A 139,917-nucleotide genomic window follows, 5' to 3' on the forward strand; every position below is an offset into this window, starting at 1 on the left:
TATTAATAATAATCATGTGCAGAGTTGAGAGATTAAAGCCATGTTTACCTGGCCAAAGGTGTATCCAGCACCACGAGGAGAAATTCCCCAACCACATCTGTCATCTGGGTCAGACCATAGTAGATCACACATGGGCCCTTCATGAGGAACCTCTTGTACACGGTCAAAGTTCCTTATGTTATCAAGGGTCTCAATCGAAGGTGACAGTCCACCATGCAAACAAAATATTTCTGATTCAACCTGGAAAGGGGCATATTACATTAGAAACCAGTGATCAAAAGTTTGCATCAAAACTAAAAAATTTCTAATTAATTTATGCCAATTTGATTAAAGTTGTTTAATCAATTTAACATCACAAAGCTTGATCAAGACAGTTACTTTCAATTGAGCTAGTCACAACAGACACTCTTTCAGACAGGGACAAAGACCTTAATGATAGATTTGTCAGAGAATCTGCATATCTATAAGTATAATAGAATCCATGTTTAAGCAAACTACATGTGTTTGTTAAAACTAACCACTTCATATCTTCAGTCTGTCATCGGTTCATTCCAATCTAGAAAGTTGAAATACTTTTTCTTTATATGGAACAAAAAGAAATTGAGGCTAGTTTTATCATTTATAAAATAGACACAGCTCAGACAAGTCATGAGACATGGTATATGGAGCAATATTGGCATTCTGCCGGTATTAACTTATATGTACAAAATAATGTGTCGATGGAAAAGCAGAACTTGCACTTAAGAGTAGAGTACACATGAATTTTTTTAACAGCTTAGACAAAAAGATAAATGTTGACAATTAATATTGTGAACAGAAAATACAATTCATTCAAAAAAATCACTCCATCTTCCAAATTTTCAATTTACATCATAACCTATATGTACAAGCAACCACTTCAAATCACTGACAAAAATACATCCATAGAGGGAGCAAAAAGTACTAACCAATGCAGTCAACGGGAAAAAATCGAAGAGGTCTGTAAAGATCTTCCAGACATTAGCACTCCCATACCTGCAAAAAAAACAACTAGGTTCATGAATATGAAAAAGAAGAGCAAGAAATTAGATGATTTAAATGCAAGAAACCACCCCCAATAAGGTAATATTTATATGATAAACTAAACAACGAACTCATTAAGCTACATAACATAGCACACCAAATCAGCAGTGTAATTCAGATGCTTATTTGGAAAACTATGACATTATATGCCTACAAATATTACTCTAGCCATAAGCATTTCATGTTTTGATCCATAGGACCTCCATAGGAAGGTGTTCAAAACTTACTTTCTTAGGCACTCATCGTAAAACCCATATACTTGAGTAATCTGCATAAAATAAAAGCAATAAAGAAACAATGAGTTCAGCAAATTAAAAAAAACAAAAAAAAACATACAAGTCTTCAAATCAAAGCCAGTGATGTTTAGCTATGTACAAAACAACTAAAAAGCATCCAAGAATAGCTAAATTTGAAGTCACTCAAGATTAAAGAGTTACTACGTAAGTTTATAAATAAATTCCATAAAAGACTCCAGGAGACAAGCAACTTATAAATTATAGTGAAGAGGGAAAATATGAACCTGACGGCTTTCATGGTTTCCTCTAAGAATGGTAATCCGCTGAGGATACCGCACTTTGAGTGCCACGAGAAGCTGAATAAAACAACTAATTAGCAAGTCTGATAATATAACACATTTAATCAAGGGAAAATCAAGAAATAGATAAATTAACAAACATAAATAGCAATGTAGCTTCATCATCAATCCACATCCAGCCTCGAAAGGCACCAGAAGTGATCTAAATCAATCATCATATAACTACTAAGTCAATGCCCAGAGAAATAGGCCAACCCTTTGGATGAATCTTTCTGAAAAATGGAAAAGAATTTACTACACTGGTGATTGATATTTAGTAAATAATTTTTCCAAACCTCAAAACACCGGTTTTGAAACGGCTCTCAGATATTTGACTAATATATATCCATTGCAGGTTTGAGATTTTAACATAATATGAGTTGTTTAAAACCATTTCTCATGGTCCACCATAATGCCCAGAAGTCAAAAAGTTAATGCAGACAAACATGAAAATATGATTGTAAGATAATGTACATATCTAAACGATTTCAATGCATGTGTTATCCAAATTTCATTTTTGAAATCTTAACACGTTGAAAATCCTATTGGACATTCTAAACCTATTATGGTATTCCCTCACTTAAAGGTGCCAGTGTTAAAATAATTTCAAGGCAGTTATCTGCCCTTTGGTTACAGTTCCTTTAAATACACCTCCAGAGAGGTTTGACGCAGAGAGAGTAAAGAACAAATTTGCTAAAAATAACTGTCGGAAAGCGTAAGTAAAAGAAAAAAATCAGACAAGTTAATCCTGGTTGAACTTACAGTAACAGTCTCAACTGAATAATAACCTCGGTCCACATAATCGCCCATAAACAAGTAGTTGGTATCTGGACACTGTAAACAAAACGCACACTTGGATTTAATATCTAAATGATCGATAAATATATCATTGAAAAAATTGCAAAAAATAATCTTATCATGTTATAATTTGCAAAATTGCAAACCGAATATTGGGGTCATAGTGAGGTCAATTAGATAGTTCCTGTATTACTCCTTTATACCTCGGAGGCACTTTAAGCCACAAGCTTTTACTTTGACGGGTCTCAATTAGTTAGCTACGATAATACATTCCCCAACTGTAACAGAAGATTGAATACAAAAAGAAATTCACAGTCAGAAATTATACCTTTCCTCCAATTCGAAATAGTTCAGCAAGATCATGAAACTGCCCATGAATATCGCCGCAAATTGTCACGGGGCTTTTCACAGGCTGTAGTACAGGAGATACCAAAAGAAAAAACAATTAATGTTTTCTTTCTCTAAGCTGAGAAAATAAGCAATTAAAAGGTCCATTGAAATGCTGTAATGTAATTGGTATTGGCAAGCGGATATATTGAACAAGGTCCCAAGCCATTTAACCATTTAAGATTGAAGGAAATATGTCCTTTCAAAAATTAGTCCTTAAAAGCAGCGACAGTATGTCCAATAAACCCAATATAGAGAAAAATAAAAACAATAAAGATAAAGTTTAAATCAACTAATTTCAGGTTAAATGAAGGAATACTTTTCATGCAAAGCGAGCTGTTACATAGTAGTGATGCAAGTGAGATCAATATCTCCAGAAACAGAAAAAGGTCTTGTTGAAAAATAAGGCAGGAAAAAAGGGCTCTACCTGGACATTACTTTCATCCATTAAAATTTCCTTGGCCTTCTCACATAATTCTTTAACCTAAAGTTAGAGCAGAAAAAATATCATTAGTAATTTTTTACGTATTTGTTTTCCCAGGGTGATAATAATGTTGCAAGAAATAAATGAAGTTGGACATAATTCCCTAATTAGAGACATAACTTTTCAAAACAAACAATACAAAGAATCAATTTAAAATGATACTTGTAAAAACAAAATTAATACAAAACGATACTCTTTTTAAGGTTAATAAATACTGAAAGGGAAAAATATTCCCTGAGATACATTATTTAGGTAGCAATTACACCCCAGATATTGTTCCCATCTCATATCTCAAAAGTAAACAAAATTCACTACAAGATCTTTTGCACGGAAAGATAAACCAAGCAAAACTTGATAGAACCAAGAATGTATTAAGAACCAACACATTTCCATTTTAATCTGATCAACCTTCCATACGTCCAACTAATCCACGTTAAGCTTCAACTTAAAAGTAAGAACAACTATATCTTCAGGTGTCAAACCTCCGAATACGTTAAATACTATCATTATCATATCAACGAGATAATCTCCTTCTAACAAAACCCAATAATAACATAAAGATACCAAAATGCAAAAATTTCAAAGCAGAAAACCAATTTCCAGCAAAATTGAAGGTCTATAACAAAAACACAATCGAATCTCATTCTCCGCATAACGAAATCAACCACAGTTGCACAGAAATTTCACATAACAAACTCCCACCGAATGCAATAAAGGACCAAAAACTGAAACCTATAACAAATCCAGCCTAAATTGAACACACGGTAGCGTAATTGTTGAAAAATGAGCAGATCGCAAGAATCTATACAAATTGAACAAAACCTGTTGTTCGGAAAGTGGCTTGCACTGCATGAGCTGAGAGATCTGCTCGTTGAGATCGTGCGTGGATTCGGCTAGATTCGAATTGGCACCCATTGTAATGGTGAATCGGAAGAAAAGATTTAAATTAGGGAAGTTTTAACAAACCCTAGGAGGAGGAGTTTTTTCAGCGTCCTCGCTCTCGCTCGCAGTGAGGAGTGTGGACGGAAGAGGAAGAACTATCAAATGAAGATGGCGCGTGAAATAGGAACCGAAGCACGGTCCCCAATAATCGCTCTTTCTTTTCTTTTCTCACTTTCTTTATTCATTTTTAGTACTACTAATAAATTTTGAATGGATTTTTTTTTTCTTAACTAAGGAAAAAAATAAGCATATTTGAAAATCCAAAATTTTATCATAAATAAGTAAAGCCTAGTTATGAATTTTCTTAGAGATTCATTCAATTCTAAGGATATTTTATTGATTTGGTTTTACTAAAAGAAGTTTATTAACCATTTCTATCTTGTGAAAATTTCCAAATTTTAGTGTGATGGTTCATTTTAGTCTTGAGAACTTTTTTGTTTGTTTTGTTTTAAGAAAAATAAAGTATTATTTAATCATTGAAAAAATAAAATGAAACAATTTAGTTTTTTATACACTTTGTTTAATTAATAAAAATCGAGAAAACAAATTAGTTAGACAAATGAGCCCTCCATTTCTTGTTAATTAACCACAAAAATGCAAATTAATTAAAGTATTCAAAAACAACATCTTCCTCCTAGGCAATATATTATAGTGTCAATATATTATAGCGTATTTATATGAGATAATTATAAATTTTATAATTGAAATTTTTTATTTTCAATTTTTTTTGTTTGGAAAGAGTTAAAAATATTCTTGTTAAATTTTTGGAGTCATTTTACAAAATTTAAAATTTTTGGACCAGTTTCAAAATTTTAAAAATAAAAATTAATTCATAATTTTTGAAAATTTAAAATATTGAAAAGTTAATAGGGATCAATTTGCAAATTTGTGAAATTTTTTAGGGTAAACTAAAATTTTGGAAAATATAAGAACAAAAATAATAAGTTCTTATTTTTTAACTCTTTGGATGAATCTATGTCGTTATGATCCCACGCAACATAAGCTCTTCTTCTTTTTGAGTCATTTTATTATATTTTGCTACACTTTTTACATTTTTTTTTATTTAATGGACAATCAGATTTTGTGTGCCTCGAGCATTAGTGATAAAAAAAGACCAATAACAACATCATCTTAGATATTACAATCAAATAGAGATGTCAACTTGCCTCCGTTAGCAGGGATTTTTGTGGGGATTCCCCGTATAGGACCCCAAAGACAGGAAAATTTTCACCCGCGGGGACGGGGATGGGGAACAAAGTCTGCCCGAGGACACTTCGGGGACAGAGGTGGCGTAAATATCCCCGCCCCGTGGAGTCCCCGCCCCGCTTTAAATAACATAATGTCCTTAATTTATATATAGTTTTAAATTATTATGTAGGTTATTTGTCATTTCATATAATTAATTTTATACACAATTTTAAAATATATATGTATCGTTAGTAAAAGAGAGAGATCTAAATGATTATTTCAATTTTATTTTAGTTTGAAATTTTGGTGGTCATGAAACTTAATATTATAGATTAAATATTGTTAAAACAATATTTATCATAAAAGAATAATTTGTAAATTTTTTGTGGTTAGTTTTTGAAGCTTTTACTATTAATTTGGTTTAAAATAATAAATAAAAAAGTCATGTTTATGGATCTCCACATGAACCTTAGGGATCCGTGGGGACCCGTGGGGATCTGTGGGGACAGGGATGGGGGACAAAATTCCCCCGTAGCGGGGACTCGAAGCGGGGATGGGGAATAGATTCGAGGGCGGGGATTGTGATGGGAATGTATCCCTCGTCCCCGCCCCGCCCCATTGACATCCCTACAATCAAACTTTTCAATAAACATTTTTATTTTCTCTTTGTGACCTCCATATATTAAGAATGAGTCTTTAGTCATTCTCCAACACTTAAGAATATTCTTGACATTAACCTAATGAGCATCATTGGGATCATACTAGTACCTACTTGTTGCACTTATAATATAAGAGACATCTAGTCGATTACATAACATGGCGCACACGATATATCTTATTGTAGATGCATATGGGATTTTATTCATGCGATCACTTTGTTCCATAGTTGGAGGAATTATGTTTTTGATAGACAAAAGTCATGTTGCATTGGTATGAAATATTTCTTCGAATCATGCATATTAAAGTGTTTCAACACGTTATTTATATATGTGCATCGTAACAGAGATGGAAGAGCCCACCCTTGTCGGTGCCCCATTTCTAAAGTTCTAAATACGAACCTTGATTGTTGGAATCTCAGATCGGGAACGAACATTGAAAGGCTCACACCCACTGAGGACTTGAAAAAGGTCCAAATAGGCCTCATGGCTAACCAAGTGACAAAGATAGGTATTTCACTTACCGAGAAAGAAGAACAAAAGCAAGTCGACCAACTCATTAAAAATGTCAACTTGTTCGTTTGGGCCTCATCTAATATGTCTAGGATAAACATTAAGGTTGTGAGTCATCACCTCGTCATCCACCCCTTTGCCAAACCAGTAACGCGGAGGAAAGAGAAAGTTAGAGAGGATAAGAGGGATGTTATTGACGAGGAAGTAGTCAAGCTATTCGATGATGGATTCATTATAGAAACAAAATACCCCACCTAGCTAGCCAACATAGTATTGGTAAGTAAAACAAACAACATATGACGCATGTGTGTGAAATTCACTAACCTGAACGCCGCCAGTCCTAAGGACATGTATCCACTTTTGAACATTGATCGTTGTATCGATAGATCTTCAGGTCATCACACGTTCAACATTATATATGTGTGTTCGAGGTATAACTAGATCCAGATTGATCCCCCTAGACACCCCCAAAACAACTTTTATTTCAAATCATGACAACTACTATTATTATAATGTCATGCCCTTCGGCCTTAAGAACGTTTAAGCCACATGCCACCGACTTATGGACGGTGTGTTCTCCCATCAAATATGGCGTCAATGTTGACGGCATGATAAGAAAACTGTCAAATGGAGTTGCCATGTTAAAGACTTTGAGGATGTCCTGCAGTCTGTCAAAAAATATGATATGTGCCTATATCCCGCCAAGTGCTTTTTCAGAGTTAAGGGTAAAAAGTCATTGGGTTCTTGCTTGCGAAAGAGGCATAAAGGTCAATCTAGATAAATGTCTGCCAGTCAACTCCATGAGAAGCCCCACCAACGTTAAGGAAATGCAGCAGCTTTCAGGTCGCCTCGTCGCCCTATCCCACTTCCTGTTATTTCCAGGCGACGAGGCATTCCTTTTATTTGTCGCCCTGATGAAGAAATACATATTCAAATGCAATTCCAAGTTCAAAGAGGCTTTCTCGATATTGAAAGCTTTTCACGCATCGCCTATCATCTTCACTCGTTCGAGGGAGGAGTCATCACTACTCCTCTATCTCTTAGTTGCAGATCAGGTGATGAGCTCAATCCTTGTCAGGATACATACAAGGTAGAAAGGCCCATGTATTTTATAAGCAAAGTGTTCAAAGGCGCCAAAACACATTATCAAAAGATTTAAAATCTAGCATTAGTTATCGTTACTATTTGATTCGACAGGTCTAACTGAATCCAGATTTGGAAAGAATGATGGTATCTTAGGTGGTGGAACTCTCCAAATATGAAATCCACTATGTCCCGAGGGGAAGCATCAACTCCCAAGCTCTGGCATATTTCGTAGTATGATTCAACTCTCATGTAAATGAGGAGACACCACTAGAGTGGGCACTATCATCAGATGGTGCCTCAAACATGAAAGGAAGCGATGCTAGGATAGTTCTAGAAGAACCTAGTGATATACTAATCGAGCAAGCATTGAAGTTTGAGTTCATCGTCAATGATAATCAAGCAGAGTATAAGACCCTTACTATTGGCATGGTTCTCACCTTAGAGATGGGAGCCTCCAGAATGAAAGCCAAAATAGACTCCCAATTAGTCGCTAACCAAATCTATGGATAGGGCTAAACAAAAGAACCCTAGTTGATAAATATCTACAAAAGGTACGAAGTTTATCCTCTTGTTTTACTTCCTTTGAAATAAAACATGTTCCCCGCAAATAGAACTTCATAGCAAACCTTTTGTCCAAGCTTTCCACCTCGAAGAAATCAAAGATTAATAGAACACTAATCCAAGAGACTCTTGTCTCCCCCAATAATGCATTACCTGTAGGCTGACAAACTTCCAATATACTGGGGGGAAACAAGGAGAATTCGAAAGTAGGCTGCTAAGTACATTATTTTCTCCGGAAAGCTTTATAAAATAGGGAGAGATTCTCTCATGCTACGAAGCCTAAGAGATCATGAAACCACCCTATAGAAGTACAAAAATGAGCATACAGTACTCACATTAGTGAAAAATTCCTCGCCCACAAGTTGTTAAGGGCGGGATATTATTGGCCTACTTTGATAAAAGATAGCATCGCCTTAATTAAAAAGTATGATTAGTGTTAGAGACATGCTAACCTTCACCACACCCCAACTAAACTTCTTCAGTTAATGACAATACCCTGACCTTTCTACCAGTGGGGTGACATTTTAGGTCCATCTCTCCTAGCGTCAGGTCAACTTAAATTCCTGATAATGGGAGTGGATTACTTCACAAAATGGATAAAGGCTGAAGTTGTTGGCAAAATTACAGCAACAATATTTCGTTGTTTCACTGGCAGAAAAATATGTACAGGTTTGGGCTTCTCTGAGCAATTGTATCTAACAACAGACGCAGTTCGCAAGCGCTATGGTTACAGATTTTTGCCGAGATCTAAGGGTGCAAACAAAGTTCATATCCGTAGTACGCCCTCGGGAAAATCGGCAAGCTAAATAGAGAAAAGGTAATCTCTAATGGACTTAATAAGAAGCTTAATAATGCCAAAGGCTTATGGGCAGAACTACTCTATAAGAGATTGTGATCATACCACACCATCCTACACCTCACCACCAATGAAACTCCATTTGCCATGATATGTGTGGCGAATGCCATGCTACCTATTGAGATTGACATGCCCTTGTGGTGACGATCCCAATTTGATCAAGAGGTAAAAAGAAGGTCAGATTAGAATGTGCGACACACTTGATCGATGAATTGAGAGAATTCGACATGTCCGAGAATTTGCTACCAAGCGTAAATCTGCTAGAAAATATAACTCCAAAGTCAGACCAATGGAGATGCAAGAAGACAGTTTGGTCTTAAAGCAGGTTGTCCTGTCCACACAGTAGGGAGAACCATGACCCAACTGGGAGGGGCCATATCACATATTCTAGAAGCTCCCACACGGAGCGTAGAAGTTGCTTAAGTTGGAGGGACAACTCCTACCTAAAACATGAAACACTCCAAATCTTAAGTATTATTAGAATTAGACTATTATAATTTCTTAGCAGACATAATAATTTACAATTTTAAGAATATTTATGATCAATAATGATATCTTTCAATATTTAATATGCAGGACTTCATGTCAAAGATCCTTGTTGTCTCCTAAGATAATATTTTGTATGATGGATATCATGTCGAAGATCCTTGCCGCCTCCTAAGGCAATATTTTGTATGCCAAACTTCATGTCGAAGAGCCTTGGCACCTCTTAAGCAAATACTTTGTATGTTGGACTTCATGTTAAAGATACTTGCCGTCTCTTAAGGCAATATTTTGTATGTTGGACTTCATGTCGAAGATTCTTGCCACCTCTTAAGGCAATATTTTGTATGCCGAACTTCACAGCGAAGATCCTTGCTGCCTCTTAAGGCAATATTTTGTATGTTGGACTTCATAATGGAGATTCACGCGCGCCCCTTAGGGCAATATGAATAAGTTATCCAACTTCTCGCCTAGGGGGCTTAGAGTTACCTCGGGCAGGACCAAGACATATAAGTCTCGCCCAAGAGGCGTGACTGATGTCTCCTCCTAGAGACTTAGTCTTAAGTCTCGTCTTAGGGCTTGATAAAAGTCCCGCCTAAGAGGGTCAATGTCGCGCTTGGGAGACTTACTATCTCATCAGTAAAGTTTCATACAACTTCGTCTGAGGGACTAAGATTCCTATACTATCCAACTCCTTGCCTGAGGAACTTAGAGTTTCCTCGAGCGGGACCAAGACATATAAATCTCGTCCAAGAGGTGCAATTGAAGTCTTGCCTAAGAGAATTAGTCTTAAGTCTTGTCCGAGGACTTGATAGAAGTCTCGCCTAAAAGGGTCAATGTCTCGTCTGAGGGACTTACTGTCTCATTAATCAAGCTTCACATAACTTTGCATGAGGGACTAAGATCCCCAGGCTATCCAACTTCTATCCTGACAGACATAGTTTAAGACATATGAATCTCCTTTTAATAATTATGTCATTCGCCTTTAATAATAAAAGTTTGTTAAATAAATTCTTTGAAATCATGATAACTCTCTCTAAACTAATTTTTACACTAGAATTAGACTCTAGCTTAAAAATATTCTTTTAATTTTTTTTTATTTCTTTATTTTGGGCTTTGCCCTCTTTTTATAAAAAAAATATTTCAGTCACATTTAATTTATTTTCTAAGACCTTTAGAATACCTTTAATTAAAAAAAACAATTTCTATTTCTCTAAAATCCAACTAACCATTATAATTTTAGGCATCATAAAATGACAAGTGAAATGGAGCGGAATGAGATAAAGTGTAAAGGAGTGGACGAAATCAAAATACATTTTATTATTTGGAAATTTTAAGAGAAAAAAAATATAATGGTAAATAATAGAATGAAATTGAGTACATACCAATTCATTCCTCCATGCTCCATCAATTTTTAAATTATTCATGAAATATCATTTTATTTCATTCTGACTCCATCTATCCGAACAAAGTTTCATTTCCATTTGTCCAAACAAAATCTTAGTGCTATATTTTCTGCTACATTTTGCTGATGGATTTTCTTGCAGTTATAATCTCGTCGTCATCACCACAATCAAAGAAGTAATAATTTCGGCCGTGGAAGTGGAAGGTTCTGCCCAATTCTCCAGCGGTTAGTTTTCATATAAACTGCAAATTTCGATACCAAATTATTTCTAGACCCTTCATATTTATAACTTCCCAATCCAAAAAGTGTCATTTTTTACTAACCCTTATTCACTATATTTATTCTCTGGACGACTATGCACTTGTTGAACTGTTTTTTACTTCATAATATTGCATGTATTGAAGTTAATCGATAACCCAAACGCCAAAAGTTTCCACCTTTTGGTTCTGTTAAAATGAAACTAACCTTAACCAATCACACCTTCTCAACAATCTTGAACTCTTCTTTTATCAATCTGAGAAGACCCTTTTGTTCTGCATCAGTATTTTCATCATCTGCACCCATTTCTGTTAAACCCCAAGTTCCAATCTTTCTGAGGCCACCCATTTACTCAACGAAATTGAGTGACCTCAAAAAATGGCATAACTGGGCAAAAACTGTTGCTTCTTCAATTGGGTCAGCTTTTGTGCAATCAGATAATGGACCAGACTCAGAGATTTTGTGCAGGGAACTCAAGTGGTTCATTGAGGACGTTGTCGAGGATAAACACTCGCTTTTTTCCGAAATGGGCGATGGTAATGAGAGAGTGAAAATGAGGGCTGATATAGAGGAGTTATATTGTTTGTGGAAGCAAAGGATTGAAGAGAGGAGGCCTTTTCAGTATGTAGTGGGTTGTGAGCATTGGAAGGACTTGGTTTTGAGTGTTCAAGAAGGGGTTTTGATTCCTAGACCCGAGACCGAACTTATTGTTGATTTGGTTTCTGATGTTGTGTCGAAGAACGAGGATTTGAAAAGAGGGGTTTGGGCTGATTTCGGGACGGGAAGTGGCGCGCTTGCTATTGGCATTGGTAGGGTTTTGGGAAATGGCGGAAAGGTTATTGCATCCGATTTAAGTCCGGTCGCTGTTGCTGTTGCTGCTTACAATGTTCAGAGGTACTGCTTGGAGGTTAGAAATCCAAGCCTTTTCGACCTCCATGTTTTGATTGATGATTCACATTTTCAGGACAAAATTTCTAATTCGTAAAATCAGTGTTGATTTTCATATAATTGCCTTTCATCGTTTCTCACCATGTTACTGCTTTCGGTTCCACTTATGTTAGTCATGATTTACAGGACAAAATTGAAGTAAGGGAAGGATCTTGGTTGGAACCATTGAAGGATATGGAAGGAAAGCTTGCAGGTCTTGTAAGCAACCCACCTTATATACCTAGTAAAGATATCTCTGGTCTACAAGCTGAAGTCGGTAAACATGAACCTAGAGTTGCATTAGATGGAGGCATTGACGGCATGGACGCTCTTCTCCATCTTTGTGACGGGGCCGATTTAATGTTGAAACCCGGCGGATTCTTTGGCTTTGAGGTACAACCCTTGTTTTTTCAGAAAGTTCTATCGAATTTCTGAGTTTCTGTTTGGCGCTTACTCACTAATAGGCGCTTACAGCACAATTTTGCCTTTAGAATACAAACATTGTCATTAATTTATGGTCTCATTGAAGTATGGGACCACAATATGTGAACTGTTTGATGGTTCTGAAGCTACATAACCATGCAAGTTATTTCATGTTTCTTAAATTAAGCTATAATGTTTATTATATGTTGCTTCTGATTGTTTCTTTCCTAACTTGTCACTACAGACAAATGGTGAGAAGCAGTGCAGGGAACTAGTTGATTACATGAAAAGTAACAGAAGTGCAAGCTTATGCAATTTGGAAATAATTGCTGATTTTGCTGGTATTCAAAGATTTGTAATTGGATTCCATCGATAAGCAATTTGAATTACAAAATACATTTTTCTAAACCGATGTATTTTCCGCCGACAATTGCAGAGATTAATTCTTTAAAGTAGTTGAGATCAATCACTTGTATCATATCATGTTGTCTATGACCTTGAGACCTATTTTAAATTTTTAATGAGTTATTTGTGAAATAAATATAAATAAAAAGTTATATGAAAAGTTGATGTATCTAATCTTGATTTTTAATAGGATATATTAATTTTTAACATTTTTTGTTCACACTTTAATTCAAAATGAAATTTGTTGGACCTTTCAAATCTTGTTTGGAATTGTATGGTTCACTAAAATTAAGTAAAGAACTAAACAACTCATTTGTGGAGTCATTACATGAAAATTGTTATTTTTATAAGAATAAGGTTGTAACTTGTAAGCATTGAGTAAGTAAAATCAACTACCTTTAATGTATGATAATGTGCTAATTGAGCTAGATGAATATATGTTAATGGTTATAGTTGAATTTTTGTCAGTAACATTTTTTTTTTAATAATTTCTCGTAATATATATTTTAAAATAAATTATTGATATTTATAAATGTATTTTTCACCTCGGCGAGAGGCGTGTCCTCGGAGAATCTAAACTGAAGTGGCGGTTTCGCAACATTGAAGTAAACAAAAGCAAGGTGAGGATATGTTTGTGTCATCTCTGATTTGTGGTGTGTGATATTGAAGAAATGGTTTGAAGACCCTATTAATAGAAGATTTGGAACAATTTAGTCCTAAATTTTTTTATCATGTGTCAGGGTATTTTTCGAATATACACTTCTGAATTCTCCTTTTATTTTTTTACCGAAAACAGAGGATTTTTGATATGCATACGGGAAAGATTGCTACTAGCCACAACTTAAGAACAAGTGGAACTCTTCCAAGTAATATTGAAACTTTACTCTTCACTTCAGGTACAAAGAACAAGGAGACTAGTGAAGTCATTTCATTCAGAAGGGGAAATAAGTATGAAAGGTCAAACAAAGGAGATATAATGACTATAACAATGAGTGATGATCCGAATGATGTGTTATAGGAAGTCACCTTGTTCAAGAACCAAAACACCACATTGATGCTAAAGAAAGTACAAAAACTATAACTTTAAAAATTCACAAAGAGACATCACTTGTCAGATCACCAAAGGAAACATACGTGTCATCAAACATCTTTGGAGGCAGTATATAAAACAAGTCATTTCTACAAGAAATACCACCACCCTATTACCTTAGAAGTTAATATAGTTCAAGGTACATCACCAATTTCGTAAATATATAGATATTCGTAAGAAGTTGCACATCAACATTATGTTATCTTGGCGTGTAAGGGCGTTATGTTATCTTGGCGTGTGTATTAAATTTATGCCTTTGTTAATATTTAACAAACTTGACATAGGAGGTGCAAGACAAACAACCATTACTTTGCATGATTGATAGAAATATATGTTAGTTACCCTCAAGGTAGGATAGACAAGTTTGTCTTCCCTTCTCACTTTATAATCCTGGATTTCATGGCTGATGAAGAAAATCTCATTTTTTTAGGGAGAACATTCTTTTAGCTTTGACTGATGTAGAAAAGTGGGAAACCACTATGAGGGACAATGGTCAGCAAGTTACTTTTAATATTTTGATTGTATTAAAATATCTAAACAAAGAAATTGACAACTTCTCATTAATAAAAGTTGAGACTCTTTGGTGCATAAGAAATTATGCAAGATTACAGTCACTTGAAAGAAAGGAGTTAGCCATATTTAATTATAAGGAACTAGAAGAAGATGAATTGTTGGACTTGAGAGTGTGAATTATGTTGTTTGATAAAACTCGGTTTTGAATAATGTTGGCAAGTTAAATAAGAGTTTAAAAACATTTAAAAAGTTTAAGCAACAGAAAATAAATAACAGAAAGTAAATAATTAAAGGAAGAAGAAGAACACATTGAATTATAGAGGTTCAGTCAAATCAAAAGGACCTACTCCTCTCCCTAAGACTTGGTCTTGAGAGTTTCCAATAATACTTGAGAGCTTTTAGTAGTAAAGACTCACGGACCCCCTTATACAAGGAAATTGTGGTTAACCTTCAACCAAATAGTACAAGACGATAGATGTGGGCTTCTTGTTCTTTTCTTCAATATAATGCTAAGAGTGAAGTGACCAATCTTCCTTTCAAATGTTGGACTAAAGCGGTTAGTCCCCTTTCCACAAACAAGGACCTTGGAGCGTTTATTCTTCAACTTCCAAAATATTCGAGTTCAATTCCTCTGCTTTAACAGGATAACCAAACAATTTATGTGATTTAAACTACATTGATCTCTGAACCTAGGAAGATTTTAAAAACAAAATAATCTTCAACCTATCTTAGGTTTAACCAGACTAACCAAGAACCAAAGAAGATTTTATTGACGAATAATCTTCAACCTGAGACTAATCACACAATACCTAACTAAAACATTTACGGGTTTAGCTTCTAAGCACAAATAATTCTTATTTGGACAGTATTCAACCAATGTACGTATAAACGATATCCTTAGTGAACTTTTACAATTCTACCCTTTCCAAAATTACACAAATAACCTCACTCACAAAGAGACTTTCCTCATAAAAGCATTTGACTATAACTTCTAGTGAGAGAAAACTAAAATAAAAATTTAGAGAGAGAGAAGGTAGTGTCAAAACACGATTCTGGTTGATTTGAAATGATAAATGAGACATCTATTTATAGGCAAATGTGTGCCAAAAATAGATTTTGCATTCAATGATATTTAACGTTAGCTAATCGATTAGACAAATGTTCTAATCGATTAGATTTCAAAAAACAATCGATTATAAATTCCTAAAATGGAAGTTTAAGATATATAGTTGTTGCACATCATTTAGGCACTATCTAAATGACTTTGGGCGTAAGTTTGAATTGGTCTAATCGATTATACCAAAGTCCTAATCGATTAGATGAACCAAAATTTTTCCTCTAGTCATTTCCACAACTCCTAAGTCATTTAGCACAAATCCAAGACATTTTTGAAAGTGTTTTCTCTCGATAAAATATATTTAAAAAGGTTTTAGTGTGTGTATACTTATAGCCATATAATTTTATGGAAAATATCATTTGCTTTTACATAAGTTCACTCACATACTAATTCAGGAGATTAACTCCTTTTTTTTATATGCCCTTTGTTAAATATTATCTTTTGTGTTGATACTGCTTGATATTTATTGAGGCTTTAGATAAATACGCTTTGTTTTCCCTCCTTGAATAATCAAGTTCATCAAACCATTTCACTTGGGTTTGCATCTTTGACTGCTTAAGCACTGTGTTTGACTTGTCATCAGTATCATCGGTTGTTCTTATAGTTCTCTTTACAATTGTCATCATTAAAAGAAAATGTCTTGGTTAAAGGTTTATTACATACAAAACAAGGTTCCACATGAATCACTAGGGACATTCACTGAAATCATTAAGTGAAAGATGGAAAAATAATTATGAAACTTTGTAGATCATTATTGACATGATAAAGGACATCATTCCACTTGTTTAGAAACCTCCAATTTATAGACGAAACAAATTTTGTCTCACCTGAAGTATGTATACTTATAGGGATGACATGCAGACTCAAATCCGCGGGGTCCACCCACACCCGAACTCGAGTCAACAGGTGAAAACCCGAGTTGACTAGGTTCGTGTTCCACACGATATATCGGGTGCGAGTTTGGCTAATGTGAAATCCGCACCCGGAACCCAAAATCACACCCGCTTATATATATATATATATATATATATATATATATATATTGTGGAAAGTTGTTGTAAAATTGTAGGAAAAATATATTTTATGTATTTTGCTGCGGGTTCAGGTTTGAGTGAAAAAGTCCAAACCCAACGGATGTGGGCGTGAGTGTTATTTTGCCACTCGAATAACTTTTGGGTTCAGGTTCAGGTTCAGGTGGTGATATTGGGTATGGGTTTGGGTAGTATGAAACCTGCACCCGACCCGACCTATTGTCATTCCTATATACTTAGAGACAGGGCAAATGATGTCATTGGCTGCATCCACTAGCTTGTCACCTTCATAAGAGGAATTAATTTTAAGTTCCAATGTGTATATACATATAATTATGTTGAAAGATAATGTAAAGAATAGCTTTGAGAGTTAAATGAGACTTAAACCCATAAAAAAGGAGGTAGTTAACAACATAATCATCAAGTGGTTAGATGATGGGATCATCTATCTCTTATCTGATAGTGTATGAGTGAGTCAAGTGCAGTATGCACGCTGAAGAAAGAGCACATGATAATCGTTACCATGAAAAAAAACGAGTTAATCTCCACCTTATGGAACCTTGTTTTACAGGTGACATGCTTTTAACAAGGACATCAACTTTTGATGATGACAACTAATATCTTATTATACGTCAAGCATGAGTAATTAAGTGGATAAAGATGCAAACTTAATCATTAGGGTTTGATGGACTTGACTATCCGATGATGGCAATCAAATGAAATATAACTAAAGCCTCATCTCAAGCTACTCAAACAAATGTCTATAAAAGAGAAAGTATTTGGCAAAGTTTTGAAGTAATGTGGTACCTCCTAATTTAGTAGTGATTGAACAAAGTGTAAAATATAAGGCTTTATCGTAAAAGTGCATGTCTAAAGCACACACCTAATAAAATGTTTTTACCAAAGAAAATAATTTAAAAAGTATCTTGAAGTTGTGCCATATAAATTGGGAGCCATCAAAATAGCAATAGGCGAAATTTTGATTTAGCTAATCGGTTAAAGCATTTGTCCAATCGACTATATCAGCTCAAAATTGGGCCCCAAGCGATTAGAATAACACATTAATAATGTGCAGCGACTAGATATCTTTTATTTCCCTTTACAAACTTACAAATGATTATATTTCAAATTTCTAATTGATTGTAAATATGTGCCAATCAATTAGATTGTCATAAAATGCATTTATTGGAAATGCCTTTTGGGTCAACCTATAGCCTATAAATAGAAGTCACTTTTTTTATTTCATTTCATTCAGAAACGTGTTTTGACACACCTCCCTCACTTCCTCTCTCTCTCTCTCTAAAGTTTTATTTAGCTTTCTCTCACTAATATTTTAGCTTAAGTGCTTTTGTGAGAAAAGTCCTTTAGTGAGTGAGGATATATTTGTAATTCTACAAAAGTAGAATTATAAATTCACCAAGAGAATTTTTTGTATACACCTTGATTGAATATTATCCATTTAGGGATTTATTTGTGGGTTAGAAGCTAAACGCGTTAAAAGCTTTGGTTGGGAATTATGTGATTCAGTATCCGTTTAGGTTCGAAAGTTTAGCTCGCATAAAAACTTTCATCAGGTTCTTGGTTAGCTTGGTACAAAACCAAGATTAAGTTCAAGCTCAGCCCGATATTAAAAGCTTGGTAGGTTAGAGATTAGTCAAGTATTAAAATCTAACAAGTTATTGATTATCTATATAAAATCAAGGTTTAAGGTTCGTGGGTCCAACCCGTGTAAAAGCTTGCAAGGTTTAGGAACTTAAATACTAACTACTTAAAGATCATTGTATGTGAAGAAAGGACTAACCGTCGTCTCAATTCACTAAATGGAAGAAAAGACTCAAACTGCCATATTCTGAAGTCTTGTATTATTTAGAGTGAGGTCAACCATCATTTCCTTGTATAAGGAAATTCATGAGTCTTTCTTAATAAAAGCTCTCAACGCTTTTTTGGAAACTCTTAAGATGAATTCTTGGAGAGAGGATTAGATCATTTTGTTTTGACCGAACCTCCATAATTCATGGAAGTCCTATTTTCTCTTAACTCCTTTAATTTCTATAATTTATTTTCTGCTGCTAAGTTTTCAAAAATATTTTTAAAATCTAATTTTATTTCCCAAAGTTTTTCAAAGTCACTTTTTCATGAACCACACAATTCAACCCCCCTCAACCTTTCTCCTGTGTGTAAAGTCTCAAGTCCAACGTACACGAGTTGTAATAGGTGGATGATTTGTATGGATTATAGAAAGCTCAATAAGGCAACAAGGAATGACCATTTTCTCCTAATTTTTATTGATTAAATTTTGGATAGATTGACACGATAATACTATTACTTTGTTTCTTGATGGATACTCTATATACAATTCTTGATGAAACTGAACAGAGTAGAATTGTATGAGATAAAAATAGTATTTTATTATTTAAATTATTTAAAACCGGTTCGAGAAATAGAATAAAGGTATAAATTACATTTTATTTCATCACTTACATCATATTTGTTTCCCTTCAATATGAACATGAAAATTTTATTTTATTCCGATCTTAAATTTCCAAACAATAGAATAAAATCTTTGTTCCAATTAATTCTCCTTTCTTTATATACTTGAAACAATGAGGTTAAAAGTTATTACCCCTGTTTCAAAATATCTTTGTTTTGATTAATTCTCATTTTTTTATTGACTTGAAACAACGAGATTAAAAGTTACTATCTCCGTTTCAAAATGTCTTTGTTCCGATTAATTCTCCTTTCCTTAAGGATCAATATGGTTCTTGCTAGCATTAAAAATAACTTCTCGATGGAGTTAGAGGATTGGATTGATCTAAATCCTAATATGGATAATAGCTGGTCTACTTACTGGGCAGTGGGGTGCCATATCATTTGGTTTTAGAGGAATAAGACGCATATTTAGAACTTTCATAGACCAATAGATCCTAACTCTCATGTTCATTGTAGAGTGGCTGAGTATAGGAAGAAAGCTTCTACCATTGTTAGATAGATTCTCCCGGAGAGAAGATGGATGAAGCTAATCACCGATGGAGCTTGCATAAATGGAAACATAGTTGAATGTGGAGGTATCATTAGAGGTGTTAGTGGAGAGTACAAGGTGGATTCCTCAAATCTATAGGCAATGCCATTAAAGCTGAGTTATGGGGTATTTTTGAAGGCATCACGCCAGCGATAAAGATGGGCATTTCGAGGCTACAGATTAATGTGTACTCGGATATAGCCATCATAATATTGAAGACAGGGATAGCCAAAAATATTGATAGTGTTTTCTTGGTGAAACAAATCATGAACAAAATGGAGGAATTTCAAGGAGTCAATTTGATTCACATTTTTAAAGAAATAAACTAGTGCGCTGATGCTTTAGCCAAACATAGTGCTTCGAGTGGGAAGTCTATGATTTTGGATGTAGATTTTCCTGAGTTTATCAAATAGATAGTGATTTTGGATATTATAGGAGATTCCTTCCATAGAAATATTTTTGTATAGTTTTCCATAGAAATATTTCTCCCACTCGTCGTTCTTTGAGGCTAATCTGGGATATAATCCTAGGTTTATTTGGAGGAGTATTTGGCAGGCTAGGAAACTTTTATCTTTTGGGTGTAGGTGGAGCATTGGAGATGGAAGAAATATTTCAGTGATGGGTGACCCTTGGCTTCGGGGGTGTAGGAGTGACTGAGTGAAAGGGCCCCAAAATTATGGGGTGTATGACCTTAGTGTTAATGCACTTTTGTCGAATGATGAGAAACATTGGAACGGGTAATTAATTCGAGAGTTGTTTGAATGTGAAGTAGTTCATGATATCCTTCAGACACCTTTGGTTGAGGATGTGGTGGAGGACAAATGGGTGTGGAAAAACGAGCAGAGTGGTTGCTATAGTGTCCGGTCGGGTTACAGGTTATGGATTAAGGAGCATAAGGTGTTGGAAGCGAATGGAGAGGGGGGAGGGTGGCGGAGTTTGTGGAACATTAAGGCTCCCCCTAGGGTGAAGCACCTTCTTTGGAGGATTTGTAGGGATGTTCTGCCCACTAGAAAGAGATTACAACAACATCATGTTTTTTGTCCGGGTGCTTGTCCTTTTTGTGATCATCATACGGAAGATTCTTGGCACATCTTCTTCGGGTGTAATGCCACTAAACAGAGTTGGAACCATGCAGGTTTGTCTCATATTATTGATTCCCGTACCCATTCTGATCATAATGCTTCATCCCTGATCCTTGATATTTGTAGTAAAGAGGATAGGCTGGTTGTGGGTAGAGTTGCGGTGTTGATTGATTCGCTTTGGAGAAACCGTAATAATATGATTTGGCATAATGAGTATGGGATGTTCTACTCTTGGGTTACATGCTTTCTGTAGTTGGCAAGAGTGGTTTATGGCTTAGGAAGGTAATGATAGGGAGCAATCTCACCAACCGCCTTTGTCTTGGAATCCGCCGGTGTTTGGTAGCTTGAAATGTAACGTAGATGCGGGTTTTAACACTAGAAGAGGAACTACTAATAGAGGTTGGTGTTATAGAGACTATTTGGGGAATTTTTTTCATGCTGGCGTCGCGTGGGATTTTGGGTCTTTGCCTATAATTGAAGCTGAAGCATTGGCTCTCAAGAAAGCTATCCAAGTTGCCATTGAGCTTCGGGTGGAGAATGTTATTTTCGAAAGCGATTCTCAGATTACGGTGCAAGCTATTAGGACGGGCCTCATTGGTTCTTCTGAATTTTCTTCTATTATTTCTTCTATTTGTAATTTATTGCGTAATTTCCCCAACTTTGAGGTAAAGTTTGTTAAGCGCCAAGCGAATTCGGTTGCTCATGCCTTAGCTAAGGCGGCCGATTCTTGGACTAGACGTAGTTTCTTTAATTTTCCGCCTCCTTGTATTGAACCTTTTAAAAAATTTACATGCAATAATATTATTATATGATGCATCACTCTTATTAAATTTAACCTTACTCACTAAACCTTACTAGCAAAATCAAATTATACAATTTTTATAAAGAAAGTCGAATTATACCGTTTATAATTAAAGAAACCAATACTCATTCATAAAATATACTTTAAATCACAAAATATTTTATAAATTTACTTCATGTGAGTTCTGTGCTGTTGCAGAAAGAAACTGAGAGTGGGAGAGAGGCTAAAGGGAAAAGGGGTGAGAAGATCAGTAGAAGTTGATAGGGTGTAGACAGGTGTACAATGCACCTGCTACTTTTTCACTTGCATACCCTAGAAGGCACTTTTTCATTATCGGTGGTTTTTCACCGTTTTTCACTTTCTTCAAAGCTAATGTGTCAGGGTAACATTAATATTTGCCGTTTCAAAAAAAAAATATTTGCCTCTTTATGCTGTTTAATTTGTAACCGTTTTTGTTCATAATTAATTCCACCTATTATTTTTTTAAAATTTTAACATAATTAAATAATATTATAGATATCCAACAACTATATTTAGCTACTATACACTATCAAATATTCTCAACGACTCTATTTACTCCCAACATCTCTATTTATTTATTATATATAATTTTGAAATTGATAGGGTGTAGACAGGTGTACAACACTTGCATACCCTAGAAGGCACTTTTTCGTTATCGGTGGTTTTTCATCGTTTTTCCACAATCTTCAAAGCTAATGAGTCAGGGTAACATTAATATTTGCCTCATTATGTTGTTCTTTAATTTGTAATTGTTTTTCTGCACACCAACGTTCATAATTAATTCCACCTATTATTTTTTTAAATTTTAACATAATTAAATAATATTATAAATATCCAACAACTATATTTAGTAACTATACACTATCAAATATTCTCTATTTAATTTTGGGTCATGCTAACGAGTGTCCCAAGGGCACTCTTTAAGCATTCTAAATAAAGAAAATATTCTTTCAAAAGTTCACCATTTCAATTTTCGATGCATTAATTACGCATATTTCCAAGAAAAACTTACTTTTTAAAGCTATTAAAGAGTGCCCCTGGGGCACTTGTTAGCATTTCCCTTTAATTTTTGGGTAATGCTAACATGTGTCCTTAGGACACAGGTTAAGAAATCTCCATTTAGAAAGTTTGTCTTAAATAAAATAAAAAATAAAATTAAATGTGTTTGTAATTAATTCAGTAAACAATTTTCAAGATAAAATTTCTTTAAATGGTTCTTTAAATATGTGTTAGCATTACCCTTATTTTTTATATATAATTTAATGCTTCAATAGCTTTTTTCAAAATAATAGTAATTTTTTACTAATAACTTTTTTAGTATATATAAAATATCATTTTATCATAATTTAATGCTGTTTTTTATATATTTTTGATGAATTATTAGTGTTATGTATTGATTTATTTAATAATATTTATTTTAGTCTTATTTATTTTGAATACGTCTTTTATATATTTATGATATATTTGAATAAATTTTTTAATTACATTTTATATAATATATAATGGAATTTAGTGGAACCCGTTTTAAATTATTTATGAGTTAGATAAATATTTGAGAATTATATAATTGAAAAGTGTGAAATAATATAAAAAATTAAATGTATCTCATTTAAAGAACCCAACCCAAGTAGATATGATGGAATCATCTTTAAATAGTACAATAATCAAGAGAGTAACATGTGAGAAACTGATGTACTAATTGAATATACACCATTACCGTTCAAAACATTTACTATAAAAAACATCTACCAAAAAAAAAGAACACTGATTTTTCACTAATGTACAACTTATTGCGCTAAACACCTTTTCTTTTCCTAAGAACGTAATTTATGAACACTACAACAGAGAGAGACGCAAGACTCTTTTCCACAAAAGACCTGTCCCCCAATCGTTATGCTGACTTCTCAGCTGCTGTCCAAGACATAAAGTTACATTGATCGCGGAACCTTCCCCAACCGCAACCATAAGTTTCTGTTTAATATTCGATAACCCATTGCGAGGCAGGCAATCATTCACAACAGACAATACTGATCAGAACTGCACTGCATATTTTACATGCATTCTCCTTCCCACATTCAATTGTAGCAAAAAAAGATGGACAGGAAGTTAGGTTTAGTTCAACGCATAATGAACTCGCTCTAGAAGTTGAATGACCTGATTGACAGAAAATTGGGAAAGGAGTGGCTTTGAACTTGGTTTTAGCATATCATCAGGTGGTTCCAAAGATAAAATGCTATTTTGCTGCATATTTGTAAGCTCCAGAAACTGAGTCAACATGTCTCCATCAAGTATCTTGGGTACTCCATCCTTAAATAAAATACATGATGCAATATCATTTAATCAATCCATGTGCCTTTCTAAACAATGATTACAATTAAAAAAGAAAAAATTGGAAATGATTTATCAATTATCATAAAATAATAAACCATTAACCTTTTTATCCTCTTGAAATGCTTTCAGAATTAATTTCCAAATTTATAAACAAGTGAAATTTTGATGCAATAAATAATGTAAAACGCTTGATGCCAAATTTAGACTAAATTCAATTTATAGTTCTTACTGGATTTTCACGGCTCCGAAACTCATCATGATCATTTCCAAGAACAGGTGCAGTCAAATGATGGACAACAAGCCTTGCCTGCACAGCCTCTAAGAGCTCATATTCCTCTCTACAAAAAAAAAAAGGTTATATCAAACATGTCAAAACAAAAACCCTATCCAAAATGACTGAGGGTCATTTCCCTAACACAACACATTATAGATCTGTTGTTATAGATTAAAAAAAAGTGGTTTTGATATAAATAATTGAAGATTATTCCTAAAGACTTTTAAGGAAAATATTAATCATGGTTGAAAAAGCTTTTAAGTTGAAAACCATGCATGTTAATAAATTTTATCCATGACTTTAAGGCTAAATGTTGCCACATTTGTCAAACTAGGTATCTATTAATTTATGGTATTATATATAACTTTTAATAAGTCCAATCTCTCCAGGGATAGATTGAAACAGAAAAGGCTTTCAAGAGGCCTAGGTCCGCCCACCAACTTTCCTATTCAGTCTTTTCCTATCTCACTCAAATTCTCCTTTTCCTATATATATTGAATTCTTCTCCGGCATTATTCGATTCCTTACTGTTGCCATATAAGAAGGCAGCTATACATACTTTACATGCAAGGCATGCTCATTTCATATGTGGCTTCTAATTCACTATAAAATTACAAATCCTGTTCCCCTATATCAATATTAATTATAATAAGATTTTTTTGTATCTTTTAGGATTATGATCGGATCCCAATCCTATTTAGATTACATTTCTCATTTATATGCCTACTGGTACAAACCTTTTCATAATTAGTGAGAAATATTCATATTCAAGTTGGTACAAGAGTCTGATTCCTTGTCAAAAACAACTAGCAAAGTTCTCTGTCACAAACAAATAACTAGTAAATTTCCCAAAATTACTACTAGGCCCCAATCGACAGTATAAGGACTAGCACACTCGAATTAGACGAGAAAAATTCTGTTAATTATCTCGTAATTTGACGCAGCATTGAAAGGGAAAGATAGAAGAAGAAAAAGAAGAAGAATAAGAATAAGTAACAATAGTTAAGGGAGAATATACAAGAGAAAAAAAAAAGAGGAGAAAATTTAGGTGGCAGTAGGAGTTGTAGTAAAATGAGTCCAACTGAAGGACGACTATTGGTAATTACCTTAACCTATCAAAGAAGAAAAACCAAACTGAGTTGAAAACCCAAACGATGTTATTTCTGCATAAGAATGACATTGAGAACAAAACTTATGTACTGAGACAAATGTATCATTAAATCTTTTAACTACTCAATTTCCTCTATAGCAAAGTTGTCAGAATCGAGAGTTTACTTTGAATCAAAAGAGGATAGTAAGATCGAAAAGTCGTAAATCGCAACCAAAATCGGTGGATTCTACTCAAATCATTTTGTTGAATCGAAAGGGGAAATCATGATCGCATAATCGAAAATCGCAACCAAAATCGATGGATTCAACTCATAATAGTAAACATATATATTAGTACTCAAAATTTAAATATAAAACAACTAAGTCTCAATTCTTAAATATAAAAGTACTCAAAAGTTTAAAATCATAAAACAAACATAAAAAACCAAGTCTCAAATCTTAAATATAAAACAAAATACTTAAAGCCTAGATGCTAAATTAGATTACTAATGCGCCATCTACTTGGATCATCTCCCATAATGTCAACATTAACATCTTCATTAATCTCATCATCACCACCACAACCACCGCCACCATCATCATCATCATCATCACCACCAATACTTAAAACCGGGTCACAAAACTGAAACGGGTCATCTTTATCCATTCTAAAATTACTCAACAAAAAAAAAACAGTGGAATCCATATGAGATCGCGGATTTTGCTGCGATTTGTGCGATTTTATTGAGATCTTGCTCTAAATTAGGATTCTACTCGCGATTCAGATCGTTTAGGGTGAGCAAAATCGCAAAATCCATGGATTTCACGATTCTGACAACACTGCTCTATAGCCTTCACAACAGCCTCTTTCATCTGCCTTATATCTAGATCTGATTCATCGTTGTTTGCGTCATCTGAGTCCAAATAAGTTAATGGGTGTTTGCTTCCTCGTCTCTAACATTTAAGGTCCTTGGACAGTTATTCGTGTCAACTTGACAAACACGTTAGACTGTCTTTTCCTTGCAAGCCAATCAAAGATACATAACTCCCTTTGATATTGTCTATTATAATGTTTGGGGCCCTAATCAATTGCCTCATATTTTAGGATTAAAGTATTATGTCACTTTCATTGATAATTTCTTAAGATGCACTTGAACCGCTTTAATAAAGGATTATTTCGAATTAATTGGTGTCTTTCATGCCTTTTACATGGAGAAAAAGACCTAGTTTGGGAAAACAATCCAAACGTTTCATAGTAACAATGCCAAAGAATACTTTCTCTATTCTTCATCTCAATCATGGCTTCTTATGGCATCATACATCAAACAGTTACCTAGAAAGGGGTTTGTTTTCACTAATAGGAGCAACCCTAATATCATTTGACAGGTATCAATTGAAGGAGAGACGCGGGTGATAAACAACCTACTTCGGGCTACTTGAGTTTTTCCAAACTATTTCCATGTTTTCCTCTTTTACTCAATTATATTCCCTAATCATTAGGGATGATAGGTTACCCTTATGAATATATATTTAACATTCTCCTCGCTCAGAGATATGGAAAATACAATATTATTCAGTCTCAAGCAGCAAATTTCCAGGCAATGGCTAACCTGCCATTAACAACTATTCACCTTGATACTTTTATTGTTGCTGTCAAAATTAATGTACCTTGATAAAGGGATGAAAATCATTATGCTTCCTAACAGAGTACAAGCAAGAATAGTATTTTGTAGTGGGTCAACATTTGTCTTGGGGCCAAAACCAATGCCACCTGACAATACATCATCAGCTGGAAGTCTGTATGAATATGAGCTCTGCAATACAAAGCAAAAATTACATTATAAAAAAACAAATATAAATTACACAAGCAGATTAGGGAAAGAGGGAGGAGGATTGATTACAAATTGGAATATTACAGGACAAGATATTACTAAATTCAAGAGAGAGCAGTGCAAAAATGCATTAATGCCCCAAGAATTAAGAAGTTATTCCAACAAACTAATCCAACGTAGATATGACAGAACCCCCAGTAGATTGTATCAAAACACACTTCAACAAAGCGCGTGAAACAAGAAAGGGCACTGCAGTTTTTGGAGAAATAGTGTTACTCCTCACACCAAATTCATAAGGATTGACGTGCTGCATTCAGGACTGGAATTGGCCTGTCATTGCAAGGGATGAAGAACATGGCAACATTTTTAAAGAGTTTGGCACATTATTTACAATATACTTCGAAAAAGTACCCTTAAAGCCTTTTTTTTTCTTGGCAACAATTTTAGGATTCAATACCAAGTGAGTGTCTCTATAGCATAATTCCCATTACGGCAGAATCAGAAAGCTAAGGAACATTCACCTTCAGCATATAAATCACAACATAATAAAGCTGTAAGAATAAAAAGAAATCATTTGACACTGTCAAATTTGTGATTTCTATAAATATAAATCAGACCACACTCAGCTTCTAGTCTACTTATAATAGTATTAGCATGTAGAGTAAATACAATAAATGTTAATTGATAGATTTGCTAATTCAATTCCTAATCTGTTATTTTAATCCTAATAATAAATATATGGATTTGATTCTTCGAATCCAACAAATACTTTTACGAGAGTCAAGTACCAGAAACATGCTCATGCGCAAGTCACAATCGCACTGTGCATAGTATTATTATTTAACATTTAATCAAATAATTAGTTGTATCTGCCTCTGTAGCAAAGCTATCACTTGAGATTCATTTACATTATGTGGTGATAGGGTAGAATTCCCTGCATTTGCATTCTACAACTGTTGCTTTCGAAACAAATTTCAATAAAGAAATAATGACATTTAATACAAATTAATAAATATTCTTCCAAGAAACTTAAAAAATATACCTTTTGGATGCTCACAGCTATCTCCGCCATGAAATAAGCACAGCTTATTCTCAAATTGCATTCCGATCTTACATTATTTGGTGCTGGTGACCAATAACAAAATATGGTTAGAATTTTTGTTTTCATTGAGAACAATAACAATAATAGTAGTAATAAGCTAGCAGCTTTAAGCATGCCAATAGCAACATAAGCTTTAAAAAATTCAAGAGCAGCCAATGTAATCGCACAATTATAGTATAAAGCATAGCCTTCAACTATAATATAAACTGCACAATCCCCTTTAAATATAAAAGACCGGTGGCACTCAAGCTTTCGAAAAAACTAGCAGCCATATGCAAACTACAAGATTTTTTACTTAAAAGAATTGTCTGCCTTCACTCACCATCAAAATGGTGCTATTGGGAGAAAACATGCATATTTTGATCTTGGTCTCACACTCCTTACTCAAATCTCACTTCCTTTAACCTACTGGGATCATGCCTTTATTGTTGTAGTTTACCTTATTAATAGACTTCTCGGTGCTTCATTACAATTACAAGTTCCATGCACCACCATATTCAAACAGGATCCTGATTATCACTACCTAAAAAGTTAGCTCTGCCTGTGTTTCGCCTGCTGCAACCCCATAATTCTCATAAATTTGACTTTAGATCCCATGAGTATTTCTTTTTAGGGTATTCTACCTGCCTCTCATTAAGGATACACATGTATATCCCCAAATGGTGGTCTCATTTTCTCAAAAGATGTAGTGTTCAATGAACCTAGATTTCCATATACCTCTCTTTTCTCATCTTCCTCTAATAAATCCACCTCCGATGTCAAAGACATTTCTCCCTTACCATCCCTTCCAATTGGTCATCGCAATTCCAATGTTACTAATCTACCTTCTAATGTACACTCCGCTCCTTTAAATTCCCACTACAACTGTACAAACATTTCCTATCTACATCCCAACTAATTTCCTCACCTTCTCTTTCTATTGATCCTTAACCAACTCATATTTCCCCTTTCCTATACCCTTTGATAATCCTGGAAACTGTACTACTAGGACCCTAGGTTGTTAATTTCAAATAGCGGCATGTAACCCCGAACCCCTAAAATGTTATAGTGGCATATCAGATAGCTGGATGACCGCTATTCTGAAGACTAAAAAACAATGTACTTAGTAAACATAAATTCCAACAACATACACACATAATTAAAAATAGAAGAACACACAGATTTAGAGGAATAATTAATAATTATATCCCATTAATGAAAGTATTCAAAATGACTAAACCAAGTTCTAAAAGTAAACAAAAATGAACTTTCTAAATCACATCCACTTTTGCCTCATCTTCAGTTCTAAGTTCCACCACATTAGTTCTATCATGTTCATCACTTGATTCAAAATCATGTTCTTCCACCTCCAACTCTTAATTAGGCACAACTGTAGCAAGTCTAGATTGGTGTTTAGTAACTCTTGTTAGTTCATTATTCCCAACTGTATTACCAAACAACGTCCCAAGTCAAACCCTCTTCTCCCAAAACCAAACCTTTTCCAGCATTCCATTTTCATCCTAAGAGCATAAGAGTTAAATATTAACTTTGGAAGAGAAACAGAGCAAAGGAGGAGAAGGGAAGCAGAACAAGGAGGCAGAAGAGAATGGAGAAAGGAAGAGGAGAACATCGAACAAGCAGAGGAGAACGGCGAACGGCGAAGAAGCAGAGTAGAATGACGAAGAACACAGTAGAGAACGGCGAAGGCAGAGGAGTACGGCGAAGGCAGATGAGAACGGTAAATCAAAATGAAAAAAAAAAAAAAACTGTGAAATGTAAGAAACATAACAGTGGGGTTATATATTTGGTCACTAAAAGGGCGGGAAAGAACAATATACCCTTAAAGAAGATTAAAAATTACATTTTTAAATATTAGGATATATATTTTCCTCCAAATTGAGAATAGCAGTCAAGAAAACGATATAATGCTGCTATTGCACCGCTATTTCCGGCCGCTATGACCACTACCCTCGATAGTGCTTCGCAGGCCAATAGTGTAGCAGTGAGTGGCCGCACCGCTATGTTATGCCACTATAGCGCGCTATTGACAACCTAGCCGGTGCAGTGGTGCCTCTCCCTAGTACTAGTACCTCTCCCTCCTCTATGTCCACTGAGGCTAGCTTATTTGACCCCATTTCACCTCACCAACTACTTTTAATCCGTATGGGCTTCTTAACACATACCAATCCTACACTCCTTACCTACACTGAGTCGAAGAATGTCAAACAAGCCTTGCTAGACTCTAAGTGGAATGCTGCATTGCAAGAAGAATATGATGCTCTTCAAAAGAACCAAAAATGGTATCTTGTTCATTTGCATCCGAAATCCATTCGATGCAAGTGGGTTTATAAGATCAAAGAAAATTTTGATGGCACTATTAACAAGTTCAATGCTTGCTTTGTATTAAAAGGTTTTTCATCAAATTCAAAGATTTGACTTTAATGAAACTTTTTTCCACATGTTCAAACCTTATTACAATTAGACTCGAAATGACTCTTGCTCTTTGTAACAAGTGGCCTCTTCAACATATAAACATCAATAGTAGCTTCCCTAATGGGTTCCTTGAAGAAGAGGTATCTTGCAGCAACCTCAGGACTTTGAGAGCAAGGATCCTACCCTGGTTTGCAAGATGCGCAAAACTTTGTATGGTCTCAAGTAAGCTACCGCACAATAGTTTGATCGTTTAAATTACACTTTGGTTCAGTTTGGGATCCAAGCAAGTAAATGTGATCCTTCCCTTTTCACCCAGGTGATTTATCTTCTGGTCTATGTAGATGGGATAATTATCACAGGAACCCAGTACAGAAACTTCATGTTGTCTTTAGTCTTAAGCAACTTGGTGCTCTTGGCTACTTTCTTGCCATTGAAGTTAAGAGACTTCCTGATGACACTCCCTTCACACTCAAAGCAAATATATTAGAGACCTTCTCTTTATAACAAACATGTTAAAGTGTAACGCAATTAGGGCTTCAACTGCCATAGTAAGCACTGAGCTAATATTGTTGAAGTTTGGTTTTTCTTATTGCTAAAAGCATGCTTGCTTCAATTAAGTGGTTAGGCTACGAATAGTTTGCTTGAAGAATTAAGTGTTTGTCTGTTTTGGCATTAATTTGTTGTCATATTGGGGATAGTATTTTTTTTTAAGTGGTGTAGTGATGATGCTAGAAGAAGATTTATCTTAATCGTGCACCTCAGATTGTTGCCTCAATTGTTACATTTGTTTCTTTTAAATGGTATATACGTAACAACCTTAAGGTTTAGTAAGCTTTAGCTTGAGGGGGGTGTAAGATGTTAAATTACAACAATAACTGAGCTTTTTTCCACTAAATGGGATTGGCAGAGGGATGCCACATTATTATAAATATCTTTATATTAATTTAGAGTATTCGAAAATATCCCTTAGTATTAAATTTTATATTTATTATTATTATTATCATGATTTGTTCTTGATTTAGGGTTAAGTCTAAGCATTCCGGTAAATAGGGATTCGTATATACAAATCTTTTGTATCAAGTCAATATTGAACTATTATCAAGTAATATTTTTCTCCTAACTTTAATCAAAAAACCCATAACTTCAACAAATGTCTACCAGCAAGCTCTCCAAAATTGGCTCAACCATTTTCAAGATCCCATCTACAGATGTGTAGTGGGACCTCTCCACTATGCCACCATTACTCTCTTGAAATATTCTATGTGGTCAACAAAGTATGCCAATCCATGTCTAATCCCATTGGATTGTTGTCAAAAGAATATTAAAATCAAGTATACCAATCCATGTCTAATCCCATTGGACTGCTGTCAAAAGAATATTAAAATACATGAAGGGTACTAACGATTTTGGCCTTAAATTATATCATGCCCATATCCCGAAATCTTTCTCCCTAAAGGATGTTATGTTTTGCTGATTGGGCTGCAGACCCTGATGACATAAACATAAGATCAACTGCCATATTCTTTGGATCAAATCTCATTTTATGTTGGTCAAGAAAGCAACATGTTGTTGCTAGGTCAAGCACTAAGGGTGATTACAGACGCCTAGTTCAGGCCACAACTGGTATTATTTGGTTAAAACTCTCTTGCAAGAGCTTCTTGTCCCTTTTCATCATTTGCGATTTGCTATCAGAATTTGGATTGTGCCTAACCCATCCCTACAAAATTGACTTGTAAGGTGAGGATTGTTCCCACCTATCAAAATATTACACATATCATATCTCTTAGCAATGTGGAACTAAACTCACCCTTCAAACCCAACACAATTAAGGTGTTAGAGACTGCAATGAAGGCAAGCCAAATGGCACAATTTAGGCGACTAGGGGCGGACAACAATGAAAGTGGAAACTCCAACATTTACACTGATGATTAATCAGCTATCTTTCTTGCTCATAACCCATCCTATATGCAAGAACAAAGCACATGGATTGATCTCTTCATTGTCAGATAAAATGTGTTGGTCAAGCAACTCCCAGTGATGCACGTCCCTGGTACTGATCAATGGCCTCATTTTCTTACTAAGCCTATCTCAACAATTAAGTTTCTTCTTATGGGTTCAAGTTCAATGTGACTGAATCTTCCACAAGTCAACCCCACCTTGAGCTTGAGAGGGTGTATAAGAGAAGTACTAGTTACTACTCAGGTTTAGTTAGAGCCTCATTTGTCCCAGACAGCTGCAAGACAGTTAGACCTAACCTGTGCACATGTGTGCAGGGTTAGGATCCTTATATAATGATGCAATCATTATCACAATGAATCAATGGAAATAAAATATTCTAAAACTGAAATTTAACATAAATCATTCACAAATTAACAAATAGGAGCCAAAAAATATTTAATAATTATGTATGATGTTTTTCTCTAGACACCATGTTCATCCGTGAATAGATTGGTTTTTTGGCAAAATGGAACAGTTCGTATTATGATAACAGTGGTCCCAGAGAAAAAAATTCCAGACGGGCAGTAACCCCTATACCTGATTAAAAAGGGGCTAATACAAATCAAATTACACAAAAGGCCCAGTCTGGGTTCATCAGAGTATAATTTTACATGAGCACTAACTGCAACACACGTGTGTCTATTTCCTATTTAGAACAACTAAGTTCTATCTCAACTACATGGGGTGTCTTTGTTTCAAGTTATAAAATATCATTCTTGAAACCCTATTTTCAGAATTATTACTTCTAGGAATCATATTCTTATGCAAGCGTTTGGTCAAAAATTTAAAATTCGCATAAATGTTTTAATATTTATTTAATTTTAAACTGTAAAAAATAAAATATAAAATATGAGTAGGAGTGGAAAGTTGTAGTTAGTTAAATTTTATTCTTATGGGAATGTTGGATTCCCACCCATTAAGCATGAGAATAATTATCACAAAAATGAAGTGTAACAAATATTTCTTGGAATAAAAAAATATCCGGAAATAATTTTTAAAAATTTGAAATAAACGTGAGATTGTTGTATTTCTAATGTTAGATTTTTGAGAATACAATTCCAATCCTTGAAACAAACACACCATAATAGGTTATCTTAGAATTTTTCTATGTCTTCCTCTACCACAAGTTGTTTGACTACTTTCCGTCTGATTTACTATTCTTACAACAGAATTAATGGGTCTTTTCTCTACACACGCTCAAACCACCTAAGTTTATTTTCCACCATCTTTTCTATCATAGACGCTAGCTCAACACCCTCTCTCTTGTCTAGTCTTACAACATATCAAACACAAAATCCTTCTTATCTCTACTACATTTTGTTTATTGTTGTGTTGGCTATTTACTGCTCAACATTTTGTCTCGTATAATATTGTCGGTATTACAACTGTCCAATAAAATTTCTCTTTTGTTTAAGCGGTACTTTCGTGTCACATAAAACACTTGGGTCTTCCTCCATTTCAACCACCCAACTTAAATTTGATGGTTTACATCTCCACCCATTTCTCCATTGTTTTGTACTATGGACCAAGATGTAACTTAGGGTAAGACATGATATCCAACTTTCACCTCTAGGTTAGAAACATTTCACCTTTTGCTAAGTTTACACTCCATATATTTTATCATATTTTGTCTTAGTTCTACTTAGGGGAAAGTCATACACTTCTAAAATCCGTCTCCAATCTCATTTAAATCCTCCTTTTCGACTCTCCAAGTAAAATTATTTCATCTGCAAAAAGCATACATCTCGGTGTTAGCTCTTGAATGTGTTTCTTAAATACATCCAAAATTAAAGTAAAAAGTTAAGGGCTTAGGGATGAATTTGTTTTTAACACTGCTTAGGGTTGAATTGTGGTGCAAACATATTGTTATCGAAAAGTCGTTTCACTCCACCCTTTGTTTGCACACTAGTTGATACCCTCTCATAGATATTTTGAAACGCTCAAATATAGGTAATCATAACCTCTTCAACATATGTGTTGTTAACTGTGTGACATTGTATTCTGTCTCTGTTTGAGATATTTTCTCCAAAGAATTTTCAATAAATCTTTATTCTTATTCAGTAAATATATTCTTGATACCAAATTCTATCAGGACTTTCTACACAAAAAAAATTCTCTAAACACTTTATCATACGCCTTCAAGTAAAAAAAAATTAAATACAAGTCTTGTTGATCCACTCTCAAACATAAAACCAAATTGAATATCAATAACTTGAGTTTATTTTCTGTCTCCATTCAAATAAATATTGGGTAGTACATTTGGGTACATCTTTGTTGATAACATATCATTTCATACCCGCGGTCTAATAAATAAATATAAAATTTACCTAAATTTAGGTTTTTTCATTTTTTAATGTTTTTTATACTTTTTCTATTATACTGTATGTTCTCTCCATTCTTTGCAATATCAATTCATGTTTTTATACTTATTTGTTATTTATATCTTTTATGCAATCAAGTCATTTTTATTTTAAATAGTTTTTATATATTTTAAAACTTGAATTTGCGTATCTCAGTAGTTTTTAGGAAAAGCACGCATCTTGTACATGTACTTGGTACCGTGCCCGCATCCATACAACATGCAACATAGAATGATATATTATAGGATAGAGAGAGTATATTGGGAAAGACAATACCAAATATACTTAAGAGATTTCTTTTTAATTAATATATATTTTTTGAGTTAGATGTTATACTTATTTGTTATTTATATCTTTCATAGTTTTTATATATTTAAAATCTTGAATTAGCGTACCCATACCCCAGTAGTTTTTAGGAAAATCATGTGTTTTGTACATGTACTCGATACTGTGCCCGTAACCATTAGTTTTGGTGCTAATGGTTAAGGCAGTTACTAGTGTGTCTATAAACAGCAAAGAAGTCATTTGTAACATATTAACATTCCTCAGACAGGTGATTAAATCCATTCCTTTCTCTCTATTTCTTAAAGTCAACAAGGCTTACCTTCTAAATGATCTGAACATAAAACAGCTATGCTTCCTTTACGATCCGAAACAATAGCCGTGTTATCATCCATGAGAAGGCAATTAGCAACCAACCTAAATGATGGGTCACCGTAAAGTTGCTCCAATTTTTTTGCTTCCTATCATAGAAGATACAAATTAAACAACTTCAGCATTGGCCTTCCATATAAACAATAACAAAGTATCAATACAAGAGGACTGGATCTTGTTGTGTGAAGCATATACATCATTAAATAGTTTCCAAGCAAAAGGAAATAAATAGTTTCCAAGTAAAAGGAAATAAATAAGTAGCCACCCAACCCCGTGAGGGAAAACGCATAGTGGGGAAGGCGAAAAATATGGACCTTTATTTCATTGAAATCGATAAAAACCAGTACCAGAATAACATTACTGAATAAGGGGTCTAACAGAAATGAATACAAAGGATGGTTTGTTCAGTTGGCCTCAATAACAAAAAATAGGAAATAAGCAAATCAGAATACACTATACAAAAATGCTCTCCAATCTTTATGCATGCCTTTTCTTAATTATTAATTGAAATTTGAATAATACAGTAGAAACAGCCATTACCACTCACCTCATGGTAAGAATAGAAAAGGATACCATCACGAGAATCACCAACTGCTATTCTTCTAAAACATGCAGTCAAAGATTTTATCATGAAACGCGTCTTTCCTGCAGCATACCTTTTCACTCTTTCCGGAGTGTCATTTGGGAAACCACAAACATAAAACTGAATAAAAAAATAATTTAATGAGATGACTATAGCCAAATGAAGATACGAAACTTTCTTATCTGGAAAGAGAAAATTGAGAAAGGAAAAGATGGTGAGGAAGTAAAATGAATGGAAAAAATGCAAGAGCTTTGTAACTTACAGTATTGCCGGCAGATGCCAAAAAATAGCGATCAAGATAAGGACAGATGGCTTGTACTACTCCATGCCATGTAGTTGAATAATCTGATCGGAACTGCCACATTTCATTTTCATCAAGTTTGGTGCAGTCAGAACTATTATCATCAGTGCTGCTGCCAAGGCTACTGCTTGATAGCTGTTCAGGAACATGCCCAACAGTTTCATTGAAAGGTGACGTTTTTTGAGATGACGACCCCGCCTTCGAACAGAAGGTCATTGAACCACTATCTGAATTTTGCACATGAACAAGGCTGAGAACAAGAAGACGACCCTTAGCACTGCAAAGAAGCATCCCATCAGAATATATATGGTAATCAATGTGAAACGTATAAATTTCCAAAACCATAACTATCGGACAACAGATAGAACATATGAATTTGTTTTACCATTAATTATGTAGTATAGGATTATCAGCCTGTGATGCATGAGTCAAAATCTACTTTTAGTGATTGGATGCGTATACACGCTCCTATAAAAGGAACTTGCAAGAAGCTTACTAGCAGCTTGCTCATTTAAAGCATAAAAGCCATATGCAACTCAGAAAAGAGGAGCAACCAACAAAGTGATACTTAAAGGGAAAGCAACTTCCATCACTTATCTAGTGATATTGATATACAAGGAAAATTAAAAGACAATGAAAGCTCGATGACATACTTCTCAGCTTCACCACTGGAGATTACGGGTGGACCAGAATACAGACTAGTTCCAACCACAAGCACCTGCTCATTTCTAAACCTAATTAATGCCATGGAAGTTGCTGTTTCTCCTTGTTTCATTCGAAAAGAAGATACTACTGACCCACTTAGGGGATCCACACAACATATGTCAGACAAACATGCACCAATACTCAGTTCAGTCCTCATCACAAGTAACATCCGACTTTCGTTGTGATACAAGACTTTCCGTGGAGTGCCCGCTAAATGAAACTTCCTCATATTAAGTCTCTTGCTGTGGACCATCTCCACCTAAAGCATCAAGAGATAAATATATTGTAAGTCAAGATAGCAACACATACAAGAGAACCACTTACAACACAAAATCAGGAATGAAAATTGTGGTTGTTTCTTGAAGAGGAAGAAAGTTTAAGTGAAAATAAATCGATCTTATCACCAAGAAAATTACATTTCTTGTGTAATAACTGCAACAAGACCCTCCAATAAAACTATGCCCAGCATCTCATAGTTAAACAACTGACAGTAATCACAACACACACAATATATCTTTGGACAGTAATATGCATGTAAGTATAAGCATCTTCAACGCACTATAAGTTAAAAGAGAAAGAACAACCAAAGAAAAACAAGAAATAAGCAATGTAACAGCAATGATACTGTAATATGCTTTTCTTACCAGATGCAAACTGTTTTCAGCAACAAATAATATTCCTTTTGGACAGTCAATAGAGCAAACAGGAGTTACATGTGAAGATGGTTGAAATGAGATAGAAGTATAGGAAATGCTGTGTCTTGCACTATGCAACAACCAAGCTCTATCACTCAGTGCAATTATATCAGCATCAAGTGTGTCATCCAGGGGCACCAAGAAAACTGGAGTAATGCCAATGCGACGAATGGCAATCAATTGAAGCATGCAAGGAAGGTTATTTCTCACGTTGAAAGCCTCGGCCATAGAATTTACCAAATTTATAGAAGATAAAGCAGTGTCCACGTTTATTGATGAAGAGTGAGACGATTCTGTTGGCCACTCAAAGCGGAGGAGCATTCCATTCCTCAATCCAGCAAGAACATAATACTTATCAACAAATACGAGTCGTACATCTTGAGGTATGCAAAAACTTTTAGCAGTCCCCATTGTACTTTTTAATGAAATTGTACCACAAGCAACTACCATGACTCCACCATTCGGATCAAAAGACCAAATTTCCACAGAAGGCCTATGAGTGCCAATAACAAATGTTTTATTGATGTCCACTCCGCTTACAAAAGAAGCAATTGAGCTATTAATTTCTGAAATGGATGAATTTGATTGTTTTTTTCCATACATAGGTCTAGGAATGGAAATACATGATAATTCGTTCTGCAGTTCCAAATGTTGCATTTCATAAATTTCATATTGATAACCTGATAGCACTCTAACCCCAAGGATAAACAAAAAACATGGGTTAGAAGTTGACACAACTATGAAATTATGCCCAACTGCTCCCAGACTAATATTCAGATTGTCTGGGGACCAAGATGTGCAAATAGGAGAAGACAAAGGGATGCCTTCAGAATGACCATCCTTAGTAGGCAAACAAAGCTTAACAGTAGATTGGTAAATCTGAACAAGCAAACCATCACTTACAAGGCCACACGCCAAAGTACAGACATTAGGTTGGAAACCAACAGAATCAGTCACATCAGTAAAACTTAAGCCAACTGACAATATTCTGGTCTCCCCAAGAAATGATAGAACTAGAAAAGAATGATACGAATCCGTAATTTTCATTCGAACAGTCCAAGTACCAGCTACCCCTTCATAAGTAGAAGGGGTTCTGAGTAGCTTTTCTACATTGATACCACTTTGAATAATCCTTAATGACCCCTCAGGTGTCACACCACAGCAAGCAAACATTTGCTCATGCTTCTCATCATGATAATCCCCAGCTGCCACATCGAAGATTGGTGAAATGTTTTGAATAAGATTTGTAAAGGATAGTCTTCCATCTCTCAATTTCAGGACCACGCTGTCCCCCATTTCTACCATTGATGCTAGATAACCACCCTTAACCCACAAAAGTTCTTTACAAGGTAGACCTTTATAGAGACACTCGGAGAGACTGAATTTAGGACCATCAGAGTCCAAAAAAACTTCTATCATAAAAAACTCTCCAGTGTCTACACAAAAGATCATCCTAGGAACTTTATGATTCTCAGGTTCCCAACTCCAAGAGCATATGAACTTGAGACCAGAATTAGTATTGCCACTGTCACTGTCAATGCACATAGGATCAAAATCGCTTAGCTGCAACAAAGCACAGGCGGCAACACTAAAGCCTTCGTCATCAAGATCGTGCAATTTACAAGAGTCGTCCATATAAGTCTGCTCTTCCATTGCAAAGGGTAAAATGTTCAAGCAAGTCTTGTAGACACATAATGGATTGTGAGGATCTCTAAAATCCATTAGCAGAACATCACCGGCCCGGAATAGAAATGCAAGTCCCAAAGAGTTGGGAACTTCAACAATGTTATGAGCTAGAGGTCCGGCATCAACATATTGAGAAATAACAGAGATTGTATGTGATTTAACATTCCATTCCAATAAAAGCAATTCATTTAGAGCAGCCCCCTTCCTGTAGGACAAAGAAAATTGTTTAGTAAGCATGCATTACGACAAATACAACAAAGAGATAAACTAATTTCAATTACAGAGCTATTTTCAAAACTTGGAACAAACTCTTGACGATGGCCAAACAAATTAATCACCATACCTATTTAGAATAATAGCTAATACAGGATTATGCTCATTGCTTGGTTGTCGGATATCCAATGAAATAAAGCACATACTCCAAATAGTACCGCTTATACTGGTTTTCTGGATGGTTCTGGAAGAAATTGCAGTCCTTTCACTTTCAGAGGGATATATTATTCTCTGGAATTGCGCAGAAAATTTCACATAAGGATATTTTGTCAGACAAAAGAATGAAACTATCAAAGTGAACAACAACAACGACCAAGCTTTTATGTCACTAAGTGGAATCGACTACATAGATCAAATTACGCCATAATATTTTATCAAATACCATGTTTCTATCCAATTCCTTAATCTCGAGATCTTACTTATTAGTTGTTTTATAATTTTTCTAAGTCTTCCTCTACATCTAGTTGGTTGACTACTCTCCACCAAATCAACTCTCTTTACAATAAAATCGACGTAACTTCTCTCAACATGCACAAACCACCTAACCCTATTTTCAATCATCTTTTCTACTATAGATGCTACCACAATATCCTTTCTAATAATATCATTTATAATATGATCTCGTCTAGTTTTACCACGCATTCAACGCAACATCTTCATTTATGTTAACTTAGTTTATTTTTGTGTTGGTTCTTTACCGTCAAACATTTTGTCGCGTACAACATTATCGGTCTTACAGAATTACCGATAAAATTTCTCTTTTGTGTCATATAAAGCACTTGAGATCTTTCTCTATTTCAACCACCCAACTTGAATTTCATAGTTTATCTCAGAATTTGGATTACCCTCATTTATAAACACAGCACATGTCATATCTCTAAGTAATGTGGGACTAAATTCACTCAGTCAAAGCCAACACATTGAGGGTGTTGGGGGCTGCAATAAGGCATGCCAACGTGCCGCAATTAAGGCAACTATGGGTGAACCGCAATTAAGGCGGAAAGTCCAAAACACCCCCCTCACACTTGGACCTCAATGAGCCCGAAGCGTGGATGATGTGGAAAGCCCAACAACGAATCTAGGATAGGGTCTGATACCATCTCAGAATTTGGGTTGGGCCTAACTCATCCCTATAAAACCGGCTTGTAGGGTTAGGATTGCCCTCATTTGTAAACACAACACATGTCATATCTCTCAGCAATGTGGGACTAAATTCAGCCCTTCAAAGCCAACACGATGAAGGTGTTAGGGGCTGCAACGAGGCAAGCTAAAGTGCCGCAATTAAGGTGACTAAGGGCAGACCGCAATTAAGGTGAAAAGTCCAACCGTTTATGTCTCTTTTTATTTCTCCATCGTTTTGTACTATGAACTCAAGATATTTAAACCACATAACTCATGGTAATATAAGATCTCTAACTTACACCTTTAAGTTAGAAAAACTTCTCATTTTTCTAAACATACATTCCATATACTTCGTCTTAATTCTGCTTAGGTAAAAGTCATACGCTTCTAAGGCATGTCTTCAACCTATCATTTAAATTCTTCTTCAACTCTCCAAATAGAACTATATCATTTGCAAAAATCATTCATCTCAATACAAGCTCTAAAATGTGTTCTATAAATACATTAAAAACTAAAGTAAAAAGGTAGGGCTTAGGGTTGAACCTTGGTGCAATCCTATTGTTATGGAAAAATCATTTGTCTCTCCACCCTACGTCCACACACTAGTCAATACTCCCTCACTAACGCAAGATTAGTAGCAAAAGACTTTAATCAAGCTCATGTTATTGATTAGCAATAGACTTTTGCTCTGATTGCTGAGATTAATTCCATTAGAATTCAATAACGCATTCTTGAATGTGAGTTACTTGAAGAAGTATATATGAGTTTACCTCTTGAATTTGAAGAAAATATTGGAAGAGAAAAAATATGCAGACTAAAATAATCCTTTGTGGATTAAAACAATCACAAAGGGCCTGGTTTGAGAGATTTGAAAATGTTTTTAAGAGACACTGCTTCCCCAGGGCCAAACAAATCACACTATATACTTTAAACACTCTCGCTCGAGGATAAGATTGTTATTCTAATAGTGTTTGTTGATGACACTATCATGATAAGAGATGATGTTAACGAAATTGATAATCTAAAGAGAAGACTTGAAGCTAAGTTCGACATTAAGGACCTTGGAAAATTAAAATATTTTCTCGGGATGGAGTTTCCAAGATCTAAAGAATGGATTTTTCTCAACCAGCGCAAGTATATACTTGATTTACTCAGAGAAACAAGGATAACAAGGTGTAAGGCAGTAAAAACACCAATGGATTCCAAAGTGAAGCTAAGGACAACAATGGACAATGAAACAGTAGATAGAGAACACTATCAACGATTGGTTGGTAGACTAATTTATTTGTGGCATACAAGGCCTGGTATAGCCTTTGCAGTGAGAGTAGTAAGTCAATGTATGCATGCACCAAGACCGGCGCACTTTGAAGTTGTTTTCAGAATATTGAGATATTTGAAAAGAACTCCAGGAAAAATGTGATGTTCAAAATAAAGGACGTGTCCAAGTTTATACATATACTGATTTGGCAAGTAATATAAATGGTATAAGATCTACTTCAGGGTATTGTACCTTCGTAGGAGAAAACTCAGTTTCATGGAGGAGCAAAAAACAAAATATTGTAGCTAGGGGCAGTGAAGCGGCCGAATTATGATATGTGGCCCATGGATTTTTTTGAAGTACTATGGATTAAAAGATTTATGGAAGGATTGAAGATTTGAACCTCAACCCCAGTCAAAGTTTATTGCGATAATAAGGCATTTATTTCTATGGCTCATAATCCTGTCCTAAATGACCGAACGAAACATGTTTAAGTGGACAAACATTTCATTAAAGAAAAATTGACCTGGTGAGATTTGTATGTCCTACATACCTTACCAAAAGTCAAGTAGTAGATGTTTTCACAAAGAGTCTTCCAAATAGACAGTTCGATGACATGGTTTGCAAGCTTGCTATGAATGACATATTCATACCAGCTTGAGGAGGAATGTTGAATACCAATACAAAATCAATCAAACTGATTATGCTGTTGATTCTGCCGTATAATCAAACAAGTAATGTTGTTTTATCATTTTACAAAGATATAAAATACAAAGTATATTTCTTATATTTATACTTCTACATGCATGGGGCATTGTAAAAAGAAAATGAAAGGTTGATAAAGGAAACCAAGAAATTAGATCCTTCCAATCATTTTGAAGTTCATAGAAAATCATTAGCTAAACATAAAAGATAACCAGACAAATATGTCCTCTATTTATGTCTAGTTGCCTATTAGACCACCTATACCACCAGAAAACTGTACTACATATGCATTTTTCCAACACACACACACACCAACATGTAGCTTTTCTAAAATACAAAGTGGTACAGTAGTTTCGGACCTCATCAATGATATCACTCCCGGTCATTGACGTGGACATTGAGAACAGAGCCAACCTATCTTCATATGCACTAGCAGCAATAAAGCAACCACTACAGAAAGAGAACCAGAGTAGTTAGTATTTAATAATATTCACAGACCTTTTAGCATACTTCAACATTTGTCCAATTTGACATTATTAGAAAAGCAGGATATTGACATGGCATATAGATCTCTTTAACCAACAGGTCAAGCTTTTAGAAAAGCAGGATATCAACATGGCATATAGAGCTCTTTAACCAAGTGGTATATCCAATCTGGTCATTTGAGTCAATCTCCACATATCTAGTCTTGTGTGTATTTATATTACATGTCATATAACATAAAAATGTGTTTATAAGTGTGAGGCATTACTCACCTTACAAGCAAGTTTTGTGAGAATGATTGAAGCCCACCCCATTATTTAAGAAAATGAAAGCACTGGAACTTTGAAGAAGCACGGCTAGAGAGAAGAAAAAATCTAAGTTGCACGCATTTTGACTATAGTAGTGGGTTGCACATGATTGAGTTTTAGTATAGAAAATTTTCTTTTTAACTTTTTCAAAAATAAAGCTTTTGATGTGAAAAGTAACACAATCATATAGTTGGAAATTAAAACGGTACAACTTAATACTATATTTTGAAGTACATGTAAGACAAATGAAATAATAAGCACATTCTGATCCTAAATAGAAAAACATCCAAGTATACATACCCTGTGTATCTTTAAAAACCTTATAACATTTGATGGATGGATATTTTAAAAGCAATGGTTAGATTTAAGAGCAATAATTGTTTGGAATGGATTGAGGGAATCGGATGGAGCGAAGCGGAATGAGATGGAATGGAATGATATTCCATTGTTTGGATAATTTAAAATCGGGTGGAGCGGAGCGGAATGTAGTGGTATGGGTTCCATTTTATTTCATCACTTACCACCATATTCCTTACCCTCCAATTTGGGTGGAATGAACAACTTGCCTTATTCCGTTCTAAAATTTCCAAACAATGGAATGGAATCTCCATTCCGCTATGCTCCACTCCGCTCCATTCCACTCCATTCATTTCATGATATCCAAACATTAAGTGTTTAGGTATGAGGATAAAGGTTTAGGTGTTGAATAACAACACCCCCTATCGTTCATTGAATATAGTAAATTTATTCGCTTTGCCCATGGAAGTGGGCCTACGTGTACAAAGTCATGTTAAATTTGAGCCTATTTCTATTCACTCTATACAGTGTTAATAAGAGAGAGTAAGGTATCCCTAAAGCTCCCTCTCTTGAGCCTAATTTGTGCTTTCATCACATGACCTTGGAATTTTTTGGAGAAAAGAAAATTATTATTATTAGAGTTGAAAGAATAAATCGAAACTGTATGCTCCATTCCAATAAAATCATACTTACCAATGAGAATTATACAATCTACACCAATAACAAGCAAATATTCTACTCTCTTGCACTTAGATTTGATTTAAAATTTAAAGTAGATCTTAAATGCATCAGAGTTGTGTAATTTAATAGAAGATGTGGGGAAGGGAAAAAATATGAACACTAGTCCTTACTACAGTCCCCACCAAAATAATCCGACCCTATGCCATGAGCCCATAACAACAAGTGATCATTGTTTGTAAACATCAGAAAATCTTATTGTCCCTATGACTGGTTTATTATCGGCCTAAGTAACACTCTGTGCAGCAAAGACCGAGAGTTTCCCAAGCATGGTTTTTGGAATAATATATCATAGCCAGATAAAATATTGGAGAAAAAAGGGAACAAGTTCAAGGGAAGATCATAGACCAATTATTGGGGCTACACTATAGTTTACAATACATAAAGCAACTAATCATGCTTGCAGAGTGGAAGCGAAACACAAAACTAAAGGACAAAAAGAAAGATAATACATATGACTTCCGATAAATTTTTTACTAGAAAAGAGATCACCTTGAATCAATTGCCAACATTCTTCCTGGAATATCCCTCATGTGACCGGGATCAGATAGTTGAACATGTGTAATAGGAAAAAATCTACGACAATGCACAAAGAAAATTGAGAAAGCTTAGTAGGGATATAGAGCTTAATTGTTCAAAAAAATGCAGTTTGTGATTTGTAGTAACAGTTTATCATACTATAAATGATACATTAATGAACCAAACTGGAAATACACTCCAAGTAATATGTAATATCAATCCAACAAAAAAGAGAAAAGACACAGTGAAAAAGTGAACCTGTTCATTTCATTGCAAAATGTGAGCAACGACAGCTTTCCGGAATCAGATAACGCAACCAAGAGGTCTTTACCTTGAGTCTACCAAACAAAGGAGGGAAAAAGAAACTAAATAAATTCAATCTTGGCAACTGAAAAATAGACGCCAAAAAAAACTAGTTTCATTCAAAACAACTGATATTATCTGAGGAAATGTTAACTCTCTGTTGACTAAGGACTATCTGATTGATCATCATTTTTTTTCTTTGCTTAAATAAAAGGAAACAAAAGACCACATGAACCACTACACACATAGAGTTAACATAATCTCTACAATCGAATTTTGTGGGTTTTACAATTATTGTGCTACAAATGTCTCTTTTTTCTTTCTTTGCTTTCACCTTCTGATAAGTTCCCCACCTCTAATAAAAATATAACTTACATTATTGATCTATCTATATTCCAATAAAAGTTTTTTGCTAATTAATCATGCATGCTATAACGTCATGTGATTTGAATAAACGTTTGAGACTTCAATTTGGGCTGCAATAACAGCAACTTTACCACAATTGAGGCCGCATTGCACTACTTGAAAAAGTAGAAACATTAAAAAATAAATAGAAGTCAGTCTCTAAACTTAAGGACGGAGTTAGAGAGACAAGTTATTTTGTTTCAATTTGGTTTGGGGTTCTGTTGTTCAACTTTCAGTAAATAAGCCTTTTTGCTTAAATAGTTTTTCTTATCTCAAATTTATACTACGAGACTCATCCTATTTTGTCAAAAACTCGACAATGCTAACAGCGGAGATGTAGACCCAAAAAACCAGTCAATTTTACTAATGGCCAGCACACCTGTGGTGGGCGACGAGCACGGAATTTCTCATTCCACGGCAATACAGCAAGATCTTTAATGATGCCAAAAACAGGCTGATCACAGACAGTTTGTACATTCCCATCCTCATCAATCACCACCAACTCTATAGATGTCTCCTGAAAATCACAAAGCAATAACAGTAAAAACTAGAGAAATAACCAGTTCAGTTAGATTGCACCTATATAGGACCAACAGCTCTGAAAAAAGGTGTGTCTGTGTCCGAAACTGACACCGACACTTGTGATTATATTTAACTTATTAGTTATTTCTAAGTGTTAATGCTTCATAGGATTGCACTCAGTATTATCAATCACGGATTGCTGAAAACAGCACTTTATTCAATTTCCATTAGTGTTATACCCTATTTGACAACATTTTGTACTAAATAGTAGGGTTTTTTAATGGAAAATAAAATAATAGGGTTGAGGTTCCTAAATTCGCTGCAACTACTCAAACCTAACTCGAAGAACGAAAATAAATGTGCAAAAAGATAAAAGAGGGGAATAGAGAACCTTGCCGAAAACGACGTCGTTGGAGGACGGTGAACGAAGATTAGCGTAGAGAACTTGGAGAACCGCGCTTCCTCTGAGTACGCACTTGGAGAGATAATAGCGCGGGGGAGGGGATGAAGGAGAATAGGATGAAGAAGAAGGAGAAGCTGACTTGACGGAAGAGCATTCTTCTTCGGAAACCGCCATAATTTTAAGATTTGGAGGTTTAAGAATTCGCGAGAAATACGATTGGTTTTTTGGTGAGGAAATTGATAGCGAACATGAGGTTTAAATTAGGGTTCATTGAGAGTAGATACTAGAGTGATGCATAGTGATGGTGGAGAGTTAAGAGTGTATTGAAGTTGGAAGCTGAAGGTTGAAGAAGCGAGAATGGGAGAAGAAAGTTGGGGAAAGGGAAGACTGTAGAAAACATAGCATAGCACGGTTATTGATGCTTAATCTTGTCTTAGCTTATTTTCTCTTTTTTTAATTTATTCCGAATAGTCGATTTTTTAATTAAATTTACTTTTCATCCTTTATTATTTGAGAAAAATAGATAGTAAATTATTTTTATATGGTTTAGTATTTTAAAATATTCTGCTCGGATATGTGTAATACTTTTTACATGAACCATGGTTAAACTCTATTTATTTTATAGAGTACTTCTTTTTTTCTTTGAGTTTAAGAAAAAAAATTAAATAAACAGAATTTTTAAAGAAATACCTAAACAAACATTTTTTCTAAAAAAAACTTACACAAATAGTCAATTTTGGGGTGTTCTAAATTTAGGCGTCATCTTAGATGACACAAATGTATATTTTTTATGTGTACACGCTATAGCTAATGATGCGTCATCCTAGATGACACAAATGTATATTTTTTATGTGTACACGCTATAACTAATGATGCATCATCCTAGATGACACAAATGTATTTTTTTATGTGTACACGCTATAGCTAATGACGCCTATGTATAAAAGATTTAGGGTTAGCCATCTCATATGGCACCTTAGTGTATTTTAGTGTTTTTTATTTTATTTTTTAAAAATAATAATAAATATTTAATATAATAAAAAAAAGTACTACTAATTAATTATAAAAAAACATTACAATTGAGGAATAAGAAATACATATATTTTAATTGTCCAATTCACCGTAACAGTCTTGGGTTTCGCACTGTGACGCTCTCCTAACTCGTTGAACAGTTTCTCTTTGAGGTTCCTGTTGTGTTTGGATAGATGGCCCTTATAATATCTCCTCAATGCGCTCATCGTCCATGTAATCTGTTAGATTACCAAATTGTTCTGAATATCCACTATCAAAAAGTCGGTTGCCCGTGCCATCAAAGTTTTGTGTGGTGGGGAATCGATGGTTAGTTGGTAACACTAGGAACTTGAACCACTTTGGAAAAAAGACAATGTTTCTTGTGGTGTATTATAGTCATGTGTTTGTTGGGTGCTACGGTGATATGACAAGATTCTTTAGAAAACTTTTGTGAACGCAGGTTATACATTAATTCAACCATCATTCGAACATTATCGTCGCGAGATCATATTATTAAATTCTGATGCGGACAGGTGGGTTGATAATCTTGCCAAAGAGAAATGGACAAGGGCATACAGCAACGGAGAACGATGGGGCCACATGATAACAAATCTTATGGAATTGATTAACGGTGTTTTCAAAGGCATCAGAAACCTTTCCATTACCGCATTAGTGAGATCAATCTATTTTAGGATGGCTTTGTTGTTCGTGAAAAGAGGTGAAAGGTGAAGTACAATGTCACAATTAGAGCATTATTTAGTGAAAGTTGCATGAAATTTATGAAGGAACAAACTGCCAAAGCCAACAACCATCGATTATAGGTTTTGACCGATTTAACCGTATTTTCAGTGTCAAAGAAATAATTGACCACAATGAATGGCTGCCAAGACAAGAGTATTTGGTCCTACTACCAGATGGTTGGTGCAACTGCGAAAAATTTCAAGTCATTCGCATGCCTTGCTCTCAAGTTAGCTACCAGAGTATCGAGATCATATTATTTTAGAGGTTAGCTACCGACTTTAAAAGTAAAAAGTAAGAGCTCAAGGCATTCGTAAAGGACTATAAATCTAGAGTTTAAGAAGAACTTAAAATAAATATTGAACTTCCGCTAAAAGTATACTACGACAGTCATCAACATAACTCATAATTTAGTTCAACGTGACAAAACTAAGCACATTGAAATAGACCGTCACTTTATAAAATAAAAATTAAATGTCATTCTTATATGTTTATCATTGTATATCATTGTAGCATAAGTCAATAAATTGTATACATTTTCACCAAAAGTTTGTCTATATCCAATTTGAGCATTTTATAGAGAAGTTGGTTATGATAAACATCTATATAACAATTAGAGAAACGGTTAAAATAATCATATTGTTTTTTTATTTGTTATATATATAGTATTTTTATTATAAAAGTCTTTCTTAAAATTTATTTTTATATTTTATATTTAATCTTTTATTGTAATAATATTTTCTTAATATTTTTTTTAAAAAAAATGTGAAATTGTAATCTCCCTATTTATATGGACTATTGTTAAAGAATAAAATAATATTTCTTGTTTTTTTTTTCTTGGTAAAATATCTACCTGCCTTCTACTAAGGAAAGGGGTCGGGTTTGGATGACTTAGGGAATAGGGAGAGAAATTTTCCCTCAAATTTTTTTACTTTCCACCAAGGAAATATGGTGTTAAAATGTTGGAAGATGATTCAGAGAGGGCTAGTAACTCTAGAACTTTACCAGAGATAACTTAAAAATAAAATTTATTATTACTACATAACTTAACATTATTTCATATATTTTCCACCAAAAACATAAATTCATGTATAATAATACTCTATCAATTTACAATTTTAAGTTGTTAAAACATTTAAATAGCAAACTTAATCACAATCAATTGAAGTTACCATTAATCTATGTCATGCTCAGATAGAACTAATGTTAGTCTGGTGCTGCATTTGGAAGAATTTGAAATTTACTTTCTTTTTTCTTAAATCCCATCATCAAGTGCGCTTTCAAGTTTGCAGGAACTTCAGTTTCCATCAAAGAAAGATACATCCAATCATTCATGAATCAACATGACATTGGATCATAACAAACAAAAATACCAGTTTCAGATAAACATCAACAAATACAAAGACAAGCCATAACCCAATCTACACACCCAAGTGACCCAACGATGTGAAACTTATTATGATAGCTTTCATCTCACAGCTGCTCTAGCACTCATTGATGTGTGATAATTTGTGCTTCTCTGCTTCCGGTAAGATGTATATACATCATCATACTGACTCACTTCATTTGGATCAGCCGTGGCCCCGAGTCCCAATCTTCCCGAGCCACTTGATCCTGGCTTTCTGTCGACACTCCCATCAGCATAGGTCCCTGTCTCTGGATCAATTTGCTGCAAGTTTGGGGGTGGAGGTATGCAAGCGCCTCCCTTTCGTACTTGAGATTCTCTCTCGTATTCTCCATCGTATTCATCATCTTCATCTCTCGCATCAGAATTCATAGGACCCTCTGAAGGATTTACTTCTCCAATTTCTTTAAAAAACTTTGATACCCTTTGAAGAATTTCTGATGCTGGTACGGTTGATGGAGGTATCATAGTTGGGATATCCAAAGGGCTCATAGGAGAATATGGAACACCACTACCAATCTGCATCTTTCTAACCATTCCAGGAATGAGCCCGGGTGGGAACAGCGGATATGGAGGCAATTGTTCGCCAGTGCCAGATGATGGAGGAGGCAGTAAATGTGCTCCAGAAGGTTGAACGGAAGATGGTATATTCATTGAACCTGGAAAAGCACTCGGAAGAGCAGAATTTGAAAGAAATTGCTGAGCTGCCATTGATTGCCCCAGAAGCTTATCAGGACGGTCTGGATCAAAGCCAATTGAACCAGAGCCCGCTCTATCAGCCTGCCACTGCTGCACAATATGGTTTGGAGTCTGCAGCATTCCTGCATACGGGAGGGGAGAAGAAATTATAATTTCTATAGTTAAATAATCCAAACATCAAGGAATGAATCTCCCAAGAAAAACTGTTAGAACTGATAGTTCAACTAGTTAAAATTACTTATCACTACCTCGGGTTCTTGTTTTAAGAGATTTTTAGAGATTTTTTTGGTCCTATTTAAGAGAAAATGTCACAACTTTTAAGATGCATTTATTATTTTGAAGACTTTATTACCCTCAATTAAAATGTTTGTCTTATAGTATTATTGAATACATTTAATGTTTCACAACTGTCAATAAGGGCGTATTCGATAAAACCTTCAAAAAATAACAAGAATTAATGATTTCGTTGGTTTAGATGTTTTTTGTTTTTTCTTCTTATAATAAGGTTGAGTGATGCCAATAGGCAAGAGCTACATCAGAATACAAAAAGATGAACCAACCGAAAAGTAAAACAAACTCTCTAAGGCATTCGAGAGGCCTTTTCTCTCCCACGCATTATGACTTACAATAGAACTGTTCTCCCCTCCTAATTGACTCCTATTTAACCTCTCCTACTGTAACTAACTTCCATTCTCTAACTTTTGTTGTTGCCTTACTAATAGCTTTGACACATATTTTATTTGGTATAATATACACTTCCTTAACTAATGGACGTGCGACTAACATAAACTTCACACTAATGATAACTAAGAGCACTAAACTAGGTTGTCTGAAAACCAATTCGGTCAGACGATGGTATACTCATATGCAAATGTTACCCTGGTGGCCACTGAGCGACCATGTAATCGCAACAAATGATTCCTTGTCATTTATTATAAATAATACTTCTTGAAAAGAAAAACACCAAAACCGCTTTCATTGTTTTATGGACAAATTTACAACAAACGACATAACAGATGTTACCCCCACACGCTGAAAGCTGAAAGAAAGCAAGAGACACTTGAGGAAGCATTTTTTACTAAAGTAAGAGGGTCATTTCACGATATATGTTGCTCACGCAATGAAGTATTTCCAAACCAATTGCTATTTTGTATTTTAGAAATCATTCAGTTATCGCAAAAGAAGCAATTCGGTAACTTTTGCATGCCATGACACATAACGCAAAAGAAGAGAAGTTTACCTGCGCCCGAATCTGCTGAAGCAGAGGATAAGTCTTTTGATACGGTAGTAAATGAATTTGTATGTGGCCCACCAATCATCTCGCCCTTCAGTAAAGATATAGTCTCTTGATCAAATACCTCTTTAGAAGCCCAGAACTCCACCATCTGCTGCAATCTTTTCCTATATTCCTCATTGCTTTGTGGGTTGTGATAAATTCTTGCAAGCATGGCGCCTAAAACAGGTTTGAACGCAAGGGCCTCATTGTCAAGATCGTGAAGGCTTGTTCTCCGATTTAAACTGTGAATTAATAGCACAAAGGTCAAGGATGTTAAAAAGCAGAAACATTCATGTTAACATCAATGTCAAGAAGAATATCAATAAGCAGGGGATGAATGATCTTGCCACGCCAAAACTTGCAAACAGTACAGTTGCAGGAAAAAGTTCTATTTAGGTAACATAAATAGATAAGTACTACACTAGAAGCAAATTAACCTCGTACATAACTATTAAGGCATACAAATTACAAGCCTTTGACCTAGAACATAGAAACAAGTAACAAGCCCCAAACAAAATCCACCCTATACATTATCAATGAAAAAGGCTTTCATGCTTAGGAGTTAAGATGGAAATAGTCCATTTTTTTTAAATGAAGCAAATGAGACTCAGAAGAAAAATCTTTTTACTATATGCACTTGTGCAGAAGAGATAGATGGCAGTTGCAAGTTGCATTGCAACTCCTACTAGACAGCTTTTTAACACCTTTATCCTGTTGTGAAACTAACCCGTCAATCAGGCAAAAACCGTAGGCAGAGATAAATCCATACCAAAAACAGGCTAGTTTTGACACAACCATAAAAACAAAAAATACAGTGAAAGAGTAATCCATATACTTCCTTGATGATTAGAAGCACAATTTTAAAAGTATATCATATACATAAATCAAACTACATTTCCAGATATGAGCAAAACAATATAGTTGTACACTGAAATGATAACCAACGCTACCTATCAAAGAGAATGTCATTTGCAAGGTATATTATATGTAACTGTCTCTCAACGTCATCCAATGCAAATACCCTATCTCTAAGAGTCTCGGCAAGAGCTGGTGCAAATGGAGCTCTCTGCATGAACCAAAGTTTGGCACCTTTAATGGATTCTTTTGTACCATTCAAATTGTTAAGAACGCTACTCAGCTCCATTGCAACATCAGACGGAAGCGGCCCAGAGAGCCCTTTGAAAGACTTGGATGACTGATCATACTCAGGTCGACCGTGAAGCCCAAACGATTGAGGGTGTTGATGATGGTGTTGTTGATCATAAAACTGTGGGAAGGGAGGCGGGACTAGCATTGAAGGAGAAGATCCAATTCCGGCAGGATTCAATGGAGGACCACTAAGAGATGAGCTCGTCATCGGATTAGGCGGAGGATGGATCATTGCCATGGAAGACGATGGAAATGGTTGGTTGAATGGACCACTCGGCGGTCTACTTGATAACCAAAGCTTAAAACGGTAGTAAGCATGACCCTCCCCGCCAAACAGAAAGCTATAAGAAGGATTATCCCGTTGCTTTTCACAAATCATAGCTTCAAATTCAGGCCCATTTTTCACCGCGTACTCAACAAGTTTATCAATTCGCTTATGAAGCTCGGGATCAGAAGGTGGAGCAACCGGCGGTGGAGCAGAATCAAAAAAAGGCGACGGAACAACATGAGGAGGATAATGAGAAGGAAACGCAGGAGGTGCTTGATGTTGCTGCTGCTGCTGCTGGAGAAGAATATGAGGAGGAGGAGGGCCATGATGGTGCAGCTGTTGCTGCATTGCATGATGAAAAGGGAACTGCTGCATAGACGGATGCCCAGCACCAGGACCCGGCGGTATAAAAGGCGGACCGTGCATAGCTGAAGGAAACTGCTGATGTTGAGGATGAAATCCAAACTGCTGCTGCTGTTGCATATTAGCAGCCGGTCGCTGCTGCTGAGCATATGCCATAGCAGACGCAGCTGCATAATCATGATTGGGACGTTCCATCAGTATATGGGTGGAATAAACCTCAACCACTCTCTATGAAGAGTATCTACCTACAAACAACAAAAGAAAATAAAATTCATTCATTTCATCAATCATAAACAAATAACGTCTCTTACATAATCTAAACCTAACTGACATATGAATTTCAGAAACAAAATTGGCCCAATTAATCTAGCTAGTTAATTGCGGCCAATTGCATCACCATCGCCGCCCTGCGGAGGGGAGTGGCCGCAACACTGTTGCGGCTTCCTCGGATGCATTTCACGAGAACAACACGGCGCGTGTAGCTGCCGTGGCGGAATTGGGTGCCCGATACAGTGAAGATTAATTTAAAAATAGAATAAACATATGGAGAGAGAAGCGTGAAGAATCATAGTAGATGGAAGAGGAAGTGTGAAGAAGAAATGAAAAGTGAGAGTACGAACCTGCGTCTTGCTTGAATTTCAATGGCGGATGTTAGGTTAAACGAAAGGGGAGACTCAAACTTTGCAGGCTCGATGTATTTTTATTTTTTATTTTTTTTATTTGGTATGTTTCTCCTTGTATTATTTATTGCATAGTATAACTAATAAACCCGATTTAGTTATTTTTTAAAGGGTTAAATATACTTCACCCCCTGCCAATATAGTGAGATTCGGTTTGCCCCCTGAATGATTTTTTTTACCAAACGCCCCTTATAAAACTCAAATCATGGATTTACCACTCCTTTTACCACACGAGCTGACTGGGCAATGGAAGACTGGACACGCTGGCGCTGACATGGCTGACCCACCCTCATAAAATTAGGGTTCATCTTTCCCTCTTTCCTTCGTTCACAATTTTCCCAGAAAAGCTATTCCATCGTCTTCCTTCTCTTGCTCCGCTTCCATCATCGCGCCCTGCTCCATCATCGCAAACCCATATTCATTTTCTTCACTCAGCCATCTTCGTCAATCCCATATTAATTTTCTTCAGTCATGGCGGAGAGCAACTCGTATAGCAGTGTCAACTCGTTTCAAAATCCATATTTACCTAAATGTGGCTGTGACAGACCCATGAAATTGTGGGTGGCCAACACGGTTCAAAATCGCAATCGCAAGTTCTGGAAATGTCGCAATGCTGGGGTAAGTATCCTTCTCTATTATCTGGAAAATTGTTCAACATCTGGGAAAATTGTGGAAAGTTGGTCTTTACTAAACAAGCCTTCATTGTGTGTGTGTTTTGCAGTCTGTGAATAGTTGTCAATTGTTCTTGTGGGATGATGAAATCAGAGACCATATCAATGTGCATCGGATGAAACTACCAGAATGTAAAAGATGTGATATACTATCAGTGAAGTTAGAGACCGCAACAAACAAAATTGAGAAGTTGAAGAAGAAGAATGCAAGTCAGACAAGTGTTAATATGAGGCTGAAGAAGACTATTTTGATTCTCTGTTTATTGCTTATTGGCATTGTGTATTACTTAGGTTAACAGCTCTTTGTTTGACATTGTGTATGTTGGTGGCATTTGGATGTATAACCTTGTTGAATTTATGGCAATAAAATGAGTTGTGTTTTATGTCAATTGGAAATGTGTAATTTACATCAATGAAACCTGTCTGTTAACATGATAAAATTGATGAACTAAAACTGAAACTGATGAACTAAAACTGAAACTTTAACATAACAAGTGCACCTTATCAAGGGCATAATTCAGAATACACGTGATAAAATTGTCTTAGCAAACATTAGCTTCTCAAAATAACTGTCTTAGCAGCACATAGATGCACCAAACATGTGCTACTCAAAATAACTGTCACACTTTAACCTTACATTAGTGCACCAAACATGTGCTAGTCAAAATAAACAACAAGGGCTAATCAAATTAAACATAATGAAAATTCAAGTCTTCTTTGTTGGAGTTCCCTTCTTTGGAGTAGTCTTCTTTGGAGTATTCTTCTTTGGAGTACCCTTTGAAGGCTTCTTTGGAGAATGCTTGGATGGCTTTTTTGAAGCAATCTTGGATGCCCTTTTTGGAGTAATCTTTGAAGATTTCTCTTCATCAATGTCCATACAAATAGGCTACTCAGGGTTTGAACCTGGACCAGTGAATGGTTTTGGTTTCTTGAACCAGTTCTCCTTTATCCTCTCACTTACCCTTCTCCTCACAACTGGTTTGTCAATCATCTTTCCCTTGCCCTTGTAGTTGTTGCTTGTTGATGCCTGAGAATGGAAGTCTGGTATGCTGCGTAGCATGTCATCAGTTACATCTCCAAACAATGAATCAGTTTTGGTATCTTCATGGTCTTCATTGTTTGGAGCAGACTGACTTCCAACATTGTTAGTACCTTCTTCATTGTTTGGAGCAGACTGACTTTCAACATTGCTAGTACCTTCTTCATTGTTTGGAGCAGACTGACTTCCAACATTGCTAGTACCTTCTTCATTAGCATTTGGTCTCATTTTCTTCTGCATTTAAAAAGCCAGATACATTATAACCAAAGAAACTATATTACATACAAAAACAATTGCAGTAGATAAATTACCTTTCTTTTTATGGCACTCTGATTTTGCCTCTTGCTCTTGCATGTCTTAACATTGTGGCCCACCTTGTCACACCTGGTGCATCTATAAGATACACCAGGTAACCTTCTTCTAGCACCCTCTTCCCCACTTTCCCTTATCTTTAGCTTCCTAGGCCTTCCAGGTCCCTTTTTGTAACTAGGAGGTAAAAGTTCTTCACTTTCTACCTCAGGCCACATGTCAATGCCATTAATTGGACTAATAGCAAATCCATAGCACATGGCATACCTGTCTCTAGTGTAATACTCATGAACAAAATCCTCAGGGTTCTGTTGTCTAAACCCTAATGCAGCCACAGCATGTCTACATGGAATACCTACCAGATCCCAAAAATTACATGTGCAATTCTTTTTAGCAATGTCAACTATGAACTCTTGCCTGTTATAGGCATGTGTGACCTGAAATTTCTCTTCCATAGCCCATGTTGGCAACCAGTGATCACTCATAGCTACCTCATTGTCCAATCTTTTCCTGGGAATAGGCATCACTTTGTGTGGCCACTTGTCTAGTTTCAAAGTAGAACTACTACACCTACTCATCAGATATTTTCTAATCCATTCGCACATGGTCAGTATAGGTTTATCTCTAGCATTCAAAATAGTGGCATTGAATGATTCAGCTATGTTATTCATAAGCACATCACACTTAGGATAAAATGAAAATGCATGCTTACACCAAGACTTTGTAGGAACTGCCATGAGCCATGCCCAAGCCTTTGGATCTACAGCCTTCAACTCATTCATCTTCAAAGTCCATGCTTGTTGGTAGGTTGCCTTGGCTGCTCCCATCATCAAGTCTCTTATCAATGCTCCTCCACCAAACTTCTTCTTAAAATTCGCATACAAGTGCCTCAAGCATACTCTATGTTCAATTCTTCTTAAACCTTTCTTACATCCATCAAAACAGAAATAAAAAGATCCAAACCTTGGTTGGATGGTAGGTAAAGGCCTCTCTATGTTTATCTTCACAGTGTTTCCAGGATTGACCCTATGCAACTCAGATGCATACCTCCACAGATTTGCATACTCCTTGTCTGCATCTCCTTCAATGATTTTTTTGGCAATCAACTTTGCTTTCCAAGCCCTACACACAGTGATCCCAACAGAAAAATTTTGCCTCATGTCTTGGATTATGTCACAAATCCTTACCTTGTCAGATGTTCTCATCTTTTTGACCACAGCCTTAGCTACCCACTTAGAACTTGCACTTTTGTTATCCAAAACCCTAGCACATGTGTGGGTATCTTTTATAGTCTTTATGGCATAACTGTGTTTATGGCCCACTTTAGAGCAAAACATTAAAAAACCACATTTGGCTTTGCACTCAACCCTCACTCTATAACTCTCATTTTTTACAAAGGTAATTTCCCTCCCATTTAATACTGTCCACTCACGGATGGCCTCTCTAAAATCATCTAGGGTATTGAACTCCATACCCCATTTAAATTTGTAATCCTTATTAAGCTCCTCCTTCTTAAACTTCTCAAACCTAGGCTCTTTTTCACCCCCTGATGCATCAGGATCAGAACTTAGTAAATCCTCACTTATATATTCATCATCCTCACCTTTATTTTCACTCTCACCTTTTCTCTTACTAGGATAAGTCAACAAACCAGCTACAATAGGGCCCTCATTAACTGGTAAAGTAACATCAACAGCTCCAAAGCCATCATCAAGAGCTGTGGCCCTCTCATCCTCACTATCATTCATCCCTTCTACGATCTCTTCATCACTTACCTCTAACTCTACACTTTCATTCACACACCTAGGTTTACTACTGTGTATATCTGCATCGTGTTCAACAAACAATTTCCCATCAACTCTCGTTGTACAAGCAAACGCAGCTAAATCATAAGCATCAGAATCACTCTTAATCTGGAAATAATTAGGATCTATTTCAGGAATTTTGGTCCATAACCTAAACGATCCAGCTACATACCCCCACCAACTTACCACCTTTTGAATGTGACTCTGAGTCCAGCTTTCAATGTGTACACCGGTGATAAGCGTCGTAACCCCGCCTCTGTAAATCATCTCACCGTCGTGAGGCTTCATGAATTCTCCTCCATGGTGAAACAAACAGTCAAACCTTACATTCAACTGCATACAAAACATCGTTTAAGACAACATAATACACGAAGTACCGGTGAAGAACAACAAATGAACACTTACCTCAGCCGATTCCACCGTTGCGCCGCCGTCTTCAGCCATCGTTCCTGTCTTCTACCTCTCGTTTCTAATTTTGCCAAAAAACCCTAATCTGGAAATGTATGATTTGGGGGGGTAAACATATGAATTTCATTTCAAACCTAAGAACTCAACCATGTCAGCGCCAGCGTGTCCAGTCTTCCATTGCCCAGTCAGCTCGTGTGGTAACAAGGAGTGGTAAATCCATGATTTGGGTTTTATAAGGGGCGTTTGGTAAAAAAAATCATTCAGGGGGGGCAAACCGAATCTCGCTATATTGGCAGGGGGTGAAGTATATTAAACCCTTTTTTAAAATATAATGAAAAAATGAAAAAATATGTAAATTAGGACAACTAAAATAAACTAGCGTCTGGACAGACGTTCTATCCGCTTTTTCAATGTTCACTCACCGGAAAATATATTAACAATATTTTTTATTTAAATTTGATTTTAAAAAAATAGAAGTTAATAATAGATAATTATGTGAAAGTTACTAATACTAGTTCAATAAAAGTTATGATGTAAATTACACAATAAAGTAAGAGTAAAAATGGTAGAAAAATAGGCTACATTAATATAAAATATTTTTATTTTATATGTTATAGATAAATTTGATAGGTCTTGTCATCAATTGTATAGTTAAGAAAAGAGGGTGGATCTTCCCTCTCCAACTGAACGCACTTTGTTGAACACACTTTTGTTATGCTGCCCATGATTCAATGCTTCAAAGTTTTGAAATAGTATAATAAAAATAAGAAACGTCGTTTTCAACAAAAATGAGTGGTGGAATTTCTGGCGAAACCAAAATATGAGAGAAATGGCAGGAGAAGATCCACATCCTTGAGAAAAATATCTAAGTACCAATTTTGGCCTTTTATTTGTTTCAAATATTTACACTACAACAAATCAAATTTGTATAAATGGATTAATCAATTATAAAACTAATGCATCAAATTTGTGTTTGATAAATGGACCAGTCAATTATAAAACTACTACAATCTAATAAATATAAACTCTACCTATATTTAGTTGGTCTGTTGGTGATTAGCTCTAGATTTAGTAAGAAGAACTGCGGTTTGATCTCCCGCAACTGCAATTAGAAGGGGACTATAATCACTTGCAAAACTGACTCTTAAATCGGACTATACCGGTAACACATTTTCTCACTTTAGTTCTATCTACTTCAACTATATAACTAATACAATTGAATGAATATGGGTTGGGCTTAGGTAACTTTGGATGCCAGAATCACTGTGTCTTTGAGTATATCTCTCTAAAATACCTTCTATCATTATATTTCCCTTTTTTACATTATATTTCTTCAAAAATTATAATTACAATCACCAAAAGTTATATAATCCAAAATCATTGTATCATTTCCTAATAGATATAAACTCCCAGATTTGCTCTTCTCTTCTCTGATTTTTACACTTGCAAAATGACAAACTAGTAAACAACAAATCTCCTATGTTTTGGGTCGACCAAAAGCTTAAATAATTAAGGTCTGATTTATCTCAAACTCACTACACTTGACTCAGTATATAAAAGTCAGTACACATGGAAAACAAAGTGCATTCCTTGATATTCACTTTTCATTACACTTATCTTGAATCTCGTATTGACTTGGACATTTGAGTTCTAACCACGCAGGTTCACCCCATATCGTCATAAAAGAGATCAGAGTGGTCGGTTCAAGATCATCAGCTTATCAACTATATCTAATTCTGGTTCCTAAAATGAACAACGACGTCGTTTGTAGAAATTGACTTATGATTCCTACAATTTCCACAATTTCATATCGAATCCCTGATTTATCATTTCGTAACCTCCTTAATCACAAAACTAATAACCTTCAGAATCGAACATATAAATCTATCGCATTCGATCCAGTCAATTATTATTTCAAGTACAATTCATGGAATTTCAATATCTCTAATTCCCTCGAGAACTTCGCTAAGCAAAAGAAGAAAGGATCATATATCCAAATTTATTTCTTCACTAAAATTGCCAGAGACTAAAGACAATTTCCTCGAAGGTCATGCCAAAAAATCATGATTAATTTTCTAGTCTAACATTGTCCCCACCTCCCGCCACCGACGCGATACTTGTCGTGGAAACGTCGAAGATACGACTAGTTCATAGTTAATATTGATATAGATCTGATACTGGAATGCCTTTTATAGGTACCAAAGGATATCCAACTTATGAACATAGATATCCTTACGTTAGATCCAATAGATCGTGATGGAACTCACACTACAACAGAAGCTACGTAATCATGGCAAAAAGAAATGAGTTCCCATCATGAAATTGTTCGTGGTTGAGCATGTCGACCCTGCTACATATTTTCCTTATCGCATAAATCAGCAAAATAATAGAGTTTTACTAAATACGCTTAGGGGAGCGGTACCCTAAACTCTATGGGCAAGGAAACTGATTCTCCTCAAAAGACACTGATCGTACCTGATCATAATGGATCGTCAGGACCTGCAACTATGGTTTTTTGTGAACTGGGGGGTGTACCTGCAAGGTACTCCGATGCTAAAGTAAGTATAAAAGCAGGGAGAGCAAGTACAGAGTAGGTGTGATATAATGAATAATGAATATCGAACTCTCTAATGAATGAGGATATTTATAGCCCACGACGTCGGGCTAAGATTTCCTAATTGGGTTGGATCTATTGGAGGCCCACGTGCTAGGAAACTGCCAGAACCTTACATGGTAGGGTTGAGTCAGCAAGTGACTCATATTCTCGATGAGTAGAGCGTAGGGTTCAAAAGGAATTGTCTGAATCCTTCGCAATCGAGTCTGGCCATGTGCTTTTTGTGCAGCACGTGGGTTGGATTCATAACAGTCGTAAGGGGAGGGCGCGGAGTAGGCCTGGAGCGTGTTTGGGTCTGCTCAGCTGAAACCTTGTGGATTAGGCTTAGAGCGTATTTGGGCCTGCTCGGCTCAGACCAGAACAAACACCTTTCTTCGGGAGTTATATTTGGTCCCTCACCTTTAAGCGGTTACTGAACTAGTACAAGTTTTGTGTTGATGCATGAAATATCTTTTTTTTTTCTTGAGCATAATGATGCGCATGAAATGATGCATGACATTTACTCAATGCAAGTAATGAATTTACTGGATGTGTGCCAATGGGCAATGAATTTTTTTTTTGGTGCCCATGGTGGGTTGGGCTTGGTTTTCATGGAAAAGACCGAGTAAGGTTGGAAAGCTTTTGAGTTTGTTTAGATATTGTGGGACATGCCCCATGAATGATATGCATGATCGATGAATGTGTGCTATGAATGAAAATTATGGTTTTGAATGTTTTGACATGTGCCATATTGGAGGGTAATGGTTTGTGTGAGGTGGAAATAATCCCTCTGTAGGAGGTTTGTGTAAGCATAATTCTCGATACCATATTTGAGATTAAGGACTGCTTGATATGACATAAATTGCTTGGACTACTTGAGGGAAAGGTCTTGGCCTTGATTTTCCCCAGAATGCTGAGTCTATTGAGAAACTTGCTTCAACAGGAGTTTGAAATCAATTGATGATCCTGAAATGACATGTCCCAATGCTTGGGATCTTTGAAATGAAAGTGCCCCGGAATGATGGACTTTTGAAGTGTTGTAACCCTAATGGTACCACCTTTTGGCTCTTTAAATTATTTTATATGTTGGAGCTTTCTTGATGGAAAGTGTTGACTTGCAAATGAAACTATTCAATTTAAAAATGGTAATTTTAATGCGATGTGCATGCAAGTTTTGAAAACAAATCATTTATTAAAATGGAATTGTGGTATACAATGGATAAATCCTGATGAGGATGCAATGGAATTTGAGATTCAAGATGTGAAAGATGATGTGATAGCGTGGTATCGACATAAATGATGAGCAAACATTTTAAAGTCAGGTTAACGCAACCTTACTTTAGTATAAAAGATGCAAATAATGAGGCATATGGACCGACGACGACCAAATAATAAGCAAATGAATTAACGCAAATGTATGCTAAATTATATGAATGAAGTGAGGGAAAATTTGGGGTGTGACAATTAGGTTATGTCTTCTCTTTAAATACACCTCTGCAGTCCATGGGCTTCGAAATTTGCATCCAGATATTTCTTGATCCATAAGTTAATTAATGTACCAATTGTGTAGAAAAATCTCCTTAAATCTTAAAACACAGATATCAAGTTTCCTAAATTGTCTTAGCATCCAATTTTAGCCACTTGTACAATTGGAGATACAACAATTTGTTCCAGATTAAATTTTTTAATTATGAAATAGACTAAGACATATCCAAAATAAATATCACATAATCAAATCAAATTTGTCAAGATTTAAAGTACAACCTATGTTAATGTTCTGATACAACATGTCGTAACATCCGTTAGGACATCTTTCCCGAGTAACATGTTAGATCATCTTCCATAACATTTATAGTAAACCACATTTTAACAAAATTGTGTCAATCCTAGAACGATGGTACTAATAGCCACAAAAGAGGTAAATATGGTATATTCTTTGGCTGATTTTAAGCCCTTATTTTTAGAAGAGATTGATTATAGATCCAAAGTAGTCTCGGCCACATGGTGTCTTCTTAGGATTAAAGATTCTCAATTATTCCAAATATCTATGTCTAAATGGTTTAAGGAAGGTGATATTAACTCCGGTGACTTTCATGCCTTTGTCAATAGTAAGAGTAGAAGAAACTCAATCTTGGCTTTAAAAGTTGGAAATGATTAAATCGAAGGGATGTCTGAAATTAGACAAGAGGATGTGAATTACTAGGATCGTGTTCCTTCCGCTCTGTTTTGGTAAATGACGATCATTCCTTGTCGGCACCCTTTAGCCTTAAAGAGCTCGATTTTGCTATGTCTTAGTGTGATGGTAATAAAAGTCCAGGTCCATATGAATTTAATTTATCCTTCCTATAAAGTTTATGGAATATGTTTAGAGCTGACATAGAGATCATGTTTGATTAATTTCATCGTTTTGTATATGTATTTAGTAGTTTTGCATCCTACTTTCTGAATTTGATCCCTAATGTTAATTCGTATACTCACTTTGATCCATGTACAAAGTACTGACTAAAGTTTTGGCTATTAGACTTAGGTATGTGATGAAAAAGTTTGTATTTCCTAATTAATTAGTTTTCTCAAGGGAATCATGCCGATTGATGAAGTAGTGTCAATCAATGAGATGGTAGACTTGACCAAGATATCTAATATAGCCTGCCTCGTTCTTAAGCTAGACTTTGAGAAAGGAGAAATTAGTTTGAACTTTCTAGATTACATTCTTGTTAGGTTTATGTTTAGTGAGAAATGGAGATTTTGGATGATAGTTTATGTTTTTGCTAGTAATTCGGCGGTGCTGGTAAATGGTTATCCTACATGAGAGATTAACATCCAAAAGGGGTTGAGACAAGGGGATCCTCTAGCTCATTTTCGTTTCCTTCTGGTGGTTCATTGGCTAAGTGGGATGGTCTTCAGGGCATTGGAGATTAGCCTTTACTCTAGGTTCAAGATGGGTTTATCAGGGCTGGTGGTGTCTCATCTCTAGTATGTTGGTGATATTCTTTTGGTGGCTGACCATACTCTAGATAGCTTGTGGAGTATTGAGGCAATTCTTAGAGGTTTTGAGATGGCCTCGGGGCTTTGAATGAATTTCTTTTAGAGTAGCCTTATAAGGGCCAAATATGGTTTATGTCTTTCTTTCATCTGCTGGAGAGTTCATCCACTAAGGCTATGTCTGGGAGTTTGGAGGGGAGGGGAGGGGAAGGCTTCCAAAAATGAAATTTTAAAAAAATACAGGAAAATATTTGACATTTTTTGAAAAAATGATTTTATTTAGAATGATAAAAGAGTTATTATCATTACTAAATTTTTAATTTCCAGAATACTATAACAACCTAAAAGATATTTGGAAAATTTATGTAAGTCCTTCAAAACCCTCCAAAACCCTTCTTCAATAGAATTTTTGAGTCCCCCCATTTTATGGGGTTTTTGGTGTAATGAATAAACTCAAACCCTCCTACCCAAAATCTTTTTATCCTTTTCACCCAATTCTTCCTATTTTTCAAAACCCTCCCCTCCATTTCCCTCCAAACTCCCAAACATAGCCTAAGGGATAAATTCATTTCCCTTTAAGTACCTTGGGTTGTCGATAGGGGCTAAACCCCAAATCATAATTACTTAGGACCTTCTAATTAACTTGTTGGATAAGAGACTCAACTATTGGAAGCATGAATATCTCATCCTGGGAGGCAGGGTAGTTCTCATTCACTTAGTGTTTAATGTTATCCCTATCTTTTTCTTGTATTTTCTAAAGATGCATGTCTTGGTTTGAGAAAAGATAATGAAATTACGAAAAAAGTTCCTTGAGGGGGAGTGAAACTGCCTCTAAGATTTCATGAATTAAGTGTGAAGGTGTATTTCAACCAAAGAATAAAGATAAGCTAGGTGTAAAAGATCTTTGGTTGGTTAATCTTGTCCTTTTGGCAAAGTGAAGATGAAGGTTGCTTATAAGTGACCCAAATATTTGGTGGGATATCCTTGTAGCTAGAAATGAAACCACAATTGTTTCCTCTATCCGAGGGGATAATTGAGGGTTTTTGTTCTGCCTTTTTCTGGTGAAAAAAAGTGTCTCTCACAAGGTTTAAAGAGGTTAATAGTTTGGATCGTTTCGCCGATGGTGTCATTAGGAGAGTTGGTTTCAGTTCACAAACATCCTTATGGAAGGATCCATGATTAGAAACCACTCCTTTAATGACAAAGTTTTCTGGTTTGTTTTCTAACTTTTTTCAGCCTGATGATGGGTTGGTAAGAGGGCTTAATATGGTGGTTAATAAGGTTGTATCTCGAGATCTTATATGGTAGAGACCTTTCTTTCTTAGAGAATTACTGGAGTACATGTATTTGAGGAGTTACTTTCTATGCTTCGACTTGTCACTTTTTCTTGAGTTCTTGATTTCTATCTTTTTTTTCTACTTTGGTGTGTTTTTCACCCTTATTTATTATATATTATTTTGTGATAAAAAAACAATTTGAAGAGTAATTTATATAATATAGAAAAACTCTTTGGTATCAATTACAAAATAAAGAAGATGTGGGCAACAAACACAAATTTTCAAAAATTGTTTCTACTATAAATACATAAAACTAGGGTTTAAGTTTCTCTTACAACCAGAGCATTGAAAGTGTTTACGGCTGCACTCTCTCGACTCAAGTGAGTTTCTTTCCCTCTCTCTTCTTTCCGCATCTCGCCGGCGCTAGCTAACCCTAACTCTTGAATCTTTTTTACAGTAATGGCTGAAACCGTCGCTGCTGTCCCCGTTCCCGTCGCCGTCGAAGTCGATCCAAATCAAATCGAAGTCAAGCTCTTCAACAGATGGAGCTTCGACGATGTTCAGGTCTTCTATTTAACTCTTTCCCCATTTTCAATTTCTTCATATTTATAGTTTTAATTCCAGATTTTTATGGTCCTTTTATACTCATTCAAAAAGGATTAATCACTAGATTAGATTTAATTGCTTGTGTTTATTTGTAATTTTGTTGTTTTAAATCTGAGAATCTGAGAAATGAATGGGGGGTTTTTGTTTAGGTTAGGAAGTGTACATTGTGTTTATTTTGTTAATTAAAATAGGTTATTGATTTTGTTATTTGATTTTACCAGCTTAGTGATGTGTCTCTTTCTGATTACATTGGAGTTCAATCATCCAAGCATGCTACATATGTGCCTCACACTGCTGGTAGGTACTCAGTGAAGCGTTTTAGAAAGGCCCAATGTCCCATTGTTGAGAGGCTCACCAACTCTCTCATGATGCACGGGAGAAACAATGGAAAGAAGCTCAAGGCTGTTGGGATTATTAAGCATGCCATGGAGATTATTCATTTGCTAACTGATCAGAATCCAATTCAAGTTATCGTTGATGCTGTTGTCAACAGGTATAGTTAACTAGGGTTTCTTTTTATGTTGTGTTATTTATTGTTTTGCATTCTTGTTTTTTGCTTTTTGCTTTTTGGATGTTTTTATATGTTGATGGCGTGTGTTATTGGAATGCTTGGCTAAATGTTGATTTGTGTCTGTTTCTTATTATAAACTTTGATGTGGCATATTGACCTACTTGCTTTATTAGAATTGGGAGGATGAAATGAGGATTAATTGATTTCCTATTGGTTTGATTGCCTGGATGATGGCTTTTTTGTATTAGCTCTATCTGATCATCTCCTCAAACTTAGTTCTAAGAAACTATTTTTCCTATGTAGTAATGATGTGTGGAAAAGTTTGCGATTGCTGTTTTTTCACTGATGTTCTTACTTCAGGTTCTTGATTGTTGTTTGTTTAGTAGAGCATGATAGTTGGATCATTCATTTGCGTGTTACAGCTAATTTTTAACTGTTAAAACTAACAAATGTTGTTTGATTGAAAGGAAGAATGAAGTGATGATTTATTGTTTCCTATTGGTTTGATTGCCTGTATGATGGCTCTTGTATTAGCTCTATCTGATCATTCTCCGCATTTGTTTTATATAAGAAATCAAGTATAACGACATCGGTTTAAAAAATATTTTCCCGTTTGTAATGCTTAGGAATTTTGTGATTCACACTGGTTATTACTTAATAGAAAAAGGATAATCAGGATGCTTGGATTATTAGTTGGAAGTTTGTGATTGTTAAAATTGGGAGCTATTGATTAGTTTAAAGGGAGAATGAAATGATGATTTATTGTTTCCTATTGGTTTGATTGCCTATATGATGGCATTTGTATTAGCTCTATCTGATCATTCTCCTTATTTGTTTTGGATCAGTAATTAAGAAAATAATTTTCTGTTGTAGTGATAATGCATCAAATTTTTTGTATTGGATTTTTAATTCTCATTTTGATGTACATCATTTTTTGTGTTAACTTGGAGCTGTTGATCGGTTAAACAAGAGAATGAAATGATGATTTATTGTTTCCTATTGGTTTGATTGCCTATATGATGGCTTCTGTATTAGCTCTATCTGATCGTTCTCCTAATTTCTGTCGTATGGTAATCAAATATGTTGAATTTGTTTCAAAAATGTTTCTCCTTTGTAGGAATAATCCATGCAAATTTCTATGGTTATTGTTTGTTTTTTTCTCTATTATTTTTGATTGCTTGTACTTTTTACTGGGGGGGATAGAGCAATGTCTTTAACTAGGTTTTTAGCTGTTGTAATAGGGAGCTATTAATTGCTGGAACCGGAGAATGAAGTGATGATTAGTTATTTCCCTATTGGTTTGATTGCCTGGATGATGGCACAATGTATTAGCTCTATCTGATCATTCTCTCGATTAACACAAACTTTTTTAAATATTTAAGGAATTTGAATATAGTATAGTTCTTCACACTGGTTTATGCACTGTTTTTTTGTTTGGATTTATTGTTTATTTTTTGCTCAAATCTGTTTGGACCCTTTTAATATTTGATATTGTTTCTGTTTTTCCCCCTCCCTTCAATGATATATTCTTATTAATTATCCCAAAGTTGTTTATGGTTTCCTGGGAAACTTGTTTGAAAACAAGGTTGTTACATGTTATAGGATCTTCAATCTGATTTGTTCAATTACATTGTTTTATGCAGTGGTCCCAGAGAAGATGCAACTAGAATTGGGTCTGCTGGAGTTGTTAGGAGGCAGGCTGTTGATATCTCACCTCTTCGCAGGGTTAACCAGGCCATCTACCTTCTTACAACAGGTGCCCGTGAAGCTGCATTCAGGAACATTAAGACTATTGCTGAATGCTTAGCTGATGAACTTATCAATGCTGCCAAAGGTTCTTCCAACAGGTATGCCATTATTAATCAATTGAGTTTGTTTCCATTATATTGAATTTGTTCTTTAGACCATTTCTTGTTTGGTTATTTGCTGACAAAATGTTTAATTTTCAGCTATGCAATCAAGAAAAAGGACGAGATAGAGAGAGTTGCCAAGGCTAATCGTTAAGAAGGATTTGAAAGTAGTCTTAGTGATGAGGAATATTTTATATTGGTCTTTGTATTACATTTGTTTGACATTGTTGTTTAAAAACATGGTGTAAACCTCTTGCTGGTTTATTTTTCACATTTTTGTTGAATCAACTTGTTATGAACAATTATGCTGTTAGTCTATTTCAAGGATCTTAATGATATTTTCTTACACCAATTATTGTTTTTCCAATTATTTCTTATTTCTTATACCTGTTCTTGTTTTTTCAATTTTAAATCTTCTCTTTTATAAAGAGAGGAAAATAGAGTTGACTCAACTTAGGAATTAATTGTTTTTAGATAAGCCTAACAAACTATAAAAACATGATTAATGAGTTTGTTAGTTTTGTGCATATCAAAATCGTTTTCCCTTGTTTATCAAATTTATTTATCAATTTAATCATCAAATGATTAAATAATGCTTGCGATCTGATTTAAAAATCTCAATTTTTTGAAAATGAACTTTTAGGAAAAGGAGTATGTTAAGGGGGAGATAAATATGCCCAAGATGTTTTAAAGAAAATATATTTTTGGCATTAGGGTGATTAAATTCCAAAGAAAATTTGAGGTAAATTAGAAATTTGTAGAGGGACCATTGATATTTATGTTCTATCATAAAGGATGTAAAATTTAGGTGTGGAGATGATTTAAGAAAATGTTGCCATTGCCATCTAGTTTGAGTCATGAAGACGGACTTAATTTAGTAACTCTGCCGTTAGCTTTGTTTATTCATTTTCTTCTACCATCTTGTAGTCTTTTATTCTCTGTTTTATTTTGCTGGTTATCTATCCGTTGCTTTGAGAGTAAATTTAAGTTTAGGACGGTGGTTGTGTACGTCCTATTTATAAGAAAAGATTCTCTTTTTAGATACATTAAATAAATAATGTATCTAGACAACATATTATCCAAATACATTATTTTCTTATAAATGAAACCGGAAATAGTATTATTTTTGGGATGTATCGCTAGATTGACACAAAGACCTTGCATAAAGTAGATATTTTTGAAGATGTTGTTTTCTAATGAATATTCATTATGGCGATATTTGGAGATGTTGTTGTCTAATGAGTATTCATTATGACCATAATATTTTCAAATAAGATCCGTGACTCTAGGGACCTTTTGTGTAGAACCCTGAACTTATTATTATGATTGATGATTGTGTAATATTGACCTTTGAGATGTAGATCTCGCTTGGTTGATGCATAAATCCCACTCAAATTAGATTCTTTTGTAAGTATTTCTGTCTAATGAGTAGTCGTTATGGTGATAATATTTTCGAATATAATCTATGATTCTGGGAACTATGTCTAGAATCTTGAATCGATGGTTGTGTATAAAAATATCTTAAAAAATTATATTTATTCAATAATAAATATTATAATTTATGACACAACACAGACAACATCCATAAAATAAAGTAAACTACTTTACTTAATGGTGTAAGATTTAGGTAGCAATAGTTAGGGTAAAAAAGAAGAAAATAATTTATTAATATTTTTTTTTGAAAATTGACAAATTTGAACTTTGGGATTTCATTCGGAACTCGGCAGAAGTGAAAGAACAAAGAAGCAGTAAACATTCTTCTACGGTTTTCACGAGTCAAGTGTGGGTCACTCAGCATTCACAAACCGGTGAATCCGATACCAATCCAAATCATAACTGATACGATACCATTGAAGTTGTTGCATGCCAAGACCGAGAACCATGAGACCCAATATCGTTACTGAGGTAAATCCCCGATCTCGAAAATCGCTTCTTGCTTCATTCACTGCAACTGAATTCACAATTCGCTGTTTTTTTTCCATCATTTTGATTTGCAAATTCTATTAACTCTAGTTTTAGAATTGTTAGGTATGGATTATGATTAATTAATTATCTTTGACATGGCTTAATCAACACAGGCAGGGTTGTCTACTAGGTTGAATCAGTATTGGGAAAGCATTCCATTTCTCACTTCTGCAATAGTTATTGTCTGTGGAGCAATTTACTTTGTTTGTCTCTTGCTTGGATATGATTCCTTTGCCGAGATATGCTTCTTGCCCTCTGCCATTGTTTCCCAATTTCAACGTATGTACATTTCGTTCATCAATATAGAACTCGCTTCATTTAGCTATGAAACACATACACCAGAAACACGGCACTAACACAGACACACAGACACACCTTTTTACGGAGATATAGGTGCTAGAGAGCAATTTAGTGATTGAATACTTGTTTTATTATGCAGTTTACAGGATTTATACTTCCATTTTTTTCCACCTTTCGATGCTTCATGTTCTTTTCAACATGATGGCTTTAGTTCCCTTGGGGTCTGAGCTGGAGAGGATCATGGGATCTGTTCGCTTGCTGTATCTCACTATTTTGATGGCGACGAGCAATGCTATTTTTCATGTTTTCATAGCAGTGTTGGTGGAACATAATCCTTTTGTTACGAATGTTTATCTCATGAATGAGTGTGCTGTTGGGTTCTCTGGAGTTCTGTTTTCCATGATTGTTATAGAGACAAGCCTCAGTGGAGTTCAATCCAGGAGGTTGGTTTTATATATAGCCGCTGTCTAGGAATTCAACACTACTGGAAAAATGAAATTTAATACACTATCAAACTATGTTTTTCTTTAAGATAGAATGGTAGAAACCACAATTTGGAAGCTGTTCAGTAGGCTGAATTAATAATATCATGAAAGAGTGTCATCTCAAATGATTATGTTTGGTAGACTAAGATATGCTTTTCATTGTAAAAAAGTGGTAAATGGTGATTATGATTTATGATATGTATAATTTTTATTGTCCATGCAAAGTAGTGTTTTAGGCCCTTACTAAAAATGGATTGAATTTTTATAGGATCAAATACCCGATGCATCTTTAAGACTTTTGAGACTGTTATCTTCAATTCTTCATAGTGAGAATTGAATGATGATAGGCACATTATCGCATTTATTGATATAATTTTGCTTACCTGTTCACTCTGCAATGATTTTATTTTCTTGTTTTGCTGAGAAGTAACTTAACATTTGACAGATATACAAAGTTAAGAATCATGAGTCTGCAAGGATTTACTAACTTTTTTGTATTCATTTTGCAGTGTGTTTGGGTTGTTTAATGTGCCTGCCAAGTGGTGAGTATAGTTTTGGGTTAAATATGTTTTTGGTTTATGAAAATATGACGTTTTTTCTGTTTGAATCTCTATTTAAATTTTATTTGTTTATGGTTCCTATATTTAACAAAAACAATGAGTTTTAATCCCTTGATAGAGAGTTCAGGACTAAAAGAATATGGTTTGTTTTTTTAAGGACTAAAAATAAATACAATTTTAGTATGTACACAATCAAATTTTGTTATTTTTATTGGGACAAAAAAACAAATTTAATTTGTGTAGCTTTTAAGAATAATATTTTATCTAGATAAGTCACTTCCATGATAATTGGGCATATTATGTTTTAGGTATGCATTTTTTTTGTTGGTAGTGTTCCAGCTTCTCATGCAAAATGTCTCCCTACTCGGACACCTTTCTGGCATTGTATCTGGGTTTGCTTGTAAGATTTCTCTCTTTATTCTTCCCCGTTTTACTTTTCTTTTTCCAATAACTTGAACTACTCACCTCTGATATTGTAATGCAATGCTTGTTGTTACAGATACATATGGTTTGTTTAATTTCCTCATACCCGGGCCATCCTTTTATTCTTCAATTGAAGCCTCCTCCTGGCTTGTAAGTCTCTTTCTTGAATTGGCTTTTGTAACGCACCAAGATGAGAAAGTTTACAGCTTCTACATCACTAAATAACTAAGTATCAAATTATTTAAAGGTTTCAGGAATACATACCACCAAAGCAATCATTTACTTTTAAAGAATTGTTAAACATTTAGCCATATATTGATTCAATTAACTATTGGAGTGGTTAATGTAATTTCCCATTTTCTGGGGCTAATTGAACTCACAAAATGAATCGGTGTACTGGAGTCTTTAAAATGTAGTATTTCTTTTTTATATTTGATGAGAAAAATATATTTATATCTTAGTAACCACTTTTATTTTAAAATGGAAAAAGCCTCTAACAGACATCCATTTTTTTGGAAATAAATGCTTCTATATCATCAAACGTGGACTTTTTGTAATTGTTCTTCCTTTTGACTTTCAGTCATCATGTGTGAGACGTCCTAAATTTATTGTTTGCACTGGTGGAAATCCTTCGGGCTATATCCCTACACATACAAACCAAAACTCAACATCTGGGTAAGTTCTGTTATTTTCACACTAATCCGTACTGATGGCACTGGATTTCTACCAATCTGCATTTTAAATATACACTTTCATGGGACAGTGGATTATTTTCTGGAAATATTTGGAGGAACCTATCCTCATTGATGCCTCGAAGGGAAGTGTCTGCCCAGCCTCAGGTATGCAACTCCTCTTGTCATATGCTTTCGGTAGTCCCTAAATAATCCTGCACATGTTTGTTGGATTTAATCATAATGTTGACTTTACTCCTAATGTGACCAACTGCAATGAAACTTTTGCATAGTACATTCTTGAGAAGAAGTATAAGTACATAGAGATCTTACATGATCTTTTGATCAAGTTGGTTTCTGTAGAGTTGATTTTGTGAAAGTATGTTAGTCTGACCTTGATTATCACTTGCATTAAGTTAAAACAATTGCAATGAATAGTTATCTGTGTGTACATTACCTTTTCACTACTGGTCTAACTTCTGCAAGTATAAAAAGAACTTTTGCACATAATATTTTTCTTTTTGTCTGGCTTTATGGTCATCTCCTGCAATTCCTTTGGCAAGCTAGTTGTGTTTTCCCCTGTTCGCTCGAATTATATGTTGTCCACCCATTTCAAGCTGTTTATCAACTGGCTTTGCTTCTTGTTGTGCTCGTCTGTTAGCAATAGCAGTTTTAAAAGGTGAAAGTATGTCCCTAGCAAGTTTACATGTCTATGTTCTCATTTGTTTTTAGAAATGATAATATTTTGTAAGCTGGAGGCATCCATTTATAGACATTTCATTGTATTATGTGAAACCTTGCAGTCAGTTGAGGACAGTAGGTTCCCAGGGAGGGGAAGGACCCTTGGTGCTGTTCAAGGTCAAACTGCTTCTGGTCTTCATTCAGATTCAAATCTTCAAGCTAGACTCTTGGAGGACCCTAGTCCTAATCATATTTCAGATTCACCCATTCTGAATACTACTCAAAGGTCTACTGAAGGAAGGTAATGCGGGATAGTTGTATGCATGATTGGATTGTTTAAACATTATAGGATAATACTATAGTATAATGTTATAGGTTAATATCTTTTGATTGGATTGATAAGTTTAAGTTAAATTTATCTGTAATGCTAAAATATTTTTCAAAGCTACTATAATATGTGTGCAATGTTGTTCACTTAATTTTTTAATTTAACTTAGGCATCCAGTCGATAATGTAGCTACAACAGGAGCAGGTGTTCCACATCATCAGGTCTTTTACTTACTGTGGTTGGAGATTTCTTGTTTTCTTGATTTGATATTGATATTTAATAATCTTTATTGTTTTCTCTTGCAGGGAGTAGTTGTTTCAGAAGAAGAGATTAAGAAACTTGTAGCAATGGGCTTTGATAAGGTAAAAATCAGTTTCTATATCTTTTAAGTTGTCACAAAAAATGGATTGGGCATCCTAGAACGTTTTTCTCATATAAATGATCAAATGTAAATATATCGGTGTTTGATCTACTTGGGGGTCCTTCTCACTGTATAAGAGAAAATAAATTGATGGTTAAATATATCTTGAACATTTTATGCTGGCGTAGTATCATTTTTATGCATGTGCGTCAAATCTAGATTAAGTAAGGCCTACAGTTCAATTATGTCTTATGCATTTTTCTTGCGATGCTTTCAGACACAAGTGGAAGTGGCGCTGGCTGCTGCTGATGGCGATCTTAATGTAGCAGTGGAAATACTCATGACCCAGCAGGTCCTACTTGACTTTTATTTTAAAATTATTAGTAATTTTTTACTTCGGTTTACTTAACTATTTGTTGTTTCTTGATTCTTTTTTATTGAAAGTGTTTTTTTGTTGGTCTATTGCATATACAGGGTTAAGACATGAAAGCTTCCGTTGATTTGGTATATATCCTCTGTGCTTGTTGAATCACTCAGTTTAGTCTTAGACTCCATCACTAGCAGTTTGGTGGTGATGCCAACACCAGTGAACAGAATCGAACATGTGTAAACCTCTAATGCTGTGATGTATAACAATGTTAGAAAATGATTAACCGAAGAGGTTGCAAATAGAAGTCTGTGATTAAATTGTAAGCATTCTGTTTCCCTCTTACCATTCCCTCCCCCATTCAATAAGGTTTTATATATAGTTTTGAGAAGGCATCTAATGCTAGTGGCGATACAGCAAGCTGCAGTAAAACTTTGTTCCTGAAATTTAATATTTATATATATATATATATATATATATATATATATATATATATATATATATATATATATATATATATATATATATTGAATAAAACCTCGAGAAAACAAGAAATTACAAAAGAGAGGGAGGGCCAAGCCACAAACCACCAAAAAGTAGAAAATCTAAAGAATGTCATTCCTAACCTATTTTGCACAAAAAGTCAGCACATGAATTCCCTTCTCTATATGTGAGAAATGAAAAGGTATCTATGTGAAAAATAGGTCATACAAGTGTTCCATTTGTTTCTTACTTGTTAAGGTGTCAAAGATGGCTTGTAGAATGCTTGCATCACAATGCTATAATCAATTGCAATCCAAATTTTTTACCAATCCTTTTCCATTGCAATCTCCATGGCTCTAAGGAGAACAAATAACTCAGCAAGATATGAAATGTCCAAAAGACTTGATCAACAAAGGCTAGGATAAAGTTTCCATGGTCATCTAAAAAATTCCACCACAACTCGGAGAGAGATTATGGTTGTACGAGACATCACAGTTGCATTTTATCTAATCAAGAGGAGAAGAATGCTATAAAACTGCTATGATTTGAGGAGCTTTTGATGGGGATGTTGAAAGTTTTGATGGTTTTGAAATCATCTAGAGAAAAATGAAGTGGTGGGAGACTTTGTTTCGAACAAAAGCACCCGAGCTTTTATCTTGTAAATGGATTTCTAAATCTGGCCCAATTTCTAGCTTCCCAAGGATTGTTGATGATGAAAATGATGGCTGCTATTAGAACTAAAGAGCATTGTTTCCACCTGTTTGTAATGCAATCAATTCACCGATCTCTATTTGGAGTTTAGTTATCTTGATTGTGGTGTAGAACCAAAGCCACAGTTTCTTGGCAAATGGTTTCAGAAAACATAAGCTTAGATGTTTCCTCAGCCTTTTTGCAAAGACTGCACACTGTGGTCAAGCTGCAACCCCTGTGTTTCAATTTGTCATTAGTAGGGATTTTATCCATCATGAGCTTCCAAACAAGCATAGATTTAAAAGGGGATATCAATACACCAAATTTAATTAAAATATAGTAAAAATGATAATAACTGGTTCGAAAGTGATCTAACTAATACAACTATTAATTTGCAATTCCCAAAACAGTAATAATAGTTTCTTAAATAAATTATCATATATTTAAGCTATTTTATTTATAATTTTTTATTTAATTGAATCCTAATTTCAAATATAAGTTTAAATATTAAATTAAATTAAATTAAATTTAAGTTTTAAATAAAATATAATATAGTTCTTAAATCACATTTTTAACAAACCTTAAACTAATTCTAATTTTAATTTGAATAAAAAACAATGTAATTAAAATAGAAGATAATATTAAATATGAAGACCGAATTTAGTCATCATCCGAAAAAGAATAAAAAATAAAAACTACAAAAAACGATATAAAAAATAGTGAATAAATTAAGTTAATAAAAAGTGATAAGTTTAGAGAATAAAATTAAAATAGTGATATGTAGTTTGTTGAGATACTACATAAAATAAATTTATATTTACATATAGTTTTGGTCATCTCATTTTAAAAAACTGAAGCTTTGTCTTCTCTTTTGAAAATTAAAATTTTGTCCTACAATATTATTTTGTGTGTTTTTGTCCTTAGTTTGGAATTCATTGTTATGACATTAAATTGAAATGCCTATGTGAATAAACTTAACGTCACATGTCATCAAAATCTTCTAGAAAATATGATATGGATTGGATATCAAAATTGTTCATTTAGACAATGCCATATCAATAAAATTGACCAAAAAATGAAACGGAAATCAAAACAATTTTTTTAAAGAAAATTAAGGACAAAACTTAATTTTAAATGAAATATCAATTTTTTTTTTAATAAAAAAAGTAGAAGAATCAAAATTAGATCTAAGCCATAATTTTATATGGAAGAGGCTTGGAAATATTACTCTGATGTGGTATTGATTTAGACAATTTGTCATTCCACTCCATGAGTCTCTTACGTACTATCGAATTGACAAAAATGTCCCCGTGTTCTGTGGATGTATTTTCGAAAGCACTCATTTTTTTGTTTAACGTTGTTTTGTTCCGTAGCTGGAGTTACAGAACTCTTCCGTAGATGCATCTACGGAAAGGTTTGACGTTATAACTCGCGCCAGACCTTTCCCCTCCCTCATTTTTTTCATTTCAAACTCTCAACTCTAAAACACTCTCAAATTCAAATATCAAACTTCAAATTTCTTTCTCCCGAGTTTGGCTACGTTGTCAACATCAAATTCAAATCTCTATCAAGTTCAAATCTCTATTTTAATCGGTAAGTTTTTAAAATTTTGAGTTATTTTAGAGTATTTGTGAAATCGAATTAGAATTTAATATTTAGGTGTATAAATGATTCGATATGTTTAGAAATATAGTTTAGAGACAATGTAGGTGATGTTTGAGGTTTATTACGGATGATCAAGCCAAAAAATGGAGTTTTTGGGTGATTGAACAGTGGAGTTACGCCATTGTTACGTTTCTGAGCTTCAGTGCCTTCCGTAGATGCACCTACAAAAGAGATGAACGTTAGGGCATTCCGTAGATGCATTTACGGAAACACCATAGTTTTTGAAACGAAGGTCCTTCCGTAGATGCATCTACGGAAGAGTATTTTTTTTCCTTTTCTTGTTTATTTATAAATCATTGTTCATTTATAGATACATAGTATCTAACTAGATGTTATCACAATGCAGATATTATGACCCACTGTCCGGATATGGATATACATGGAAGGACTGCACAACACGCATCCGTGAGGCGTGAACAGGCGCATGCAGTATCTCAAGTCACTGATGGAGCTGCCGTTCCACCTGATACTCCCGCTCCAGCCGGGCCTTCTCCATTTGTCCCAGTTGAGGGGCTCTCTACGTCTGTTCCACTGGAGGGGTCTTCCCATCCACTACTACACCACAGAGGCTCCGGGATGATGCTGAGGGTTCCTCACAGATGCCACCCCTCGTTGACGTCGTCGGGGCAGTTCTTCTACTTCTACTCCTGTGCCTATGCCAGTGACGATCGATGCAGGATTTGCTGTGCCACCTCCAGAGCTGCACGAGGATGAGCCGGTGCCAGAGCCTATTTGGTACCTGGGGGTCCCATAGATGCATCCCTTTTGACAGGGTATGAATATCATGTAGCCAGGCGTATATGGGATGGAGAGGTAAATTTTCTTTGTTAATTACTTTTTTTCTTCACTTTATGAATTTGCTTATTAATAATCGTGTTTATTTTTTAAAAAAAATTCAGGATAAGGATCCGCAGAGGTTCTACAACCACGGTCGGAAGATTGCAGCTCTTGCGCAGCCAGACCAGTCGTGGTTCCCGGATGTACTAGCAGTTTCTAGCCCGAGGGAACTATGTCAGATGGGCTACACGATGATACATAATGGGATGCTGATGACATTTGCAAAGAGATGGCATTCGGAGACTTCCTCACTGTGAGATTACCATCACTCTTGATGATGTGACTACCTATCAGGGGTACCCTCCTTGGTCACAATAGGGTGACGAAGGAGGAAGCGATGGAGATGCTGATTGCTGAGCTGGGGTGCGATTCAAATGACGCACTAGAGGAGGTGCAGAGGACCCGCGGGGCGCATGTCAGCAATTTAGGCTCTCGTAAATTCAGCAAACACGATAACGAATTAAGTAAACGCTGATGTGATTACAGTCAAGGATCATACAAACATCGAATTAAATCAACATACTTCATGAAATTTGGATTAAGCAAGCAAGAATCATAGAATAAAATTGAAAGAAATAAAAACTGAATTGAAATTATTATAACATCAGGGTGTTGGAACTTGAATTTAGCAAATCAACAAATGGAATGAGTTCTCCATGGATTTCCGTACAAAGCTTCCGAAATAATTTGTGAACAGTAAAATTCGAAGGTGAACATACCGTGGCTGATTTCCTTTTATAAAAAAGGATTGCACACTAATTTAAATCGGGTCGGAAAATAATAAAACCGGCTCAAAATTAATTAATTTATAAAGTCTGAAACTTCAACGAATTATGTGACACTCCTGCACTCAGAATTAGATTTTGGCTTCATCAGGAAAAATTGTAGCTCTTTCTCTTAACTTTTAAACGCATATTAGAACGCTCAAAACGGCATCCTGTAGCTCCAATTATGATCACACAGTGAATATATTTCAAATAACCGCTAAATCTAAAAACAACATACGAAAATAAATTAAAGGCAAACATAAACTTAATTCTAAAAACATGATAAAATAATAAAATAAAATAAATAAACCAAACTAGGAAAAAGCCTAAGTACAATCATAGAAGAATGTGCATCAAAATGCACTGATCATAAATTAATCCATTCGTAAGTGAGTCGGACTCTTATTTTTGCTAAAAGTTAATATATAAATATATATTCGTATAACTTACGAAAGTGCACATTCGGACGGGATTTTAACCAAATACGCACCAAACCCCCTTTTTTATTTCCAACAAAAACAGTCTAAAACTCTTCTCACTTCCATTCCTCACTTTGAACTTGTTTTTGCCAATCCAAATTTCCTTTCTACTTCATCTAAACCAAATAGTTTGTCAATTTTTATTCTCTAACATTCAATCATTCAAAGTGCTCAACATTGGTAAGTTTTTTAATCCAATTTTTTTTCACATTTGATTTTTTATACAAGCATTAAGAAATAGGAACATTAGGTTTTGAAAAGTGCATTTACCTAACAATGACTATAATATTGCAAAGAGGTAAAATTATTTTGTCATGAAAATAGAAAAGAAATTTTGAAATAAAGGAGAGACGATAGAAAGAAGAAAGATTTCATAATGCTGAAATCTAGAGTGAGGAAAATGAGATGAAAAAATCTTTATTTATAGTCGAATATCTGATCTAAATGGGAGAAAACACGAGAGAAATGGAGTGGATTTGGTCCAAAACTAGTCGTTATGAAACTTGGTCTGCAAGGAAATGTGGAAAAAAATCGTGGAAACTTGTTTGAAAACTAGGGATACCATCATCAATTAATAATTAATTAATTTACAGTACACCAATTAATTAATTAATATTAAATAAAATTTACCATTTCGGATACCAAAAAATAATGGAGCACCCAAATCCAGCCCAACCCAAATCGGCCATAAGGTGACAGATGCGTGATGATTTATGGTGGGGCGCTCTCACCCTTTCACAAAATTGCATATCTCTTCGGAACGGCCCAAATGACCATATATATATATATATATATATATATATATATATATATATATATATATATATATATATATATATATATATATATATATATATATATATATATATATATATATATATATATATATATATATATATGAGGAGGGTTATATTTACTCTAGGAGTAAGTTATTATAACTTACTCCAAATCTAGACCATTAATTCTTCTCAATCTAATAGTTAAAAATAATAAGTAATAGTTTTCTCTCTCCACATTTAATTACTTATTATTTTTGACCACTAGATTGAAAAGAATCAATGGTCTAGATTTGGAGTAAGTTATAATAACTTACTCCTGGAGTAAATATAACCCTCCTCTCTCTCTCTCTCTCTCTCTCTATATATATATATATATATATATATATATATATATATATATATATATATATATATATATATATATATATATATATATATATATATATATATAAACACTATTATGTGATATTCCTTCAATGTGAGAACTTGAAGAACTTTTTCAAATTATTATTCATTTATTGTCAACTTAATATCAACAATGTTTTTCAATTCCCCACTAGATCTTTCATTTCCAACCAATGAAGATTCTAAGTTCAAACCAAGATTGTCTCTCATGCAAAGATAAAGATAAAGTAAAAATGGACGTCGAGCCTCTTAAAAAACACAGTCATGAGAGCATGACATATATGCTCTTCATATTTCTCGACCTTTGCAAATGAAGAGTCGGGGGCCTACATAGAAGTGATTACTTAGAAGAATTGTAATTAATAGCAACTTGCAATGGAGGAACATACGAAGTCACTTTGCAAAAAAGTGCACTTGGAAGCTGGTAAAAGAATTTAAGGATCAAAACTGGTAGCTGTAAGAGAAAGGAATTCATAAAATCATCCTCCTAGATACAAGGTTAGACTAGTGGCAATGTGACTTACTCAAAGAAAGGGTGTAGACTTCAAAGAAATTCTCAATTTTGTAATTAAACATTTTTCAATAAGGATCATATTATCAATGGATCCTCAATTTAGGACGGACAATGAACAACTGAATGTCAAGACAACCTTCCTACTCGATGAACTCGAAGATCAAATTTTCATGACGCAACTTAAGGTGATTGAAGTAAAGGGTAAATGTGTCAATGGTACACGAGTTTTGACAATTTTATTTTAAGCATCAAGTACAAATGGGGTAATTGTGGCAACATTGTTTAGCATAAGAAGCTGGAAAATAAACACTATGTTTATGTGCTTTTATATATTGATTGCAAGTAAAAATATGGTTGACGTTGAAGGCCTAAAAAAGTTTTTGGCATGGAAATGATTAAGCATTTGGATATTAATGTTATGTATATAGCTCAGGATAGCTATGCCAAAAGCTGGTATGTATTGGCAATATTTGGAAATATAATAAGTTGGTAGGCATCACTCCAACATACGATAGCTCTATCAATAACAAAAGCTTAGTACATGTTTGGATATAAGTTTGGAATGGCTAGACGTGCGTTTAAAGGATCCTCCACCGTGAAAACCAGAAGCGACAAATAGTAGCTTCTACGTAAACGTGATAATTTATCGTGCTTTTGGATAACCCAACACCACCCCAAACATGCTTTTAATATATTGGTGTTATTGATGGTATAAAAAAAAATATTAGGGTTAAGGGATATGATCAATGAGCTTGGAGTTTTCACAAAACAATTATGTTACCATCAATGAGCTTGGAGTTTCAGTCTTGTGTGAGAATCAAAGTGCTATTCATCCATGCAAGAACTATGCATATTATGAAAGGACAAAAACACATTGAAACAGCTTTATTAGCTTTATTTGATCAGAAACATCATAAATAACTTATCGCATAGTTAAGGTTATTAAGGTTCACAATGAAAAAAATAAGTATATTAGACAAATATTCAGCAGATTGTAATGTATCCACATATAATTTCAGAGACTGAGAGTAAGAGTAGCAAGTAGCAAATTGGAAAATTCCAACACAGAAGCACTCTCAAGTCCAAACATAAATTGGATGCATGTCCTCTGCATTAGTGTTACGCTTGTTGAAGACCATTAGTGTTACGCTTGTTGAAGACCATTAGTGTTATTTAGATATTTTTGATATTTTAAAGCCATATTTGTAGAGTAAATAGACTCTAAATGTAATGGAACACTTTTCCCCTCTGCCGAAGGGAAGGAACTTAGCAATAAAGAACACCAAGAACAAGGAGGGGAAAATCACAAACAAATTCATAAAATAAATTTAAAACTGCCTCAACAATAAATAAAAAAGTACAAATTAACTAAATATCTCAGGTGGTATAAAATTTCTGCCACTCATGTTCTCCCAAAAACAAAAGTGAAAAAGTTCATTAGCTACCAAAAAAGCCTTTCCAGATGTTACATTGGGGGGCAAGAAAGATAAATATAAATTGTGTGATGGGACTTCACGATAAAAAAACACTGGCTTATTCCCAACCAGTCGCCTGGATAGATTCAACTACGGGAGCACCTGTTTGTTGTGGTGGAGGAACAGCTTCACCCCAGTCCCCTGCAACTGCAAGATGATAACTCTATCAACAAAACAAGAATAAAACCTAAAAAAAAGTTAAATCAATCACTTGCTACATAATTCAATCCCTTGAGAAATCTTGAAGAGAGAATCAACAAGTAAATGATAAACATTGGCATAGTGAAGTAAGAATAAAATTAACAAATACAGATAATAGCTGCCAAAAGAAAATTTGAGATCAAATCTGAAGGGCAGTTCCAAAATAGTCAACAGTATAGAATTACACACCAGCTTCTGGGGCTGTCCAGTTTACAGCAGGAACTGCGGGAATGGGCTGTGGAACTGCATCACTCCATGATGATTGATCAATGGCAGCAGGCCATTGTCCATCATTGGGGATAGAAGCTGCATTGAAATCGGCAATGGCATAATCTGGAGCAAGAACTTCATCTTCCTCTTGCTCCTTGGCCTCCTCTGGTTCTCTATAGAAGAATAGATCCACCTGCATTAAAAAAAACCAAACCTTAGTTAGAGACAATGTACTTGTTGTTAACCTACAAAATTAACAAAGTACAATGGGATGGATGCATGTAGAATCTAACACAATACTACACATACACTACCATTTAACTTCACACTCCATAATCTAACACATGACTACACATACACTCTATCATTTAACTTCACACTACACAATCTAAAACAAGACTACACATACTCTGTCATAAACTAACACAAGACTACACATAGACACAGTCTATCAATTCACTTCACATTGCAGAATCTAACCCAATACTACACATACTCTATCAATTAGAGAAAATAGACTAAACACACTTCATCGATGACAGAGAAAAGAATACACATACTCTATATCAATAAGAAAAAATTGACTACACATACTCGATCAATTATCAATAACAAAAAAATGTACTACGCATACTCGATCAATTATAAAATTCAAAAAACAGTTTACCATGACATCCCACTTAAGGCCAGGGCGAATAGTACCACGCATCTGCAACACCATCCTAGCCAAAAGCCAAAAGAGACAACCAATGCTATGCTTTCCCTTGTTGTTGGCAGGAATTCCAATATCAACATATCTCATTGGAGAATCAGTATCACAGAAGGCAATTGTGGGAATATTTCCAAGTGCAGCTTCCTTAATTGGCTGCACTCAAACAAAACATAAACAGAATTACACAAATAATCTATAAATATAACTAACTTTCACAGTTCATAAAAATAAAACTAAAAAGTTGGATAATGGTGAAACCTGGTGATCGGTTCTTGGGTCAGTGAGGATGAGAAGACGGGGCTCACTGAATGAAGTTTGAAGCTGATTGGTGAATGTACCAGGAGTATGTCTACCAGCAATAGCATGAGCACCAGTATACTGAGCAAATTTGAGAACAGCTCTCTGTCCATAAGGTCTAGCAGATTGAACAATGATGTCCTGAGGGTTTTCAATAGCTACAATAACCCTAGCCGCAAGTTGCAGCTTCTCCCATGTTTTTCCAAGATTAATAATGTAAATACCTTAACAAATTCACACACAAAATCAATTCATAATTTCTAATTTCTAAGCTACGTTTTCGTGAAATTTCATTTTCATTTTCTAGGGTTTGAAGTGTTACCGTCATTTCGGCGCTTGAATATGTATCGCTCCATTTGGAAATCACAATTCTTTGTACCGAGATGGACATCGGCGGCTAACATCATCTGGATGTCGGCTTCTTTCTGAGAGAGCTGTCGTGGTGGGGCTGAGTTGGTGGCGGCCATGGTGACGGAGAGAAATTGGCGCGTCGGAGAGAGATCGGAGCGGCGGTTAGGGTGATCTCTGTTCTCTTAGAACTGAAAAGGGTAGGGTTTTGAGATTTCTGGTGGATAAATACGGCCCATGATTCTATTAATGGGCCTTTACAACTAAAGCCCAAAATATGGATTAGCATTCAAATATTTAACCAAAGATAAATTAATCTTAGATGAATAAATATCTAATTTTTTAACATTTTAATCTTTCATTTTAAAATTTATTTAACTATTCATGAGGTTGTTTTTATCTCCATCAATTTTGCATAGATGACACATATTTTTTTTAGACACATCACATATTTGACATTTTTATTTACTAAATAACTACGACATATTATCATCACTATGACACCAATTTGACATGTCATTTCTCTGAAGAAAACAAATATTTTATAATATAAAGGTTTAAGTACATTTTTTATTCCTCTATTTTAAAACTAAAATTTTTTTGGATTTTTTTTAAATTAATTAATATAATTTAAAAAAAAAAAAGTGACATAAGGCCAATGTCTTTGTAACATCTTTCCAATCCACAAGTGACGACTATTTTATTTTTGTGTAAGCTATATAAATAGTGAGAGTAAGTGATACGAAAATGATATGGGACTTCATTAGTAAAAAGTTGATATAACTTCTTCAAATGTATCCATTTAAATATTAACAAGTATGAATGTCTAACTCTAAAGCGGAAACTATTGCTTTATGCATTGATAATAATCCATATAATATATATATATATATATATATATATATATATATATATATATATATATATATATATATATATATATATATATATATATATATATATATATATATATATATATATATATATATATATATATATAAGGGACAATTTTACTACCCATCACAAAAAATTGGGTAGTGTACCTCCAATCAATCATATAATTCTATCTAATTTAACATATTTAATTATTTATTAAAATACTACAAATATTTGTTGTTAAAAAAAAATTATAAAGGAGATAACCTAACCCAACTTTTTGAGTTGGATAAATAAGAATTCACCATATATATATATATATATATATATATATATATATATATATATATATATATATATATATATATATATATATATATATATATATATATATATATATATATATATATATATATATATATATATATATATATATATATATATATATATATATATATATATCGTCACATTTTCATGACTAGAATAAAGTTGGCTATACTAATTTTCTACATGACTTGTTTCTATAGCTCAAAAGGGGTTGTAGTATTAACCTGTGTTTCCAAATATATGCTTCATATATTTCCACAACAAGATAAGGATTCCCATAAAAGCATCATGCTCCTGGATCCTAAAAACAATATTAAAACAAAGGCAACATTTGGATAATCCCTAGCTGGAATGACATGATACAAAAGAAGAGATTTCAGGCTAAACTTGTGTATCAGGATCTGAAATATGACCAACCTGATGTGGAGTGGAAATGTGTATTCTTCAAAAACTTAGCCAGGCCAAAAGTAAAATTTATCCTTTGAGTTGCTTGCTGCAACAAGCTCGCTACAAAAGAGAGGCTTCATAGGTTTGGCCTCATCAACAACAACAAATGCTGCTTCTGTGATACCTAAGAAACTTTAAGCCATTTGATGTTCCAATGTAATAAAATGAAAGAAATTCGGAGTTTTGTGCTTGATTGGTTGCAGGTGGACAGGGATCCCACACATTGGGATGATGAACTCAAGTGGGTCTTAGAGAAAAGTAAAGGAAAAGGCAACAGGGTGATGACTCTAAAGTGTACTTTTACTCAAGCTGTGTATGAAACGTGGATTTTTATAAATCAATTCTGCTTTGAGAATCGTATTGACAGTCGTAGTATAGGTCATAAAATAATGGAGAATGTTATATATATAGGTGATGGATGAACCATAGGATGTCATAGGTTCTGTTGTGTTGCTCGTGGCTGGATCTTTGAATCGCCGTGTATTGACTGTTTTGACATTTGAATAAAGTATTTCATTTCCAAAAAAAACAAGACATGGATTAATGTCCACTAATTCTATATAATCTTCATTTTTAGTGAGGTTGTCCATGTTCTCCGTGATCATTGCCAAGGTTGAATCTTGCAATTGGTTGGCATTGTGCTGATGTGTAAAGACCTTATACTTTTCTACTAAAACTAAAGGAATGCTTAAACAATGTATAAGTAATTAACAAAAGCACGAAGGGCGTCGTATGATACATCAACAATCTTAATGGTGCTACCTCGACTTTCATCCATACCATGCTCATTGCTCAAGCATGGCTATGAAGAATGAAGAACGACAAACCTATTCAACCATTGCACACGGCCTCAAATTTTACGGGACGCCAATTTTTTTAATTTCTTTGTAATTATTCACTTATTAATTAATGACATTAATAGCTCATTTCTTTGTAATCTTTCAATAATCAATGATATTAATAGTGAGATGAAAGTCTCATCAATAGAATGTATCCTTGGACAGCTGGTTTCAAAGACTTCGACATCGACATTCTTCATTTCATAGTTGATAGCAAAGACTTGTCTAGGCTGACCAAAGGCCCAACAAGACCAAGACAATCCAGCAAGGCGCTTTAGAATTAATGAACAAGTTGACCTCCACTCATGAGCATTGCATATGAGCACAACCTCATTCCTCATCTTAATCGTTGATCTAGATCCAATGGTCGTTAGCACTCTAAGTCAGATTAATCGGAAATAGTTCTATCCGCCTCCTAAAATTAAGTGAGACTCAAGGTTACACCCATATATTTATTTACACAGTGTTACATAGTTGCACTTATTTCAAACACTCAATTGAGCGTTTCAATACTATTGTTGCAGGTAACCTTTCTTGATCATCAAAGAACATAACTTTTGTCACGATAATCATTTTCAACATTTCATCTACTTATATTTTGTGAAGCACAAGTACACTTTTTTAAGCAAAATACCAGGTACCAGTACGCGTATGGTACGTACCAACTTCGTACTCTTTTTTTAATAATTTTTTTTTTATGTTTGGTACGAGTGTTGGTACATGATTGGCACATGTATCCACAAAAGATATAGTTTTTTTTTTTTTTTCCGGTTCATACAGTTTCAGATTTTTTCAAAGTGTTAAATTTAAGTTTTTTGTTTATTTATAAAAAGAGAAGTAAACAATCAATTCTATATAATTTTACACTTGTGTGTCTGACTGTCTGCGCTGCTACTATGCAACTTTCAAATTCCAGTCTTTGATATTATGAATTATTGACGCGTTTCAAATGTGACTTTTTTATGCTATTAATCTTGACTCTTTTTTTATTAAATTATTTTTTATTTTAATATTTTGTTATCATTTAAACAATATAATTCTTTAATATTTACATAAAAAATAATAGTTATTTTATGTTATTTTTTTTAAATATAATTAGTTTATGTTATTTTTATAATTATTTTTAAAAGTATTATAATGCCTTACTCTTTCTGGCCTTACTTCAAGTTTTTTTAAAATATTTTATTCCATACCCATACCCATATAAAAAACTGAATATGTACGGTGCGACGGAGTTTATATTTCAATCCAGAATAAAAAATACAATTTTGTTAATATAATTTTTTTTGTCAAAATATATATTGACCAAATTTTGAACTGTGTTAATCAAATTTTAATATTTTATTAATTAAAATAGTTTAAAAATATATATTAAAAGAAAAAAGAATGAATGAAAAACACTATTTATATATTTGTAAACAATATCTACGGTGTATGTTCAAATGTAAATAATATTTTTTTTAAAAAATAAATATTAAATAAGATGTTTTAGTAAGTAAACTTATAATTAGTTTATTTTCACAAAAATAGACTCATAGTGTTCTTTCTCTAAAGATGGCATGCATTTTGTTAAGAGTGGATTAAGGAACGACAAAATGGCTGAAACGTTAGGTTTTAAAAACATGAAATGTTAATTATGCCACGCACGAATCCTTGACAGCACCGCCAACAAGTTAACCGGAGATATGATATGATGGTGTATGCATGTTGGTTAAGAGTGGATTAAGGAACGACTGGAAATAATAATGACACGTATGCATGTTAGATAACTGTTTTAATTATTTAATTATTTGATTGTACTATATTCAATTATTTAATTACATTAAATTAATTTGGATGAGTTACTTTCCAAAGAATGTGTGTGAAATTTCAAAGTATTTTCTTGTATTTTAAGTGGTTCCTTCCTCATGAATACGGTTGACTTGGCTAAGTTGACTTCATTTTCATTATTCCTCCTTTCATTCTACAATTGTTGGTTCATTTTCTTCCATTTTTCTTCTCAGATCTCACAATATATATGAACTATTTACACGTTAGTGGAAATCACTTTCAAAATTTGTTCACTAGCTTTTGGCTTTTTCCTTTTAGCTAGAATGGATAATCACAAGGGAAAGAGTATCAATTTTGAGCCATTCGTTTGGAAAATTGAGAATTTTTCTAAACAAAACACCAAGAATCTACGTTCCAAGTCTTTCCGAATTGGAGGTTATAAATGGTACGTGCAAATTAATTTGACCAAGTTTTCAATATTTTGTATTGTAGATTTACTACTTCTAGAGAAAAAAAAATCTTGAATAATGATAATAGAGTAGAAGTTAAAAGATAAATTATGTCAACTTTTTAAATTTTTTTTTATAATCACTTAATAGGAGGATTCTGTTGCATCCATTAAGCAAAAATGTGGAGCATTTTTCATTATATTTGATGGTTGCGGATTCTTTACCGGCGTATGGATGGAGCAGAAAAACACATTTCAAATTGGTTCTTGTTAATCAAACAGATGACAACAAGTCGGTTGTAAAAGGTACACATCACTGATTCATTTTGAGTGTTTTGTTCTTAATATGTGGTTGATTTTAAAGCAAGTAACATATGTTTTGCGCAGTATTATCAAGATAAAAAAAACCAGATGTTCTTGTTTCTGACCCGATCGTATTAGTCTCATAGCGTGTCCAAAAGATCTAAGTCGTGAGGATACATTGAAATGACCAATGAGAGTTAATGATGTTAATTATTATGGATTAAAAATTTATTTTGTATAAATTTTGTTGATTTGATCATTATCAATTTTTATTTTTATTTGGGTGTAATTTTTTGTTTTGAATAGTTTAGTGGCAAAACTCTTATACTAAATACTAAAAATCGAAGAATTGTGATTTCAATTCCGCAACTTAGCTTATCAAATATTTTACATTCTTATCATATTCTAAATTTATAATTGAGAATTAGTATTCATGCATTTCCAGAGACTCATCAGAAGTTCAATGGCGGATATCGTAGTTGGGGCTCATTCTTTCTAAATCTAAGTGATTTCCATGACACAAAACAAGGCTATCTTGTAAACAACACATGCATCATTGAAGTTCATATCAACGTTCAAGCTTCATCACAAATAGAATCCTCAAAACAAGAACAAGGTGTCACAGAAACATCAGATGAAAGTAGTACAATCGGATCATTTGACTCCAATGAAACAGGAACACCAGATTTGACACTAAGAGACCTCTTAGATTTGGATAGTTTAGGTGATGAAGAAGCAAGTTTTATTCCATTATTAGAAGAAGCATGTATTTGGCATCCATCTTTGATAAGAAGCCAAAGTAAAAGAACTCAAAGATTCAAATCATGGGCATTCTCATCTTTAGGTCAAGTTTTGCATATATTAAAGACAAGTAAAGTGAAGGATATGAATGAAGAAGTGAGTGATAACCTTAGAGGTTTATGGGAGGAGCTTGTTATGGCCTCTGGATTTAACTTGGATTGGTTGGAACCTTATGTTGAATCTGCATTGAGTATGAGAAAACATTTGGAGAGGACATTGAAAGTGAATGAGTTGAAGGGAAGTATTGTTGATTTGGAGAATAAAATGAGAAAACTTAGAGGAGAATTGGCTGAGGCAGAAGTTGAGTTTGAGGAAGCAAAGAAAGTCTTGAATGAGTTAAACAAAGGATACATAGATATTGATTTGAATGCTGATTTATCTTACAATGTTTTTTAGTATATGTTTGAAATTAGGATAAGATGGAAAAAATTATACTTTGAAGTTTTAACAAAATTACATTGTTATTAATCTCAAATATATTCACAAAATTGTGAGATGTACATTTCATGATATTGAAGATTTAGGAACATGTTAACATTTCTTTCCTTCCGATTTTATTTATTTACAAGGCATTATATGCTTCTTATTCTTCTTCTTTTTTGTTTTTTTTCTTCTTCTTGTTTTATTGATAAAAATATTTTTTCTTCAATATAACTCTACTTACTTTTAATGATGTGATGTATTGTAACACTTGTAAATGGTGTCCTTCCTAATAGTGTGTTAAGTGTTAAACAAAGATCAAAGTGTTAATGGATAACATTTTACTTTCTTAGAAATTTCTTTTGAGGGACTCTAATGGAAAATTTGACCATCCAATTTATACTCAATGATTTTGAAGTGGTTATGATTCTATTACACTATATTTGTATTGTAATTAAAACTCCTATGATAATATCAATTGAGATATTTGATAACAAGTATTTCTTTCGGAGTGGAGGTGGAACTTATTTCACAAATTTTTATTTTTTATTTTTATTCGTTAGCACGTTTTTAGACATATAATAATATAGAATAAATACCTTTGATAAGAGCCTTGATGTTTACCTACATGATGAATTTCTTGTCAACTGAAATATAAAATAAAATGGTCTTAACATTTTAAAAAAAGAAAAAAAATAGAGAATAAGAAAATAATGATTGCTATTATTGAATTGTATAAATTGAATTATAAACTATGTCTATTTATATACAACTAACTTGTACATTAAGTCGGCTAACAAACTCTAATTAGATTTGAAGCTGGATTACTCAACTTAGATTATATCTTATATCTCAATATACCCCATATAATCCAAGTTGTCGAATATACGCTACGCATAGTCGATCTAAACTATTCCTAATTTCTTTATCAAATTTAAGAATCCGCCGATCTTCAATTCTTTGGTGAAAATATCGGCCAACTGTGCTTCACTTTAGCAATGCCTTACTTCAAGTTCACCTCGATTTACCTTCTCTCTTAAGAAGTCAAATTGCTTGACACGCAACATAGGATCCTGCTATATATTCAGACTCACATGATGACAATGCCACCACATGTTGCTTTCTCGAGCACCATGAGATTGGGGCACCAAAGATTTGAAATAAATAACTAGTTGTGTGTCTTCGATCTTCCTTATCTCGACACCAATCAACATCTGAATAACAATTAATTACAACTTCTTTGCTTTATATTCTCGTCGAAAATATAATTCCATAGTTTATCGATCCTTTTAAGTATCTAAGAATTCTTCTTGCAGCATTTATGTGTGACACCCTTGGTTCACTCATGTATCAATTTACTAATATGACTGCGAAACCTATATCAGGCCGGCTGTTGCACACATATCTCATAGATTCCACAATTTGTTTGAACAAAGTAGCATCGACCTTGTCCTCCTATCCACATTTCTCTAATTTCAAGTTTGGTTCGACATGTGAGGATGCATGATTCGACTCATCCATTCTGAATATATTAAGTATCTCTTTAACATACTTTCTTTGGTGTAGTGCCATACCTTACTTCGATATTCAAAATTCAATCTATAGGAAATAAGATAAGTTCCCATATCAAACATTTCAACTAAAATTCACATCTAACTAAAATGTTGACCAGCCTTGCTTGCATGCTAAGGCTACCACTAGTCAAACAATCTCGAATCTTGCTACTGATGCATATACTTCAAATTAGCCGCGTCCTGCTCTTTGAAGAAATCCTCGAGCTACCAATCTCATATTATGCCTTGCTATCGACCCATCGACACTTTGCTTTAACCTTAACACCCACTTCACTTTGATAGCTTTTGTGTGTGTTGGAAATTCGACTAACTCTTATGTGTTGTTTCTTTTGACTGCCAGTGACTCTTCGACCATAATTGACTTCTACTGTTTATATTTTAAAGCGTCACTATAGTTGATTGGTTCAACACCTGAAATAAATCCAAACAAACTAATTCTCCATATGTTGTAACTTCATCATCACTAACCATTGCATAATCTTGAAACCTTGTTAGAGGAACTCTAGTTTTTTGAGGTCTTTAGCTTGTGCCATCTACACCCTCTTCGATTGTGTTGGGAATGTTAGCAACTGCTCCGACTTCAACTTCGAATGGAATATTGATAGTTTCTTCGACTTCAACATCATTACTTGCTTCATCGAAACCATAGCTCATCAATGGCTTGTCATTTGTATCACCAAAATACCAATCACAAGAAGAATTTTCATCAATCGCAATATCTCGACTCATCACGATTTTCTCATTAATTTGATTGAATAAACTATGTGCTCCAGATTTGTGATATCCTACAAGAATCATAGGTTCACTCTTGTCATTAAACTTCCTTATTCCCGTGTCAGGAACATGCTTGTAAAAAATAGAGCCAACCACCTTCAGATGACTCACTGAAGGTCGTTTGCCACTCCACGCTTCTTCAGGAAGCTTGTTCTTCCACTTCTTAGTACGAGACTTGTTTAGAATATAAACATCAACAATGACAACTTCACCCCATAAAGGGTTTTGGCAGATTCTTCTACTTCAACATGCATCTCGCCATATCCAACATGATTATGTTTTTTCTTTATGCTATTCCATTATGTTGAGGAGTATAAGGAAAAGTTACCTCATGATTGACACCAGGTTCTGCATAAAACTCTTCAAACATCTTGGATGTGTATTCGCCACCTACATTTGTTCGGAGAACTTTGATCTTCTTCACACTCTGGTTTTCGACAAGTATCTTGAATCTCTTAAAGATTTCAAATACTTTGTGCTTTTGCTTGATCACATAGATCCAGAGCTTTCAACTGTTCTCATCGACAAATATAACAAAATACATGTTTTCACCAATTGTGTGCTCCTAAAAAGGAACAGATACATCTGAATGTACAACTTCGAGTATGCAAGAGGATTTCATTGGCCTAGTCGAAACGAAAAAATTTCTGGATTGCTTTTAGACTTAACAACCTTCACAAAGTTTGTCGGGCATCAGAAGACACCTGCATGGAAAAAAGAATTTAATACTTAAATATAAAAACATTCATATTTAATAATTATGTCAATTAATTTAAATAATTAGTAATTTAAAATAATATAATAAATTTTTTGATGTAAAATTAATAGAATATAATAAATAAGAAAATTTCTTAATTATATACTCTCTCACACAAATTATAGGACGTTTTGTGCGTTTCAGAAAATTAAAATACGTAATTAGTATTGAATAGAAAAGACAAATTATACACAACTTTACAAGGTCGCCTTTCATTTATTACATATGAAAAAGAAAGTTAAAGTTAATATAATAATAAAGGATAAAATGTATATTGAGAAAAATATCATTAATGCTACATTGAAATTATAACACGACTTATAATTAAGACAATATTTTTTTGCAAAATAATTTATAATTTAAGGGTGTGGGAGTAACAAATTAGTTATGATAAAAAATAATAGAACTTTAATTTTTTAATTAAGGGTATTTTTGTCTTTTCAAAAATAAATATATTTCTCTCAATTCAAATTCTTTTTCTTTTTTCCTCTAATCAATCAATATATCAAATCTATTATATTTCTATCTTTTAACAATTTTTCTCACATTTTTCTCTCTCTCACTACCTAACATACCTTGAAGCTTTGTTAGTGAGTTTGAAGTGGAAGAGAAGACTTCTCAAAACGATTTTTTTAAAAAATATAAAAATTTTGAAAAATAATTTTGTATAAAATTATAAAAAAGTGTTTATTATTACTATATTTTTTAATTTTTAAAATGCTACAACAACATAAAAGATATTTGAAAATTTTATGTAAGCCTCAAAATCCCTCTATAACCCTTATTCAATATAAATGTTGTGTTTTCCGAATTAGAATTTTTTTTGGTGTTATGAATAAAAACAAATTCTCTAAAACTCTCACAACCAAAATCTTTCAATTTTTTCCACTCAATCTTTCCATTTTATTAAAGTCCTCTCATCTGTTACCCTCCAAACTCTTGAAAAAAAATAAAATAAATGAAATGCATTAATCAACTTAAAAAAATATTTATTTTTTCATAATTTTGTAAGTTGTGCCAGCTACTATATAAAAGCACATGTGCTGGGTTATAGGGCTGACACTGAGCTAGGGCAATCACACAACTTAGAGTCTAAAAAAAAATGGGAACTTCAATTTTAAAAAGAACGAACTTCAATTTTTTATTTTATTTAGGTAATTGTATAATCAATTCAAATAAAATAAATCACAATCAAATCTTAATTGAACTGGTTATACAATTACCTATATGAAAAAAAATGGAAGGCTTTCCAAATGAGCAATGGAGATGTAGTAATTTTGTTTTTCTTCCAAATGTGTCTTGTGTAATGCGGCGGAAGAAACAGAATAATATTTATTTTTTGATTGTGTGTAAGTTTCTAAACCTTGGAATTGGTTGCAAACCAATCTTAATTTCTCTTCTCATATTCTCGGGTGGTCCGAAATTTGGAAATTTTGCATAAGGTCGTATTCTACTCAATGCAAATCTGTCTTGGTGGCAGCCTTCATCTTCATTCTTAATGCTATTTGGATAGCAAGGAACAATGTGAAATTTCACAGTAGCTTTATAACTGTTTCATCTTCCATCTTTTATATCCTATCTGTTATCTCTCTGGCTGGGAATTGCTCTTCTGCTGCCTCCTACGTGAATATAGAAAACTTTGTGATTATCAAGAAGTTTCAGGTCAATATACGTCCTCCGAGAACCCCAAACATCTTTGAGATTAATTGGAAGCCTCTTCCTAAAAATCGGATAAAAATCAATTGGATAAAAATAGGAATAGACGAGTGAATTGTATAAATATAGTTTCTAATTAAAATTTAATGATTTCATATATTGTATAAATATTTCTTCTTTCTTACGGACGGATGTTGTAGCCCGTTATACCATTCTTTAGGTTTGTGTCCTATTGATAGAATTTTGGTTTTTTGTCCCCTAACTTTTTTTTAACACTTTTCTTTATTCTATATAGTATTATTTTTAAAAAAGAAAATTTCTTTATGCATCCATATAGGGTGAAAAACACCCATAATATTCTCAAAATATCCTTCGTGTATGCATATCCGAAGACACATTTATCACATTTTTTATTGATTTCGGAAACTCATATCCGAAATCACCTCTCTTTGAACTTTTTTTTCATTTAAATGTTGGATTTAAAATGTCAGGTGTTTTTTCGGATATGCATATCCGAAAAAACCTTCCTAAAAAAAATTTGGAATATTGATTAATTAGGATATGCATATCTGAAGTATACCAATATTCTATATTTTTTTTTTGAAATAATATTTATTTATAATATAGTTATAATATAATTAGAGTAAACTATTATTACTAAAGAATAATTAAATAGAGATTGTTATATATAAGGAATAAAAGGATTAAATAAAATTTTAATTTATATAGGGGTATTTTACTTTATAAGCATTATAATTTTTAATTTGCATTAATTTTTTTTCTTTAATTTTTTATGAAAATAATATTTTGATTTAAATATTTAATTAATTATATATCTTGATAAAATAGTATATATTTAATTATATATCTTGATTAAAATGATATATATTTAATTATATATTTAGATTAAAATGATATATATTTAATTATATATTTTGATTAATATAATTGATTTACCTTGTCTTTATTTTTTCTTTAGACATGTATATTTGAAAAATTCCAAACCCAAAAATTGAGTTATTTTGAAATCTCTTCGAATGTGCATATCCAAAATATAAAAATATTTTAAAAATTTCACTGTGAGAAGTCATATAGATGCCCAAAGAAATTGAAAAAAAATTCAATAATAAACCCACCCAAATAAACTACAAAAGTAACCTGAAGAAAAATCACACTCAGCTTTCCACTTTTTCTTCCTCGCGTTTTCAAGTTTCAACTGTTCACCGGCCGACCCTCCCACCCACCACGCGAAAGCACCACCGCGTCCGAAAGGTAGTATCTTTTCCTCTTCGCATTTTGCTTCGACAGTGTAACTCTGTTAGGTTTTTTTTTTTTTTTGTTTTGTTTCTGATTTCTGAAGTTGAAAGTGTTGTTTGATGATGATGCTTGCTTCATTTCTTGAATCGATCCATTATTTTTCTATTTGCTTGTTTTTGTTTCATGAGATTTGAGAGGGATTTAGAAGGAGTGAGTTTTTTTTCGGGTTTCCATTATATGTTGTTGTTTAGAGAGTTTTTATTTATTTATCTGTTCACCTTCAACACTTCGAAAATTATCGGTTCAGGTTCAATTGGGAGTTTTTATTTATTTATCTTGGTATCCGGCCATGCAAAGACTAATCTAAAGAAATCAATCCCACCGTCCACTTGCAGGGTCCATTTAAAGCCAGAGCAAAACTTTGTATGGACTGACCCAACACATGGATTATTTGATCCTAATGGGATTCGAACTTTGAGACATTGAGAAGAGCACACTCTTAAGACCCAAGGCCTCATGCATACTTTTGTTGATTTTAATTATGCATTTTAACGACTGTTTGTTTCTCAAATGCTTTTTATGAACTTTCCAAACTAGATTTTTTCTCTTATGTTAAAATAATTCTGTTTTTGTATTCTGGCAGAGTTTTGAGATATGGAGTACGAACAGTCTTGTGTTAAGAAATATGAGAAATTTACATGGAAGGTTGAAAACTTCTCTAGCTTGAAAACCAATAAAGTTTACTCTGAGCCTTTTGTCTTAGGCGGCTATCCATGGTATGGACGATAATTGAATGAATGAATTCCCACATGTTAGAGTTTACTTATTCTTTAACACTATTTGCATTATTGTGTTTTTCGTCTGATATGGTTTTTCTACAGGAGGATTCGTATGTTTCCAAAGGGGAACAATATGTTAACAAAGGGGAACCGTAAAGCCAATTACTTATCCATTTATTTGGAGGCTATGAAAACTGCTAATATGTCTGAGGGATGGAACAGAGATGTCCAATTCAAGTTTCTTCTATTCAATCAACTGGATGCAAAGATGACCATCACAAAAGGTATATTTTAATTTACAAACAACTAATAGGTCACCTTTTTTGAATGATTTTAAATTTGTTTTTGAATATTTTAATACAACAATAATTATATACTATGACTTTTGACCTATCATAGCAAACAATTAGTATAATAATTATTAAGAGTTTACCATTGACCAAAATGTTGTTTGAGTTTTATGTATATTAATAGTAATGGCATGCTTTCATTTTTCTTTTTTCCACACAAAAACTAAATTGACTCTTGATATATAAAATTTCCAGAAACTAGCCATAAATTCAATGCAGGTGAGGATGACTGGGGATATACACATTTCATGACACTTGCTGAGCTTCATGATCCTAAAAAAGGGTTTATCTTGAAGGATGCTTGTATTTTTGGTGTTGAAGTACTTGTTTCAAAGTCAACACATGAGAAACCAGTAAACTTAGGTGGATCTCTAAAATTTGGAAGTCAAAGTGGTGTCATTGAAGACCAAAGTCCAGAGTCAGAAATGTCAAATCAGGAAACTCTTTCAACAGTTTCTAATTTAGTTTTCAATGAAACTTCTAAAAAATCTGATGCAGAGTCGGGGTATGCTGCAATGGGGAAAGTTCTTTATTTCCTTAACACTAGAAAAGTGAAAGACCTGAACGAACAATCATGTAAGGAACTTCAAGTTCTATGGGACGACCTTGCCAAATATAAATTTGATATTACTTGGCTAGAGCCACAAGTTCAATCTGCTTTAAGAAGTAGAAGTTATGTGGAGAAATCTCTGGAGGTAGAAAAACTGAAAGGGAATGTTGCTGATCTAGAGCTGGAAACAGAGAGGCTAAAGGCAAAATTGGCTGCTGCCGAAGTAAATCTTGAGATAGAAAGGGATTTGTTGAAAGCTGAAGGTATCAAAGAAAGAGATTTGGATTCTGAATTGGGTTCAGGGAGTTGGAAGTCATAGACCATAGTTAAACATGAGTTTTTTGGAGTTACTTATGAATTGCACTTACAAATTGTACTTTCGTGGTAATAGTTTCGGTCGTGTGTTGATGAAAATATATTAAGCTGAATGTGTATTTCCGGTCCACTAAGGCCATTACAATTGGAAAATGAAAATCAGAGTTATTAGGCATTGTTTTTACTTGGTTACATGACTATATAAAGGGAAAAAGTACTCCATTAAAAAAATTAGTTAAAAATCCACGTGAGCTCGTGTTAATTTCTAACAAAAATATAACAAAAAATTAGTATCCAAAACAATATTTACTGACTTATTTGGAAAGGGTGTTATGAAGTAAGAATATTAAAACACCCTTTCAAAGTAACATATGAAGTTATAATTTCTTTAAAATAACTAGTAATATGTTTAATTTAAAGAAAAAGGAAAATGATATCAATACACAAATGAAAAATATATTTCAACAGACAAGTAGTTTTATAAAACTTAAAATTAAACATAAAATTTGTATTCAGTAGAGTTCGAGGAGTGGAACATAAAAAATAAAATATGAATGTCTAAATTTCATCACTTTGTTTTGAAAGTTAATTTTTATTCTTAATTTTCTTCTTTATATAAAAATCTCTTTTTGATACAAGAACTTCTAAATTTTGTTATTTACGTCTGACTTCTACTTTTTAGGAGAAGAGAAATTTCTAAAAAGTTAGATTGGATCTTAGTTCCATTAACTTAGTTACTTGTTTTATATTCGTCTCATAATAATTATTTTTGTCAGATTTAAGTATTTTAAATTAAGTCTACTCTAATTGTTCCTTGACAACTTCAAAATAGATGGTTCAATTCAACAACTTTCATTATAAACATGTACTTCATGATCATTCATGTTGGGTTGGATAAGGGAGTAGAATAGTATAGAAGAAGGGAAATCTTCTCCTAAAAAGGTTTTCAAAAATCAAAGTTTAGAAAATGCATGAGCGCTGAAGTTTGAAAACTTTTTACACATCTAATTATGCAATTGAGTATATGTGTAAATATGAATCAATAAGAATATAATGAAAGCTAGTTGATGATAAATCTATTAAACAGGAATATGTTAACTAATCTAATTTGGATTCAAACAAGACCGCCTCACTAAAAAACTTGAAAAATCCTATCACATATCTCCAATTGTGTCAAGTGAGGATGATGAAGAGGCGAACTAATTTTTGTTTTATTTAAGTGTTCTTGCTTTGTTATTTTAAATGTTTTTTCTTTCTTTCATCATCCGTTTTCTTGTACTTTGAATTCTATTTTCCTAGAATGAATAATGTGCTTTGGTTATGTGAATAATGTGCTTGAATACTTCAATTTTGTCTTGTATTTTTATTAGCCTGTTTTATTATGGCAAAAGAAGAGAAATATACACTCAAGGATAGTAGAACATACTCTCTATTTAGTGAAGGGAAGTTTAACTACTCCATTTTTTCATTTACCACTTCACTAAGAGACGCGGTGTCATCATCAAAAAGGGGACAATGTGAAAATATGTTCTTGCAAGTATAATTAGGAAATGATCAAAGATCATAGATAAGCAAGAAATGTTTAACCCTGATAATGTCATGATTTTGATGATGATAACACTTGAATTTGTAACAACTCAAGTGATTTTGATGAAAATAACACATGAAAAAAGAAAATACTAAAGCTAGTACAAACGGTCAAAGATGCACAAAGTGGTTGATCAAGATTTTCCTCTAAATTAAGCTAAAGAATTAAGGTTTATGATCACCAGTAAGACCTTTACCACTCTCTGATGATAGTGACTAACTTGAAGATATCTTAAACTTCATCTTATATATGATTCGAGTTAAGTGGTCATATGGTTAGTATAACAGACAAAAATACCACTACTAAAAAAATAGATTTTATTGACAGAAATTTGTGAGGAAATTGAATCCCTCACTAAAATTTGTGATGAATTTAGTTACAAAAAATTGTATATTTGATCAAATCTAAACGGGAAATTATCAACGATGAAATTTGTGATGAAAAAGTTCCATCGCAAATAACTCATCACAAATTTCATAACTGTATGTTCAATGGGAAATTTTAAGATGAACTTTTCCCTCCTTAATTGTTATGTCAAAAACTCATCCTTACAAGATCAGTTGGCAAGGTGAGGAGTGTCACTCTCTTTGTAAACCCTTTGTGGGCACTATCCCTCTTGCGCCCAAGACTTTTTGGACTTGGTGCGCATATATATATATATAAATGGTGGGTGGCCCGAATTGAAAGGCTCGTGATACCATGATAAAAATAAAATTTGACCTAACTCACCCTTACAAAACTGATTGGTAAGGTAAGGAATGTCACTCTATATAAACTCTTTGAGAGCACTATCTTTTAACCAATTTAACCAATGTGGAGCTTGGATTTTTCCTAATAAAGGCTCATAAAAGTCATTAGTAAAGAATTCTGTGAGGAAAATATTTATCTCTTTAACATATTTTTAATTAATAATAAATAAGAATTTGAAGTTTAAATTGTTTTTTATAACAATTTAGCTTAAATATTTGTTAAAAATTCTATTATATATAAATTTAAAAGGATAAACATGATTTTGAATGGAATTATACATATTGGAAAAAGAAGAAATTGGGAAAAAAATAATTTTTAAAAAACTTGAAAATTGCAAAATGATTTTTTTTTTTATATAAATTTAAAAGGATAAAATATGATTTGGAATGGAATTATATATATTGGAAAAAGAAGAAATTGGGAAATTTTTTTTTTTTAAAACTTGAAAATTGCAAAATGAAAAATTTCAATTTCCTCCGTTTGGTTGGGAGTAAATGGAGGGGAAGGGAGGGGAGGGGAGGCGATATTTATAACAATATGTGTTTGGTTCATTTTTTATAAAGGGAGGGGAGGGGAGCAAAATCCCTCCTAAGCTCACTTTTTGCTCCCCTCCAAATTGGAGGGATTTGGAGGGGAGGGAAAATTTAGTAATTATAATTTTTTTATTTTCCCTATTTTAACCTCAATCATTTTTTTTAATTCCAAGATTGTCCTTATTGAATTATTAAATACTAGATTTTTTTCTCTGTATTATTTACGTTTATTTTTTTCTATTGTGCGGTTGTTATTTGTGCGTTGTTCCTCTCAGGTGAATTTTTTTCCTTTTTATTTTGTTGAAGTTCCCTTTTTGATATTTTTTTTTTATAATAATAACATACTTATACTTATATCGGTTCTTATATATAATAGTAATAAGGCTTTTTTTATTATGCTAATAATAATAATAACAATATACAATATATGCAAATATAATATATTTATGTTATAAATAAAAATTTTGACTCAAATATTATCTGTTTAATTTTTTAAATATTCTAATCTTATTTTATTTATTTTTAATTATAGAAATTGTTTTATTGGGTTAGATGAATCATAAGATCAGATAATGGTTTGATTTGCGTTGAAGATATATAGTTCAACTAATGTGTGTTGTTGTTTACGGTTATATTATGGTTTATGAATGAACAAGTTTTTATTTGGTGAAATTTACTCAATACTATTGTTATTTAGAATTATTTTTACTAAGCATAAATAATAATATTTATAAGGATAAAAAGGTAAATTGATTTTAAAATCCCTCCCCTCCCCTTGTGAACCAAACATACTTGTTATTAAAAATCCATCCCCTCCCCTCCCCTTCCCTTCTTTGAACCAAACATATATTTAGTTAAATTCCCTCCCCTCCCTTCCCCTCCATTCCCCTCCCCTCGATTAAATTCCCTCCCCTCCCCTCCGTTGAACCAAACGAACCCTTAATTTTCCTCTTATTGTCAACCCGTTTTCAAGTTAATTTTGTTTTTCTATTTCCATTGCAAAACCCTCAGACAGTTAACTACCGTGTATGCTCTATCTTCTTCCTTTTTGGTTATCTTTGAAAGCCGATACCCTCCATCTTCGTTAAATTCAGACTTTCTATGGTCTCCATCTTCTTTAACCTCATATCTTACGCACTCTCTATCTCCATTACGATTCATTTGAGCTTTTTACGCTCTTGCTCATGTCTCTAAATTTGTATGTTCAACTAGTGGGATACACGTGTGTGCGCACGAGCATTAGTGTGGTATGTTAAGTTGTCACTGGTTATTTATAGATTTGAAGAAATAAGGCATTGTGATGAAATAAAGAAAAATCTAATAATTTATTAATTAGTTAATAGAGAAAATATAAGATATGTGTGAAGTAAAAGATACAAATATATTAAAAAAATGAAATAATTTAGGAATGAAAAGATCACGAAGAAGAAGATGATTCTTGAAAAAGGGTGGTATGAATATGCCAATGGTATGAATATGCCAAAATTAAGAGGCTCAGAATAGGATACAAGTTGGGATTTACCATTAGCTATCCTTCAGATCAACTTAATGTATCAGTGTTAAATCGTTGATTATACTAGAAAATTGATATGTGGGGTTGGATAAGTTATGTTTGCTGTTTACGGGTAGGTTGCTTGGAATGTATGTGAAGAATTGTTGAAGGAAATGGGATTGTTGTTGTAGTTATGATGAAGTTCTTTTAATGATAATGTAGCTTTTATATAATGTTTGTTGTATGACGTTGGATAGTTTGATAAACCAATCTTTCCTTCTAGACATGTGTGATGAGCATCTCGAGTTCAAGTACTATTGGTCCTTGATTCCCTCTTCATCTCTTGTTGTGACCATCAACATCATCTCTTCTTCTTCTTCTTCTTCTTCTTCTTCTTCTTATTCTTATTCTTATTCTTTTTTTTGCAAACTTTACATCACTTTCTTAATTCTTCTTTTTCTCAGGACAATCACTAGAGTAGTGACCATAGTTCTCACAGTTGAACATTGAATGTGACTTTGTCGACTTTGTCAGGTTTTCGACCACCATATCTTTTCCGCTGCCTGCAGGACTACCTTTTTGGTTGCCTTGGTATAATGGTCTTCTCTGATTCAATGCACTTCCTTCTTACCAGTCGAATTGGTGTAGCATCCTCTACCTTTGTTGTCGAACCACTTTCCTTTGCCTTTTTTTTTCTCCCGTTGGTTCCGCTTGTAGAGCCGCATCACTTTTCGACTTGCTTACAGATCTTTCATCCATTTTTTTGTTCATGAGATTCAAGAGTCTCTTGAAGCTCTTCCTTTGTCAATGTTGACAAATCTTTCGACTCTTCTGTGACAACTACCACGTGATCGAACTTTGGAGACAGTGATCTCAATATTTTTACAACAACTGATCTTGATGTCAACACTTCTCAACATACCTTGATTTAATTCATCAATTATTTAACCTTCGTGAGTTTGTAACCTCACCTCTTTCACCTTCTTAGCATCTGCAAATGATTTTTTCATAATTTCTCATGCTTCTTTTACTGATTCAACACCACTCGACTTTTCGAAGTTATCTGGATCAACATATTGATGCTTCTTCTTCAATTTTTTCTGTGCATCCTTTTCTTCATCCGTTGCGTTTTCTGCAAGTGGTGTTACTCCTTCTTTCACAAGAAAAAAAATTATATTAAACTTTATATATATATATATATATATATATATATATATATATATATATATATATATATATATGTCATACCCCAAAATTTACCTTCCATACTTATCTCATAACAAAAGCAAGACTCAAATCTCAAGACATGGCTCATTCAAATAATCCAGATGATTCACAGTCAGCAAATTCAAACTGAAAGGTCAATCACAATCAAGGCATGATTCAAACCATAATCATTGGGCAAACATCAAGTATGGGGTGCATAACCATCATTTGATCAAGAATTGATCATGATTCCATTAATAGAAACTCAGAGATGAACAAAACATGAAAAGGTTCAAATTAGGGTTTCTTAGGAGAAAGTCGACCCAACTTTGACTGGGCATAACTTTCACATGGAACATCAAAAATTCCCCACTCAAAGCCTATTTTGAAGGAAATTGGATTCTCTACAACTTTGTGTCTCACAAGCCAGGGCTAGAAATGCTTCATTTAAGAGATACAAAGCAAAAGATTACAGGTCATTTTCAGGCATCCTTCAGAAACAGTTTTTTCCCAAAGAGAATATGGTCAGGATAAAAGCTTCAAATGAAAAATATGTTCCAAAGTGGCTTGTAGAGGACCTCTTGAGGTTTCTAAAAAGTATTAGATCTCCCTCATAGCTTAAAAATTGAGTGAGATATGCTTGATCAAAGTTAGGTGATTTTGGAGGATCAAATGTGAAAAAGGGAGGTTCAAATTGGATTTTTTACAAATAGGCCCATGTTTGTACAAGTTGAACTTGGTCCATAAGTTATTCAAAACACATGCCACGAATAATAAATATTTTATTTGATTTTATACAAATTTATTTCATTTAAAATGGATTTTTAATGATTTAAATAAATGGAAAAATCAAATATTTTGTTATGGATTATATTTTGCTAATTTCCAATCAACATTAATGCCAAAATATAGTCTATTTTCGTGACAAAAGAATATGGAAAGGATGGATGCAATATTTGGACCAAAATAGAAATATGTCATACAAAAATAAAATCAAATTTATTCATAATTGCAAGATTGGATCCAAAGAGATTATGGGCAAATTTTGTTGACCTAATTCGTGTCCTATAAGTAAAGAACCTAAAGCACATGAATAGGGGTTGGTGGATCAAGAGGGAGCAGAGCTGCAAGAACAAAAAAAAATCTCCAAGAACTCAAATTCGATTTCAGAGAATTAGAGGCTTTCAAGGAGATTCAGGCATTGCAAAAGATTCATCAAGGGATTCTGAACGTGTTTGGATACTCACACGACTTCAACACCCCCAGAACATTCTCCTATTCATCAAGGTAAGCCGTTCTAAAAACCCTCTCGATTTGAACAATATATGCATCCTCATTGAAATCTATTGGCATATTCTTGTTTGTCTCAATGTATTAATCGTTTCTGGATTGTTCTTGTTGAGTTTGCGTGCCCTAATCATGTTCCACCATTAATGACCGGTTTGAGTTTTTAGGGTTTAATTTGGGGTTTTTTTATGGGAGTTAAATTAAGGTCAATTAATGATATAGCCTGATTCGTATGGTTGAGACGAGTGAAGTGATAAGGTCGCGCCATGTTTATATGTTCATATGGGCTATTCGCTATTTTTGTGGTTTTGGTTGCTACAGAGAAAACCGTAGCGATTTCGTAGCTAAGTTTGCAGTTTTTTTTGTGAATTCTGTGAAGAAGATGATGTGTTGGCATTCCCTGGTTGGTTTATTTCAAAATTCGCGCGCGTTTCCAGATGCGTTTAGTGATTCACCATATGTTGTTTTAGGCGCGCGTAATGAACGAATGGCTGGAGTTGGTCTAGTGGTTAGCTTACACGCTGGTGAGGGTGAGGTCGCAGGTTCGAGCCTCCCCTCCCACGTTATTTTTGATGAAATAATTTCCCACCTGATCCCATGCGCGCGCAGCTCAAACCTTCACCATGTACCCTCAGATCTGGACCCTTAATCCAACCATCTCTTAGATCCAACGCCCTGGGATCAATACCCATACCATAAGCCCTCAAACTAACCACATAGAATTAAAACTTTAATAATTTAAATAAAACTTTAATTATTTTGTTTATTTTAATTAAAATACTTATTTTAATATATATTAATTATGTTATAATTATTTTTTTTGATAAAATAAATACATGATAATTATATTAAAATTTTTTTATTTGTTATTCGTGCCGATTAAATCGATTGATCGCTATGGTTAACAATAATTTTAATTAAAATATTGTTAAATTAAAATAAAAAAATCAAACCAAATTCGATTAAATGGTTGCAATCATCTTATTGATTGTGATGATTAATCTCGCCTCATTATTTAATTAAATTTGTTATTATTTGTAGTCGTGCTAATTGATTATGAGAGGTAACAATATAAAACGCCAATTAATAAATAAGTAAAATACAAGTAAGTTGTTATTAGTGATAATCGAATTAATCGGTTTGAATTGATAACAATGCAAATCCTTAATCTTTTGACTATGGTGATCAAACCTATTGATCATCGCGGTTAATTGTGCCAAATCAGGGTTGTACGCCCCAAACCCTAATAATTCTAAAATCCATTCAAATTACAAGACAAAACAAACTGCGATAGGCTAACTAAAAAGCCTCTAAGAAACCATATCAAATCAAATTCAAACTCTAAATGGCGTACAACCCTTCCCGAACTACGTAGACTCTGATCCTCCCTAAGGAGGTACGTAGGCACTTGGTAACAAGGCGAGTCCCCCTCTTCAAAATCTCAATCGTGTCCTAAAATTCTGTTTGCCACATTTCTCCCTAATTCCTGCCATGCAACCCTAATCTTTGAATGTTAGCCTTTAGGAAAGGTTTAGAGTCGCCAGCAGAATAAAAATTAGGTGATTTACCTATGTTATCTGCAGAATTTACCTTTACCACCAATAGGGTTATCTGCGAATATCATCGCAGAATTTACCTATGTTATCAGGGTTATCTGCGAGTGTTATCGCAGAATTTACCTGTACCACCAATAGGGTTATCCGCGAGTGTTATCGCGAAATTTACCTATGTTACCAGGGTTATCTGCGAGTGTTATCACAGAATTTACCTGTACCACCAATAGGGTTATCCGCGAGTGTTATCGCGAAATTTACCTATGTCATCAGGGTTATCCGCGAGTGTTATCGCAGAATTTACCTGTACCACCAATAGGGTTATCCGCGAGTGTTATCGCGAAATTTACCTATGTAGAATTTTGTTTTGTAAATGCGTATGCATCATGCTTATGCGTTATGCACATGCCCCTGTTGTTTGTATAATGCGTATGTGTGAATGCTTACACATGCATATGTTGTATGTAATGATGTATGTATGATAACCCCGACACCTTATCTCCTTATCACTCATCTCCTTATCTCCCATTGCCTTTGTTTAACCTCTTTTGAATTGTTTGTGAACTCTGGCTCAGTTCGTATTCGAATGACTTGCCGACCCCCTTTTTTTGTGAAAGGATCAACCTGGGGTAACACCAGTGCAAGGCGTGTGTAGCCTTCCGGAGATTTTGTCTTTTTGCTTTTGTGTTGCAAGTTTGCAAGTTTCTCATGTTAAATCCATGTTAAAGTTTATAAAAATAAATTATCCTTTGCAAATGGTACTGAGAGTCGCCAGCTGTAGCAACCTGCCTAAAAATTTAACTTAGAGAGTCGCCACCTATTCTGAAGGGCGAATAGGAAACCCTACGCAGATGTGAGATTCAGGGTAAGTTACTATATTCAGGTCGAGGGAAGGTGTTAGGCACCCTCAACCCTTTCCTATTGGCTTTGAATCTAAGGCAAAGGTTTGATGGCTAAGAGTATTAAGGTAAGGTTTATGCTAAAGAATTGAATAAGGGGAAAATTGAGATTTTAGGGTGGGGGACTCGCCTTGTTGCCAAGTGCCTACGTATCTCCTTATGGAGAATCAGAGTCAACGTAGTTCAGGGCACAGGATTGTACGCCTTAGATTTGAATTGAATGTATTTGAATTTGTTTTGAAGTTGTTTTGAAATGCGAATGTTCGAAGGTATTTTGAGTTACCTTATCGTAGTTGTGAACATCGCAGTGTTGAAACACCGTAGTATCGTGGTTTAGTGTATTTTGAATGTTTTAGGATTTGAGCGTACAACCCTGGTTTGATTTAGCACTATTAACCGCAACGATCAATAGATTCGATCGCCATAGTTAACAGATTTGAAATTGCATCACTACTAATTTTAATCGATTGATTCGATTATCACTAATAATGAATTAAGGTATTTTTTAATAATTTTATAGTTTAATTTGTATGTATCGTTACCCCTCGTAATCGATTGATTCGATTAAAAATAATAACGAATTTGATAAAGGAAAATGCTAATCATCGTAACCAATAGCTTTGGTTAAAACCATTTAGCAAAATAAATATTATTTTAATTTATAGGATTTGATTAATTAAATTAATCGATTATTAACCATCGCGACCAATAGATTTAGTCGGAACGAATAATAAATTAAATCCTAATGTCTTTGATGCTTTGGGCAAATGGGATCGGGCAAACCCTAATGTGTTGGTCACTTTTATAGGTTTTTTCATTTATAATTTTAACCATTAAAATAATTAAACCAATTAAGTCGAATAATCGAAATAATCGAATAATCGGGACATATTGTAATCCTAATCCTAATCCTATTTTTATTACTTTAATCCTAATCTTATAATTTAATTAAATCTATTAAATTAAACAATATTAATCAATATTCAAACTTAAATATTTAACTAAAAAAATAAATAAAAACATTAAATAGAACCTGGTTTTTTTATTCTATGTGGCAGTTTATTGGCAGTGTACGGTGCAGCCCCCAATCCTTGTATGTTGGATTCAGCATCGGCTTGATCTTACGGCAGGAAACGCGAAGACTCACCATGGGCATGCGTACGCGCGTAGCACTGGATCTTCAAGTGGAAATTTGGACAAAATAATGTAGAGAGAGAGGATCGAACCCCTCCCCTCCTACTCATATGATGCGCTACCTTTGCCAAGTCGCCACCTATTTTAATTTGACTTACTTTGAGTATTTTTTAATTTCAGTTTCCTTTCCTTTTTGTAAACCAACAATGAAGTGGTATTTTCTTTCAATTAATAAAGTGTGGTTATTTTCGCATTTACTTATTGTTCCTATAATATTCACCAAATAAATATATGCAAGAAAAAAAAAAGAAAAAAGAATAAAAAAAAGAATGTATATTTACTATAATAATGTGGATAAGACATGAACATAGCATAAGCATAACATTCATATCATGCATGTCATGTTTAATTACCAAGCATTAAAGAAAAACTATCTTCATCTCCAGTCACACCATTGCAACTCAACCGCTAATTCAGACAAGATCTCAAAAGAAAAGGGCAATGGAACAATTGGAACAGAACCAGGCCGCCCTTCGTGAGGAAATGACCCAACTAAAGGGTACTGTTGAAGACCTCCAGGGAGGAATGGCCCAAGTGCTGAGCTTCATGAAAGACCTCAAAGATAAGCAAGACAAAGCTAAGGAAGTTCATGATCAGTATGAAGAGATACCTAAGGATGGCAACCCATTGTTAGGATATGTTAAGGGTCATGACCCTCACAAGGCAAAAGCTCACTCCTCAAAAAGGGTTATTACAACTCATGAAGAGGGGGAGGCCTCTCAAGAAGGATTTATCCCTACTACTCAGAAAGAAGGGATGTCTCGCACAGTTCGCATCCCAATCAACAATCCGCTTAGGGATGAGGACTACTTGGATCTACAGTATGGGGACACTAATGACACATATCAAGTCCCTCAACCAAAGATGACCTCTGCTAATTCTGGGGAGAATTCCAAGGAGAGTGAACAGATCAAGGCGCTGGAAGAAAGGATGAAAGCAATGGAAGGATATGATGTCTTTGATGTGGATACCTATGAAATGAGCTTGGTGCCGGATTTGACTATTCCTCATAAATTCAAGATACCCGATTTTGAAAAGTACAAGGGACTCTCGTGTCCGAAGAGTCACTTGCGCATGTATGTGCGAAAAATGGCTGCTTATGCTCATGATCAAAAGTTGATGATGCATTTTTTCCAAGATAGCTTGAGTGGAGCATCAGTTGACTGGTATATGCAATTAGAGAAGTCTCACATCCGAAGCTGGACCGACCTTGCTAATACGTTCCTAAAACAATATAAATACAATTTGGACATGGCACCCGATCGGATGCAACTCCAAAATTTGTCACAAAAGAAAGAGGAATCGTTCAAGGAGTATGCACAGAGATGGAGGGAAATGGCCTCCCGAGTCCAACCTCCCCTGTTGGAAAAAGAACTCGTAAAAATGTTTATGGCTACATTACAAGGGCCATACTACGATAAAATGGTAGGGAGCGTGTCCTCAGGTTTTTCAGATCTAGTGGTTATTGGTGAAAGAATATAAGACGGAATTAAGAGCGGGAAAATACAAGGAGCATCATCTAACTCCTATCAGGCAAAGAGGCCTACCCCCAACTTCACAAAGAAGAAGGAAGGAGAGACTAATGCTGTAGGGCATCAGGAGAACAGACCCCCCATATCATATCCACCACAACAAAACCGGTTTCCGGGAGGACAAAGGAGATTCGATCCGCTACCTACTTCCAAGAAAGAAATTCTGAAATATTTAATAAATGAATCCTTGGTAGAAGTTAGGCCACTGCCACCTCTTCCTCCAGGCAAGGTTACACCCAACTACAAGCCGAATGAAAGGTGTGAATTTCACGCCAATTCTCCTGGACATACCCTGGAGAAATGTTGGGCCTTTAGACACATAGTCCAAGATCTGATTGAGTCAGGGGCAATCGCCTTTGACAAACCCAATGTGAAAACAAATCCGATGCCACACCATGAAGGCGCAGTCAATGCAATAGAAATTGTCAATGAGCAAGAGTTGGTTCAACAACGGAACTCCCCCATAGATGCCCTTAAGAGGTATCTTCTTATAAAGGGGTTTGTCCTAGAACACAACGAAGCTTTCAAAGACACTTTGCAGAGACTCACGGATCAAGGATTGATCCAATTGGAGGAACACCCTGAAGAGGAATATGTGGCGATGGTGGAAAGAAACGAGCCTTTAATAATACCCGCACAAGGGGCAAGAAAGCCATTAATCATCCCGTGCTCAAGGTCACCAGTGATGATACCTACGCAAGAGCATACCAAGATCATCCCAATCAGAGGACCATATCCTTTGGACAAGATGAAAGCGGTACAATGGGAATATGAGACCGATACTAATACTGCAGTATCAAGCATCGTTGGACCTGGAGGTATGACCCGTAGTGGGCGCATATTCAAAACTGCGCAAGTACAACCAACGTCTAGTGGAAACTTGACACAATCTGGAGAACAAGTTGTCACGAGATCAATTGACGAGGCTGAACCTAAGGATAAAGCAACTTCTAATAAGGATGCTGAGGAGTTTCTCGCTCTGATTAAGAAGAGTGATTATAGAGTGGTAGATCAGTTGCAACAGACACCGTCTAAGATATCGGTCTTATCACTATTGATACACTCTGAGAAACATCGAAATGCTCTGATGAAGATCCTAAACGCTGCCCATGTAACTAAGGACATCACAGTCAATCAATTTGACGGAATGGTGGCCAATCTAACTGCTGGGGCATGCCTAGGTTTTAGTGACAATGAGCTACCCCTACAAGGAAAGTCACACAACAAAGCCTTGCATATCTCCATGCAATGTGGGAAGGCTCACCTAGCTAGAGTTTTGATCGACACAGGGTCATCTTTAAATGTGATGCCAAAAGCAACACTTGACAAGATAGCCTTAGAAGGGCTGGTGGTCAGACCAAGTCGCCTGGTGGTAAAAGCATTTGATGGATCACAGAGCCCAGTATTAGGAGAAGTGGATTTACCGGTTGTGATTGGTCCTCACACTTTCTGCATCAATTTCCAAGTGATGGAAATTGAGCCAGCTTATACCTGCCTGCTAGGGCGTCCTTGGATTCACGCAGCTGGGGCAGTCACATCCACCCTCCATCAAAAATTAAAGTTTGTGAATGGGAACTCCATAGTGACTATCAATGGAGAAGAGGATATATTTGTCAGCAATCTAAACTCATACAGATATATTGAGGCTGGAGACGAAGCATTGGGTACCGCATTTCAAGCTCTAGAAATTGCAACTGCTATCACACTACCAGTGGAGAAGATAAGAAGGGCGGTAACCTCATGGAAAGACCTACAAGACGCAGATACTAAAGGCTGGGGCAAGCTGCCAGAAGTTCTGGAGAAGAAGGATCGCCTGGGGTTAGGATACCAACCCACCAAGGTCACAAGCATTAAGAAAGAAGAACGACCATTTCCCCCAATAATGCAAACTTTTGTGACTGGCGGTTATGAGCATGTGGCTATGGTGTCCAATCAGGACTCTCGAGAAGGGACGTCCAATTTCATTCGAGAGATCAGGCCAGGAGAACAGCTTCAGAATTGGACAAGCCTGGAGATACCGGAGATAGTTTTCATTTCGAAGTAATTTGCTTTTGTGTGTTTTATTTCCCTTTTTTTAAATAAAGAAAAACAATAACGCTCATGCCTCGCCCGAAGCATAGAGCTAGTTTGTAAGGGCCCCATTTACTTTCAAGTTCGAAGTTTATTAATAAAATTGTCTTTGCATTTTGGTATTGAAAATATTGTCTTTTCTCGCATTTATTCCTTTTCCATTTCTGAAAATGACAAATAAATTTCTTGCACAAACAAAGCACGTTCACATCTGCATACTAAAAGAAAACAAACATAAAACATGTGCAGATCACTTTCTGACACCACCGATAATAATACTGCTGAGACTCTATACAAACTCGAGGCTCTCGCTAATCAGGCTGAAGAAGGGGATGAGGAAGACGATGAACCTCCGGAAGAGTTGTCAAGGTTAGTGGATAAGGAATCCAAAAGCATGCTCCCTCCACAAGAGGCCATTGAAATCATAAACTTGGGAACGGATAAAGAACCCAAGAACATCAAGATTGGGGCAACGTTAGGTAAGGACGTAAAAGCAACGCTAATCAAGCTCCTCCACGAGTATGCAGAGATTTTTGCTTGGTCATACCGTGACATGCCGGGTTTGGATACAGACATCGTGGTACACAGGTTACCTCTCAAAGAAGGATGTGCACCGGTCAGGCAAAAACGCAGAAGGGTTCGACCAGATATGGATAGCAAGATTAGGGAAGAGGTGCTCAAACAGTTCGATGCCGGGTTTCTTGCTGTGGTAGACTACCCACCATGGATTGCAAACATAGTGCCGGTTCCTAAGAAAGACGGGAAAGTGCGCATGTGTGTAGATTACAGGGATCTAAATAAAGCAAGTCCAAAAGATGATTTCCCACTTCCACATATAGATATCTTGGTGGATAATACAGCACAAGCTTCAGTGTTCTCTTTTATGGATGGTTTCTCCGGGTATAATCAGATTAAGATGGCTCCCGAGGATATGGAAAAGACTACCTTCATGACCTCTTGGGGAACTTTTTGCTACAAAGTAATGCCATTCGGGTTGAGAAATGCAGGGGCAACATATCAAAGAGCCATGGTCACATTATTCCATGATATGATCCATAAAGAGGTCGAAGTATATGTAGATGATATGATTGCCAAGTCTCGCACTGAAGAGGAACATATTACAAATCTACATAAGCTGTTTGAACGTCTAAAGAAGTACAAGCTAAGGTTAAACCCGAACAAGTGTACGTTTGGTGTAAGATCGGGAAAGCTGTTGGGATTCATTGTAAGCCAACGAGGTATAGAGGTTGATCCTGATAAAGTAAAAGCCATACAGGCGATGCCCGTTCCAAAAACAGAAAAAGAAGTGCGAGGTTTCCTGGGCCGATTGAATTACATCTCAAGGTTCATTTCGCACCTAACAGCTACATGCGAGCCTATATTCAAACTACTCAGGAAGGATCAACCTATCAAGTGGAATGATGATTGTCAAGTAGCCTTCGAAACCATAAAGAACTACTTGCAAGAACCACCTATACTTTTACCTCCTGTACCCGGAAGACCACTAATCATGTACCTCACAGTACTCGAAAGGTCTATGGGGTGTGTACTGGGGCAACAAGATGAAACAGGCAGGAAAGAACACGCTATCTACTACCTCAGTAAGAAATTCACGGATTGCGAATCTCGGTATTCACCATTGGAAAAGACATGTTGTGCCCTAGCATGGGCCTCCAAACGTCTAAGGCAATATATGCTGAACCACTCCACATGGCTGATATCGAGAATGGATCCTTTGAAATACGTGTTCGAAAAACAGGCTCTCACTGGTAGAATTGCAAGGTGGCAAATGTTATTGTCCGAATACGACATACAATATGTAACTCAAAAAGCAATAAAAGGGAGTGTATTGGCAGAACATCTTGCTCACCAACCCCTCGAGGAATACCAATCTATGAAGTTCGACTTCCCCGATGAGGATATTATGCTAGTAAGAGACTATGAAATACCAGGGCCCGACGAGGGACCCGAACCGGGTTTGGTATGGAAACTCATGTTCGACGGTGCCTCAAATGCACTAGGACATGGCATAGGGGCAGTATTGACATCTCCCGATGACCGGCACTTACCCTTCACTGCAAGACTATGTTTCGACTGCACCAACAACATTGCAGAATACGAAGCATGCATATTGGGGTTAGAAGCCGCAATCGACCTAAGGATCAAACTCCTTGATGTATACGGAGACTCAGCATTGGTAATCCATCAAGTCAACAAAGAATGGGACACTCGAGATGCAAAACTAATCCCATACCGAGACCTTATACTGGAGTTGACGGCTGAATTTGATACTATCACTTTTACTCATATCCCGAGGGAAGAAAATCAAATAGCCGACGCACTAGCAACACTCTCCTCTATGTTCAAGGTGACCTGGCCAAACCATGAACCACGGGTAACTGTTAGACACTTCGACGAACCTGCCTATTGTCTTGCGATTGAGGAGCAGGTTGACAACAAACCATGGTACCACGACATTAAAAAGTACCTGGAAAAACAAGAATACCCGGAGAATGCCTCAGCAATTGATAAAAAGACATTGAGGAGACTTGCATCCAAGTTCTTCTTAAGCGGAAGCATCCTATACAAAAGGAACTATGATTCAGTGTTGTTGAGGTGTGTAGATAAAAACGAGGCTAGGGAGATTATCAGGGAGGTACATGAAGGAACCTTCGGGACCCACGCAAACGGACACTCCATGGCTAGGAAGATACTGCGAGCAGGGTATTACTGGCTAACAATGGAGGCCGACTGTTTCCAATATGCAAGGACTTATCACAAGTGCCAGATCTACGCTGACAAGGTGCACGTACCACCAAACCCGTTGAACGTTCTGAGTTCACCATGGCCATTTGCAATGTGGGGAATCGACATGATAGGGATGATAGAACCTAAAGCTTCGAACGGACACCGATTTATATTGGTTGCCATAGACTACTTCACCAAATGGGTCGAAGCTGCCTCTTACACCAACGTAACGAGACAAGTAGTCACTCGGTTCATCAAGCATAATATCATATGTCGGTATGGGGTTCCCAGCAAGATTATCACCGATAATGGGTCGAATCTGAACAATAACATGATGAGGGAGCTGTGCGAGGAGTTCAAGATTGAACACCACAATTCTTCACCATACAGGCCTAAAATGAACGGCGCTGTCGAAGCTGCAAACAAAAATATCAAAAAGATAATACAAAAGATGGTGAAAACATACAAGGACTGGCACGAAATGCTTCCCTTCGCCCTACACGGCTACAGAACCTCGGTGCGTGCATCTACAGGGGCAACCCCCTTCTCCCTAGTCTACGGTATGGAAGCTGTCCTCCCAATCGAAGTGGAGATCCCGTCACTAAGAGTCATAGCTGACACAAAGTTAGAAGAATCGGAATGGGTAAAAACCCGTTTTGATCAGCTTAATCTCATTGAAGAAAAGCGACTGACAGCTTTGTGTCATGGACAACTCTATCAGAAGAGGATGAAAAAAAGCGTTTGATAAGAAGGTCCGACCTCGAACCTACAAAGAAGGTGACATTGTCCTCAAGAAGATACTGTTACCTCGACTCGACGCCCGTGGAAAATGGACACCTAACTACGAAGGTCCCTACATTGTAAAAACGGTGTTCTCAGGAGGGGCATTAGTCCTCACTACGATGGATGGGGATGAGCTACCGCACCCAATCAACTCAGACGCGGTCAAGAAGTACTATGCCTAGCAAAAACAGGATTACCGGACATAAGCCGAAGGCAAACTACGAAGGATGAGGGATCGTGCAATCATATACTTCTGAAGTCGAAGGATTATTGGGGCCCTCGATAACAAAAAAAAAGCAGCGGCAGTATTAATATCATTTCTATTTGTCATTTTCTTTCTTCGCATCTCTGTACACTCGCCAATTCAAGGCAATATCAATAAAATTTCCTTTTTTGCATACTATGCTTCATTTCTAATTTCAGTACCATTTGCAAAAGATAATTTAGTTTTATAAACTTTAACATGGATTTAACATGAGAAACTTGCAACACGAAAGCAAAAAGACAAAATCTCCGGAAGGCTACATACGCCTGGCACTAGTGTTACCCCGGGTTGATCCTTTCACAAAAAGGGGGTCGGCAAGTCATTCGATTACGAACTAAGCCGGAGTTCACAAACCATTCAAAAGAGGTTGAACAAAAGGCAATGGGTGATAAGGAGATGAGTGATAAGGAGATGCGGTGTCGGGGTTTATCATACATACATCATTGCACACATTCGTCAGTATACATACAACATATACATGTGTAAGCGTTCACACATACGCATTATACAATCGACAGGGGCATGTGCATAACGCATAAGCATGATGCATGCGCATTTACAAAACAAAATTCTATATAGGTAAATTTCGCGACGACACTCGTGAATAACCCTATTGGTGGTACAGGTAAATTCTGCGATAGCATTCGTAGATAACCCTGATAATATAGGTAAATTTCGCGATAACATTCGTGAATAACCCTATTGGTGGTACAGGTAAATTCTGCGGTAGCATTCGTAGATAACCCTGATAATATAGGTAAATTTCGCGATAACATTCGTGAATAACCCTATTGGTGGTACAGGTAAATTCTGCGATAGCATTCGTAGATAACCCTGATAATATAGGTAAATTTCGCGATAACATTCGTGAATAACCCTATTGGTGGTACAGGTAAATTCTGCGATAGCATTCGTAGATAACCCTGATAATATAGGTAAATTTCGCGATAACATTCGTGAATAACCCTATTGGTGGTACAGGTAAATTCTGCGATAGCATTCGTAGATAACCCTGATAATATAGGTAAATTTCGCGATAACATTCGTGAATAACCCTATTGGTGGTACAGGTAAATTCTGCGATAGCATTCGTAGATAACCCTGATAATATAGGTAAATTTCGCGACGACATTCGTGAATAACCCTATTGGTGGTACAGGTAAATTCTGCGATAGCATTCGTAGATAACCCTGATAATATAGGTAAATTTCGCGACGACACTCGTGAATAACCCTATTGGTGGTACAGGTAAATTCTGCGATAGCATTCGTAGATAACCCTGATAATATAGGTAAATTTCGCGACGACACTCGTGAATAACCCTATTGGTGGTACAGGTAAATTCTGCGATGACATTCGTAGATAACCCTGGTAATGTAGGTAAATTTCACGATAACACTCGTGAATAACCCTATTGGTGGTACAGGTAAATTCTGCGATGAGATTCGCAGAAAACCCTGTCGGTGCAGGTGAACTTGCTAGAATTATAGCAAGCAATCCTATTGGGGTCCACAAGCTACGAAGACTTACTAGAACTATAGTAAGTGAGGGGTTCACAAACTGCGGAAACTTACTAGAACTATAGTAAGTTGGAGTTCACAAACTGCGGAGGCTTGCTGACCATAGCAAGCCAATTATACAACCAACAAAGGTCCTCGCTATGTAAGACTCAGGCTTTAGCAGGACATTTCTCTTCTTCCATAGTCAAGTTCAAGGCAAATTTAGGGGTCTTCCAGTATTTAATAACTCTTCGATCGGAACGACGCGAGGTCTACACACCCTCTTGTCACCCAATCCAAGGTAATTAAATAGGGGCAGCTGTCATACCCCAAAATTTACCTTCCATACTTATCTCATAACAAAAGCAAGACTCAAATCTCAAGACATGGCTCATTCAAATAATCCATATGATTCACAGTCAGCAAATTCAAACTGAAAGGTCAATCACAATCAAGGCATGATTCAAACCATAATCATTGGGCAAACATCAAGTATGGGGTGCATAACCATCATTTGATCAAGAATTGATCATGATTCATTAATAGAAACTCAGAGATGAACAAAACATGAAAAGGTTCAAATTAGGGTTTCTTAGGAGAAAGTCGACCCAACTTTGACTGGGCATAACTTTCACATGGAACATCAAAAATTCCCCACTCAAAGCCTATTTTGAAGGAAATTGGATTCTCTACAACTTTGTGTCTCACAAGCCAGGGCTAGAAATGCTTCATTTAAGAGATACAAAGCAAAAGATTACAGGTCATTTTCAGGCATCCTTCAGAAACAGTTTTTTCCCAAAGAGAATATGGTCAGGATAAAAGCTTCAAATGAAAAATATGTTCCAAAGTGGCTTGTAGAGGACCTCTTGAGGTTTCTAAAAAGTATTAGATCTCCCTCATAGCTTAAAAATTGAGTGAGATATGCTTGATCAAAGTTAGGTGATTTTGGAGGATCAAATGTGAAAAAGGGAGGTTCAAATTGGATTTTTTACAAATAGGCCCATGTTTGTACAAGTTGAACTTGGTCCATAAGTTATTCAAAACACATGCCACGAATAATAAATATTTTATTTGATTTTATACAAATTTATTTCATTTAAAATGGATTTTTAATGATTTAAATAAATGGAAAAATCAAATATTTTGTTATGGATTATATTTTGCTAATTTCCAATCAACATTAATGCCAAAATATAGTCTATTTTCGTGACAAAAGAATATGGAAAGGATGGATGCAATATTTGGACCAAAATAGAAATATGTCATACAAAAATAAAATCAAATTTATTCATAATTGCAAGATTGGATCCAAAGAGATTATGGGCAAATTTTGTTGACCTAATTCGTGTCCTATAAGTAAAGAACCTAAAGCACATGAATAGGGGTTGGTGGATCAAGAGGGAGCAGAGCTGCAAGAACAAAAAAAAATCTCCAAGAACTCAAATTCGATTTCAGAGAATTAGAGGCTTTCAAGGAGATTCAGGCATTGCAAAAGATTCATCAAGGGATTCTGAACGTGTTTGGATACTCACACGACTTCAACACCCCCAGAACATTCTCCTATTCATCAAGGTAAGCCGTTCTAAAAACCCTCTCGATTTGAACAATATATGCATCCTCATTGAAATCTATTGGCATATTCTTGTTTGTCTCAATGTATTAATCGTTTCTGGATTGTTCTTGTTGAGTTTGCGTGCCCTAATCATGTTCCACCATTAATGACCGGTTTGAGTTTTTAGGGTTTAATTTGGGGTTTTTTTATGGGAGTTAAATTAAGGTCAATTAATGATATAGCCTGATTCGTATGGTTGAGACGAGTGAAGTGATAAGGTCGCGCCATGTTTATATGTTCATTTGGGCTATTCGCTATTTTTGTGGTTCTGGTTGCTACAGAGAAAACCGTAGCGATTTCGTAGCTAAGTTTGCAGTTTTTTTTGTGAATTCTGTGAAGAAGATGATGTGTTGGCATTCCCTGGTTGGTTTATTTCAAAATTCGCGCGCGTTTCCAGATGCGTTTAGTGATTCACCATATGTTGTTTTAGGCGCGCGTAATGAACGAATGGCTGGAGTTGGTCTAGTGGTTAGCTTACACGCTGGTGAGGGTGAGGTCGCAGGTTCGAGCCTCCCCTCCCACGTTATTTTTGATGAAATAATTTCCCACCTGATCCCATGCGCGCGCAGCTCAAACCTTCACCATGTACCCTCAGATCTGGACCCTTAATCCAACCATCTCTTAGATCCAACGCCCTGGGATCAATACCCATACCATAAGCCCTCAAACTAACCACATAGAATTAAAACTTTAATAATTTAAATAAAACTTTAATTATTTTGTTTATTTTAATTAAAATACTTATTTTAATATATATTAATTATGTTATAATTATTTTTTTTGATAAAATAAATACATGATAATTATATTAAAATTTTTTTATTTGTTATTCGTGCCGATTAAATCGATTGATCGCTATGGTTAACAATAATTTTAATTAAAATATTGTTAAATTAAAATAAAAAATCAAACCAAATTCGATTAAATGGTTGCAATCATCTTATTGATTGTGATGATTAATCTCGCCTCATTATTTAATTAAATTTGTTATTATTTGTAGTCGTGCTAATTGATTATGAGAGGTAACAATATAAAACGCCAATTAATAAATAAGTAAAATACAAGTAAGTTGTTATTAGTGATAATCGAATTAATCGGTTTGAATTGATAACAATGCAAATCCTTAATCTTTTGACTATGGTGATCAAACCTATTGATCATCGCGGTTAATTGTGCCAAATCAGGGTTGTACGCCCCAAACCCTAATAATTCTAAAATCCATTCAAATTACAAGACAAAACAAACTGCGATAGGCTAACTAAAAAGCCTCTAAGAAACCATATCAAATCAAATTCAAACTCTAAATGGCGTACAACCCTTCCCGAACTACGTAGACTCTGATCCTCCCTAAGGAGGTACGTAGGCACTTGGTAACAAGGCGAGTCCCCCTCTTCAAAATCTCAATCGTGTCCTAAAATTCTGTTTGCCACATTTCTCCCTAATTCCTGCCATGCAACCCTAATCTTTGAATGTTAGCCTTTAGGAAAGGGCTGAGGGTGCCTCATACCTTCCCTCAGCCTGATTATAATAACTTACCCTCAATCTCTTATCTGCGTAGGGTTCCTATTCGCCCTTCAGAATAGGTGGCGACTCGAAAGCTTAAATTTTTAGGCAGGTTGCTACAATATATATATATATATATATATATATATATATATATATATATATATATATATATATATATATATATATATATATATATATATATATATATATATATATATATATATATATAGGGCCGGTCCTGAGAATTTGAAGGCCCAGGGCAAAAAATAAAAATGGATCCCTAATAAAAAAATATAATTTTTTTTAGAAAAAGACCCCATCTATTTAACTTGTAAATAATATCGACAACATCAAAATTAGTCTTTTATCTGTGTAACTAACATAAAAAATAATCATATTTTAATTTAGTTGTAATTAACATTAAAAATAAATAAATAGAGAGAGAATTTATACAAATATATATATATATATATATATATATATATATATATATATATATATATATATATATATATATATATATATATATATATATATATATATATATATATATATATATATATATATATATATATATATATATATATATATGTGAATTCTAAGGTGAGGGTTCAATTAAATCCCTCACCGGTGGAGCATTAGAAAAACACCGTTAGATTTAATTGATGGATTAGATTTATTTTTATAAAATAGGAAACAGTTGCATTTTTCACAGGCAATTTCATTCTATCTCTTCCTCTTTATCTTCTCCAACTCATCTAAAATTGATTCTAAAGAGACCAATTATATTTTCATCTCTTTTTAGTAATTTGTTCTCTCAAACTTAACAAAATTCATAGACATTTATTGAAAAAAATAAACAATTTGTGAATGTATAACTTAAAGAAGATGGAAAGAAATAGGAGGAGTTGTATTGATACTCGTTTCTTCGTCGGAAAAAGAGCAGTTAAAAAGATGGTTATAATAAAGAGTTAAAAGGTAGTGCACTGACAGTGTAAAATTATTTTACACTGTCATCCAATAGGGAGTGATGAATGTGCCATGTCATTAAAGTTTTTTTTAAATAAAAGAATGTTTTAATTGGATGCATGGTGGTGATTGGTTGATAGTGTAAAAATATTTTACACTGTCAGTGCATGACCCCTTTTCTTTATAATAAATCTATTATTTTAATCATAATAATCTTAAACAATAAGAAAAAAATTGTGATGTATGATGTATCAAATAACTTTTGCAGTAATTCTTAATTCCTATAAATGTTTAAAGTGAGTGTAAAACTTTTCTATCAATTTCTCTTCCCATCTGCAAAAGTGAGAAGACCTATATGCAGTACAATTTTTAAAGAATCTTATGATTCCAATTTTCAGCCCTTTCATATATGAGAAAACCAAATGTTTTGAAACCAGTTAACACCATCAATAGTCTATCGATGCCCTTAGCCAATTAACACCATCAATAGTCTATCGATACCTTTTTCAATTAAGTGTTTGCAAACTTATTTTTATCATATTTATTTGATTATCAACGGCAAGCATATGAGTTATGGAGATAAATAGATGGAGTGAAATTGTATGTGAAAGAAAGAATATTTGTTTTCTATATTTAAAAATAAATCTGATCCATCCATTTGATCTAACGGTATATTTTTTAAGGTTTTACCGGTGAGGGATTTAATTGAACCCTCACCCTAGAAATCACCATATATATATATATATATATATATATATATATATATATATATATATATATATATATATATATATATATATATATATATATATATATATATATATTACAAAAAAATTAAAAGCATGACAGTTTTTTAAAAAAATTAAAAATGCATATGGCAGTTTTTTAAATCAAATTAAAAATAAATAATTGTATTATGTATGCATAAAATATTGCAGCTTTTTAAAACAAAAAGGTATGTATGTTGTATACGTACAGTTATTTAAATCAAATTAAAAATAAATAATTGTATTATGTATCCATAAAATATTGTAGCTTTTACCCTTTTCACGTTCTTATTTGGCAGAAAAAAACAAAAAAAAACAAAAATAAAAGCAAAGAAATGGCTGAACCAAGATTTGAACTCTCCTCACCTCCATTAGAAGCTTTTGTTTTCAACCGTTGCACCATAATCATAACACGATTAAAATTTCCAATACAAGTTATTTATATAAAATTTTACTTTTAATTTTTAAAGTCCATTACCAATAATTTGAGGCCCCATTTTTTTTTTGAGGCCCTGGGCTGTGGGCCTGCTTGCCCTGGCCCAGAGCCGGCCATATATATATATATATATATATATATATATATATATATATATATATATATATAAAACTCTACATTACTACTTCTTATCCTTGCGCAAATATATTTTTAATCGTTTCCTGCAAGTGGTGTTACTACCTTACATTTTCTATTAGCATGTAATAATTCTATAAGAATAGCCTGCTTTTGTACGCCTTTGATAAGTGAATTATTTGTGACACACACACACACACATTTGTAGACGAGGAAACAAAAAAGGGATACGAGTGAGTGTATTATGTTATGAAACATATGTTAAACGTTGTCTTTGCCAGCGTTGTTGATTCTTGGGATCAAGTATATATTATGTCATGAACTGTTTACAATAAAATATTAATGTTTAAGTTTGCTATTATATTTTAAATCATGTGATATTCAATTTTATTAACTTTTTAATGTAGATGTTTAACGACCCTACAATATTCTCCTTTGATGACTTAAAAGACATCTGTATACATTGGGTATTTTGCTTCATTGCGCTATTTGACAATGGTGATAAAACACGATTTTGTAAATATATGTTTGCCATATTTTTGAGATTGATGGAAATACTATTTAGGTTCATAATATATATATAAAATACATGTAAAAAAATAAGGGATATATATAGAAAAAAAGTGGTGATAGGTAGCACACCAAATAATATATTGTATACCCTACAAACGCCGAGAATGGAACTTATGACCTTTATATATTGCAAAGCGGTTGTTTACTATAACCATTGTGATAGGTAACACAGTACCTAGTTTATCACAACAATCACATGCCAGTGGTAGAAAACATTATACTTACAACCACTTCCTACCTCACAATGTTTGGTCAACTGTGATGGTATCTATTTTTCAACCATTATAAAAGGGGTTTTTGTAGTAGTGGGAATTGCAATTTTTTACAAAGTAAGAACAATGCAAATTAAAGTAAATAATAAGGGAGTTCAATATTGGTTTGGAACGAGAATAAGACAACAAAATAGTCGAAATTAAATGCAATAAAATCTTTATTTCAACTCCCCTAGTTATATTTGTTGTTGAACTGTGCATTAACTGAATTACTCACATGTTAAAGTCCTATGACGAATTAACAAGATCACTGCACTCAATTTTTTAGTGTACAACTCACTAATTTACACAATAATTTCCTAATTCCTTAGGCCTTCATCTAATATCGACTTATGTATTCGTCAACACACAAAAAAACATAAAAAACAACAAAAACATTTAAATAATAGCAATAACTGTTGAAGCACAGCAAGACAAGATAAAGACGAAAGAAGATAGAGAAAAATTACAACTAACTTTTACTCAATTAAAAAGTGCTTACAAGAATGATTCTACACGCTCTATCATTAAAAAATAAAAATGTAATATATACTGAACTCATATTGGGACAAAACTAATTAAAGGCCAAGTCAAGGTAAAAAACAAACAAACCGCAAATACACTACGAATGTGGAATTACTTCTGTGCTCTTCAAATTTTCACTAATTCTCAACTTTCGTCCTCTTAGTATTTTTTCTCAATTTTTCAGAGTTTAGCATGACTTTTGTGCATTATTCTATCGATTTTATCAGAAATTGCTCGTAAATATTAGTAATAATTGAGTGTCTTCAGTTGCTCACTGTGTTATCCAATTGACCTAAATGTACACAGTTCTCAATTTGCCAAAAGGCTAAACATTTGTACAGTTCTTCATACATAAGCTTAGTATGGGTGAAATGTTTTTAGAGATCGATCAAGAGGTCGAAGATTTAGATAGTAGTGTGACATTGTGATTGAAGTGCCATTCATTCTTTTTCCTTTATTTTGATTAAGTTTGAATCCTTTTTTTTACCTTATCATAAGTTTAAAATTGCAGGGGATGTGGTTGTGAGTGTTGCAATTGTGGCTGCTGCAATGCGTTTTGCGGCGTAAATTTTTATTGAGAATTATTTGAAATACAATGTTAAAAAATATTTAATGTTAAGGTTTTTCAACATAAGTTGTGTCTTAGAGTTCTATAGTTGCGTTTTGATGAAAATACATGAAAAAAAAATGAAAAAACATGGATGAAATTCAACGATGTGATTTTTAATGTGAAAGCGTGATTTTAAATTGATGTGATTTTTAATGCGAAAGCGTGATTTTAAATTAAACCGTAATTACAATTGGATGCGGTTGCGGAGGCTATCTCATTAGCGATATTGCAACTGTAATTGGGGTTGCATAAAACAATTTAAAACAATGTATACGGCCATTAAAGACGGACCAATATGATTTTGTATCCATTGAATCACCATCATGAAAGATGCTGTTATGAAGAAAGTAAGGCCCAACAGAATTATAAGAAGACCAAGCAAGCTAAAGGATTTTATTTAATATTTAGGAGTGCAGTTAGTATTATTATTATTATTATTATTATTATTATTATTATAGTACTAAATGTATGTTGCTGGCCCATGGCCCAAATAGTGCAGCAAACCCTACTATATATATGCTGTATGTTGCTCCTTATTGATAAGAAGAAAAGTTTGTTTTATCTTATTATCCTTTTATGTATTCTTAGATCTAAAGTTAACCTAGCATAGTCTAACATTGGTGCTTTCACCTTCTACTCATGGCTCCCCCTAGACCTACCCAACCATCTCCTCAAGAAATCATTGACCAAGCTGTCCAAACATCTCACCTTTATCTAGATACTGCCTTGAATCAAACCCAAGAACAAATGGATGAAAGGTTTGACAAAGTGAATGCAGATCTGGCTGAAACTAAACAGCAGCTTGGACAAATTCATACTCAAATGGCTAACGAAAGACAAGTGGAGGATGCTCGGTTCGAGTCCCTCATGGCAGCAATCCAACGTGTTTTCACTCAAAAGGAACAACAACAGCTTGCTGCTGCAGCCGCTGCTACAGTCCCTTCCCCAGCCGCAGAATCTTCAGGTATTTCACATAACCTTTCCTATACTGCTACTGCTACAGTACCTGTAACCCAGATTTCCACTCCCACACATACACCCACACAACCCACTACTACAGTGCTGCGAACCCCAATTCCACAACAAGAACCACCCCCTTTCATCCCTTACACTCTCCACCAATCCCCTTTTCCACACACCCAGCAAGTTAATGTTCCATTTACCCAACCCAATCACTATCCGCCAAACCTCACTATTGCTCCTTTACCCCCGTTTCGTACACCCAAACTTGAATTAGCAATGTTTGATGGATCGAACCCATTAGAATGGTTGTTTCAAGCTGATCAGTTCTTTTTATTTTACAACTTACCACCTGAAAACAGAATGTCATTAATATCCTTTTATATGAAGGGTGATGCTTTAAGTTGGTTTAAATGGATGTTCCAAAATCAATTGTTAACATATTGGTTTTCATTCAAAAGGGCTTTGGAATTACGGTTTGGTCCTTCAACCTATGCCAATCATCAAGCTGAACTATTTAAATTAAAACAAGAGGGGTCTGTCACTCAATACCAAACCCAATTTGAAAAACTAGGAAATCAGGTTATTGGGTTATCCCCGGATGCTATATTAAATTGCTTTATTTCCGGATTGACTCAAGATATTCGGAATGAAATCGCTGTTCACCGCCCTACCAACATATCCCAAGCAATAGGCCTTGCCAAATTAATTGAATCAGAGCTCAAGGATTCTAAGCCTAAATTTCCAAGACCTTTTCAACCCAACTACCAAAAGCCAGCCACCCCTATTTTCCATTCCCAACCCACCAAAGCCCAAAACACACAGCTTCAGCCCCCCACACAAAACCATAAACCCATTTCCGCAACCCATCCATCTCTGCCCATTCGAAAACTAACCCAAACCCAACTACAGGAGCGTAGAGCTCAAGGACTCTGTTTTAATTGTGATGAGAAGTTTGTGACAGGTCACAAATGTTCTAGTAGCAGATTTTTTCTCTTATTGGCTGATGAGGACAACAATGAGAATCATATGGAAGTGAGTACTGATTGTGACAATGATACTGAGCAAGAATTAATTGATACTTATTTCCAACTATCCCCACAAGCCTTGACCGGTCAATTCTCTCCACAAACATTAAAATTCCAAGGTTTAATTGGTGGTTTGCAAGTAATGGTATTGATTGATACAGGGAGCACCCATAACATCATGCAACCCCGAATTGCCCAGCATCTTAACCTCCCAACTACCCCAATTACTCAATTTTCTGTTATGGTTGGCAATGGATCACATTTGCAATGTGAAGGAGTTTGCAACAATGTTCAAATAACTCTTCAAGATACACCATTCAAACTTCCTTTTTATTTATTGCCAATTGAAGGGGCTGATATAGTTTTAGGAATGGCTTGGTTACGCACATTGGGTCCTATTCATGCAGATTTCTCAATTCCTTCTATAACTTTCCAGCACCTTAACAAAACTATCACTCTAACCGGAAATTCCACCTTTTCCCCAACTCAAACATCTTTCCATCAACTGCGCCAACTTATCCATACTGATGCTATAGCCGCTTTTCACTTAATGCTTATGGAAAACCTTGAACCACACGAACCCACAAATAACCATGACCAGAAAACTAACCCAACATTACCAACAGATTTACCACCACAAATTACCCAATTACTCACACAATTTCAAACTATATTCCACCAACCCACCGACCTCCCCCCATCACGACCCCACAACCATCATATAAACCTTTTCCCAAACTCGCCACCCATTAACGTGAAGCCTTACCGATACCCACACTAAAAAAAAGATGCCATGACAGTACTAATCCAACAAATGCTGCAAGAAGGAATCATTACCCCTAGTACTAGCCCTTTTTCCTCACCAGTTCTACTTGTTAAAAAAAAAGACGGAACGTGGCGATTTTGTGTTGATTATCGCGCCCTCAATGCGGTAACAGTTAAAGACCGATTTCCTATACCAACTATTGATGAGCTACTAGATGAATTGGGATCGGCTTCTATTTTCACTAAGTTAGACTTATGCTCAGGTTACCACCAGATCAGAGTGGCATTGAAGGATACGTATAAAACAGCTTTTCGAACTTTTGACGGTCATTATGAATTTTTAGTTATGCCCTTTGGTTTAACTAATGGTCCTTCTACATTTCAATCGGCCATGAATGATTTATCGCGGCCTTTTCTTAGACGATTTGTTTTGGTTTTTTTTGATGATATCTTGATTTACAGTGCCAATTTTAGTGATCATCTAACCCATTTGCAGTTAGTGTTTGAATTATTACAGGCTCATTCATATTTTGTGAAGTTATCTAAGTGTGTGTTTGCAGCAACTAAGATTGATTACTTAGGGCATGTGATCTCTGCTAGTGGTGTTGCACCAGATTCAGAAAAAATAAAAGCAATCATAGATTGGCCACAACCACGATCTCTCTCGACACTCCGCGGTTTCTTAGGCCTCACCGGATTTTATCGTCGTTTTGTTAAAGATTACGCCGCTCTCGCCGCTCCCCTCACCGATTTGTTACGTTCCACTATTTTTACATGGAGTTTAGAGGCCGATAAAGCCTTTACAAAGTTAAAGCACAAGATGACTGACATGCCGGTACTTGCACTTCCAGATTTTACAAAACTATTTGTGATCGAAACAGATGCATCAGGTACAGCCATTGGTGCAGTCTTGTCGCAAGATGGACATCCTCTTGCCTTCTTCAGTAAAAAGTTGTGCCCAAGAATGCAAGCTGCATCAGTGTATGTTCGAGAAATGTTGGCAATCACCGAAGTTGTAAAAAAATGGCGTCAGTATCTTCTTGGTAAAAAATTTCATATTTATACAGATCAGAAAAGCCTAAGGAATTTGTTGCTTCAAAGAATTCAAACTACCGAATAGCAAAAATGGACTGCCAAATTGCAAGGGTTTGATTTCGAGATTTTTTACAAACCTGGTAAATCGAACCTTGTCGCTGACGCTTTGAGTAGAAAGTTTGCACCTCAGAAACCGGCTTTGCTAGCATTGTCATCTCCCACTCCAGATCTCTTCAGAACCTTTAGACAGTTTTATCAAACAGACACAGTAGGTCAGAATCTGGTTAAGGAAACTATGCAACAGAATACCAACTCTGATTATCGGGTTACACAAGGCTTACTATACTACAAAGATCGGGTGTTCATACCTGATATTCCACAGCTGCGCCAAAGTATCTTACACGCCCACCATTCCACACCTGAGGCAGGACATTCGGGCATCAAACCAACCTTGGCATGTCTAAGAGCTTCTTTTTGCTGGCCAGGAGTGTACCTCGATGTCAAGAACATGATCAAAAGATGTACCAGTTGCCAACATAACAAGTATGAAACACAGAAAAAGAAAGGCTTACTTCAACCTCTACCAATTCCTAACAAAGTATGGGAAGAATTGACAATGGATTTTATAACTCACTTACCCAACTCATTTGGACACACAGTAGTCTGGGTTATTTGTGATCGTTTGACTAAGTTCGTCCACTTCATTCCACTCCCAACGCACTTCACCGCAAAAGACTTAGCAGCTCGTTTCACAGTTGAAGTCTTCCGTCTTCATGGGATTCCGAAATCCATAGTGTCTGATAGGGATCCGTTGTTTTTGAGCAAGTTTTGGAAACAGTTCTTCAAACTCCAAGGTACGAACCTGAAATATAGTACGGCTTATCACCCAGAAACAGACGGACAGACAGAGGTTGTAAATCGTTCATTGGAAACTTACCTTCGTTGTTTATGCGGAGATCACCCTCGACAATGGCACAAGTTCCTCCACTTAGCTGAATACTGGTACAATACGTCCTTCCACACAGCAATACAAATGACTCCCTTTAAGGCGTTGTACGGACGCGATCCACCTCAGTTTTTAGACTATGTGAAGGACTCGACAACAGAGGAGTCTCTGGACCTCGTATTACAACAACAACAAAACATTATCACAGAGCTGAAACAACATTTAAAGAGAAGTCGACTCGCCATGGAAAAACAGGCTAATCGGAAGAGGAAAGAAGTTACCTTTCAGGAAGGAGACTTTGTTCTTTTGAAGCTTCAGCCATACCGTCAGTCCACGGTTTCTCAACGGAGTTCTCAGAAATTATCAAAACGGTTTTTCGGTCCTTTTCGAATAGTCAAACGCATCGGAACGGTAAACTACATGCTTGATCTCCCTTCCTCTTCACGGATTCATCCAGTTGTTCACGTGTCGTTATTGAAAGCATATCACAGTGAGCTACCACTTCCGCCCAACGGTTTCGTTCCATTACCGGATCTGACATTCCTTCCCACCAATTTTCACGACCTGGCTGACACAGAAGCGCAACAAGAGAGAGGAGTCATTAGCAGTGACCGATACAATAAACAACCACCAGAACCAACAACAACCAACACAAGAGAGACAGTTATCATACCTTTATCCCAACAGCAGCCGGCCAGAGTAGTTGAAGATGACGTGCAAGAGGTTCCGGTAAACCACCGTGGTGTTTTTCCAGAAGAGAAGAAGAGGTTTACTAAAGACACATTTGAAAGCTCAAGACAGAGAAATGTTTCGTTTGTGAATTGTGGCAATGAGAGTGGGGTAACTAAAAGTAAAGTCCTCTCTCCTAATATGACCGTTCCAAAGTCTGGGGCCCCTCAACCACATAACACTTCACGAAGTACAGCTGTGAACTCTGTTACCCATACCGTGCACACTGCCCCAGACACGTTCTTATCCCCTCTCGACCAATCAGAAGCGCTCCCAAAGATTTCCCCATATCTTTCCAAGATTATCCCACCTACCCCTATGACAAGTCACGTGAAGATGTCTCCACCGCAGCAGCTTGGTATTTCAAACCCTAATGCTCTTCGGATTCCTTCATCACATTCCGGGCCAACACACAATTTGCTTCCACCCGGCCCAATCCCATTGAACCTTGAGGACAAGGTTCCTTTTGGGCCTGTGAGTAATGTTATGAAGAAAGTAAGGCCCAGCAGAATTATAAGAAGACCAAGCAAGCTAAAGGATTTTATTTAATATTTAGGAGTGCAGTTAGTATTATTATTATTATTATAGTACTAAATGTATGTTGCTGGCCCATGGCCCAAATAGTGCAGCAAACCCTACTATATATATGCTGTATGTTGCTCCTTATTGATAAGAAGAAAAGTTTGTTTTATCTTATTATCCTTTTATGTATTCTTAGATCTAAAGTTAACCTAGCATAGTCTAACAGATGCACAAACAGGAAAAGATTCATTTCCAATAATACTCTAATAATAGTAATATGTACTACTAGATTGAAGAGATTCACCAACTTTCTTATGATCCCGAAAAACAAAACCAAAAAATGAAATGCATTTAAAATAAAAGCGCCAATAACAAAACGGTATCAGTATATCTCCCACTCATACTCCCTGTTTTGTAACTTGTGCCTTCGTCGGGAAATTAAGTCGCTCTTAGCAGTAATTTAATGGAGTAACAGTGTAATGTTACGGCTTCTGTGGCTTTTATGCTACTCAAAACAAAATCTTTACTGTTTCTCTCACTCTATATATTTGCCGAGCAAGGTATCATTGTTTCCTTACATTAATGCTACATTTTTATTTGACAATAGTGCCTGTTAATATTTTCATGTAAACCATCAACTTTCTTTGTGTTCTAACAGATTTTAGAGATATGGAACATGAACAATCTGCTGATGAGATGTTTGAGAAATTTACTTGGAAGATTGAAAACTTTTCTCGTTTGAACACGGATGAGGTTTACTCTGAGCCTTTTGTCTTATGTGGTTATCCATGGTATGATATTTTAATTAATGAATTCCCAAATGTTAGAATTTACGTATTGGATTGGATTAGAAGAAATTATGTTCTTTACCGTGATTTAAATTTTTTTGTTTAAATCTGATTTGGTTTTGGTTTAGGAGGATTAGTCTGTTTCCAAAAGGGAACCTAGTAGGGAACTCCTTATCAATTTTTTTGGAGGTTATTGAAACTGCCAATATGTCTGAAGGATGGAACAGATATGTGAATTTTAAACTTGCAGTATTCAATCAGCTCAATACCGACATGACAATCTGTCGTGGTAGCGCATTTGTACATTATTATAATACTTTCCATTCATCTATAACTTTTATAAAAATATAGTAAGCGTTTTTTCTATTAATTTTATAAATTTGTTAGGATCTGTCATCAGAAAATTCAATGCAAGTCACAAGTTCCGGGGCTACTCTTCTTTCATTCCTTTAGATGAGCTTCATGATCCTGTGAAGGGGTTTATTGTGAATGATACGTGTATTGTTGGTGTAAAAATTTGTGTTTGCAAGTCAAGCCAGGAGAAGCGAATAAGTCAAACTGCATCCCTTATATTTGAATGCAAAAATGTAGAAAACCTTTCACCAGTTTCTATAGAACCTACTGAACAAGATGATGAAGAGTTGGTGTCTGATGCGTTGGGAAAAGTTTTGTATTTCCTTAAGACTAAGAAAGTGAAAGATATGAATGAAGAAGCTTGTAAGAAACTTCACGGTTTGTGGGATGTAATTGAGAAATTTAAATTTGATGTTACTTGGTTAGAGCATTCTTTTCAATCTGCCATGGGAATGAAAAGTTTGGTGGAAAAAGCTACGCAAGTAGAAAAACTGAAGGATTCTATGTTAGCCCTAGAGCTTGAAACAGAGAGGATAAAGACAAAGTTGGCTGCTGCTGAAATAAATCTGGATGTAGAAAAAGACTTGTTGAAAGCAAAAGGTTTCAACGATATTGATTTAGATTCTAAGTTGCAATGTGAGAGTTGGAGAGCATAGATATATAGCTAAATAATGTGAGAGCTGTGTTTTTGGAATTAATACTTTCTATTCCACCTGTTTTCTCGATGATTATAGTATTTCTTATTTTGTACTACACCAATAGTCTCTTTTACTTGCGCACTAAAAGCGTCAAATAGTATAGATTTCCTTTTGAATTTTCAATACATAAATTACTATACACTTGGCTAGTTTTGACATTAAATTAAGAGCTTTGCTAAGTTTACACTGTATTTGAGTATACCATGTCATACACAAATTTTTTTTACACACAAACCAATGCAAAATAAATTATTAAAAAATAAAACTTGTATGTATTATGTAGTATATTTTACAGTGTAGGTGTTGAAAATGAGTGCAAGAATAACTTTTCTCTTAAACTAATTAGATGTGTATATGTTTGGATAAACCATCAATTCTGTCAAACCGACCCAAACCTGAAAAAAAAGAGGTGCGAGAGTTAAGTGAGTCACTGTAGTTTCCGAAAATAAAAAACTATGGGTTTCGGATAAATTCAAACTCAATCAACTCACTCAACCCATAAATTTTATCATAAATTATAAAATACTTTTGTTTTTCAGGTTTCTTAATTATTTGATATAAACTATAATTATATTTTATTATTTAAGTTTGACTGAAAGTATTTATGTGTAATTCAAGACTCCTTTTTAGGATTTTTTTATTTATAAAACAAATCTAAGTTTTTTAAAAAAATTACACAAATAATCAAACTTCTAAATTATTTATGCATATGACCAATTTTTTTTAAAAATAACACATTGTCGCCGGTAAATAATAGACTCAAGAAAGTAAACTACAAAAGTAAAGGATATAGACTCAAGAAAGTAAACTGCAAAAGTAAAGGATATAAAAAAAAAATCACACTCAGCTTTTAACTTTTTCTTCCTCACTTTTCACTTTTCGCTTTCAAGTTTCAACTGTTCACCCTTAGACAAAGAAGGCACCCGTACCCCTAGTGGATTGGTGACGGATTTTTTGCTTAACAAAGAAGGCACTTCTAGATTTAAGCTTTGTATTTAAGGGTCTTGCATTCTTAGTCCTTGACTCCTTGAATTCATCTTTTTGTTTGATGCTTTTCTTTTCTATTTAAAAAATAAGTTTCAACAGTTCACCGACCGACGCCTCCCACCCACGCTCCAGCCTCCGGCCGTCGCTCTCCGTACGCTGCCACCACGATCCACCGGCACCACCGCGTCCCAAAGGTAGTCTCTTTTCCTCTTCGCGTTTTGCTTCGACAGTGTAACATTGTTTCGTTTTTTTTGTTTGCTTCGACAGTGTTGCTTGATGTTAATGCTTGCTTCATTTCTTGAATCATCCAGTATTGTTGCTATTTTCTAGTTTTTGTTTCATGAGATTTTACTATAAATATTTTTGTTGATTTTAATTATGCATTTTAACAACTGTTTTGTTTCTCAAATGCTTTTTGTGAACTTTCCAAACATAGGCTTCTTCTCTTACGTTACTTTTGTATTCTGGCAGAGTTTTGAGATATGGAGCATGAACAGTCTTGTGTTGAGAAATATGAGAAATTTACATGGAAGGTTGAAAACTTCTCTAACTTGAAAACCAATAAAGTTTACTCTGAGCCTTTTGTCTTAGGCGGCTATCCATGGTATAATTGAATGAATTTGGAATTCCCACATGTTAGAATTTACTTACTTTTTAACACTATTTACATTATTGTGTTTTCGTGTGTTATGGTTTTTCTATAGGAGGATTCTTCTGTTTCCAAAGGGGAGAAATGAAGCCAATTACTTATCCATTTATTTGGAGGCTATGAAAACTGCTAATATGTCTGAGGGATGGAACAGAGATGTCCAATTCAAGTTTCTTCTATTCAATCAACTGGATACAAAGATGACCATCACAAAAGGTATTTTTTTTATTTACAAAATGTTGTTTGAGTTTTGTGTATATTAATAGTAATGGCATGCTTTCGTTTTTCTTTTTTCAACACAAAAACTAAATTGCCTCTTGATATATAAATTTTCCAGAAACTAGCCATAAATTCAATGCAGGTGAGGATGACTGGGGTTATACTACTTTCATGACACTTGCGGAGCTTCATGATCCTAAAATAGGGTTTATTGTGAAGGATGCTTGTATTATTGGTGCTGAAGTTTTTGTTTCAAAGTCAACACATGAGAAACCAGTAAACTTAGGTGGATCTCTAAAATTTGGAAGTCAAAGTGATGTCATTGAAGTCCAAATTCCAGAGTCAGAAATCACAAATAAGGAAACTCTTCCATCAGTTTCTAATTTAGTTTCCAATGAAACTTCTAAAAAATCTGATGCAGAATCGGGGTATGCTGCAATGGGGAAAGTTCTTTATTTCCTTAACACTAGAAAAGTGAAAGACCTGAATGAACAATCATGCAAGGAACTTCAAGTTCTTTGGGACGACCTTGCCAAATATAAATTTGATATTACTTGGCTAGAGCCACAAGTTCAATCTGCTTTAAGAAGTAGAAGTTATGTGGAGAAATCTCTGGAGGTAGAAAAACTGAAAGGGAATGTTGCTGATCTAGAGCTGGAAACAGAGAGGCTAAAGGCAAAATTGGCTGCTGCCGAAGTAAATCTTGAGATAGAAAGGGATTTGTTGAAAGCTGAAGGTATCAAAGAAAGAGATTTGGATTCTGAATTGGGTTCAGGGAGTTGGAAGTGATAGACCATAGTTAAACATGAGTTTTTTGGAGTTACTTATGAATTGCACTTACAAATTGTACTTTCGTGGTAATAGTTTCCATCGTGTGTTGATGAAAATATAAGCTGAATGTGTATCTCTAGTCCAGGCCATTATAAATTAGTAGGCTGTACAATTGGAAAATGAAAATCAGAGTTATTAGGCATTGTTTTTACTTGGTTACATGACTATATAAAGGGAAAAATTACACCATTTAAAAAAGTAGTTAAAAATCGTTTGTGGGAACGCGTGAATGAATTAATTTCTAACAAAATATAACTAGATATAACAAATTAGTATCCAAAACAATATTTACTGACTTATTTGGAAAGGGTGGTAAGAATATTAAAATTATTGTCCACAATGGTGCACCCTTTCAAAAACTGGAGAAAAAAACTATCAGTAAACTCAGACTTCAAATACATTCACATCTTTCAAAGTAAGTATTTATCTATATTTCACAATACTATAATACAAAAACATAAGAGAATAAATAAATTCAAATACAAAATTTAAATGATTTTGGCTGGTGTATCTTAGAACGAAGAATTTGAATTCTATATATAACATTGAACTTATTTTTCCTTCGCTAAACTAAACGATATGAGATTTATACTAACTTTAATCTTATATATAACCTTGAACTCCATTTTCTTTCACAAAATTAACCAATATAAGACTTCTTCAAGTTATATATTTTCTACCAACCTCAACATTATATTAGTCTCATAATAATTATTTTTTGTCACTTTTAAATATTTTGAATTAAGTCTCCTCTAATTTTTTCGGACAACTTCAAAATAAGGGATGGGGATTATGAACAGACATTCCCTTAAAAAAGATTTTCAAAAATCAAAGTTTAAAAAACGCACGAGAGCTGAAGTTTGAAAACTTTTTGCAAATCCAATTATGCAATTGAGTATACGTGTAAATATGCATACAAATAAGAATGCAATAACAACTAGATGATAAATCTATTAAACAAGAATAGGATAATTAATCTAATTTGGATTCGAACAAGACCACCTCACCGAAAAATTTGAGGCTATGTTTGTGAGTTTGGAGGGGAATGGATGAGAAGACTTCCGAAAACGAAATTTTTAAAAAAATATAGAACAATATTTGATTTTTTTTTTAAAAATAATTTTGTTTAGAATGATAAAAGAGTCATTATTATTACTAAATTGTTAATTTTCAAAATAGTATAACAACCTAAAAGATATTTGAAAAATTTATGTAAGCCCTCTAAAATCCTCATTCAATAAAATTTTTGAGTTCTCTATTTTATAAGATTTTTAGTGTTATGAATAAAATCAAACCCTCTAAAATTTTCCTACCCAAAATCTTTTTTTTTTCCACTCAATTCTTTCTATTTTCCAAAACTCCCCCTTCCTTCCACTCCAAACTCGCAAACAAAGCCTGAAAATCCCCCTCTCATATCTCTAATTATGTCCTGTGAGAATGATGAAGAGACAAACTAAATTTTGTTTCATTTAATTGTATTTGCTTTGTTGTTTTAAATGTTTTCCTTTCTTTCATCGATTCTCTGCTTTCTTATACTTTGAATTCTAGTATTCTTGAATGAATAAAACAGTTTTTTCAGGTGAAAGATAATATGGTGAATTTGAATTATTTCTCTATTATAGGGAATTACATAAATAATAATTGATTTAATATTATATAAATTGAATGGGCATAATTGATTTAATATTATATAAATTGAATAGGCATGATTGATTGTGGGTGACCTACTACTAAGTAGTTTAGTAGTGTGTAAAGAAATAATATTTACATTTATATCCAAAATATTTTTTTTAACTTGACCCCAAAATTTATGATAAATTACATTAACAATTTTATTAATTAAAAAGTTGAAAAATTGAAATATGTTAAAACATAGTCTAATAATAGTAATAGTTAAAAAAATAACATTATAATATATGTATTATATATTAATTAAATTATTAAAACAATTGAAAATTTTATAGTTGATAAGGATGGGAGGGAGGGGTTTAACCACTACTAGCATACTTTATTCATCCATTTTTTTTCATGTACTACAGCACTAAGAGATGCGTTGTCATCATCAAAAATGGGGAAAATGTGTAAATATGTTCTTTCAAGTATAATTAGGAAGTGATCAAAGCTCTTAAATAAGCAAGAAATGCTTAACCCGGATAATGTCATGGTTTTGATGATGACAACACTTGAAGCAATAAATGAGGATAGCACTAGAAATGTCATTTATGTGATAAAATTTGATCATATTAGGCCACTTTATTTCAAGTTGTATGGCTATCCTAAAGGTACAACTCAGCTTAAGGATGACCAAGTAGTGGCTTTCATTCAAACATGCATGATTATCTTATTAGAATTATTAATCAAAAGGTACAACGTTTATACCAAATAACACTTAGCGATCATAGAAATTACAATGTGAATTTATGAAAATTGTACGTGAAAGTAAAAAAAAAAAAGTTTTCTTTTATGGTTGTCAAGACCCCTTTTTATAGAGTTATAGAATTAGGTTAAAATCCATAAGAGAAAATAGCCCATATCCAAAAGCTCAACAACCCATCTTGGTCACCAAAATTGTGAACCTGAACATATTTGTGTCCAAGTGCAAAAATGATCAAAAATAGCAACAAAAAAAAAAAGTCCAAAGTGCACCAAGTGAGAATTGAACCCATGACCATATGCTTGCAAAATTTTCTCCTTACCAATTGTGCTATTTCATTTATTCGAAATATGAAGACATTTGAGAGCAAATGAAGGATGGGCAACTTTATTATTTTTAAAATACAAATATTTAAAATAAACTATTATATTTTAAATAAGCCAAATTAATACTAACACCAAACGTTAGTAAACTTGAATAAAAACTTATAAAACCAAATGTTATAAATAATTTTAAATGTTATAAATAAAGCGGGCAAATTTTGGGGTATGACAACTGTCAATGACTACCTATTGTCAAGAGATAGGTCGAGAAGAGTCATCAAGCCACCTCAGAGACTTGGGTATGCAGATCTTATAGCTTATGCCTTAATCTATGCAAGTGAGGTTCTAGACGAAGAACCTAGAGACTATAAGGAAGTTATGAGGAGTCGAAATAAGAATGAATGGCTGAAGACTATGAATGATGAGATGAAATCTCTTCATGATAATTACATCTGGGAACTGATCAAGAAACCTGTTGGAGCATGGTTAGTCAGCTATAAATGGATTTTTAAAGTTAAGGAAGGAATCGAAAGTGTGATGTCGAAAAGATACAAGGCAAGGTTGGTCGCAAGGGGTTTCATTCAGAAAGAAGGTGTCGAATTCAATAATGTGTTTTCTCCTATTATGAAGCATAGGTCCATTCGAAAGTTACTTGCCATGGTGGCATAGTTCGACCTTGAACTATAACAGATGGATGTGAAGACTACGTTCTTGTATGGTGATCTAAATGAAACAATCCTGATGAGGTAACCTGAAGGGCATGTCGAAAATGGGAAGGAAGAATATGTGTGCCAGCTGAAGAGATCTTTATATGGGCTGAAACAATCTCCTCGACAATGGAATAGGAGATTCGACAAGTTTATGGCACGCATAAGTTTCGTTAGAAGCCAGTTCGACCACTATGTTTACTTCAGATTTCGACTTGGTAATTCGTTTGTTATTTTGTTGCTTTATGTGGATGATATTCTCATAGCAATGAGGGTGAAGGATGAAACTCAA

The 139,917-nt window shown here is 34.5% G+C and overlaps 11 protein-coding genes and 5 non-coding genes across 21 annotated transcripts in view; 12 read left to right on the plus strand and 4 right to left on the minus strand.

The window, feature by feature from the left end:
- Positions 1-4,405, minus strand: part of LOC131610876 (serine/threonine-protein phosphatase PP2A catalytic subunit) — a 5,351-nt gene extending 946 nt beyond the window's left edge. Inside the window, exons 1-8 of the mRNA XM_058882931.1 lie at positions 4,128-4,405; positions 3,249-3,305; positions 2,763-2,846; positions 2,399-2,470; positions 1,583-1,654; positions 1,290-1,330; positions 948-1,014; positions 49-240 (exon numbers count right to left, since the gene is read on the minus strand). Coding sequence (XP_058738914.1) covers positions 49-240; positions 948-1,014; positions 1,290-1,330; positions 1,583-1,654; positions 2,399-2,470; positions 2,763-2,846; positions 3,249-3,305; positions 4,128-4,220 — 678 coding nt within the window. The 5' untranslated portion in view covers positions 4,221-4,405. The remainder of the gene's footprint in view (positions 1-48; positions 241-947; positions 1,015-1,289; positions 1,331-1,582; positions 1,655-2,398; positions 2,471-2,762; positions 2,847-3,248; positions 3,306-4,127) is intronic.
- Positions 4,406-11,001: 6,596 nt separating this feature from the next.
- LOC131613011 (uncharacterized) lies at positions 11,002-13,154 on the plus strand. The gene is made up of 3 exons (XM_058884743.1): positions 11,002-12,160; positions 12,328-12,573; positions 12,848-13,154. Exons 1-3 carry the CDS (start codon positions 11,450-11,452, stop codon positions 12,977-12,979), a joined length of 1,089 nt encoding a protein of 362 aa, XP_058740726.1. The 5' UTR covers positions 11,002-11,449; the 3' UTR covers positions 12,980-13,154.
- Positions 13,155-23,351: 10,197 nt separating this feature from the next.
- Positions 23,352-47,465, minus strand: LOC131610877 (uncharacterized). Of its 4 annotated transcripts, XM_058882932.1 has the most exons (16): positions 47,030-47,465; positions 46,496-46,633; positions 45,667-45,746; positions 45,382-45,465; positions 43,423-43,513; positions 40,049-40,209; positions 37,969-39,910; positions 37,273-37,583; positions 36,581-36,896; positions 36,283-36,438; positions 35,686-35,824; positions 28,252-28,334; positions 27,046-27,191; positions 25,395-25,451; positions 24,244-24,352; positions 23,352-23,990 (listed from the first exon to the last, which is right to left on the minus strand). In XM_058882932.1, the coding sequence occupies exons 1-16, from the start codon at positions 47,213-47,215 to the stop codon at positions 23,796-23,798; spliced, it is 4,194 nt and encodes a 1,397-aa protein (XP_058738915.1). In that variant the 5' UTR covers positions 47,216-47,465; the 3' UTR covers positions 23,352-23,795. The 4 variants fall into 4 exon arrangements, with proteins under 4 accessions (XP_058738915.1, XP_058738916.1, XP_058738917.1 ...); XM_058882933.1 differs by lacking the exon at positions 25,395-25,451; XM_058882934.1 differs by lacking the exons at positions 23,352-23,990; positions 24,244-24,352; positions 25,395-25,451; positions 27,046-27,191 and adding an exon at positions 27,227-27,539.
- Positions 47,466-50,012: 2,547 nt separating this feature from the next.
- Positions 50,013-54,672, minus strand: LOC131610878 (uncharacterized). Its single transcript, XM_058882936.1, has 4 exons — positions 54,571-54,672; positions 53,121-54,195; positions 52,135-52,412; positions 50,013-51,016 (listed from the first exon to the last, which is right to left on the minus strand). Exons 2-4 carry the CDS (start codon positions 54,143-54,145, stop codon positions 50,259-50,261), a joined length of 2,061 nt encoding a protein of 686 aa, XP_058738919.1. The 5' UTR covers positions 54,146-54,195; positions 54,571-54,672; the 3' UTR covers positions 50,013-50,258.
- An 11,299-nt stretch (positions 54,673-65,971) lies between these two features.
- Positions 65,972-69,033, plus strand: LOC131610879 (small ribosomal subunit protein uS7). Its single transcript, XM_058882937.1, has 5 exons — positions 65,972-66,094; positions 66,172-66,278; positions 66,542-66,813; positions 68,475-68,678; positions 68,781-69,033. Exons 2-5 carry the CDS (start codon positions 66,174-66,176, stop codon positions 68,833-68,835), a joined length of 636 nt encoding a protein of 211 aa, XP_058738920.1. The 5' UTR covers positions 65,972-66,094; positions 66,172-66,173; the 3' UTR covers positions 68,836-69,033.
- LOC131615418 (small nucleolar RNA Z102/R77) lies at positions 67,013-67,095 on the plus strand. The gene has a single exon (XR_009287831.1). It is a non-coding gene; the product is annotated as a small nucleolar RNA Z102/R77 (small nucleolar RNA).
- Positions 67,302-67,381, plus strand: LOC131615421 (small nucleolar RNA Z102/R77). The gene has a single exon (XR_009287834.1). It is a non-coding gene; the product is annotated as a small nucleolar RNA Z102/R77 (small nucleolar RNA).
- On the plus strand, positions 67,576-67,655 carry LOC131615419 (small nucleolar RNA Z102/R77). Its single transcript, XR_009287832.1, has one exon. It is a non-coding gene; the product is annotated as a small nucleolar RNA Z102/R77 (small nucleolar RNA).
- LOC131615420 (small nucleolar RNA Z102/R77) lies at positions 67,803-67,882 on the plus strand. The gene has a single exon (XR_009287833.1). It is a non-coding gene; the product is annotated as a small nucleolar RNA Z102/R77 (small nucleolar RNA).
- Positions 68,098-68,179, plus strand: LOC131615417 (small nucleolar RNA Z102/R77). Its single transcript, XR_009287830.1, has one exon. It is a non-coding gene; the product is annotated as a small nucleolar RNA Z102/R77 (small nucleolar RNA).
- Positions 69,034-70,366: 1,333 nt separating the features above from the next.
- LOC131610880 (rhomboid-like protein 15) lies at positions 70,367-75,227 on the plus strand. Its single transcript, XM_058882938.1, has 13 exons — positions 70,367-70,586; positions 70,760-70,925; positions 71,086-71,389; positions 71,941-71,973; positions 72,300-72,391; positions 72,491-72,564; positions 72,995-73,089; positions 73,178-73,253; positions 73,889-74,067; positions 74,264-74,315; positions 74,400-74,456; positions 74,733-74,807; positions 74,930-75,227. Exons 1-13 carry the CDS (start codon positions 70,545-70,547, stop codon positions 74,933-74,935), a joined length of 1,251 nt encoding a protein of 416 aa, XP_058738921.1. The 5' UTR covers positions 70,367-70,544; the 3' UTR covers positions 74,936-75,227.
- A 7,532-nt stretch (positions 75,228-82,759) lies between these two features.
- On the minus strand, positions 82,760-84,888 carry LOC131610881 (small ribosomal subunit protein uS2-like). The gene is made up of 5 exons (XM_058882939.1): positions 84,659-84,888; positions 84,298-84,560; positions 83,995-84,192; positions 83,307-83,520; positions 82,760-83,063 (listed from the first exon to the last, which is right to left on the minus strand). The coding sequence occupies exons 1-5, from the start codon at positions 84,801-84,803 to the stop codon at positions 82,975-82,977; spliced, it is 909 nt and encodes a 302-aa protein (XP_058738922.1). The 5' UTR covers positions 84,804-84,888; the 3' UTR covers positions 82,760-82,974.
- Positions 84,889-89,051: 4,163 nt separating this feature from the next.
- LOC131613012 (MATH domain and coiled-coil domain-containing protein At3g58270-like) lies at positions 89,052-91,069 on the plus strand. The gene is made up of 3 exons (XM_058884744.1): positions 89,052-89,388; positions 89,543-89,697; positions 90,140-91,069. The coding sequence occupies exons 1-3, from the start codon at positions 89,267-89,269 to the stop codon at positions 90,889-90,891; spliced, it is 1,029 nt and encodes a 342-aa protein (XP_058740727.1). The 5' UTR covers positions 89,052-89,266; the 3' UTR covers positions 90,892-91,069.
- Positions 91,070-96,811: 5,742 nt separating this feature from the next.
- On the plus strand, positions 96,812-99,111 carry LOC131610882 (MATH domain and coiled-coil domain-containing protein At3g58250-like). 3 transcript variants are annotated; one of them, XM_058882940.1, is made up of 5 exons: positions 96,815-96,948; positions 97,329-97,490; positions 97,577-97,709; positions 97,815-97,996; positions 98,258-99,111. In XM_058882940.1, exons 3-5 carry the CDS (start codon positions 97,588-97,590, stop codon positions 98,929-98,931), a joined length of 978 nt encoding a protein of 325 aa, XP_058738923.1. In that variant the 5' UTR covers positions 96,815-96,948; positions 97,329-97,490; positions 97,577-97,587; the 3' UTR covers positions 98,932-99,111. The 3 variants fall into 3 exon arrangements, with proteins under 3 accessions (XP_058738924.1, XP_058738923.1, XP_058738925.1); XM_058882942.1 differs by having other exon boundaries at positions 97,329-97,444; XM_058882941.1 differs by lacking the exon at positions 97,329-97,490 and having other exon boundaries at positions 96,812-96,948.
- A 32,765-nt stretch (positions 99,112-131,876) lies between these two features.
- On the plus strand, positions 131,877-133,493 carry LOC131615172 (protein RESTRICTED TEV MOVEMENT 3-like). Its single transcript, XM_058886662.1, has 4 exons — positions 131,877-132,255; positions 132,354-132,486; positions 132,612-132,772; positions 132,871-133,493. The coding sequence occupies exons 1-4, from the start codon at positions 132,198-132,200 to the stop codon at positions 133,491-133,493; spliced, it is 975 nt and encodes a 324-aa protein (XP_058742645.1). The 5' UTR covers positions 131,877-132,197.
- A 965-nt stretch (positions 133,494-134,458) lies between these two features.
- Positions 134,459-136,372, plus strand: LOC131610883 (MATH domain and coiled-coil domain-containing protein At3g58250-like). The gene is made up of 4 exons (XM_058882943.1): positions 134,459-134,716; positions 134,994-135,126; positions 135,227-135,387; positions 135,509-136,372. Exons 2-4 carry the CDS (start codon positions 135,005-135,007, stop codon positions 136,177-136,179), a joined length of 954 nt encoding a protein of 317 aa, XP_058738926.1. The 5' UTR covers positions 134,459-134,716; positions 134,994-135,004; the 3' UTR covers positions 136,180-136,372.
- Positions 136,373-139,917: the final 3,545 nt, after the last annotated feature.

This window comes from Vicia villosa, linkage group LG6, assembly GCF_029867415.1.
Source record: "Vicia villosa cultivar HV-30 ecotype Madison, WI linkage group LG6, Vvil1.0, whole genome shotgun sequence".
Taxonomy (NCBI): domain Eukaryota; kingdom Viridiplantae; phylum Streptophyta; class Magnoliopsida; order Fabales; family Fabaceae; genus Vicia; species Vicia villosa.

Excerpts from the sequence above, each read along its gene's own strand:
- LOC131613011 (XM_058884743.1), top strand. The coding sequence starts at position 11,450 with ATGAAACTAACCTTAACCAATCACACCTTCTCAACAATCTTGAACTCT. Across the intron at positions 12,161-12,327 it reads TTCAGAGGTACTGCTTGGAG|GACAAAATTGAAGTAAGGGA; the intron begins GTTAGAAATCCA and ends CATGATTTACAG. Across the intron at positions 12,574-12,847 it reads GCGGATTCTTTGGCTTTGAG|ACAAATGGTGAGAAGCAGTG; the intron begins GTACAACCCTTG and ends TTGTCACTACAG.
- LOC131610877 (XM_058882932.1), bottom strand. The coding sequence starts at position 47,215 with ATGGCGGTTTCCGAAGAAGAATGCTCTTCCGTCAAGTCAGCTTCTCCT. Across the intron at positions 39,911-40,048 it reads TTAGCTATTATTCTAAATAG|GAAGGGGGCTGCTCTAAATG; the intron begins GTATGGTGATTA and ends TTTGTCCTACAG. Across the intron at positions 37,584-37,968 it reads CTGAAAACAGTTTGCATCTG|GTGGAGATGGTCCACAGCAA; the intron begins GTAAGAAAAGCA and ends TTGATGCTTTAG.
- LOC131610878 (XM_058882936.1), bottom strand. The coding sequence starts at position 54,145 with ATGGAACGTCCCAATCATGATTATGCAGCTGCGTCTGCTATGGCATAT. Across the intron at positions 52,413-53,120 it reads AATGACATTCTCTTTGATAG|TTTAAATCGGAGAACAAGCC; the intron begins GTAGCGTTGGTT and ends ATTAATTCACAG. Across the intron at positions 51,017-52,134 it reads TTCAGCAGATTCGGGCGCAG|GAATGCTGCAGACTCCAAAC; the intron begins GTAAACTTCTCT and ends TCCCGTATGCAG.
- LOC131610879 (XM_058882937.1), top strand. The coding sequence starts at position 66,174 with ATGGCTGAAACCGTCGCTGCTGTCCCCGTTCCCGTCGCCGTCGAAGTC. Across the intron at positions 66,814-68,474 it reads GTTGATGCTGTTGTCAACAG|TGGTCCCAGAGAAGATGCAA; the intron begins GTATAGTTAACT and ends TGTTTTATGCAG. Across the intron at positions 68,679-68,780 it reads GCCAAAGGTTCTTCCAACAG|CTATGCAATCAAGAAAAAGG; the intron begins GTATGCCATTAT and ends TTTAATTTTCAG.
- LOC131610880 (XM_058882938.1), top strand. The coding sequence starts at position 70,545 with ATGCCAAGACCGAGAACCATGAGACCCAATATCGTTACTGAG. Across the intron at positions 72,392-72,490 it reads CATTGTATCTGGGTTTGCTT|ATACATATGGTTTGTTTAAT; the intron begins GTAAGATTTCTC and ends TTGTTGTTACAG. Across the intron at positions 73,254-73,888 it reads AAGTGTCTGCCCAGCCTCAG|TCAGTTGAGGACAGTAGGTT; the intron begins GTATGCAACTCC and ends GAAACCTTGCAG.
- LOC131610881 (XM_058882939.1), bottom strand. The coding sequence starts at position 84,803 with ATGGCCGCCACCAACTCAGCCCCACCACGACAGCTCTCTCAGAAAGAA. Across the intron at positions 84,193-84,297 it reads ACCCAAGAACCGATCACCAG|CCAATTAAGGAAGCTGCACT; the intron begins GTTTCACCATTA and ends GTTTGAGTGCAG. Across the intron at positions 83,521-83,994 it reads GCCTTAAGTGGGATGTCATG|GTGGATCTATTCTTCTATAG; the intron begins GTAAACTGTTTT and ends TTTTTAATGCAG.
- LOC131613012 (XM_058884744.1), top strand. The coding sequence starts at position 89,267 with ATGGATAATCACAAGGGAAAGAGTATCAATTTTGAGCCATTCGTTTGG. Across the intron at positions 89,389-89,542 it reads CGAATTGGAGGTTATAAATG|GAGGATTCTGTTGCATCCAT; the intron begins GTACGTGCAAAT and ends ATCACTTAATAG. Across the intron at positions 89,698-90,139 it reads CAACAAGTCGGTTGTAAAAG|AGACTCATCAGAAGTTCAAT; the intron begins GTACACATCACT and ends ATGCATTTCCAG.
- LOC131610882 (XM_058882941.1), top strand. The coding sequence starts at position 97,588 with ATGGAGTACGAACAGTCTTGTGTTAAGAAATATGAGAAATTTACATGG. Across the intron at positions 97,710-97,814 it reads GTCTTAGGCGGCTATCCATG|GAGGATTCGTATGTTTCCAA; the intron begins GTATGGACGATA and ends GTTTTTCTACAG. Across the intron at positions 97,997-98,257 it reads AAAGATGACCATCACAAAAG|AAACTAGCCATAAATTCAAT; the intron begins GTATATTTTAAT and ends TAAAATTTCCAG.
- LOC131615172 (XM_058886662.1), top strand. The coding sequence starts at position 132,198 with ATGCTACTCAAAACAAAATCTTTACTGTTTCTCTCACTCTATATATTT. Across the intron at positions 132,256-132,353 it reads CTATATATTTGCCGAGCAAG|ATTTTAGAGATATGGAACAT; the intron begins GTATCATTGTTT and ends GTGTTCTAACAG. Across the intron at positions 132,487-132,611 it reads GTCTTATGTGGTTATCCATG|GAGGATTAGTCTGTTTCCAA; the intron begins GTATGATATTTT and ends GTTTTGGTTTAG.
- LOC131610883 (XM_058882943.1), top strand. The coding sequence starts at position 135,005 with ATGGAGCATGAACAGTCTTGTGTTGAGAAATATGAGAAATTTACATGG. Across the intron at positions 135,127-135,226 it reads GTCTTAGGCGGCTATCCATG|GAGGATTCTTCTGTTTCCAA; the intron begins GTATAATTGAAT and ends GTTTTTCTATAG. Across the intron at positions 135,388-135,508 it reads AAAGATGACCATCACAAAAG|AAACTAGCCATAAATTCAAT; the intron begins GTATTTTTTTTA and ends TAAATTTTCCAG.